Source organism: Camelina sativa, chromosome 20 (assembly GCF_030686135.1).
Source record: "Camelina sativa cultivar CO46 ecotype springtype chromosome 20, ASM3068613v1".
Lineage (NCBI taxonomy): Eukaryota > Viridiplantae > Streptophyta > Magnoliopsida > Brassicales > Brassicaceae > Camelina > Camelina sativa.
In genome coordinates this window covers 29825541-29969241 of record NC_141899.1, presented here as the reverse complement: position 1 = coordinate 29969241, position 143701 = coordinate 29825541, and the positions used below count along the sequence as shown (strand labels likewise).

Here is a 143701-nt window from a genome sequence, read left to right as displayed (position 1 = left end):
TTAACAAGCACTACCGGGGATGAAAAGGGACTAGAATTAACTCTGATTGTGCCTGCAGAGAGTAGTTCTTTAACCATCTTGTCGATCTCGTCCTTCTGGTACACGGCGTACATGTAGGGTCGTTGATTAACCGGATCCGACCCCTCTTTCAAGACTATCTTGTGGTTGTGGCCTTTACGAAAAGGAGGCAGTGCAGTAGGCTCTTCAAAAATGTCGAAGAAAGTATGTTTTAACTCCAAAATAGCTGAATTGTTATCATTGTTGCGTTTTCTCATTCTCCACAGCACATAACATTGCATCTTTTTCTGTATTACTTCTTGAGAGCAAATCACAGAAAGTTGAACTGCTTCCTCTTAATTTTTGCTAAATTTAGACGCCGTAATTGTTATGACTGATCCTTCTTTAATTCCATGAAGAAGTATCTTATAATTTTTCCACCAAAAGCCCATTTCCAACTTCGGCAGATTCCATGTTGTGTCTCCCAGGGGTGCTAACCACTGAACTCCAAGCACCATATCACATCCTCCCAAAGGAATGAGCATGAAATCATCCTGAAACGTAGTACCCTGGAAGGACCATTGAAATTGCGGAACCTTACCCTGCACCTCAAGTCTACTACCATCCGCTACGGCAACAAGAGTAATTCCAGCTGTTTGTACTGCAACGCCCAACTTCTTTGCAGTTCTCGGGTCCATGAAATTGTGTGTGGAGCCTATATCCATTAAAATGAACATTACCTTCTTCCTGTGGATTCCCCTCACCTTCAAAGTTCTATAGTCTGCAATTCCTGCTACTGTGCTTATTGAACTCTAGGCATATCCTTGTCTTCCTCCAATGCCAATTGTTCCCCAATCACATCAGTATCCTCACTCTCCTCTTCTACTTCAATCATGAAGATTTGTGATTTTTTATGCTTCAGATAGTTATCCGGTGTGTACTTTTCATCGCAAATAAAACATAATCCCTTTGCTCTTCTGGCACTCATTTCTTCTTGAGATAGAAATTTCCTTACTGGCTTCTGGACACTGGAACCAACATTTTCCTGTGGAGTCTCCTTCTTGTTTTGAGGAAAATGTTTAACCGTTTCCGTCGTATTGCCACTACTTCCCTGCTTCGTATGAGACACCCCCGTCGTTGCTGTCTTAGGTGTAGGATGAGCCTTCTCATAGAGCCGTCCTAACACCAGACATTATCACACTGTTTGTGGCTGGAACATGCGGATGTGCATCTGAGTATCCATGCGCAACCCTGCAAGACATGCACACACCAAGTAATCCTCTCATAAAGTCACCCTCGTCCTGATCAAGTCAAATTTCAGATGATAATCCATGATCTCGTCAGTTTCCTGCAAATGCCTTCAACTCTGCAATCGGATCTTCCAACACATCCACAAACCTCTCCCTCATTAATAGCTTATACGAACCCCAATCATATAACAAACTCTAACCAAACAGAGTCTGAACTAAAGCATGGTACCATACTGCAGCATGACTATCAAAATGCATAGGTGCCATCCTTACCTTAGAATCACTCGGTGTAGAGTCTAGAACAAAATAGTCCTCTGCCTTATAGATCCATTCCAAAAAATGATCACTGTCAAACCTGGGGAAATCCACCCTTCCTAAGCGAGTAACTCATGGGTAGTGACCAGGACCAAAAAAATCCACCGCCATGTTGTTGCTCAAAAACCCCACCACTCGCATCTGGCATGGCCAACACTGCTAGAGGACTACGCGCACCTTGAGACCTCGAGCTTGAGGAAGCCTGCTGACCAGGAATCATCTTGATCATATGAATCATGTCGGCAATTTTTCGATCTAGCTTCCGATCTTGCTCTGCAATCGCCAAATCTATCGCTTTGGTGCGATCGAGTAAGTTCCTTGCTTTTCCAGGGTTTTCTGCTTCACACTCCAATGTATGAGAACCATCACCGATGATGTCGTTCTTGTTCACCTGTGATCGCGTCTCCACCATGTTTCCAAGGATGCGATAGCTCTGATACCAATGTTAACGTTTAATCAAAACATACTCGCAACGGTAAAACAGAGTAAACAGAGGAAAACAGAGGAAATGACAGAGTTGCTTATTTGTTGAAATAATCCGATAGAATGAAACAACGTTCACTGGGAACGCAGATTCACCTTCTCACCTGCAAAAGTCTCGGAAGAGATGCTCCAGCAAAACGATGAGGGAAGATAGTTCTAGAAAGTTCTTAAAAGTTTACAACTCTGAAAATGCATAAAAGATAATGATGAGGTAACACTGCTCTTATACTGCCACCACATTAACAGTGTTAACCTCTTATTCCTGTTACTTGACGTTGAAAACCTGCAACTTCTGCCACCTGCACATTGGCAGCTTTATTATTCCTTCTTCACGCGCCCGTCACTCTCTTATCCAAAACCATATGCTCCACGTGCGCTAAATGCCTCATTCGCTATATCAAAACCCCCCCTGTTTGAAGAACCTTGACCACAAGGTTCAAAAGCCTGGAACTTGCGTTGTAGATCATACAAAAACTCCCAAGTAGCTTCCTCCACAGTTTCATTTTTCCACTGTACCGATACCTTTGTAACAGCACGGCCGTGACGTTTAACCATTTGGCGATCCAAGATTTGCACTGATTCCTTGACAAAAATATATAAAACGATAGTTGGTAACTGTGATGAAGTAGGAACATCACCAACCGCTGCCTTGATCTGTGAGACATTAAAAACCGGATGGATCAAGAAGGAGTCTGGTAACTGAATTTTGTAGGCCACCTTACCACATCGGTCAATAACCTTATAAGGACCGTAATATTTTAGAGCCAACTTCTGAGTAGACCTCATCACAACATAACCTTGACGATATGGTTGCAGCTCCAGGTCACTCTCTTATCCAAAACCATATGCTCCACGTGCGCTAAATGTCTCATTCGCCATATCAGCTCCACCACAACAAACCCTAATTGGGCAATAAACGAAAAGACTCAAACACAAAACAAGATTGCTTAAAATTCCCCAATTTTCTCAGATTCGTCTCTTTTTAACACCAAAATACATGGACACATTACAAAATTCAAAAACCTAAGATAAGATTATAAGGAAAAACAAATATATCAAATTGGGTTTGATCAATTCTCTTACAGGGAACGTGATCTGAGAGTGAAAAGAAGAAAAATGAGAGCTTACCTTCGAGAGAAAGCTAGGAATAAGCTCACAAAATCTGAAATCCAAAGGAAAATGCCGCCATCAAATCTCTTACCAAGGTTATTTGATTGTTTCACCTCTCATGTCTTCTTCTTCTTCTTCTTCGAAGCTTTGGCTATCGACATGAATCGAGAGAGACGAGAGAGTGAATCAGACAATAAAAAAATAAAACAAAACTTTTTTTCATTTTTTTTTTACTCAGCCAATCACAATAAACATCTAATTTAACGACCGATGATTAATAAAACTGAGCTTTATTGCATTATATTTATTCTATTTTATTATTAGCAAACTTATAAGAAATTCGCTAGATACACTGTTGGAGGTGGTTTATTCAATATGGATGCTCTTCAGAAAGATTTGTTTTTCCTCTCTTATCTTTATCTCACAATCACATTAACATATACATATATATGCGTTGTAAATTTACAAGAGAAGCTAATGTATAGTTAAGAGCATCTCCATTAGTTATATTCGATAAGTGCCTAAAGATTTTCTTTTATAATTAATTCTAATATTATGTAACTGTGGGTGTCTTAAAAGTATCAGAAAATGTTTTAAGTATCTATTTGAAAACATTTTTGTTTACTTCCAGACACTCTCAAGACACTTTTAATTAAATAATATTAAAATTAATTATACAAAAATAAATAGACACTCAGCAAAAAATGACTCATGGAGATGGTCTACAACCATCTTCATCTGTGACAGTTTGGAGATGTCTTTTAAAACTTTTAAATATAAAAATAATAAAAAATATTATAAACTTGTGTTATCTCACTAAAATTGGTGTAGGCGCATGGACATTTAGATTCCAACATGTGCAAGTGTTTCTAAATTTAATATTAAAATATTTTTAAGACATAATTAAAGAGATGACCGATAATGCTGTTCTAAAGAGCATTTTTATTGGTGTAGCCCTGAGACGGATCAGGATATGTGTTTTTTTAGGGTATCCAGATTTGTTCCTGATCCGGCCGGATACACTAAATCACTATCTGAATTCGGCTCCGAAAATTCCGGATTCCGGATATCTTTAAGAAACCGGATATCAGCGGATATCCGGATCCGATCTAAACTTTTTTTTTCATTGATTTCGCCATGTCTTTTTCTCTCTTTCAACTCCTTTATTCTAGATCCACTCTCATTCTCTTTGTCTTTTCCTGTTATTTACCCTCATCTCTCTTTCTCGTTAGATCTCGATCTAGGCTATAGTTACGTTGGATTTTTGTGGTGAGAGAATAGCGGTTTTGTTCTGCATAGCTGATTCAGCGAACCTCTTTGTCGTGGAAGCACATTTGTTTTCAGATTTTGTAGATCCGCGAATAAAAAAAAATGATGAACAGACAAATCGAACAGAAGAAGTGTTAGATCTGTTAATTTTTTTCTTTTCATAATTGTTTCAGTTCATTCCCAAATTAAAAAACAGTGAAAAATCGAGAAAGGAGAACAAAAAAATATCTAGTAAAGTGAACTGCTCCTCAAATTCTATGAGAGAGAAAGAGACTAAAAAGCTTAATGGACCAGTTAATGACTTTGACCCATACGAATATTCTATAGCCCATTAATATTCAATAGTCCACTAATAATATTAGACCCATTAACAATATATCCGGATCCCGGATATCCGGTGCACATTTTTGTATTATCCGGATCCGGCCGGATCCTTAGTTTTAATATGTGCATCTGGATCCGCTTGAGTGGATATCCTATTTTTTGGAACGGATCCCAGATTGGATGCCAAATACTGGATAATAGGTCTCAGGGCTAGGTACAAGTGTCTTTAAAATAAATAAATAAATAAATATATATATATATATATATATATATATTGTCATCCTAACATTAATTAAAACATTGGTAACCCAAACCTGAGGAAAATTGATTACAAAAATAGTATCCAACACTAACAGTCTAGAAGAACGAGCTAAACAATCAGCCTTCACATTGGACGTCCGAAAATCTTGAAGAGAGTAAAAGAGGGCAAGAAGGCACTAAGAGCATCTCCAACCCATCTCTATATTTTTCTCTATTTAAGAGGCAAATATAGAAATCCCTATTTTAGAGGTAAATTTGCTCCAACCTACCTCTATTCTTATAAAGAAAAAAATAGCAATCTCAATTTAATAGGTGACAATAGAGGTGGGTTGGAGTAAAACTCACTTCTATTATAGAGTTTCTCTACTATAGAAGAAAATATAGAAAAACTCATTGGAGATGGTCTAAGTGCCTGGGATATCCAAGGAATTCTGGTGAACCCCAGGATAACCCTTAAGACTACATTGGCCTCCTCCCACAATAATTGTTCGCCTAAAGCCTGATTAATAATATCTAATGGGTCTGACTGAATCCCTTAAAAGACCTTTCTATTCCTATCCTTCCATAAGAACAATACAAGCCAGGGTATTTAATGATGAGTAGCTCCTAGAGCCAGAGAGAAAGTCCCACACCCAAAAATAATTCCAAAGTTGAGTACATCGACTCAGTTGGAAAACTTTCTTGAGGCAACGCTACCAAAACCGAATCCAAAATTTGACGGGAATGTGAACACTAAGAGTGTATGATTAATCATTTCTGCCGCAAAATCACATCTTTTACACAACACGTATCACAATGAACTCCCTGATAAGCTAAGTGTTCCGTCACTGGGAGAGAACCCCACGCTAATATTCCAAAAAAGTGTTTAATTTTTGGCGGGAGGTTCCAAGCATGAGCCTTTAAGGCAGTATAACTCGGACTGTATTTGATTTTGGCCGTCATGGCTTGAGCTAACTTATAACCCGACTTAACTGAGTACGCTCTAGATTTTGTATAATGCCATACCAGCCGGTCTGGCTTGAACAATTTGCTAATAGGCAAACTTCTAATAACTGGATATCCTCCTCATCGATAAACTCTTGGAGAATAGGCAAATGCTACTATCTAGAAAACGGATTAATCAAGTGATTAACCATTAAGTTTGGATGTAATTGTTGACCCCTACCATATGCTGGTCTAGGATGTTGGTCAGGAATCCAAAGATCGCACCAAACCAAAATACTACACCCTGACCCTAACATCCATCGTGCACCTCTTTCCACTAAACTTTTAGTTGAGAAAATACTTCTTCACCAAAATGAAGGATAGTACGGCTTTCTTACCAGCAATGGGTGTTTATTCCTAAAATAACGACCCTTAAACACCCGAGAAAATAAGGTCTCTGGGAATTGAATTAAATGCCAATACTGCTTAGCCGACAATGCATTATTGAGTTTATCCAAATAACGAAACCCCAATCCGCCATCAGTTTTATCTTTACACATTTTGTCCCATGCCACCCATTGAAGACCCCGATCTTTCCCATCATAATTCCACCGGAAATTCGAGATAGCACTTGTTAACTTTGTTGTTAAATCCTAAGAGAGTTTAAAACAAGACATAACATGTGTTGGAAGGGCCAAGGCTACCGACTTAATCAGAACTTCCTTCCTTCCCTTGGATAAGTATTTAGCCGTCCAGCCATTAACCCAATCATTCAACATGTCCTGAGCATTACCGAAAACTTTATTTCTTGAAACCCCAAGATTCTCGGGAATACCCAAATAGGAGACCATACCCCTCCCTTAGAAATCTCAATCCAATTTTAACTTATCCTTAATCGCAGTTGTAACTTTTTTACCAAACATAATAGAAAAATTTGTCAACATTTACCTCCTGACCGGAAGCTTTACCATAGTTAGCTATGATATTCATGACCGTTGAAAATTGTTCTTCATCTGCTTTACAAAAAACAGACTATCATCCGCAAAAAAAGCAAATGGGAAATAGGAGGACAATTGCGGGCAAGCTTAATAACAGTAATTTTTTCCTCCCTCTCTACCTTCTTAATAAAAGAATTAAGCAAAGACTTAGAATTAAAGTATAGAATAAATGAAATATAAATCTAACAACCCCTAAAATTGCCACCTAAACTAAGATCATCTCCCCCCCCCCTTTGATTATCCTTTTAAACCCAACTAGAAAACTACTCTAGTATGTTTAAGGAAATCATCAAAGCAAGGTTGAATAAACTCATAAACATAAAAAAATAAATAGAGAAAAGAGTTTTAGATATTACTTCAATGATTATAAACAAGGTGTAAGATCTTCTTCCTTTAGAAACAATAATAAAAGTAAAACGAATATAAAGAGAACTGGTGGATCTTCAAAGCTTCAAAGGAACGGCAAGCAAGAGAGCTTCTCTGGTCGTCTAAGGTCGCACGGGAGGGGCGGTTTAAGAGGCAACGAAGAACACCTAAAATACTTGATAATAGACATTAAAGCCATGAAATCATGTCAAACTCTTTCTAAATGCATACTAAAACTATAGCTAAAATGGGTAAATTAATGATGTTATCAATAAGTAACCGAACTCACACACCACATTATCCATGAATCCATTTTGCATTAAAGCCTAAACTAACTAAGACCACCTCCAAAAAGTTACATTCTACACGGTCATATGCCTTACTCATATCTGTCTTGAAAGCCAAAAAATCCGATTTACATAACCTATTAGTTCCATGAAACATCTCTTGAGCAATCAGGATACTGTCCATGATTAACTGTCCTGAAATGAAAGACGATTGAATTTCCAAAATTATTTTATGTTACATATTGTCTTAGATATTTTTTATGATTAATTTATTATTAGTTAATTGAGTGTCTTAAAAAAGAGATGTTAAATGGTTTTTTGTAGACTTGTAATGGATAACTAAAGTATTAAATACTAATTATTTTTCTTATTTTATAAGTCACTAAAAAATATTAAAGAATCAAAGAGTAGAAAAGAGAGTAGAAATGAAAAAGAGTTTCTCAAGGTAGATAATTAAGAGCATTTACAATAGGAATTTCTCACAAAATTTTCTAACTTAAAAGAACTTTAAGAAAATGTTTACCGAATAAAAAAAAAAAGAGAAACTTTCCCATACATGAATTTCGAGCCAATATCATCTTTTCAACTCTCCGGCGTCGATGTAGCTATGGCTCGTCGGTGTAGCTCCGGGTCGTCAGCGTCGGGGGATCTTGCTGCTTCTCTCTGCTTCTTTCTCCTTTTTAGCTCTTCCTTATTAACCTTTTTCCCATTTTTCCTAATCTTTTGCTACCTTTCTCAATCTATTATGTCAACTCCAAATCTGGGAAATTCCTCAATCAACAGTTGGATCAGGATTCCGGTCAAACTCTCCACCTTATCTATGTACCCTGTCTTACTATCTGCGAATCTGAAGTCCTCTGCACTACACAAATCACGTTTTGTAATTTTGTTTTCACATGGAAACTTCACCTTGGCTTCGTTGATGGCAGAAGAGCTTGTGCTTGTACCATCAGCTGTGTCTCGCCGGGGGAGGATGTCGACGGCGTACGGCAAGGGTTTTTTTAGGACCACCATTTTCAGTTCTTCTTGGACCTCCGCTTCAATGACAAACTCTCCAACAGTTGGATCATTCATTGCAAATCCTGGTAATTCCTCTGACCAGCCGCCGTGCATCGAGCTGTTTGTGGCCACCAAAAGGAAACCCTACTTTTTCTTACCAAAAGGAAACCCTACTTTTTCTTAATGGACCTGATTCATGAAGTCGGTCCATTAACAGTTTCTCACCTTCAGTGTAGCGACCCTCACTACGGAATAAAATTTTCCTGAAGAATTGACCCGGAAGGGGATCAAAAAGGAAGGAAGTTACGGGAGACGGGAAAGAACCCGCTAAAAATAATATTTTATTAAGCGGAGTTAGTGGAGTTGAAGAAATTAATTAAATATTCATAGTGGAGGAACCACTAATGAATTATTTAATTGGTGGAGAGGAAAGTGGAGAGGAATATTCCCACCCACCCGATTTTTGTCCCAAGTTAGTGGAGGAATTATTTAATCACTCAAGAGTGTGAGTGGAGAAGAATATTCCTAGATGCCATCGAAAATGTGTGAGTGGAGGAGAATATTCTTGATTCCCTGGAGAATTTAGTGAGCGGAGGAGAATATACTTTGACGCCATGCGAGTTGGGTGAATGTAAGCGTGACACATCGCCCCCTGAGGTGTCATCACCACACGCCTGAGACATGAGAAGGCGACACCTCACCTCTTTTGCATGTCTCCACTACTTCACTCAAGACTCTATAAATAGCCTCATTCTTTCTCATTTGGAGAAGAGAAAATAAAGGAGTGCCAAGGGCTGTCGAGAGTGCGAGAGAAGAGAAGGGAGCGAAGCTCTGGAGAATTGTTTTGAGAAGTCTCGCCGATCAGTTGCTGCATCTGCAAAGTGAAGATTGAAGCTACCAAGGATTCCAACGGTTTCCTCTTGGGTTCTTCGACAATCTGTGAATTCATGGAGCATAGATCTGAACTAGATTGTTGTCAACGACTCAATCTAGTGTCAGTTTGCATGTGCATATAGTTGCATTTCTGCTTGATTTTCTTGTTAGAATTTCTTGTGTTTTGCATGCACCTTGAGTTGGTTGCTCAGTGTGGGATGTGCTCCATGGTAGATTTTATGCATGATTGCGGATCTGCATTTTAGATATATTGCATGTGAGGTTAAGTGGTGGTATTTAGTGATTTATAAGTTCTTTAAGGCTTATAAACTTGAATACCCACTTTTGGTGAGGACTTGGTGTGTTATAAGTTCTTTAAGGCTTATAAACATAAGTACCCATGAAAATAGAAGGTCTTAGTGTGTGGCATTGTGACAGGAGGTTCAACAGCCATAAGCACACTATGACAGGGATATGTCTGACCTTCGCCCGGTTGGTTACGACATGCATCATACATAAGTGTTGTGTTGCATGTCGAATGCTCGGAGAGACTTGGTTAGCTACCATGGCCGGAGCTCTACACGACGGTGTAGTTATGTGGAAATCTCCGATTGCATGCCGAGGTGGATGCAATGCAGAGAAAATGGGTGATTGGCGAGAGGCAGCATATATGGGCCATAGTAAACTTGTTTAAAAATATTTTCTTTTTATTCAAGTTTGCATGTTTGTAGATTGCTTGCATTTGTTGCTTTTAGCTTCTGCATGTTTTCTCTGCTTGATTGCTTGTTGTGTGTTGCATGATTGATTCCGTGTGATTTTGGGGTTGGGATGAGAATCTAATCTTCTGCAGGGATCTCTGTTACTCACTAAGTAATCTTAGATTACTTATGATAGTGTTTGTCCTGCAGGCAACCAGTAGAGGGTGTTAGAGGGCGTGTTGGACGATAGGAGCCCGGAAAGTAGATTTTGTGCATTTGTGTAAAGAAAAAGTATGTTATATTTTATAAGAAAAATCTGTATAATCTTTTTGGCAATAGGTCTGGCCATAAACGCTTCAAATATTTTGCTAAGACTTGTGAATTATTTTATTTAATAAAAGAATCGGTTTTATATTCGAATACGAGTATCGGCTCATAGATCCTTGTCCGGGACAGCGCAACACTTGGGCATCGCGAAGGTATAAAAGCCTAAGTGGTGTCTATAGTGGTGGAGACCTCGCTGATGGTCCGGCCAAGGCCATAAATGGGGTTTAGAACCTTGGCCGGGTCGTTGGTGGTCGTTTCCAAGTGACGTCTCAGGGCCGTTCTGGGTATTTCCGGCCATAAGACGGTTCGGGGGCGTTACATTCAGCCCATCTTCCAAAAAACCAAGTCCACCTATTCAAATTCATTGACAAACTCTAGCTCATAATTAGCTCTAGATTGTGTCTATCTTCTCTTAGGCCGAGACTCTTCTCGAGCGATAAACCAATTAGACTGCTAGGTTTTCTCATTCAGTTAGTTAGATCTCTAGTATCTGCTCTTATATGGTAATCACCTCTGCTCCCGTGGTTCCGAGGTTTCTTGACGTTTCAGCTCTAAACTCTTATTGCCAACAACTTGATTATGGCTATAGAAGACTCTTAGCCAATAGTCACCATTTGTCAATACTAGCAAGCGACTTTAGCCACCATTCAAAGACCTTCAATCCTATATGCTTTGCTTTTCTGAAACCATTAGAAAGCATCACCCTTCTTTCGCCGGTAAAATTGAACTATAACTTGTCCATGTCATGCTAACTACAAAATTTGTGTGGAAGCCTTAATCTCCATGGTTATGGCTCTTATGCGAGAGAGACTCTACCTGTTATGTTACGGTGTGAGATATACCTTTGGTGCATCCTTTTGATAGCTTCTTTTGAGAGTTTCTTTGCTCCCAAGTTCATGAAGTTTCATGGTTTGGCCTTTAACTACTTAAAGGAGCTTTTTTCGCGCCAGCAAGACGCTTAGCAATGAATTCATTATCAACATCACCTAGTCTTTATTTGATAGGGACCATCTAGTTTTCAATGAACTTCTCGTGGAAAACTTATCGACACACCTTGACCTCTCATGTAACATTTTCTTTTTAGCTTATGCTTCAAAGCTTTTTTGGATTAATCGTCGTTTTATCTTATTTTATTTTTTTGTGATATTGAGAAATGTTTTTGTATCTTTTGTTTTAGACTTTAGATCTCTGTACCCTGCTCTTATAGTTATGTAAATGAAATCAAATATTTCACCCCAAAAAAAAAACTTTAAAAGGCATTCTCATTTGTTTTGAAAAACTTTTACAATAAAAATTATTATTTTATATTTTATTAATTTTTTTGTTGATGATAAAATTGGATGAGAGACTACCAATGCAAATGGTCTAATAACAAATCTGTAAGAAACCACAGTAATACAATATCATGTTTTTAATGACAAATTTAATTTTAAAAATAAAATTTAAAAACATAACTAAATAATATTGGAAATTTTAATATTTTATTAATTAGATATATATCCAAATCGGTCTCTCCACCATCTTATTCTCCTTAATAATAGACTTTTATCACTATTGATCATCATCTTCTTAGGTTTCACTATTCTTAATATTCTAGTTCTTCATGTTTCATTCCTAATCTCTTGATTTGATACTTTCTTCAATATCATTCTCTTTATAATTACGGTCTAATCAGTTTATATATATAGCTAATGGATAATAAATAACATAAACAAATTTTAATAATTTTGTTGACAAAATAGCATATCCATCCGTACGGATGATGGCATCTACAAAAAATGGTTTATATACATCTTGAGAGTTGTACACAATAAATACATAAATAAATACAAATTTGTCCTGTTACTAAATAAGTAAATAAAGATTACGTGCCTATCTCAAAGCTGATGTGTAAGAAACATGCACACAAATAAGCCATGCAAAATGAAATGTGTCGAGTCTGTTCATTAATATGTTTTCTTTACAGCGTGAAGACATAAAAGTAGCAATTCAAGTGTGTAAACTGTACATAGTCGATTCTATATACCTGGTTCTTGTTAGAATCAATTTATCCTTCAATAACTTTAAATAAACAAAATTCAAATAAATATTCTATAAATAGCTTTACATAACGCAAGTAAGAAACCACAAAAAGTAGGAAAGAAAAACAAAAATGGCTCGAGTCTCTTCTCTTCTTTCTTTCTCCTTAACACTTTTGATATTTTTCCATGGCTCCACAGCTCAGCAGTTTCCAAACGAGTGCCAACTCGACCAGCTCAATGCGCTCGAGCCATCACACGTACTGAAGAGTGAGGCTGGTCGCATCGAGGTGTGGGACCACCACGCTCCTCAGCTCCGATGCTCAGGCGTCTCCTTCACACGTTATGTCATCGAGTCTAAGGGTCTCTACTTGCCCTCTTTTGTTAACACCGCGAAACTCTCCTTCGTGGCTCAAGGTACGTACGATTCTGTCTATTTCGAGACTCGAATTCGTGACTCTATGGTCCATGCTCTTTAGAACAAATACATTGTTAGGGATTCATATTTTGATCAAAAATGCACTATATATAGGAAGAGGTCTTATGGGAAAAGTGATCCCCGGATGCGCCGAGACATTCCAAGACTCATCAGTGTTCCAACCACGCCAAGGCAGACAGTTCGAGGGTCAGGGTGAAGAAGGTCAAAGCCAAAAGTTCCATGACATGCACCAGAAAGTGGAGCACATAAGGAGCGGTGACACCATTGCCACAACACCCGGAGTAGCACAGTGGTTCTACAACGACGGACAGCAACCACTTGTCATCGTCAGCATCTTCGATCTAGCTAGTCACCAGAACCAGCTCGACCGCAACCCAAGGGTACATATAAACCAAAACCTCAAAAATATATCATTATCTAGTCACAAAATAACAAAAAAGTGATGTGCTTTTTTTGGTGTGTGTTATGAAGCCATTTTACTTAGCCGGAAACAACCCACAAGGCCAAGTATGGCTACATGGACGAGAGCAACAGCCACAAAAGAACATTTTCAGTGGATTCGGACCTGAGGTTATTGCTCAAGCTTTGAAGATCGATCTTCAGACAGCGCAACAACTTCAGAACCAAGATGACAACCGTGGAAACATTGTCCGAGTACAAGGTCCATTCGGTGTCATTAGGCCACCTTTGAGGGGACAGAGACCTCAGGAGGAGGAAGAAGAAAGAGTAGGTAACGGTTTAGAGGAGACCATATGCAGTGCCAGGTCCGTTGATAACCTCGATGACCCGTCTCGTGCTGACGTGTACAAGCCACAGCTCGGTTACATCAGCACTCTCAACAGTTACGATCTCCCCATCCTTCGCTTCATCCGTCTCTCAGCCCTCCGTGGATCTATCAGTCAAGTAAGTTAAAAATATATATTATATAATATAACTAAAAACCAAGTAACATTTGCATGCATATGAATGAGGATGGATATATTGAAAAGTTCGGTTCGGTTTATTTGAAACTCTATAACCAGTTTAATTGAGTTTCAAAATATTTTGGTTTGGTTGGTCTCAGTTAAGGTATCGTTCGCTATAATTATATGTCCATTTCTACATTTAAACATGACTCTTCAAACGTGTTTGCGTGTAGAACGCAATGGTGCTTCCACAGTGGAATGCAAACGCGAACGCGGTTCTTTACGTGACAGATGGGGAAGCGCAAGTACAGATCGTAAACGACAACGGTGACAGAGTGTTCGACGGACAAGTCTCTCAAGGACAGCTTATTGTCGTACCTCAGGGTTTCTCGGTGGTGAAACGCGCAACAAGCGACCAGTTCCGGTGGGTCGAGTTCAAAACAAACGCAAACGCACAAATCAACACTCTTGCTGGACGAACCTCAGTCATGAGAGGTTTACCATTAGCGGTCATAACCAATGGGTTCCAAATCTCACACGAAGAAGCAAAGAGGGTCAAATTCAACACACTCGAGACTACTTTGACTCACAGCAGCGGCCCAGCTAGCAACGGAAGGCCAAGGGTGGCTGCAGCTTAAGAGCTTAAAAATGTGGCGTTTAACAGTGAGCCTCTACGGCTCTACTGTTAAAGGAAGTTAAATAGTAATAATAATGTAACTAGTTTTTGTCGAGGTTTTTACTTGTAAAATGCAACTTCTTTTCTGAATAAAATCTCTTTTTGTTTTTCTCGATCGTCTCTTTATATTTTACCACTGTTTAAATTTTAAAACCTTTTATAATTTATATATTATACATACTGATTGAAATCTTGAGAAAATGAGAACTTTTTTTGTTGAAGAGAACTTAACCTTTATCATATTCGAGTTTATATGACCGTTAAATTGGGAGATCAATGAGATTGATCCAAACCGAGTCGAGATCAACGAAGACTATGAAGGGATCAGGTCGAGGTTTGGTAATGGAAGTGTTGTGGATTTGTCAATATATTAATTTAGGAAATTACCATTATTCCTATATCTATATAAACCGATGTCGTTATGTTACGAGAGTCTAACAATAATTCTTCATAAATACTTTGTGTTCTTATTTTCGTTATTTCATGAAAGTCAAAGATCTAACCTCTTGCACTTTTGATTAAAATTCAAAACCTAGCTTAACCCCCTACTACAAGAAAGTAGGTTGTATTTGACGGCCAAATCCATCGATTAGCTGTCGTCTACAGGTTGTATCGACAAATTTCCAATGAAGTTGATCAGTGTTTTATGGTGTGGATAAAATTTTCGTCGGATTGTCGGTCAGAAAATCCGTAGGTAATTAAGTTTTTGGGTAATAATCCATTATTTGGTTAACAAAAAAGTGTCATGTAACTGAAGCGTGTCTAATATGAGTTGAAGAGATGTCAAAACAGGCAGTACCGGTTGATATTCCACGTCTATCAACTAAAGATTCCATGCAACCACTTTGAAAAAAGTTTAAAATCTCTCAATCCAGCTTTCAACGTACGGAAAGATTCACCTATACCTATCTTGTAAGCTCTCTCAATAGTCTGTGAAGATATTACTCACTTGTTGGATAAGCTTCATCATTGCTTGGAGCCTAAAATATCCTTATCAAGTTGGATAATTGGACAAGAAGGCTCATCATCATAATCTTATTTAGAGTTAGGAGGTATCTAGTTCTAATAGGAATATGATTAGTAAAGGATTTCTAGTTCTATAAATAAGATTGTTGAATTGTGATAATTATTAAAAAAAGCATAAGAGCTTGTGAGATGTTTAGTGAACTAAAGACCGGTGAGCAAACACTTATATATGACATCTACTTTATTCCTAAACTAAAGAGCAATATTTTGAGTTTGGGACAGGCAACCAGGTATGGCTGTGATGTTAGGATGAGACAGAACTACCTAACACTACACATACGATTCTTATGGAATAAGGTCTCCTAACAGACTTTATAGAATAAATCTCAAAATTGGTAAACCGGCCTGCTTACATTCAAGAAGCGAAGAAGAGACATGGAGATGGCATGCAAGACTCAGTCATATCAGTTTCAAAACCATCAGAAACATGTCAACAATGGAGATGGTCTTTGGACTGCCAAAGATTGATAAGGAGAATCAACTATGCGAGTCATGCCTAGTGTGTAAGTGATATATCATGGTTTTTGTGGTTTTTAACCATGATATAAGGCGTCTTTTAGTGTCTTTTCATTTGTTTCTAGATTGTTTTTGAGTCTTTATAGGTTTTTAGCATGAAAGGAGCAAAGTGGAGCAGTTTGGATCATTTTGGAGCAATAATCTGGAGGAAATCAGCTTGGAGTCGAATATGAGAGAGGGCATCGATCGACACTAGAGAGCATCGATCGACACCCTTGTTGCCAACGAGAAAAGAGCCAAATTTGGAAGTTTTACAAATTGCCCGAAGTTTTCCATATTTGCAAGACTAGTCCCTGACGTGTTTTAGGACATATATATATAGTTTTTAGGTTTTCAAAACCCTTAAGTTTTATTCTACCAAGTTTTATTTTTTCTGCAACCCTGAGAGATTTTTGAGAGCTATTGGAGAGAGAGATCTGCTTTGAGAGAAGAATTTCTTGAACTCCTTCCTTACTCTTTTAAATTCAATTGCATATTATTCAGAATTATGTCTTGTTCTTCATTTATTATGTCTGAGTAATTTGCTTGTTAGGTTTAGGGTTTTTCACAGGGATTTTATGAATTATTAGATCTGTTTATTTAGGATTCTTTATCTATCTAGATCTTCATCTTAGGTTGTTCTTCATATTAATCCTTGATTGGCCATCTAGAATTAATACCCTAGGAAAATAAATTGATATGAGAATATAATTGATTTTCCTGATAAAACCTTTTGATGAGCAAAATTATTTCTTGCAAAGAGATTTGATTTAATAATTTTGTGAGCAATCTAAACCTGATTTTATTGCTGATTTATTACCTAGAATTTTACAAAGAGATTTGGATTTTCTGGTTTTAAATTTAGATATTATTTGCAGTGAGAACTGATTTAATTTACAAAAGTGTTTAGAGTTCTAGATCTGTTCTTAATTGTTTGAATCCTAATTTATTGTTTGATTTAATATTTCATAATTTCCTGAGAAATTCCCTAGGCTTAGCTTTTTGATTTTCTGAATTTACAACAGCTTTTATTTAATATTTTGCATTGCTTTTATTTTAATTCAATTTAATTTGTTTAGCATAATTGAAAAACTCTATAATTTTTTTTGTAGACTTGAGTCCTTGTGGAATTCGACCCCTAAGTACTGCATTGACCTCTTAATTTGAGAGAATAGCTCTAGAGGGTAAATTTGAGCTTATCAAATTTTGGCGCCGTTGCCGGGGACTCTCTGATTCTACCATTAGATTTAAGTTTTTAATTTCGTCTAAATTTTTCTTTTTATTTTCTACTTACACGTTTTTGTTTTTCTTCTCTTTCGTGTTTTAGGTGCATGCCTCCTAGACCTCACACAAGGAGCAACAAATCTGGTCCTACTATGAATTTGTCAAACCAAGAGTTGGGAAAACTTGAGCGTGAGAATAGAAAAGCAGCTAAATCTCTGAAGATGGTTAATACGATCATTCTGATGCGTGATGAGGCTGGTGTTTTGAGGGATCAAGAGGGCCACTTGCGCAATGAGCATGGCCAAAAGCTTGATGCAGAAGGAAACGTGATTCCTGAACCTGTTGTCATCGAGCAGGCTGTCGTGAACCAGCAAGCTGGTATCGTTGATGATCCGGATCTTGGTGTCGATCGACACCAACCAGGTGGCATCGATCGACACCCACCTGCAGACATGCGTGGAGCTGCCAACCACGTACAGAACCCCGTTCGACGACATGAGCAAAACCGGGACTTGATCAGGACCATTGCTGACTACAATAGGGCTGATCTGGTGTATGAGAACCGGTCTGCTATTGTTCCTCCCCCTTTTCAGAGGAATGATTTTGAGTTGAAACCTGCGTACTTTCAACTAGTTGGGCAGAGACCTTTCTCTGCTTTGCCCAATGAGAAGCCTCTGGACCATATTGAGCATTTTGAGGATCTTGTGACCAGTATCAAGGCTAATGGAGTGACTGAGGACTTCATATTCTGCAAGCTCTTCCCATACTCACTTGCAGGAGAGGCATCTCAGTGGTTGAAGCAGTTGCCAGCTGGATCTTTGACATCTTGGCAACAAGTCAAAGTGGCTTTCCTAAACCATTTCTATGATGATGCAATGTCAGATGAGTTGAGAGTCAAGCTATCCACTTTCAAGCAAAGACCAGATGAAGCTTTCAAGGCAGCTTGGGTGAGATTCAAAGCTTATCAGAGGGATTGTCCACACCATGGTTTTTCAAGGGTACAACTGTTGAGTATCTTCTTCAGAGGGTGTGACTGGAAGTATCAGTTAGCTTTGGATGCTGCAAGTCATGGGAACTTCAAGACAAGATTTCCAGAAGATGCTGAAGTTTTGATTGAGAATTTAGCTGCTAGCAATAGTACTAAGAGAGCAGATGCTGAAAGGAAGAGATTGCATGGAGGATTTGATTCAAACCAGTTAGCTTCTGTTAATGCTAAGCTGGATTCAGTGCATAATCTCCTTATGGGTAAGAAATCTGTTCATTTTTCTGCTGAGGTTGAGACATATGAGCCAGAACCTGATCAAGGACACCAAGAGGAGGATGTGAACTATGTGTATGGGAATCAGGGACAGCGGTTTGGAACTCAGCAAGGCAATACGCCTTACAGTGGGAACTCTTTAGGCTACACTTCCAAGCCAGAGTATCAGCAAACAACAGAACAATGGCTATACAAGGACATATGGGAACTCATCTTATCAGTCTCCACCTCCTAAGAATTCTTCAGAGAGTAGAATGGAGGCCATGCTTGAGCAGCTTCTACAAGGACAAGAGAATCTGACAGTGACATTCAATGGAAAGATTGACAATGTCTACACTGAGCTGAATGGGAAGATAGAAGCATTAAATGTTCATGTTAAGAAGCTGGAGGTTCAAGTTGCACAGACTGCTGGGTCTGTAAAACGGCAAGAGAATTATCTTCCAGCAAGAACTGAGTCAAACCCCAGACATGCTTGCAATGCCATATCTGTGAGGGATGAAGATGCTGTTGAAATTGCTTCTGCCGAGCTGGGTGAAAAATCGACAAAATTCTCGGTTTCAGATGATGGTGTCGATCGACACCACCTAGGTATCGATCGACACTCATCTCAGACGGAACTAAAAGCTGTGAAATCTCAGGTTCCAGCTGCTGAAAGGGTCTACAAGCCTAAGGTTCCTTTTCCCAAGCCAAGAAAGTCTAAGCAGGAGATGGAGGAAGCTAGATGCAAGGCAATGATGGACAAGGTGATGATTGAGATGCCATTGATTGATGCAGTGAAGCTTTCACCACCACTAAAACGCTATGTAAAGAGAATGGTATCCAATGGTTTGAGCCCTGAAGAAGGAGCACTGCTTACTAAGGATGTCAGTGCAATTCTGTTAAACCAGCCTTCACAGAGGAAGAAGGAGAAGAAGCAGGAGGTGGTTGTCTCTAAGGAAGTGAGTGCAATCATTCAATGTAGGACTGCTAAGAAATTACCAGATCCTGGAAGCTTTGTTCTTGATTGCTCTATCTCAGCAGGAAGGTTTTCTCACTCACTTTGTGACCTTGGCTCTAGCATCAACTTGATGCCACATTTTGTTGCTGTGAGACTTGGGATGACAGAATTCAAGCCAACTCAGATTTCTCTTATCTTGGCTGATCGCTCCCGGAGAACTCCTGAAGGTGTTTTAGAGGATATTCCAGTTAAGGTTGGCAACTTAATGATTCCCACTGACTTTGTGGTGCTGAAGTATGATCAAGAGCCTAAAGATCCTCTCATCTTAGGAAGATCTTTCTTGGCTACAGCTGGTGCCATCATAGATGTGCAGAAGGGACACATAGCACTGAATGTGGATGGTTTGAGTATGAGTTTTGAGATGGATAAACTGAGGAGAGCTCCTACTATTGATGGACAGACTTTTTCTGTTGAAAAAGTTTCTGCAACACGAGCATCAGGCTCAGTGTCGATCGATGCCACCAAGAGGGTGTCGATCGACACTCCTCCACATCCGAGACAAAGCTTGTCCAAAGTTGAAGCTCCAAGACAGAAACCTGTTCCCAAACGGAAAGTCTCCCATTCCACCCTCCAGAGTCCTCAGGTAAGGCAAAGGTACACCTCTTCTGCACCTAATCCTCCTCCTATCATCAACAAGAATTTCAAAGAGAGAAAAACTGTTTTGCAGTTAACCAAGCCACGAGATTATCGTAGAGTGCTTGTTTCTTCTGTTGATGGTTTTGTAGGACATAAGAGAGGCAAACCAATCCCTAAATCCCACCCTGGTCCTGTTCCTCACATCCTTGGCAAGCCTCATGCACCTAAAGCTTATACACCACCTTGGATGAAGAGGACCTCAATGCCATGTTCTGATCCTCCGGATGCCTGAGCTCCAACACAGTCAAGCTAATGACTGAAAACAAGCGCTTAGTGGGAGGCAACCCACTGGTAGGTTTTCTTTTTCTTTTGATTTTGATTTTTATTTATTTTATTTTTATTCTTGCTTTCCTCTTACTTGATAACACTAGAGACAGTGTTGTTTAAGTCTGGGAGAGGTTAGTTACTAACTATGATTTCTGTTTTTGAGTTTCAGTTGTGTCAGTCAAAACCATAAAGTTTGAGTCAAATTTTTCAAAATTTTTCTTTTTGTCTTTGGGAATTATGATCTTGATTAATGATTTCTCTTATTTGGCTAACACTCTAATGATTATTTGTTTATGCTTGATCTCAGAACTGAAGCTTAGAAAAACTATGAGCCTTATCAACAATCCTGAAAGCCCTTATTCAATGGATATCTGATTGATCTAACGTTGTCTCAACCTTTATCAGGATTTTAACCGGACTTAATCTCTTACTTTGGGGTTGGAAATCAGTGGACTAGACTTCTTCTTCAGGCCATACAAGACAATGCAATTTTTCAAAGTATGTCTCCCCTCTCTCTTCCCTTCAGTGCTTTAAACAAAAAAAAAAGATCAGAAAAAAAAAGAGAATAAAAGATGAGATGATTTTGATCAGTTTAGAGAGGTAGGTAAATTACCAGTGACCTCATTATTCTACTCTTGAGTCAAATGATCACACAAAGCTTGGAAGCGAGGGGTAGGTAAATTACCGATGATTCCGGTATTCGCTTACACCTTTGATTAGAAAAAAATAAGAAAAGAAAAATAAAAAGAAGTGAGAAAAGAGAGAGGAAAGGAGATGTAAGAAGAATGTTTTGGCCTGAAGAGAGTCCACATGCCACTGATCAATACATCCAAGGTAAGAATTCACCTTATTTATGCTTTAATATTGACTAATGAGATGACAATGGAGATTTCAGAGATTCCAAAGGATTGTGGGATTTGAGTAAGGAATGTTGATGCTAATCATGGTTGAGTATAAGAAGTAAGTTCTTGAGTCAGGTAAATGAAGAGTGTGAATAAGAATCATCATGCAATTGAGTGAGTTCCCTGTTTTCAAACTTCTTTCACAGGTCTAAGTTTATGTTTTGCTCGAGGGCAAGCAAAGGCTAAGTCTGGGGCAAAATTTGATATGCTCAAATTAAACCCTAGAGCTACTCTCTCAAATTAAGAGGTCAATGCAGTACTTAGGGGTCGAATTCCACAAGGACTCAAGTCTACACAATAAATTATAGAGTTTTTCAATTATGCTAAACAAATTAAATTGAATTAAAATAAAAGCAATGCAAAATATTAAATAAAAGCTGTTGTAAATTCAGAAGATCAAAAAGCTAAGCCTAGGGAATTTCTCAGGAAATTATGAAATATTAAATCAAATAATAAATTAGGATTCAAACAATTAAGAACAGATCTAGAACTCTAAACACTTTTGTAAATTAAATCAGTTCTCACTGCAAATAATATCTAAATTTAAAACCAGAAAATCCAAATCTCTTTGTAAAATTCTAGGTAATAAATCAGCAATAAAATCAGGTTTAGATTGCTCACAAAATTATTAAATCAAATCTCTTTGCAATAAATAATTTTGCTCATCAAAAGGTTTTATCAGGAAAATCAATTATATTCTCATATCAATTTATTTTCCTAGGGTATTAATTCTAGATGGCCAATCAAGGATTAATATGAAGAACAACCTAAGATGAAGATCTAGATAGATAAAGAATCCTAAATAAACAGATCTAATAATTCATAAAATCCCTGTGAAAAACCCTAAACCTAACAAGCAAATTACTCAGACATAATCAATGAAGAACAAGACATAATTCTGAATAATATGCAATTGAATTTAAAAGAGTAAGGAAGGAGTTCAAGAAATTCTTCTCTCAAAGCAGATCTCTCTCCAATAGCTCTCAAAAATCTCTCAGGGTTGCAGAAAAAATAAAACTTGGTAGAATAAAACTTAAGGGTTTTGAAAGCCTAAAAACTATATATATATGTCCTAAAACACGTCAGGGACTAGTCTTGCAAATATGGAAAACTTCGGGCAATTTGTAAAACTTCCAAATTTGGCTCTTTTCTCGTTGGCAACAAGGGTGTCGATCGATGCTCTCTAGTGTCGATCGATGCCCTCTCTCATATTCGACTCCAAGCTGATTTCCTCCAGATTATTGCTCCAAAATGATCCAAACTGCTCCACTTTGCTCCTTTCATGCTAAAAACCTATAAAGACTCAAAAACAATCTAGAAACAAATGAAAAGACACTAAAAGACTCCTTATATCATGGTTAAAAACCACAAAAACCATGATATATCAGTAAGCAAACTCGTCAAGCTGTTGCATCTGCAGCAAAATACAGAGCCACAAGAGCACTGGAGCTGCTACACGCAGACTTATGTGGATCTATATCACCAGCCACATTAGCTCAAAACAGGTATGTCTTTGTGATTGTTGATGATTACACTAGATATATCATATATGTGGACTATTTTGCTAAAGGAAAAACGTGAGGCATTTGAGAAGTTCAAAGCATTTAAAATCCTTGTGGAGAAGGAATGTGACAAGATGATCAAGACTTTGCATATTGATAGAGGAGGGGAGTTTACCTCAAGAGAGTTCCACCGTTTTTGTGAGAAAAACGGAATTTTGAGGCACGTGACAGCTCCCTACACTCCACAATAAAATGGGGTAGTTCAAAGAAGAAATCGTACCTTTATGGAGATGACAAGGAGTATCTTGAAAGCAATGAGGGTTCCTAATTACTTATGGGGTGAAGCAGATCGTCACTCTACGTATCTGATCAATAGAGTTCCTACAAGAGCTCTAAAAAATCAAACACCCTATGAATGCTTTAAAAACAAGAAACCAAGTGACGATCATCTTAGAGTTTTTGGCTGTCTTGCTCACGCAAAGATTGAACCAGTGAACATGAAAAAGCTGGACGATAGGTCACAAACGCTGGTACATCTTGGAATAGAGCCTGGATCAAAAGCTTATAGACTTTGAAATCCAACGACTAGGAGAGTTGTTGTAAGCCAAGATGTATTTTTTAACGAGAATGATGGTTGGAATTGGAAGGGAGGCAATGAGGAGGATAATAATGCACGAGGAATGTTCTGCATGACTTGAGGGAGGAGTCATTGATGGAGGTCATGGTCCATATGTTAATGGCGGTGATAAAACAGAGAACAATTCTGGGAAAAATGCTTAAGAGGAGCTAGATGAAGTTAACAATGATGAAGGATCTGATGCTGATCACGACGAAGGTGATAATCAGCCTGCAGAACCTACAGAAATTATTCAACAACCTCAACTTCGACGATCGGAAAGACCAGTCAAGCGTCCTAGTTATCTTGATGACTATGCACTTCTAGCAGATATTTAATGCGAGAGGCTTCTACTATCTATCAATGATGAACCATTGAACTACGAAGATGCAAAAGGATTAATAGAATGGACAAAGGTGTGCGAAGAAGAAATTAGCTCAATCAACAAGAACAAGACCTGGACATTAGTAGAGACACCAAGAGGAGTTAAATTTATTGGTCTTCAATGGTTTTTTAAGATCAAAAGGAATGCAAATGGATCAATCAGCAAGTTTAAGCTCGTTTGGTTGCAAAAGGGTATGCTCAACAAGAAGGGATTGACTTCGATGAGGTATTCGCTCCGGTAGCTCGACTTGAAACAATTATGTTGCTTGTTGGTTTGGCTGCTTCTCATGGTTGGGAGATTCATCACCTCGACGTCAAGACTGCATTTCTACATGGGGAGCTCAACGAGGATGTTTATGTGTCTCAACCCGAAGGCTTTGAAAAGAAGGGAGAAGAATATAAGGTTTTCAAACTCTCTAAGGCTTAATATGGTTTGCGACAGGCTTCACGGGGATGGAACACAAATCTTGATCAGATTTTGAAAAGTCTGAAGTTTAAGAAGTGTTCAAAGGAAAGTGTTGTGTACCGCAAGACAGAGGGAACAAAGCTTCTTATAGTTGTTGTTTATGTTGATGATTTGTTCATCACTGGGAACTCGCTAGTGATTATACAAGAGTTCAAAGCATCTATGTCTTCAAAATTCGAGATGAAAGACCTTGGTAAGCTCACTTATTACCTCGGCATTGAAGTGTTGCAGAGTGAAAACGGCATTGAATTGAAACAGGAGGGATATGCAAGAAGGATACTAAAAGAAGCCAGATTGTACAAGTGTAACTTAACTCATATTCCTATGGAGTTTGGTTTAAAAATGTCCAAAGATCAAAACGAGAAGCCTAAAGCTGATGCCACCATGTATTGTCGGAGAATCAGTTGTTGAGGTATTTATTACATACTAGGCCTGATCTTGCTTTCTCAGTTGGAGTGGTGAGTAGGTATATGCAGGATCCAAGAGAATCACATGGAGCTGCACTTAAACAGATCTTAAGATACTTGCAAGAAACTTTGGCTAATGGTTGGTTTTTTAAGCGTGGAGGATCAAAGGACATTGTTGGCTACTATGATAGTAGTACCAACGTTGACCTGAATGACGGTAGAAGCACTATTGGTTATATGTTTTACTTTGGGGAATCACCAATCACTTGGTGTGTGCAAAAGCAACAGACGTTTGTCTTATCCTCCTGTGAGGCCGAGTTCATGGCCGCGACAGAAGCTGCAAAACAAGCCATTTGGCTCTAGGATTTGCTGAGTGAGATTATAGGACAGAGTACCAAGAAGATGATCTTGTACATCGACAACAAATCCGCCATATAACTTACCAAGAACCATGTGTTCCATGGTAGAACCAAGCATATTCACAAACGGTATCACTTCATCCGAGAATGTGTTGAAAATGAACAAACTGAAGTAGTGTTTATTCCTGGAGAAGAACAGAAAGCGGATATACTCACTAAAGCCCTTGCAAAGATTCAGTTCAAGGAGATGAGGAGCTTCATTGGTGTTCAAGACCTCACTAAGAAGAACTTGAAGCTTAAGGGGGTGAATGTTGGGTAAGCTTCAACATTGCTTAGAGCCTAATATATCCTTATCAAGTTGGATAAGGACAAGAAGGGCTCATCATAATCCTATTTAGAGTTAGTAGGTATCTAGTTCTAATAGGAATATGATTAGTAAAGGATTTCTAGTTCTATAAATAAGGTTGTTGAGTTGTGACAATCTTTAAAAAAAGCATAAGAGCTTGTGAGGTGTTTAGTTTTTGAGTTATATTTCTAAACATCAATAAAGACGAAATATTTTTTTTAAACACTTTTGTGCTTAAGAAACTTTATCAATCACGAGCTCGATTAAAGCATTGTTCATTAGAAAAAAAAATATAGAGTTAAACTTAAAACTTAAACACAAGCAAACTAGATCTGGTCCTAGTTGGAGAAGAACCCGATCTAGGCGGAAGAATATATCTCAAATTGATTAAGAACATGAAATCCAATTCAACAAGAAGCCAAATGCTACAGATATTAAAAATCCTGCAGATTTTGGAAATCGCTTCTTTCTCTCTCTAAAATATGTGAGAGAGAAGAGAGAGTTTAATTTGACAATATAATTATAATTTAATTATATTGATGTTAACCATAAAAATATGTGAATTTATGGGATATATATTTAATCTTTAGAAAATCTATTATAGTGAATATATAGAGGCCTGTTCGTTTATTCATTTGGATGGACCATCTAAATGAACCATTCAAATTTTGTTTGTTTTTGTCAAAAAAATGAGCATCATCCAGAATCATTCACATGGATCATCTGAATGAGTTTTAAAATTTTAGGCAAAAATTTAAAACTCATTTGGATGATTCTAGTTGGATCATTTGGATGGAGATGGTTTATCCAAACAAACCCATTTGCATTTAGATTCATTGATATCTTGTGTTTTTATGTGATTTTAAAGCTTAATTATTCATTGTTTTGTACATATTCATGAGCTTTTAAGTTGTTTAGGTTGCATTTTGCATCAAGTTTGGTATCATAGGCGTTGGAGTAGAGATATACAAGGAAAGTGTGCTTTGAAGCCAAATAAGTCAAGAATTTGCAAGAAAATGGAAGAGAAGGTAAGAAGACCAAATGATCGACCAACCGGTCGATCGTCCGCTCGATCAAAACACGAGCCGGACTTCAGACTTCAACAATCGACCAAGCAATCGACCAAATGGTCGATCAAGACATGAGCTGGACTTCAGACTTCAACAATCGACCAAGCAATCGACCAAATGGCCGATCAAGACATGAGCCAGATTTCCGAGACTTGACCGATCGACCAAGGAATTGACCAATGGCTGATCAGGACAGAGGAACGATCGCCGGTCGGTCGATCAGTCGGTCGATCGTGCGCTATTTTTGGAACCAGAACCCGGTTTGTTCCAGTTATCTCTGATTGGTTTAATTGCAATCCGGTTTGTTCCGGTTTAGTTTCTATTTTCCTATAAATACTCTAACCCTATTAAGGGGAGACTTATCTTTTGTTTTATCTTTTAGCTTAGCAATTTTTAGGGTTCTTAAGCTTGTTTACTCTTGGTTTGTTGAATGATTGAGTCCTTCTAAGTTTTTAATAGCAATTTCTTCTTCAAATCTCCTATTCTACAATCTCTAATTATAATTTCCCAAGTATCAAACCTCTACCTTTGTGTGATCATAACTATGAGTGAGTAGATCTTTTAGAACTTTGGGCTAGGTAGATTAGGGAGATAGATGATTGATCTTTGATGCCTAAGGATTTATTTATGTGTTTCCTATCTTGATTAGTGTTAATAATGCTAGATAGCCTTGGTCAAGCTTAATTCTAGACATTAGGATTTCCATGCCCATAAGGTGTTTGATGAAATTCCTGAACCAAACTATTCAAGAGCTTTGTATTCCTAGCCAATGGAAATTGATGATTAGGGTGTTTAGTGGTATAAAGACTTGATTTTAATGCATGCTTATCTTGTGATTGCCTTTGGAAATTGTTGATGATTGCTTGATTTGCATAGAATCTTTATCATGGAAGTGAATTGATTTACGTAAGTGTTCTTAGCCTAAGGATTATTCTTGATTGTTTGCTTAGACATCTAGGATTGATTAGCTATCTCCTAAGTCATTAACCTTGCCCAAGGTTCATTTGTTTTATCTTGATTTTAAAACTGTTCTTAGTTGTGTGTTTGCTTGCTTTTAGTTTGTTTGTTTGCTTTATTTAAAGTTGCTTCTAGCTAGTTGATACATAAAATAAACCTCTTTCTTATTAGTTTAGATTAAGCATTCATGTGTATTCCTAGTGTGTTGATCATTGCAAACTGAGGTTCGATAATTTAATTGATAAAAGTACTACATCATTCATCATCCAAATATACTATTTTTTTGTCTTGTTTGTTGGTCATTTGACATTAAGATGAATCATTTAAATGGATCATTTAGATCTAAATGCTAAATAATGAAACGAACAGGCCCATAATATGTAAAATGGTGTTTGGTAAATATGATTAAAAAAAGATTTTAAATAACAAAATTTTGAATTTAAAATAAATATAAAAACTTAATTCGTTTTCAATTAATATAAAAATGTTGAAATAAAATATGATTGATAATATTTAACAAGTTTAAAAATGTGAAATATAGGAAAATAAGTAGATATACAATAGTAGAGGTAATATAAATTTAACAAGTTTAAAAATGTGAAATATAGGAAAATAAGTAGATATACAATAGTAGAGGTAATATAAATTTTTTCCAAAAAAAAAAATATATATATATAAGTTATTTTTTTTATGGTAAAATTTGATATAAAAAATTTAGAAAACGTTTTCTGCTGTTCTGAAAATTTAAGATGATGTATTTTAATACTTTGTACATGTTATATTAAATTCAGGAATAGTTTCTGTTCTAAATAGTTTAAGGGCCGGAAATACTGAATTTTACAAAATTCAGAATTTGTATTCTACGGTTTACTCTATGTTCTAAACGTTTTAGTATAATTTTTCTACGGTTTACTCTATCCTCTGAAATCTTTAGAATATGTTTTATTCTTTTTACTCTATCTCTGAGAAAATTAGTTGACATCTACTACGGAAAAGTAGATTGTATACTCTGAAACTTTTAGTGATTGCTAAATATAGAAAGTGAATATGTGGAATAGGAAACTGAATATTTATCTAATAATTAGGTAAAATCGTAATAATTTGTTAAGATTGTGTTCTACAAAATTTAGAAATAGTTTTCTAATGATTTTAGAAATTTTTAAAACAACCCTAATAACAACCCTAATCGTTTTCGTTTAGTGGTGTGTTAAACCGTTTTTTCCCATTTCTTTTCACCATTTTCGAGCCATGGCAATGCACATCTATGTTAAGAGTGGAGAGTGGAGATTGTTTGACAATCATGAGTGGAGGTTTATTATTGATGAAGACAATCGTGGAAGATTACTAACTTTGGAATCGAGTACAACACATGAAGAATAGAAGATTATGGTTTCGGAAGCCTATGGAGTAGAGCCTAGTATGGTTGATATGGAGCTAAGTTTTTTACCCACAGATCTTAGTGCTGATTGTCCTCCTGTCGTTATGATGAATAATAGTCAGGTCACAAATTTTCTTTCATACTATAAAAAGAAGAAAATAGTAAATTTGTGTGTGACATTCAAAGGTGGTGTTGAGGATGTTGGGAGCAAAGTCATATTGGATTTGAATAAAGAACCAGGGGTTTCAAGTGTTGAAGATGGCGATGGTAGACCGAATGAAAACCTTTATACATTTGTGGGTACTGATGATGCCAAACGGAGGGATGTTTTAGGGAAGAAAACATCCGACGAAAACACCGCTTATGGTGTTGGAACGTCGTTGAAAGGTGTGAGCGTAAGGAAGGGTCAATATTTCAAAAGCAAGGAAGTGTTACAAGCAACAATGGAGTTGTATGCTATGAGGTACAACTGTGACTGTAGGGTTACGAAATCTGATATAATAGTATTCTGGTGTATACGCTGGATAGAGGATGTTTGCAAATGGAGTCTTCGTGCTGAGTGTTTAAATGGGTCTACGTATTTCAAGATAAACAAGTTTGTGGGGGACCATACTTGTGCTCTTTCGAAGAAGAAGAAATTTTGTAGGACACCTTCAGCTAAAACAATTGGACATCTCATTATGCAGAATTATGAGGGTGTATTGGAAGGGCCTAAACCGAATGATATCATTAATATTATTCGTACAGAGTATGGTTGTGATTTAACTTACTCTCAGGCATGGGAGTCTCGCGAGTATGCAGTGAATGAAGTTAGAGGAATCCCTGAGAAGAGTTATTGTAAAATACCAAAATACTTGTACATGATACAAGAAGCGAATCTGGGTACCTATACAAATTATGAAGTTGATTGCGACAGTAGATTCAAATATCTGTTTATGTCTTTTGGTCAGTCAATAAGAGGATTTTACAAGGGAATGAGGAAAGTTATTGTGGTTGATGGAACATTTTTGAAGAACAAATACAAAGGAGTTCAACTAGTTGCTACAGCAGTAGATGGGAACTCTAATTTGTATCCAATAGCATTTGGAATTGCTGATTCTGAGAATGATTCTTCATGGGCGTGGTTTTTTGAGCAACTAAAGGTTGTTATTGGAGATGAGAAAGATTTATCTTTCATTTCAGATAGGCATGTGTCAATTAGCAAATCACTTGATAAAATCTATCCATTGTCTACTCATGGTATTTGCATCCACCACTTGATTGGTAATGTTATTACATATCACAAGGGAAGGGGTGTGGCTGATTTGGTTTTAAGAGCGTCTATAGCTTATAGAGTTGCTGAGTTTCAAAAAAGTTTTGGAGACATTTGCAACATCAGTCCTGCGATTGGAGAGTACCTAGAGGATGCTGAGGTTAAAAAATGGGCTCGATGCCATTTCCCTGGATACAGATATGACCAGAACACAAACAATGCTGCAGAGTCGATCAATTCAGCTTTGAGATCACCTAGAGAGTATCCAGTAATCCCTTTACTAGACAGCATCAGAGAGATGTTAACACGCTGGTTTTTTGAGCGAAGAGAATTAAGTGCCAAGCAGAAAGATCCTTTAACTGTTAAGGTGGAGAAAAAGATGTCAAGAAGAATAGTGAAAGATAAATACTTTAAAAGTTATCCGATTGGAAGAAACATAATACAGGTCAAAGCGCATGGGGTAGACTTTGTGGTTGACTTGGAGAGAAGGACATGTACATGTGGGAAGTTCTAAATGGGCAAACTCCCTTGCAGACACGCCATCAAAGGAGCTTTTGATATAGGCAATGATCTATATCCATATGCTGATGATATGTATAGTACTACCAGTTGGAGAGAGTACTATGAGGAGACTGTTAATCCAATAGGTATTCCAGAGAACGAATGGGGCGTCCCTGACCATGTTGAGGCTGCAAAAGTTTTACCACCTGAAGCAAGAAGACACCTTGGTAGACGAAGGAAACGAAGACATGAAACGGTGGAAGACAAGATAAGAGCGTCTCAACAATCACAATCGTCAAAGAGACACAAGTGTAGCCGTTGTGGTAAAGAAGGACACAACCGATCAACATGTGATGTCCCAATATAGGTAAGGTGACTTGTTTTATTCTTTGTTATGATTTTAAACCATTCCCAGTTTATTTTTCAAGAAGACACCCTGGTCGAATTTTTCATTTCTAGTTTTTGTTTAAACTCTACTCTTGAGTTGACAAGACTGGCTTATACATTTCATTATTCCCAATTTATAGTTGATTTATTCATTTCTACCTTTTGTTTAAACTTTATCATACACAAACATATTCGGCAAAAAAATTATGATCATTGTGATAGGTTAACAAACCATAATTTGATGGTGAAGGTCAAAAGGGAAAAAAGCAAACAAATTTCAAAAAAACAAAAAAAAAACATGATCATGTTCATACGCTCAACCTAGTAATTTGCTGCATCCAATCATGAGCATGCACAATATCACCAAGATCACCATCATCTTCTTATTGCTGGCTTTTGCTTCAGCCAAAGCATCCTCTATCTTCTCAAATATCTTCTTTTCCATCTTCTCATAAAATATTTTCTCAAACTCCAATCTCTCAGTTTGAAATCTTTCAGGTGCTTCTCAAACTCAACATTCTTTGCAGTCAGTGTCTCTATCTCGTTGACTAAAGCCTCATCAACCCATTTAAAGGTGTGATCATCGTTCCTAAGCTACAAGAATCCCAACTGTTATAATCAAAAATTTAAAATATACAAAACGTGTAAACAAATCAATTTACCTTGTTTGATGCAGCAAATCCACAACGATAGTATCTCCGGTAAGGATTGGGATCAGACTTTGATATAAGTGCTATAATTCCTTCCCCGCACCAACATCTCCTTGGAACACCAATCACTCTTACTCTTGAACGGGAACTATTTGATCCAGTCGAATTGCTTGATACATTGCTCATCTTCTTCTCGCAGTCGATAGGGTACTAGGTCGATATTAGGTTTCTTTGAATTTGGGATTTATGTGTTTCTTTGTAAAGAATCGGGTTAAGTTTATAATTTATGATTAGCTCTCAAACCAAATTAAAGAAACTCGGTTTGGTTTTAAACGAAATTAAAGGAAGTGAGATTTTGGTATTAAACAAAATTTAAGAAATTCCGGTTTGGTATTAAGCCAGACTTAAAAGTATGTTTATTGGTTTGATAGAATTGGTGAAAAAACCATCGACATCCTAAAGAGATGAAACAAAAAATCATATCATATATTAAGCTAAAACAAAAATCATATCATATATTAAGCTAAAACAAAAAACAGAAATCATATCATATATTAAGCGAAAACAACAAAAAAACCAAAGTCATATCATATATTAAGCTCAAACAAAAAACAAAAATCATATCATATATTATGCTAAAACAAAAAAAACCAAAGTCATATCATATATTAAGCTAAAACAAAAAAAAACCAAAGTCATAGAATGTGTCAAACTAAAGACATAGTAAAAAAGATGAAACAAATCAGTCAATTTCGATATGGTGAGACTCAGACTTTGGAGGGACATAGTTCTTCATACGCTCAAGTAATATTGGATCCTTTGCAGCTTCCCACAGATCGACAGCAATCTTCAAGCGCGCTTATTTGATGTTCTCATCGCTCATCAAATCCAAACTTAGAGATTGCATATGACACTCAATGTATTTCAATGCATAGACCCCGCAATCGCTATGCGACTTATTCAAATCGGAGAGCATCTTCATGTCTATGATTTCATATTGGTGTCAAAAGAGATGCTTTTCCATTCACCTTTGCATTAATTTCTTTCAAAATCCTTGGGATGGACGTTGCGAAACACTCGACATACCTTCTATTCTTGTGTCCAGCACAGTCAAAGACTTCAACAGTTCTTAAGACAAAGTTAACGCAAACAGAAATCCAGTGGTTGCTGTTGATGCAAATCAGAGCGTATATCCTGTCAACATCTGTACCCCATTGTTTTCCTATCTTTCAGTGAGAAGAAAACTCACCATTAGCATACTCGAGAAGTCTACTATCCCATTTGTGTTGCCGCTTTGTCTTCAAGTACTTGGTGTATTCCACTTTGATTCTCTCACTGAACATGCCATTCATGAAACCAACACGGTCTGACTTCATTTGACCTAAAGATGTTTTCTCCCGGAATAAGTACATCATCGCATCCCTTTCCTTGAAAACAAATAAAAGTGAAATTTAAATTTAACCATGGTAAAATAATGAACAAATTAAGTATTGAAAAAGTCAAGTTTATACTCACTTGATTGTGCAGCCACTTGTAGTGAGTAATGACACGGTCGAGCACTTCATGATTAATTACCGATGGACCCAACTTAAGTTGCTCGTGACTGCGGAAAAAAAATAGTAATATGTAAGCTAAAATTTTTAAAATCTGGACAATTATAAAAAAATAGTAATTTGTAAGAACACGTACCTATGATTCCTTTGCCATGCTTCCAAAGCATTCCATCTAACTTCGGAAACGAAAACCAAATCAGCATCCTCGTCATACTTTCCCGCATCTATTGGAGGATCAACTCCAGGTACACATGGTTTTTGCGAAAGATGTCCTACTGTTTTCGCTAAGAAATCTTAAGTGCCCAATAAATCCTGACTTTCAATATTAAGGTCTATGGCCCCCGATTTGGTGAACAAATCATCGAAAAGAAAGTTATCTTCCTGTCAATGAAAAGAACAAACAAAGTTTAATGTTTACAAACAAATAAATCCAAACAAAGTTTAATGATTACAATACAATACATAAGTTCACAAAGACAATTACAATACTTAAGTTTACAATTAGCCGAATAATTTCAAAAAACTTACAAAGCCGAATGTTTAAAAAAAAACAAAAAAAAACATAACCGATTTCCAAAACATTAAAACGAAGACAACTTTTACCAAGTTACTTTTTATGTACCAAACTTTTTGGTTGAACGGATGGTGATTTCCCCTGTTTCAAAAATAAGAATCAATAAGTTTGACAAAATCATTACATATACAACACCAAAGCATATAAATTATTTATTGACTTACCACATCTTTTGGTTTAAAGGATGATGGTGTGGCTTGTGTCGAAGTTGATGCTATAGTCGATAGTATCTCCTTCACTTCTGATACATCCTCCTCCACCTTCTTCAATCGCTGGCTTATTTCTTCCTTAAAAGGCTTGAAAGAAGCTTCAAACATACCTTTAATGAATGACTTTATTTCTTCATCAAAACCATGAGTGAACGACGTTGCGGCTCGCTGACATAGGAGTTGCATTTTTCGACTCTCTGCACCATGATCAATCTGCTTCGTCTTTCTCTTCTTCGTGCTTGATGCTCCCACATTTACATCTTCCTTCTTCTCGGTACTCTCCAACCCAGACAATTGATTGTCTCCATCACTTTCCTTTTCAACATGATCATCTTCGTTTACAACCTCCTCTATCTTCTCTTCTTCAACATCATTAGATTCAACATGACCCCACTCATGGTCTCTAAAATCGTAACCAGATCGCACCAAGTCGTTTACGTTTTTGACTCCCACATCATCGATCTCATCATGCCTAAAAAACTTTATATCATCGATTATGTCAAAATTTCCTGACCTCGAGATGTATGGATAGACGATATCCTACCAAAAAAACAGTAACAAAAATTTTGGTTAAGCAATAGTAAAAAAACAGAACCATATTCAGACCATGACAATTAAAGAAGAATAGAGAAAATTAATTACTAACCTTTGGTCCAAACGATTGCTCTATGATGATAATGTCTTGATAAGACAATTTTGCAGCTCCCTTCCAGTTATAACATCTAGCACCGTTTGTGAATTCCTTGTTGATCTTTTCTCCCAACAACTCTCCAACCACTGGAATTGCTTCCATAACCCATACTTGAAGTGCAAAGGAGAAGCCATTAAGAATATAACTGTTGGTCTTCTTCAACTCCTTTCTTGTGTCCATGATCGAGGTCACAAGGTAGTCAAAAGAATGCAAACCCCAAGGATAAGCTCTCAACTTATCAAAATCCATCACCAACTTGATGTATGAGAGAGGGATCTTTTTCTTCTCGTCCTTAGCCATTACCAAACCAGCTATGACGCACACATATACAAATCTTAGCTTGTCATCAGGTTCCCACTTGGGAGCTTCTACTAGGTGCACATCCATCAGCCGCTTAATGGTAATCTCCCCATCTCTCTTCAATAGTCTAGCCCAAAAACCTTTATCCTTCTTCCAACTGTCTTTATTCCAAGATTTCAAATCTAACCTGAAATCATCCTTGCTTTAGCGGATAACCGATCGGATTTTGGTTCGGATCAGTTTAAAACTAAAATCCAAATTACACTCAATATAAAAACCAATCGGTTTTAACAGAGAAACCAAAATCGATCCAAATCGATTTTTTTTGGATCGGTTTAGATTGGTTTGTTCGGTTTCGGATTATATGCCCAGGACTATTAAATACTTCAACAACAACGCTAATATTTTTCAAAAAAAAAGAAAAAGAAAAAACAACGTTAATATGAAATTGATTATAAAAAATTAAATGAATATACGTAAGAGTCTGGTTTTGATGTAACGTACAGCCACAATAAAATTCAGGAACTAATAAATCATCCTATGTGTGAAACAGTTTGCTGAGAGTCTATTTGGGTTCCAAACAGTGGCGGACCCAAGAAAAAAATTAAGGGGGTCAATTTTATAAAAAAAAATGTATTCGTGTTATAGGGGAAAATCAAACTCGGTTATTGGGGGTCAACCTAGAGGGTGGGACAAACCAATTTTGCTACTCATACTTACATGATTTACATACAAAAATAATTATTTTACTCTTTTAGGGGGGGTCAGTTGACCCTCTACCTCCTACATAGGTCCGCCATTAGTTCCAAACTTTGAGAAAAATTAGGGTTGACAGCCTTGCAATAACAATTTATGTTTTTTTCCCTTTTACCCGATCATATTTCAAGCAGGATCATCCATTTTCAATTTTAATAGTATTCAAAAATATAAATGTGAGTTCAGCCTCAAAGACGGAGTACAATAAATTAAATCTTCATAACCTTTTGTTTGGATACATACATGATAGGGTTAGAACTTCAAACAACAATATTCTTGCACCAAGCAATATAAACATAATATTTACCTCTTCAGCATCTTATCTAGAAGTAGTTGGTTTGAATTAGTCGTTTGTTTTGTTGTTTGATTCAGTCAGTTTGAATAAGTCTTGTGTTCCTGAGATGTAGGAGGCAAATCCAAGTTGTTTCAGTTTTTTAGGATCCACTTTGTTGAGCCCTTTGGTCTATTTAAAGAGACAAAGTAGCATTCTCAAGTTTTAATAAGTACAACGAGTATTTTCAGTTCTTTTGAGAGTTTTGGTCTGTGCTACATTTAATAAGTAGTATCAAAGCCATTCAGAAAATGGGTTTTAGATCAAATCAGAGAGTGAGAATGAGTGATAAGGAGGTTAGCATTCCAAAGTTTGATGGTAACTATGAGCATTGGACAATGCTAATGGATAGAGTTGTCAAAATGGGCTGTCCACGTCTATTCTGATCCGTCCAATATTGACCATTTGGATGAAGGACACATAATTGATCATGTCCATTAACGACCATGCCTATTAAAGACCATGCTTTTATGGGCTGTCCATGGGTGTCTATTGGTCAGAATATAACAAATTATGTTAAATGAAAAAAATGAACACATATTTCTAAACACAAAAATGTCTAACCACAAATGTCTAACATATCCAAAGATAAATTTGACACAAATGTTTAAAGTCTAAACATAAATATCCAAAGACATTTGAACACAAATGTTAAAGGTACATAATCCAAAAGAATAAACACAAATGTCTAAACACAAAAGTCTAGAATGTTTCAAACACAATGACACAAAGGTTTCAAACTCTTTCTCTTTCATTTTCTTCTTTAGCAAACTCATATGGATCAACAATCTCTTCAAAACCTTGAAACTAATTTCTAGCGCAAATTAGAGCTTGGACATTAGAAGGAAGGAGTGAACTTCGATACTTGCTTAAAACCCGACTTCCAATGCTGAACGATGATTCTGCAGCTATAGTCGTAATAGGGATGCTAAGGATGCCACAAGCCATAGAAGACAGTTTTTGAAAGCGGCTTGTATTGTCCTTCCTATATTTCAAAACATCCATGCTCTTAAATGCCATTATGTTCAAAACTGGTTCATCCAAGTACTTCTCTAGTACTGACTTACCATTAGCACCAACTGTTTGGGAGATGAAAGCATAAAATCCCTGGAAATGTATAAAAACATAAGACATTCAAATCATGATTTAAAACAGATCATGAATGTTACAGCAGTTTGAATCTCAAACCAGAAGATGAATCAACAGAGCTCTAAAAATAGATCACAAAAGCAAGTGTTGTAGCAGTATAAGAACAGAAGCAAAACACATACACATACAAGTACATTTTCCTCTAGTTTGTGTGTTTATCATGTAGTGTCAATTCGCACAAACCACTCATTATCACACGTAACAGAAACAGCTCAAAACAGATCACACAAGCAGCTCAATACAAATCACCAAACAATTCAAAACACAATCAATACAAAAACTTATCACAAGACAAATTCATGATTGAAGCAATTTGAACAGAACACTTACATCATATCCAGGAAGAATATTTTGCTCCAATGTGTTTGACTTTGAATTTCCTGCTCCGTTTTATTTTGTTGGATTCTTTTTATAAACATCAAAAGCTTCTTCAGCTTTTTACGCAAATGATCTACCCTTGCATTACTAGTTGAAAAATCTAAGGTATTGAAGCAATACTCTATATAAGTAAACTTCAATCTAGGATCAAAGTCCGCAGCTAAAACAAGTATGTCACTATGTTCCTCCCAATACTTGTCAAATTTCTCCTTCATACCTTTCACCATCTCACAAATAACGTCGTCATAAGAGTACTCCTGAGGTTTCAACCAAGTTTTATTTTTTTATACTTGATTGAAATACAAATTAGCAGTTGGATAAGATGAACTAGAGATCATATTCGTCATCTCTGCAAATGGGGTCAACAACTCAAATATCAACTTTGCTCTTGTCCACTCTACATCAGAAGGGAAATATTGATAACTTGTATCAATCCCTGCAAGATGGCGAAGTGCTTCCTTGTACATGATTGCTCTTGAGGGCATAAGGTGAGTTGAGTTCCACCTAGTTGATACATCCAAAAGCAGTCCATCCCTAGCATCAATTCCCATGGTTTCCACAAATGTTTGAAAGGACTGTTCTCTAGACTCACTCACTCTCACAAACTTAACACTATCCTGGATTTTCTCTAGAGAACCATCAATCACTTCTAATGCTTTTTGCACAATCAAATTCAAGATATGTGCAGCACATCTCATTTGAAAGAACTCTCCATTACACACCAAAATTTTCCTAAGCTGCCTATTGAGAATTTTTTGCATGTTTTCATTTGATGAAGCATTATCAACAGTAATTGTAAATACTCTCTTCTCTAATCCCCATTGCACACCAAAAATTTGTGGCTATTCCAGCACCGGTATGTGGAGGAGGAAATGCACATAATGATAAGATTTTTATCTTCAAGTTCCATCCACTATCAATTTAATATGCAGTCAAAAACATGTAACCTTCTATCGTTATTGCATTCCAAAAATCTGTTGTTAAACAAAATCTAACTGAAATTTCATCCAAGATCTTTCTAAGCTTATGTTTCTCTTTCTCATAGGTCTTTAAGCAATCAGCCGCTGCAGTATTACTTGACCAAAACTCTATGCTGGAATTTTCATATTGAAAAGCCTCCCTAATTCTTCTGTACTCAACGAAAGAGTAAGGCAAATCATGTTCAATGATTGCCAATCCTATCATCTCCCTAAAAACAATCATATCTAACTTCCTTTCACATGAATGAGTGCTTCCTGGAGTCTTTAAGAATGTATTCAAGGGACGTAAGAGAGTAGTGGTGCCATTTCTATGAAGATTAATGCAATAAGTATGCTCACATTAGGTGCATCTAACATTACTCTTACCATCATACAATTTATCTCCAATAATTTTAAAACTCTTCCAATACTTTGACCTTTTACATTTACCTCTAGTCTTGACAGTCATGCTTTCAGCCGTACTCACTAGTGAATCTAGTTCTACAGGTTCCTCTTCATGCAGATTCATATCCTGATCGAGCATCTCATCCGCACTCACATAATCATCTTCAAGGTTCATAGTATCATCCATCTGAAATAACCAAAATCCATAAAAACTTAGCAAATCCACTTATATGTCGCTACAAATTTCAAACCATCATAAGATTTTAAGAAGACCCAGTTTCAATCTAATTCAAGAAAACCCATTTTCAATCTAATTCAAGCTAACCCAGTTTCAATCTAATTCAAGCAAACCCAGATACAAAGAAGTTAAGTTAAATTGGAGAAAACAATCTTACCACTGGAGCAATGTTCTTGTGTTTGTCTCTTTCCTCTGGTACGAACGGAGTGAGTAGAAGAGCTTCAAGGTCGAAGAGAAAAAGAGCTTCGAGGTGGAAGAGAAGAAGACCTTCGAGGTCGAAGAGAAGAAGAGTTTTAAGGAGAAGAAGAGCTTCAAGGTCGAGGAGAAGAAGAAGAAATCGATTTTCTGTTTTTAATTTTTTCCCCAAATCGATTTTGACCTAGCTTTTTAAGTGTTATGGGCTGCCCATTGTCCATATCGTCCATCCATTTTTGTACGTGGGTAATAAAGTGGATCAAGATCATCTAGACCCGCTCCAAATATGGGCTTGTCCATGACCTGTCCATAATGAATTAGACATAGGCGGACCATTAGTAATGGAGAACATGCTAAGGTCGAAAGAATGGTGGAATCTTATCGAGACGGGGATCTCAAGACCGGAGAGAAACATGATCTTGTTCGGACCGCAAAGAACAGAGCTTGTAGAGATGAATCTGAAGGATCTCAAAGTGAAGAATTATCTATTTGCTTCAATGGATCAGATGATCCTTAAGACCATCGCTAAGAAAGACAGCTCAAAGGACATATGGGATTCCATGAAGACGAAGTACCAAGGGAATCTCCGGATTCAGAGTGCTCAACTACAGGGATTGAGGAGGAATTTTGAAGTGTTGGAGATGAGAGAAGAAGAAACAATCACGAAGTATTTCTCTCGTGTGATGGTGGTAGCTAATAACATGAGGGTGATGGCGGAAGATACGCCAGATGCGAAGGTTATTGAGAATCTTAAGAACGCTTGCAGAGAGATTCACGTATGTGGTTTGTGCTATTGAGGAATCCACGGACATCAAGAAGCTCTTGGTGGATGAGTTGCAGAGTTCTCTCTTGGTGCATGAAAAGAATATGCGCAAAACAATGTGTGAGGAGCATGCTCTTAAGGTTGAGGGTCAAAGAAGAGGTCATGGAGGTTACCAAGGCCGAGGAAGAGCATACCGAGGCGGCTAATCTGGTAGAGGTGGTAGAGTTTGAGAAGATTTTGACAAAAGCAAGATAGAGTGCTCTAAGTGTCATAGAATTGGGCATTTCAAGAATGAGTGTCCAAGCTGGGAGAAGAATGCAAACTACGCTGAGCTAGAATAAGCTGTGTTGCTGATGGCATACATTGAGCTGAACAAAGCAGAGGACAAGCATGTGTTGTTTCTTGACTCTGGTTGCAGCAATCACATGTGTGGTACCAAGGCGTGGTTCACAGAGTTTGACAATACGTTCCGTAAAAACATTAAACTCGGCGACAACAGGAGCCAGTAAAAACTTAGGTCTGACGAGGAGCCAACATTATGGCATGCAGACTTAGGTCTGACGAGGAGCCAGTAAAAACTCAAGGTTTAGACCTATGGGTAAAAGAAAGTCCAAAAGTCGAGAGCAAATAATGCCTGGAGCGTGACTTTCCGTAGATCGGTCAGAGGAGTGCAGGCCGTGGAGACGGTTGCACGAGAGTCCTTGGCTGATGGTTATTCGAGATTCGAGGATGAATCTATGTTGGTGGGGGAGAATTATAATACCCGCAAACCAAAACTGTGCGTTTTGGGGGAGGGTGTCGATCGACGCCAAGGGGGTGTCAGTCGACACCATTGTTTTCTGGTTCGACCAGTTCGATTTAATTATCGATTTGGACCGGTTTGGTTTAAGGAAACCATTGAACCGAGATATAAAAGGGAGAAATCGACCTAAGGTCGTGTTATGTTTTTGTCTCACGCCACTTTGAGAGAAAACAAAGAGAAAGTGTGTTCTTGAGCTTTTTGGTGATTTCTAGGTTGGCTTTTCTTGGGAGATTTGAATCTAGGAAGAAGCTAGAAGGTTGCTGGGAGTGTGGGATTTGTCATTGTTTGTCAGATTCTTCCTGCAGTGAGGTGAGTGCATGACTATGGCTAATCTAAGCCTGTGATTCCTTGTTCTTGCTTGTTTGTTGCTGTGTTTGTGTGTTTTTCTTGTTGGGATTGATTGCTACAGGTTCCTACGGATGTATAAGGCTTGGGTCTCGAGTATTGGACGATTTGGTGAAGTTTGGAAGCGAGATTTGACTCTCGGCTTCGCGGTTGCAGAGGGAGTGTCGATCGACACCAATTGGTTTCTGTCGACACTAATGAAGCAGCATCGATCGACACTGTGGGGTAGTGTCGGTCGACACCATGAGCCAGTGTAGGGTCGACACTTGGCTGGTGTCAGTCGACACCTCCCTTCCAGCGAGTTGATGTTTGTTTTCCTGGTTTGTATGCTTTGTTTGTTGATTGTTTGGAACATTAGAATTACTGTTGCTTGTGTGTATAGCCCAGTAGATGGGAGGATTGCCTCACTGGGTGTTTATAAAATACTCATGCATCTCAATTTGTGTTTGTGGTGCAGGTAAAGGCAAAGTGTGATCGTGGAATCAAGGCAATGAAAAGGAGGATGTTCTAGGGACTCGATTGGATGTTGTCTGGCTTTGCTAGGTTGCTAGAGTTGGGTCATTAGAAGTATTGCTAGGTTGTTGGTTATGTGATTCTTGTTGGTTGAATTTTGGATATTGTTATGTTATAATTATTGGATTATTATTGGATATTTATTGGATATTGGTGTGGTTATTTCTGCTGTTGATTGTGATTGTGGTTAGGTGGCTAGTGGGTATAAGACCACCAATTGTAGTTTATTTATTATTATTATTATTATTATTATTATTATTATTATTTTTTTTTTTTTAAAGTCGGGTCGATTCAGAGGTCAACTTGCAAAAAAAAAATTACTTTGAGATATTTTTTTCACAAAACCCTATATATATAATTTATTTATGAATTAGTTATGATTTCTTCTTGCTTCAAAGTTCAAACAATTAAGAAGATTCGAAATTGGGATTTTCTTTTTGGTATGTGTTTAACAACGTAAACTAAATATCAATTAGTTTATTTATTATACACATGTTACCATCAAGAAGACCTCTTTTCCAAAAAACTGATGCTGCATTACGTGATTCTCATTTCTCAAATTAAGTTGGCGATCATATGATTTAAAATCGATTAAAATAAAATGTTTTTAATAAAAATATAATTAATTTTTAATCATCAAATATTTGTTTTGTAGTTAGTAGGTAATTACTAATTTTTTTAATCACTTCTTTAGACACCATTTGTTTCATTGCTTACGAAGAATTGAGTCTGTTGACTGAAATCAAATTTCTGATTTTGTTTCCATGTTGTAAAACTTTTGTTACCATGGGACCAATTTTATTGGTTTAATTAGAATCTACGATTATAAATTTCATACTTTTACTATTTTTTTTCTTGAATAAATGTAAAAATATATTTAACCGAAAAAACCTTTTTTATGCATCTTTATTTTAAAAAAAATCCAAATTGAAAGTATATAACAAAATACACTTTATTTGTGGGATCAAATATGAAGATCAGCGGCATACTTGTGTGATCTATTATATTAAAGCACAAGTGAAAACATCACATGTTCATTCTCAGGCACGGATTACTATTTTGTCATTAATGAAAGTGTCCCTGACGTTGAAATATTTTGCCCCTAGATGTAAATTTACCTATTTTTGCATTAAAAATAAATAGAAAAATCGACAGAATAATCTAATTACACAAAAAGTTATTTGCAAAACTAGAATTTGCTAAATTAATCCCTATATTTTCCGGAAAACACCCTTTTTACAACTATAGTTCTGTTTTATACTACAAATTCTACAGATTTGAGATAATTAATAGGCTTAGATTGTTTATAGATAGATCGATGTTAATCTAAATATTAATGGCTTCTGCAGGAAAAAAAAACCCGATAACAATACACCTCCTTACTAGAAACCCGAAAAAAATAGGTCATTTACAACTATAAATACAATGCTATAGTTTGCTTTCACCATAACTCAACAAAGAAAGAAAAAAAACTCTCTTCTCTTGAATTTATAGTTTTATCAATTTCTATAATTCTTTCATCATGTTCTCAAATTTATATTTCTATTCCGATCTTGCTGTTTTTTATGATTCATCGACTGATCCTATTTATTTTCCTGTTCATATAGTGCTTTCTTGGAAAGCAAGATCCACAAATTATAATGCTTTGGTTGTTGTTGGTTCATCTTTCAGAAAAGGTATAATATTGTGCTTTTTTGGTTGAGGTTTTAAATTTAATTCTTTTATTATGTTCTCAAATTTATATTAACATTTTATAAAATAGAAATTTTCTTTCATCGATTATTTATTATATATTCTTATAATTATCTTCCATCTTTTTAAAGAGAGATATTGCATATGGATCTTATTATTCTTTTATTTTCCTGTTAATATAATAGATAATAGCTATTTGACGTAGGTATCATAGACCATATGAATCGATCGACAAATTTGTTTCTAATTACTAATTAGTATCATGTATTATTTTATATAATTGGAAATTTGGAATGATCAACGTGTTAAATTATTTCTAATCATTATAATTTCTTTTTCATAATTTGATTTTACTTGGATTGCCATATTTGCAGGAAAATTATGATCGTTAATAGCCATGCATATTTTTGGGTATGTGGAAATTGTTTAATTTCATTCAAATTATTTAAATAATCATGTTATATAATTATTGGGAATAGAGAATAATTCCATGTTTTACCTAAAGAATACTATAATGACGATGGTCTTGAGGATGATGTTATGATTCCTTCGACAACTACAAGAACTAAATTTTCGGATTGGATTATATTCAATACACAAGCTCCTAAAGCCAAAAAAAATCACTTATGCTGAAATTCCAATTCCATCTGTTTGGTATCATAAAGTGATGATATGGAAGCCAAGATCAAAGAAAAGACATTTTTTTTCACCCTATAATATTCCTATAACATTTGTTCCTTTAATTTATTTTTTCTTTATTTAAATATAATAATAATCTAATTATTAATAAATTGATCTTTGATCTTTAAAAATATTACACTTTTTATGACTTTTTTTTATAATAGAATCGTCATTTTCAATAAATATTGAGTTTGTGAAAATATTTATTCATAAACGTTTCTGAAAAAATTTTAATTTATTTTATAATAGATTTATAAATTATACATAAATGAATGATAGAATAATAGTGTATATCTTCAAACTTATGTAATTTCATAAATTTAAAACGACAAATATGTAAGAACGTTTTATTATATTACCTTTATTTGTAAAAATCATACTCGCCAAAGATAAAACTTACGATTTATTAAAAATTTACAAATTTGAAATAATAAAGATGGAAATAATTATTGTTTGAAAGAAAAAATAACATATCTCAATTAATATATATATATATATAATTAGTTAAAAGGATGATTATCTTCATGAGTATATTTATTATGAACTTTAAGTGATAAAGATGAAAATGAATATATTTTGGTTATCTTTTAAATAAAATAAAAAGATATTTATCAGAATTTTACATAATCGATACGATTAAGATGTAAATAAGTATTGTTTAAATAAGTAAGTTAACATATATAAGAGATATATATGTTATATATTTACACATATCTATTATTATAAATACATAAATTTTATATTATCAATTAATTTTATAAATTTAGGAATATATAGCAATCTCTAAGTTTATATATATAGACGTCGGTTAGAGTATATGATTAATATCCAACTCTCGAATATATTCTAAGGTTCTTAAAAATTTCTCTTCATTCAATGCTTTTATATGTTTGACAATCTAATTTTGATTATAATTACTGGATTTGTTTAGTGCAGGTTATATTATGGTCATGTATTCTCCAACTGATCATGTTTCACGTTTAAATCCTTCAAAATACGAATGAAAAATCCGGGTTAGAATCTTGTGTTTATTGGAAGAAAAATCTCTCCAACTTCTGGGTGCTCGTGATGGTGGTATGGTACTCATGATGACAGGACGCTACTTCTGGGTGCTCGTAGTCTTCGTCGTAGTCCTTCTTCCCTTCACTCGGAGTTTAATGCTTTGCTTTGGGCTATGGAGTCTCTTCGGGCGGCTGGGATTGATTGTCAGAATTTTCAGTCAGATAGCGCAGAATTGGTGGCGATGGTGCAGGCTACGGATGACTGGCCAGCTTTTACACATCTATTGGAAGATTTTCACTCCCTTCGATCATCTTTCCCTTCCTTCTCTCTGACCAAGATCCCGCGATTGTCAAACGTCCGTGCAGATCGTCTAGCTCGCTCCTCTAGACCTTTGGTTTCTGAAGTCGCATTTGTAAACTCGTTCGCTCCAGTTTGGGCAACCAACCTTGGAGTTTCTTTTTAATTTATTTAAATGTTTGGTTGGAAAAAAAAAAAAAAAAAAAAATCTCTCCAACTTGGTTCAACCAATCGGTAAACTATTGTGAATATGCCTAAATCAGACGATTCTTTGATAGATAATAATGAGAATATGCTTCTCAGAGATGAGAGAAACTATAACCGTGATGACCAAAAAGGATTTCGACAGGTTCTTAAGTATGTCAACCGATGAGCAAAAAAATATCTACCTAGAAATAATTGATGTTGTGTATCGAAACAAGGGAGGTATGTTTTTTGTTCATGGATTTGGTGGTACTGGAAAAACATTCTTGTGGAGTATTCTTGGCGATGATATTTGATCTATGGATGATATTGTTCTTAATGTTGCATCAAGTGGTATACTTGCTTTACTTATAGAAGGTGGTCGGACAGCTCATTCTACATTTAGTATACCCATCAATGTGGACGAATATACAACGTGTTCAATAGATGGTCAATCCCATCTCACCTAGTTAATTAGAGAAGCAAAGCTCATTATATTGGATGAGGCTCCAATGATGAACATATTTTGTTTCGAAACGTTGGATAGGAGTATGCGAGATATTATGAAGTGTGATCGAGTTTTTGAGGTAATGTTTTTGTTTTAGGGGGTGATTTTAGACAGATTCTACCGGTTGTGCCAGAGGTTGTGATAGGATTTCCCTAGGATAGAAACTCTGATGAAGGCTGTAGACTGATGAATGATGATGAGACTCGATGGTGATGGTGCGGAAGTGCCAATATGGTGGAGATAATGATGTGAGATCGTGAATGTAGAGGGATATGGTGATGATCAGATGTTAGAACAATGATTCGATGGAGATAGATTGTTTAGGTGGTGATATGGAATGTAACAAGTGAAGAGTTTCTGAATCACAAAGTGTATAGAAACCCAGAAATCAAGAACGCATTCAAGATATCGGATTGAGAGAAGAAAGTTCACAAACGTGTTTACGACATACTTCTTCGCTAAAAGAACAAGGAGGCGTGGCTATGGGGCTTTATAATCAACCCTAGGCTCGACACTCCAAACAACAGGAAGTTCAAAATAAAACAACAATACGTTTTAAGGAAAACAAGAAAAACAGCAAAACATCAGGTACTGAAGTCTGGCAACTTAATACTGAAGTCTGGTGACTTAATTCTGAAGTCTGGTGACTAAAGTCTGAAGTCTGGTGACTAAAGTCTGAAGTCTGGTGACTAAAGTCTGAAGTCTGGTGACTGAAGTCTGAAGTCTGGTGACACAATACTGAAGTCTGGGGACTTGTACATTATTTCCCATTGGCAATGACTTCTAGATAACTCGACGTAGTGATCCATTTGCCTCATTAAAAACCATGCCAAGAAAACCCAGTGGGACAAAACTCAGCTATGGGAAAAAGAGTACAAACTTCACACCTAATTTATCTAGTTATCATTACCGGGTGAAGTCTTCAAGGTGGAGATGTTAAAGACTTGGATCCTCGGTAGGTTGAATGATCCGTCAGCTATGAGTGAATGAGCTTCCTTAGCCCTCTCCTTAGCTCTTGAACGAATGATCCTTCCCACCACCTCCGGTTTCTCTGCAGCCTCTGGCTCTGTGCTTGCCACGATCATATCATCCTCCCCCTCTTCAAAAGGATTTGTCCTCAAATCGGAATCTTGAAGATCAGTCTGATATGCGTTGTCATGGATCCTCCTTATGACTTCCCTGAAAAACAAGTTAGCTACAATAATAGCATCACCCGTCTTGTGACTTGCAATGACGTGAGCCATCTTGCTAAACCTGTCAACCACAACAAAAATAGAATCTCTACCATTTCTGGTTCGAGGTAAGCCAAGAACAAAATGCATAGAAATATGAGTCAAAGGTTGAGAAGGATTCGGTAGAGGAGTGTACAAGCCGTGAGGCTGTACCTTACCCTTCGCCATTTTGCAGATATGGCACCTAGAACAAACCTTCTCAACGTCTTTCTTCATTTGAGGCCAATAGAAGTGTTCTTGCAGTCCAAGTAGAGTCTTTGACACCCCAAAATGTCCAGCTAGTCCACCTCCGTGAGCTTCTCTGATCAGCATCTCTCTCATGGATCCTCTTGGTATGCACAATCTATCCTTAAAGAACAGATATCCATCCTGTCTATAGTAGTTTTCAAAAACAAACTTATGGCATTTGCCATAGCTCTCAGCAAAATCGAGGTCAGTCTCATAAAGTCCTACTAGCTTAGAAGATAAAGTAGAAATGAGAGTGTACCTCCTGGATAATGCATCTGTGACTACATTATCCTTACCTGCACTTGGACTGAGGTTATCTTTAATGTGTCCCTTGCTCATCAGCTCTTCTTCTTGCTTCTGAAGCTCTTTAGTTTCTACTGGATTGGTGCTGTAAGCTGGTCTGTTCGATAGAGCTGAACCTGGTACCAATTCGATCTGATGCTTTATCCTGCGTAGTGGCTGCGAGCCTGGAGTTATCTCTTCTGGAAACTCATCCTTGTACGCCTCTATAACCTCTATGATCTCGCGTGGAAGCTCTTCTGCTGGCTTGGTGCTGGTGAGTGTCTCTTTATACCCAAACTTGAATGTGGTCATCTCTGGCTCAAATAGCTTGTTGAACTCGCTGTGATTGATGTACAGGCTGTGAGACACTTTCTCTGTATCCTTGCGGTTCATGTGAAGCTGGTCCTTGTAGATTTCGCTGGGAGTAAGTGGTAGAAGAGTGACCTTGCGCCCTTTGAACTCAAATGACTGCTTGTTGGTGTAGCCATCTTGAAACACTCTTCTGTCGAACTGCCATGGTCTTCCCAAAAGGATATGACTTGACTTCATTGGAATGACATCACAAAGCAGCTCATCCTCATACTTCCCAATCGCTATTTTCACCATCACTTGCTGCGTGACTGTCAAAGCACCCTTGTTGTTCAACCACTGTAGCTGATAAGGTCTTGGATGTGAAGTAGTCTTGAGATTAAGCTTCTGTACCATCTCTTCACTAGCTGCATTAGTACAGCTACCACCATCGACAATCAAAGTGCAGACCTTGTCTTGAACCATACACCTGGTATGAAATAGGTTCTCACGCTGACCTCTATCATCTGGATGCATCTGAACACTTAAAGCTCTGCGTGCTACTAGCATCTCTCCCATGACTGCGGATTCTCCTTCTTCATCTAGTTCAGGCTCTGGTTCACTCTCTGAACTATCTATTGGCACAATCTCTCCTCCATCTTGAAGAAGAAACATCTTCTTGTTAGGACAGTCTCTGGAATAATGCCCCATCCCTTGGCATTTGAAACACCTGATATGACTTGTAGAGGTGCTACTCTTGGGCTTGGAATCGATTTTAACTTCCTCTTTGACTATGGTTGTCACGGGTTTGCTGTCCTTGATGAAGGCGGGTTTACTGAACTCTCTCGGCTTGGGCAGGTCAGGCGTAAATGTAGACCTCACTCCCTTTCTCTTGATCTGTGATTCAATCAGCTCTGCCTTATGTACCATTTCTTGCACATCTTCATAGTTCTGCAGCTCTATCTTGTCTTGAATCTCTCTGTTCAAACCTCCAAGAAACCTAGACATAACCATGTCTTCACTTTCCCTCAAATCAACTCTGATCATAAGTGTTTCCAGCTCCTGATAGTAGTCTCTTACAGACTTAGTCCCTTGAGTGAGACGCCTCAGCTTGTTAAGAATCTCTCTCTGGTAGTGTGTAGGCACAAACTTCTTTCTCATCTGCGTGACTAGCTGTTCCCATGTAGTGATAGCAGGCTCTCTCTGTCGATGTCTAGTAAGTCCCAACTGCTCCCACCACAACAAAGCATAACCACTGAATTCAGAGATGGCTATCTTCACCTTGTTCAGCTCATAAGTGCCTTGAATCTGAAAGTTGGATTCCATCTTCCTTTCCCAGTCTAGATAAGTTTCTGGATCATTGGTTCCATGGAAAGAAGGATACTGAATTTTAAGGTGCTTCAGCTGCTGCCTCAATGGATCATAATCCCTGCCATGATCTCTGTTTCGGTTTCTCCTCATTGTCTCTTGACTATGATCTGAAACTTCTTCTTCTTCATAATACTCTCTATCTGACTCAATGTAGATTCGATGCCCAGCTACTTGTTCAGCTCGTCGTGGGCGTATATGTTCCCTGCCGGTTCTGCGTTGCTCTCTCTCTGTACCCTGAGTGCTTCTCCTCTGATTGAAACAAGTCTCTCTTCCCCCAGTAGGTGACTTAGCTGTTCTAATCCGTGTATGCTTGGAAGAGGTTCCTAAGTGAGCCTTTCCTTTAGCTAAACGAAGGGCCTCATTAGGACTAGGTGGTTCTGTAGAACTCTGTTCTGAAGCACTAGATGCTTGAGCTATGTCCTTGAACTGTTTCTCAAACTTGTTACTGAGCTGCTCCATCTGTTGCTGAAACTGAGTAGACATTAACTTGTTTGCTTCTGCTATTTGCTTGGACATGGCTTGATTCAAAGCTTCCATAGCCTCTGGAGATAGCTCCATTGTACCTGCAAATCAAAGAAGAAACTCGAAGTAACTTGTTCTTTGAATGAGCAAAACAAAAATAAACTCTAAGACTCTGAATTTTAAACAAGAAAAACACACGACTGCAGACCTAGTATCGAGCGACACCACAAGAGAATCGATCGACACCCAACCCTATAACGAACAAACTCGAAATAATTAAACCCTAATTGCAGTCTAATTTCGAAACAACACAAAACTAACTCCTAAACTCAAACGAATCAACAAAAACTAAACCCTATTCGATCTAGACACAAACGAATCTCAAAAATTCAAACCCTAAAACTAAATGAACGAAATTAAGCAAAAACTCAAAAGATTAGGGTTCTTAGAATCGCTTAGCCTTGGCACAGAGTTGGCTCTGATACCACATGATAGGATTTCCCTAGGATAGAAACTTTGATGAAGGCTGTAGACTGATGAATGATGATGAGACTCGATGGTGATGGTGCGGAAGTGCCAATATGGTGGAGATAATGATGTGAGATCGTGAATGTAGAGGGATATGGTGATGATCAGATGTTAGAACAATGATTCGATGGAGATAGATTGTTTAGGTGGTGATATGGAATGTAACAAGTGAAGAGTTTCTGAATCACAAAGTGTATAGAAACCCAAAAATCAAGAACGCATTCAAGATATCGGATTGAGAGAAGAAAGTTCACAAACGTGTTTACAACATACTTCTTCGCTAAAAGAACAAGGAGGCGTGGCTATGGGGCTTTATAATCAACCCTAGGCTCGACACTCCAAACAACAGGAAGTTCAAAATAAAACAACAAGACGTTTTAAGGAAAACAAGAAAAACAGCAAAACATCAGGTACTGAAGTCTGGCAACTTAATACTGAAGTCTGGTGACTTAATTCTGAAGTCTGGTGACTAAAGTCTGAAGTCTGGTGACTAAAGTCTGAAGTCTGGTGACTAAAGTCTGAAGTCTGGTGACTGAAGTCTGAAGTCTGGTGACACAATACTGAAGTCTGGGGACTTGTACATTATTTCCCATTGGCAATGACTTCTAGATAACTCGACGTAGTGATCCATTTGCCTCATTAAAAACCATGCCAAGAAAACCCAGTGGGACAAAACTCAGCTATGGGAAAAAGAGTACAAACTTCACACCTAAGTTATCTAGTTATCATTACCGGGTGAAGTCTTCAAGGTGGAGATGTTAAAGACTTGGATCCTCGGTAGGTTGAACGATCCGTCAGCTATGAGTGAATGAGCTTCCTTAGCCCTCTCCTTAGCTCTTGAACGAATGATCCTTCCCACCACCTCCGGTTTCTCTGCAGCCTCTGGCTCTGTGCTTGCCACGATCATATCATCCTCCCCCTCTTCAAAAGGATTTGTCCTCAAATCGGAATCTTGAAGATCAGTCTGATATGCGTTGTCATGGATCCTCCTTATGACTTCCCTGAAAAACAAGTTAGCTACAATAATAGCATCACCCGTCTTGTGACTTGCAATGACGTGAGCCATCTTGCTAAACCTGTCAACCACAACAAAAATAGAATCTCTACCATTTCTGGTTCGAGGTAAGCCAAGAACAAAATGCATAGAAATATGAGTCAAAGGTTGAGAAGAACTAATTGGTATATCCACGCCAAAGTCTTATATTCTTGGAGAATCAACGAGTTCTTCACGAAACAAGTTCTGCTACTTGTGGATGAAAAGGTTAGTGTCGTTAATTGAACAAGATGTTTTACTTAAATTTCAAAATTTAACAGTTCTTAATTATATATAAGGCTTCTTACACAATTGTATATAATTGTGAAGGGTGATACAATCGAAGCTGCTTTTCTACCAAATACACTCGCTAAACTCCGAAAATATATCGACAATGGTGAGTAGTATGATATTAGAAGTTTCAAAGTAATCAATCCAACCCTGAAGGAGAGGAATACTCATCATCCTTATCAAATAAAATTTACGGATGATACAACGATGAAGCTGCTCCAACCATTGAGTCCAAATACTTACTTTCGGTTCGAGGATTTAGATGATATATATCGTTGAAGAATGAATCATCCCATCTCTTTCGGTAAGTGTTTCTTTAATAAATTTATATTGTTATGGTACATTCCGTGAATATAGTTAATTGTATCTTTGTGTTCAGAAATCTTTAATCTTTTTAGGTATTTTGTAACTTTCTGTATTGGTCCCTTCCATATGAAAGTACAAATTAAACTTTTACCAAAAATAGATATGCAACACTTTGGAAAGCTAAATTATGTCTTCTTCTCGAATTAGATGTTTGTGAGTGTATAATAGATGTGGAAGACAAATGAAGACATGAGAGTGCCAATAATAGTAATGAAGTTGTCATCACGCTGTTAAATGGCAGGTAAAGGACATTTACTCTATCTTTAAGACACTTACATTTTCAAGTGGTCTATGTTAAGATTTTAAAAATTTGTTAAACGTGTAGGAATGAAACTTTGAAGTGTCGTGCCAAAGACAATTACGCTTCTCAATTCATGTATTCATGGGAATCAAATGGTTGCCATCTCATATATAAATCAGAACCTATGTTTTGTGTAATGCGGTTTATGAAGATCGGAGAATATGAAGATATGTAACATAAAATAGTTTTGATATAATCATCAAAAGGTAATCATTATATTCACTTCAAATTGTAGATGTCTATAGGTGCACCATGTATTAAAACACATTGGCCTCTTCGAAGATCTTTATAAAACTAGAGTTCAAAGGACTGGAGCATCATAAGGCTATGTAAGATGTTATTATGTACATAAAAATCAAGTTGTCTATAATGTTAAAGTGAAATTGTTTATTACACTTTATATATTTACATGTCTGAATTCGCAGGGCGTTATTACATAAATCATGTGATGGAGCATCAAGGTGAAAGCTCAGGAACTCAGATGTAAACAATGGAGCCTTGAAAATCTTTTTTTTTTTTGTATATTTGAATGTCTAAAAATTCTAAATGTTTGTACTAACCGCTACTTGAAATCCAAATATGGATTACGCTCATCTTTATTTTGTAACTGAGATAACACATTATAATATTGATCTTTTGGAATTTGCTTATGCTTAAGAAAATTTTGAATTTACTTATTGAATCTTAATATCTATTTACTACAGTTTAATTGTTTATTTATAAGACTTAACTAATATTTTACATTGAGAATATTTTGGATCTTTAGAAAGTAAACCCTTTTGTTTATGTGCAAATACAAAAAGTTCTTGACAATCAAATAAAACATTATAAACTTTTTTTAAAAGATAAAACACCATATTTTAAGATATCAATTATTACATATTAAATAAGAAAAAGCAGCATATACTAAAGTATCAAAACCATTTTTCTTAAGATCTTATTACCGCGCTTACGCGTTGATACCTTCCTAGTTAATTATTAAAGGAATGCAGTGAATAACAAAAAAACTTTATAATTTAACTACTAACTATTCTAACCGCATACAATATATATTATATATTATATAATAATTATAAATCTAACCTTTGTCACCACCCTCTATCAATACCATCATTACCGGCCAACTCTTGCGATCACCACCTCCTGCCAACTCCGATGACCATCAACTCTGGCAGCCACCACCTTCGATTATCTCCGGCCATTTCCGGCCACCTTTTCTGGTCGTCAGCCGCCGGCTATCACTATCACCAACCACCATCATCAAACAAAGTAATTCTTTCTACTTTTAATTTTATTTTTCTAACTTTTTCAAATAACATGCTATATTTTTAATTCAATAATTGAATTTGGTTTTTTTTTTTCAACCATTGGATCACAGCAGGCTGGTCCATTAGCCAAATCCTTACATTCGTAGTAAGCCGGACTCGATCTCTGATATGATGGTGCATTGTGCATTAAGGACTTACTATTGAACACTGCACTAAAGTCATCTCACATAATTGAATTTGGTTATTAGGCAAATTGACCCTAATTATTATGGAGCAGACCCAAAAAACACGAAGACCTGGCTGAGCTTGAACAATATTTTTTCTAATGGTGGGGGATAAACAGCATGCAGCCGTACACTCGTCGGAACATGTTCGTCGCGTCCGCCACATCTCCCACGTATGATCTCATCTGTTTTCTGTCGCCACGTCTTATAATTACAGTAAAACCTTTGTAAAACAATTTTGTTTTTCGTTACAAACATTTTATCTTTAGCATGAATACATAATTGGCCAAAGTCTTTCGAAACTCATCATTTTCTCAGTTCGAATGTGACCACGATCCCATTATATTACGATCTAATCAACTGATATATAGCTTATCAATAACAAAAAAAAAATATTATAATTTTGTTGACAAATAGCGTATCCATCCGCAAAGATGACATCTACAAATAATGGTTTAGTTTTTCTTGTTATATATATATAAATTGTATACAAATAAATACATAAAAGATTTGTCCTGTTGCTAATGCATGTGCCTATCTCAAAGATGATGTGTAAGACACATGCACAAGAATAAGCCATGCAAATTAAAATGTGTCAACTCCGTTCATTGATACGTTTTCTTTATTACAGCGTGAATCCAAAATTTATTTTCCGATGAAGACATATAAGTAGCGTTTTAAGTGAAGTGTAAAACTAATGTACATAGTCGATTCTACAAACCTGGTTCAATTCTTAATAAATTTATTCTCAACAACTTTTAATAACCAAAATTTAAATAAAATATCCTATAAATAGCAAGCTTCACATAACACAAGTGAGAAACCACAAAAAGTAAGTAAGAAAAATAACACAAAATGGATCGAGTCTCTTCTCTTCTTTCTTTCTCCTTAACACTTCTGATATTTTTCCATGGCTACACAGCTCAGCAGTTTCCAAACGAGTGCCAGCTCGACCAGCTCAATGCCCTCGAGCCATCACACGTACTGAAGAGTGAGGCTGGTCGCATCGAGGTGTGGGACCACCACGCTCCACAGCTCCAATGCTCAGGCGTCTCCTTCGCACGTTATATCATCGAGTCTAAGGGTCTCTACTTGCCCTCTTTCGTTAACACCGCAAAGCTCTCCTTCGTGGCTCAAGGTACGTACAATTCTTTCTATTTCGAGATTCGAATTTGTGACTCTATGTAAATTATTCTCAAGCACATGCCTAATATAATATTCTCTAGGATAACTTTTAACTAAATCTATGTAAATTATTTGATACACTATATATAGGAAGAGGTCTTATGGGAAAAGTGATCCCGGGATGCGCCGAGACATTCCAAGACTCATCAGTGTTCCAACCACGCCAAGGCAGACAGTTCGAGGGTCAGGGTGAAGAAGGTCAAAGCCAAAGGTTCCATGACATGCACCAGAAAGTGGAGCACATAAGGAGCGGTGACACCATTGCCACAACACCCGGCGTAGCACAGTGGTTCTACAACGACGGACAGCAACCACTTGTCATCGTCAGCGTCTTTGATCTAGCCAGTCATCAGAACCAGCTCGACCGCAACCCAAGGGTACATATAAACCAAAACCTCAAAAAAATATCATTATCTAGTCACAAAATAACAGAAAGTGATGTGGTTTTTTTTGGTGTGTGTTATGAAGCCATTTTACTTAGCTGGAAACAACCCACAAGGCCAAGAATGGCTACAAGGACGAAGGCAACAGCCACAAAAGAACATTTTCAGTGGGTTCGGACCCGAGGTTATTGCTCAAGCTTTGAAGATCGATCTTCAGACAGCGCAACAACTTCAGAACCAAGATGACAACCGTGGAAACATTGTCCGAGTACAAGGTCCATTCGGTGTCATTAGGCCACCTTTGAGGGGCCAGAGACCTCAGGAGGAGGAAGAAGAAAGAGTAGGTAACGGTTTAGAGGAGACCATATGCAGTGCCAGGTCCGTTGATAACCTCGATGACCCTTCTCGTGCTGACGTGTACAAGCCACAGCTCGGCTACATCAGCACTCTAAACAGTTACGATCTCCCCATCCTTCGCTTCATCCGTCTCTCAGCCCTCCGTGGATCTATCCGTCAAGTAAGTTAAAAAATGTTATATATATTATTATCTAACTAAGCTAAAGCCAAAGTAACTTTTGCATGCATATGAATGAGGGTGGACATTTTGATTCGGTTCGCTATAATATGTCCATTTCTACATTTAAACATGACTCTTGAAACGTGTGTGGGTGTAGAACGCAATGGTGCTTCCACAGTGGAACGCAAACGCCAACTCGGTTCTTTACGTTACAGACGGGGAAGCCCAAGTACAGATCGTAAACGACAACGGTGACAGAGTGTTCGACGGACAAGTCTCTCAAGGACAGCTTATTGTCGTACCTCAGGGTTTCTCCGTGGTGAAACGCGCAACAAGCGACCAGTTCCGGTGGGTCGAGTTCAAAACAAACGCAAACGCACAAATCAACACTCTTGCGGGACGAACCTCAGTGTTGAGAGGTTTACCATTGGCGGTCATAACCAATGGATTCCAAATCTCACACGAAGAGGCAAAGAGGGTTAAGTTCAACACACTCGAAACCACTTTGACACACAGCAGTGGCCCAGCTAGCTACGGAAGGCCAAGGGTGGCTACAGCTTAGGAGCTTAAATCTGCGGTGTGTTTAATAGTGAGCCTATACTGTAAAAGGAAGTTAAATAGTAGTAATAGTAATAATGTACCAAAATGTAACTGGTTTTGTTGAGGTTTTTTACGTTTCTGAATAAAATCTCTTTTTGTCTTTCTCAATTGTCTTCTATTTTACCACTGTTTAATTTTTTATAACCTTTATAGTTTACATGTTACCCGTAATTGATTGAAGTCTTGGAAACTTAACATTTTCTCCAGTTCGAGTACGTGTCTGTTAAATTACGATCTTGTGAAAAGTAAAATCAAAATCAAAAATCAAATGTAAGATATGTATGGAGGTGTTCAACGTAATAGTATACGGTTTATGTACGATGTAATTTGAAATGTAGAGGTAAAAGATGTTGTTCGTAACGGGAGATTGTGATTTGTGTGGGTACAATAAGTTGATTGTGGGACACTAGCTCGGTCCCAGGGTCAGATCTATTGTGGCTTCTGGAAAACTTCGATTTTAGGAAATATAGTTGTATATATAATTCTTTTTTTAAAAAAAAACTGATTTAACTATCTATATCACTAACAGCACCTCTATCAGTTATATTTGATGAGTATATACAGAATTTTCTATAATTAATTTTAATATTAATTAAATTGTAGAGTACCAAAAAATATGTCTTAAATGTCTACTTGAAGACATTTTTATTCACTTTGGACACTTTTGAACAATCTAAAAACACTTAATTAAATAACACTCACAACAAAATAACCAATGGAGATGGTCTAAAGAACACTTATATTTTTGGCTAAATATCTTTAGAAGTATTCATAGTTAAGTGTGTTTGAGATATAGCAATTTATTTTGCCAAACAAAAAAAAGTAGAGCAATTTCTGGACGTGAATTACACTATACATATGGATGGAACAATTGCAAATAGAAAAAAAAAAAAAAAAACAAGTTATCCTACATATCAAAATGGTCAAACTTTGGCCCACTTTGATCCACAGTTTTTTTTTTCTGGCAACCAACTTGATCCTTAATTCATCGCTTGTAAAAGTATAAATTAATCTGTAAAGCATAAACTGTTAAATGCTGATGATAATTATTGAAGCTTTGTACCAAAATGCTACCAAAATGCTTGAAACATTGTAAATCTCATATTTGCTATCACCAAATATAACTGTCCCAAGACAGAGAATTTGGCTAGTCATTTAGAAGCAAAGAGAAGATGTAATTGAAGAGGGTTGCTTGCTAAGTAATAAAAAACCGCAACCAAATAAATTTTTAGATTTTTAATTATATGTACGATAAGCAAGTTTGATATACTCTTCTTCATAATAATTATATCATTTAATAACTTATTATTTATGTAGATGTCAAAGTTACTTATTAAACTAAAATCAAACAAAATTGTGTCAAACCAAAACCAAATTTCAATGGTTTTAAAATTTATACAAAATAAAAACATTTGAAAAACCAAAAAAAAAAAAGTGAATCCAAACCAAATTGTAAAACTGTATTGCTACTGTCTACTCCACGTCTCCACCCATGCACCCACCTCAGCCCCAGCCCCATCGCCAGCAACTTTAGCCCCAGTTCCGGCCCCAAACTTAAAGGGATAGGAAATGAGTGTAATAGACTGAGATTTTTTTTTCATCAAAAATTTATAATATATTCGGTAAATCATCATATAAATTGCTTATCATCCAATCAAGAGGATTAAAAGTTAAAACTATCCACATAAAAAATTGAATAATTAAAAAATATAATTTTGTAAGCTACTATAGTATAATTTATTTTATTAAAATTTTTTTATATTGTATATTTTAAAAACCTTTAAAATGATTACATTAATAAAAGTTTAAATCCATTTTATAATATTGTTTCCATATGCTTTTCACATTCAAATATATTATTGTTGGTTCAGGTAAGTTATTTATTGAGATTAACAGAAGCAAGGAAGCAACATATGATGTATATACCACTAATATCACTAATATCAAAACTCATCACAATTTCAAGCGAAATTCAAGTCTAATACCTTTAAATAAATTACTATAAAAAAGAATGATTACTAGTATACGTAATAATGGGAAGTATTGATGTTTAAGAGACACATGTTCTGATGGTAGCATTATCATTCCAACAAGGTCACCCTCAATCCGATGCTCAAATTCGCCAAACATCTCACATGAACCAACCTACACTTCACTCGCGTCACCACTGAACAAGCCTGTGACCGCCTCTCATCCACCGACGAAACTCATAGCTTTGTGGACCTTGTGTTCTTCTTCGATGGTCTGCCTAAAGATGATCCTAGAGACCCCGATTCGATCGCAGAGTCACTGGCATTATCTCTATGCTGTTTACTCCATGGGTTCCAGCTGTTACAACGGCTCATAACATTCCTTGTGAAATCCTCTGGATCAATGCTTGTGCTGTTTTCTCGGTTTATTACCGTTACTACATGAAAGACAAACCCTTTCCTCGTTCTCGAAGATCCTAATCAAACCGTGAAGTTACCAGCGTCTACTCTTGTGGTTTGACCTCCAGAATCAATCAAAGCAGAGGTTATAGCTAGAGTTGCACCTGCAGCTATAGCTGTTGGGATGCTCCTTGTTGTAATATAGGAAAACAAATGTCACCACAATAAACCAGTTTACAATGGAGTTTAGCAACAAAAGAATGCACAAATTCATGGCAAGGAACAATTAAGCTCTTCCCAGACAAAAAACATATCTAACAATCCTTTGTTACTCCCACTCAATATTGTTGTTTGTCCGTCAGTTACTACTTAGATCCTAAAACCTATGAATCAAACTACATAATGCTAGGTCCAGCAACTTCAAATGGTCTTACCGAAACCAAATCAATTCCAAGCTACTTAATCATAGAGACAATGGTTTCTGCTGACACAATGACAAAACAGTAACAAACTATGAGACACGAAGAAACACCATTACCTCTATAACCAAGCACATAAGCTCCAGCCACAAAACAACAAAGTCCCTCTTGCAACTAAAGTTCTGAACCAACTGTTCAACATCGATGTAAACACCTTCGATTGCAGCAAAAGTCAGCCTGTGAGTTTCCATCATCTTCAATGTTCTGATAAACCCTGGATGAGCCACATTTCTCTCGCTAAAATGGTTCCTAATCATCACAACACCAAAACTAGTGACACTACCTTTCATTATCTTCATCATCGGACCATCCTCTTCTTGCGAAGGGTCAACCTAACAAATTACAAAACAATGCATCTGCGTTAAAGTCATACCAACCATTGAATCGTTTGTGAGAAAAAAATTAAAACATCAAACAGAGCTCCGGTTAACGTTTAATCAAAACACACTCGCAACGCCAAAACAGAGTAAACAGAAGAAAATAGAGGAAATAACAGAGTTGCTTATTTATTTAAATGATCCGATACAATGAAACAACGGTCACTGGGAACACAGATTCACCTTCTCACCTGCAAGAGTCTTGGAAGAGATTCTCCAGAAAAACGATGAGGGAAGATAGTTCTAGAAAGCTCTTAAAAGTTTACAACTCTGAAAATGCATAAAAGATAATGATGAGCTAACACTGCTCTTATACTGCCACCACATTAACAGTGTTAACCTCTTATTCCCGTTACTTGACGTTGACAACCTGCAACTTCTGCCACCTGCACATTGGCAGCTTTATTATTCCTTCTTCACGCGCCTGTCACTCTCTTATCCAAAACCATATGCTCCACGTGCGCTAAATGCCTCATTCGCTATATCAAAGCCCCCTATTTGAAGAACCTTGACCACAAGGTTCAAAAGCTTGGAACTTGCGTTGTAGATCATACAAAAACTCTCAAGTAGCTTCCTCCAGAGTCTCATTTTTCCACTGTACCAATACCTTTGTAACAGCACGGCCGTGACGTTTAACCATTTGGCGATCCAAGATTTGCACTGGTTCCTTGACAAAAATATCTAAAACGATAGTTGGTAACTGAGATGAAGTAAGAACATCACTAACCGCTGCCTTGATCTGTGAGACATTAAAGATCGGATGGATCAAGGAGGAGTCTGGTAACTGAAGTTTGTAGGCCACCTTATTACATCGGCAATAACCTTATAAGGACCGTAATATGTTGGAGCCAACTTCTGTGTAGACCTCATCACAACAAAACCTTGACGATATGGTTGCAGCTTAACGAACATAGAATCTCCAATGTCAAGTTGACGTTCAGAGCGATGCTTGTCAGCAACTTGTTTCATGCGGTGTTGAGCTCGTAGTAAATGAAACTTGAGGATCAGTAGCATATCTTCTCGTTCTTGTAGACTACGAGCCACGACTGCAACCTTAGATTCACCTAGAAGATATGGTAGATGCACCGGTGGGGCTTGACCATAAACTGCCTCAAACGGACTAAGCTGAGTTGAAGTGTGAAAGTTTGTGTTATACCAAAATTCCGCCAAGGGTAACCAGTTGCTCCACAGTTGCGGTTTCTCACTACACATGCACCGTAAATATGTCTCCAAACACTTGTTAACCACCTCTGTTTGTCCATCACTCTGAGGGTGATACGCACTAGAAAACTTTAGCTCAACCCCTTGTAGAGAGAAGAATTCCTGCCAGAAGTTACTAACAAAGACCGTATCTCTGTCACTCACAATGGAATGAGGACAACCATGAAGCCTGAACACCGTATCCATAAAAGCTTGAGCAACAGACATTGCAGTATAGGGGTGTGACAAAGCCATGAAATTAGCCGCCTTAGTGAGCCTATCAACAACCACAAATATCACTGACTTGCCTGATGAAACTGGAAGTCCTTTGACAAAATCTATTGAGAGATCAGTCCAAATTGTCTTCGGAATTAAGAGAGGTTGCAGTAAACCAGGATAAGCAGCAGTATCATACTTACATTGCTGGCACACTGCAAAGCTTATTATATATGTCTGAGTATCAACCGCCATATTCTTCCAAAAAAACAACGCTTTTACCTTTTTGTAAGTAGCATCTCTACCGGAATGACCTCCGGTTCCTGAACAATGCACCATTGCAAAATGGAGTTGCGTAGCTGCACGTCATTTGGGACCACAATCTTGCTTTTTCTACGCAAAACTGACTGCACCCACAAATAATGTCGCTTTGCTGCAGGGTTTGCCTGCAACTCACTAATGAACTTCTTAAGTTCTGCATCTATGTCATAATGAGCCTGATTATCCTTCATGAGATCGCATTCCAAAACTGACATGGCCATGTGTAGCACCTCAGCTCCTTCAACTCGAGACAAAGCATCAACATTTATATTATCCTTGCCTTGTTTGTATTGAATCTCGCAATCAAATTCCAAAAGCTTAGGCAGCCAATGCCGCTGGATAGGCGTGTTCAATCTCTGCTCCAGAAGGTACTTCAAACTTCTTTGGTCAGTTTTGATAATAAAATGGTTTGGTAAAAGATAGTGGCGCCATTTTTGGACCGCAAAGACCACTGCTAACAGTTCTTTCTCATAGATTGACAAGTTAAGCTGCTTCCCTTTCAAATGGTGGCTGATGAAAGCCAAAGGATGGCCTTCCTGCATTAGAACAGCTCCAATGCCACTAGAACAAGTGTCAGTTTCGACCAAAAAAGGTTTAGTGAACACTGGAAGTGCTAACACCGAAGCTTGACTTAGAGCAACTTTAAGGTTCTTGAATGCTTCGAAAGCTTCTTGAGACTAAATAAATGAATCCTTCTTAGTCATTGACGTTAAAGGACGCGCGATAGTGCTAAATGTTTTGACAAATCGCCGATAATAGCCTGCTAAACCCAGAAAACTGCGTAGTTGTTTCAAGTTAGAGGGAATGGGCTAGTTTGCAACAGCGTTGACCTTGGCAGGGTCTGTAGATACCCCACCAGCAGCAATAAATTCCTCAAATACTCAACCCTGTCTGTTGCAAATGCACACTTACTTTCCTTAGAAAAAAGAATATTCTGTCTCATTGTGTGAAAGACCAGGTGCAAGTGATTGATGTGGTCTTCCATATTAGAGCTGTAGACCAAGATGTCATCAAAGAAGATGATGAAAAATTTGCGCAAAAACTCCCTGAAGACATCATTCATCAAGCCCTGAAATGTAGCAGGAGCGATAGTTAGGCCAAAGGGCATAACTAAATAATCGTAATGGTCGTTGTGTGTTTTAAACGCCATTTTATGAATGTCCTCAGGCTCCATTCGAACTTGATGGTAACCTGCTCTAAGATCAATCTTTGAGAACATAGAGGATCCTCCCAACTCGTCCATTAGGCCCTCAATAAGTGGAATGGGGAACTTGTTCTTGATGGTGAGCACATTCAAGCCTCTATAGTCCAGACAAAGTCTCCAAGTTCCATCTTTTTTCTTAACAAGCACTACCGGGGATGAAAAGGGACTAGAATTAACTCTGATTGTGCCTGCAGAGAGTAGTTCTTTAACCATCTTGTCGATCTCGTCCTTCTGGTACACGGCGTACATGTAGGGTCGTTGATTAACCGGATCCGACCCCTCTTTCAAGACTATCTTGTGGTTGTGGCCTTTACGAAAAGGAGGCAGTGCAGTAGGCTCTTCAAAAATGTCGAAGAAAGTATGTTTTAACTCCAAAATAGCTGAATTGTTATCATTGTTGCGTTTTCTCATTCTCCACAGCACATAACATTGCATCTTTTTCTGTATTACTTCTTGAGAGCAAATCACAGAAAGTTGAACTGCTTCCTCTTAATTTTTGCTAAATTTAGACGCCGTAATTGTTATGACTGATCCTTCTTTAATTCCATGAAGAAGTATCTTATAATTTTTCCACCAAAAGCCCATTTCCAACTTCGGCAGATTCCATGTTGTGTCTCCCAGGGGTGCTAACCACTGAACTCCAAGCACCATATCACATCCTCCCAAAGGAATGAGCATGAAATCATCCTGAAACGTAGTACCCTGGAAGGACCATTGAAATTGCGGAACCTTACCCTGCACCTCAAGTCTACTACCATCCGCTACGGCAACAAGAGTAATTCCAGCTGTTTGTACTGCAACGCCCAACTTCTTTGCAGTTCTCGGGTCCATGAAATTGTGTGTGGAGCCTATATCCATTAAAATGAACATTACCTTCTTCCTGTGGATTCCCCTCACCTTCAAAGTTCTATAGTCTGCAATTCCTGCTACTGTGCTTATTGAACTCTAGGCATATCCTTGTCTTCCTCCAATGCCAATTGTTCCCCAATCACATCAGTATCCTCACTCTCCTCTTCTACTTCAATCATGAAGATTTGTGATTTTTTATGCTTCAGATAGTTATCCGGTGTGTACTTTTCATCGCAAATAAAACATAATCCCTTTGCTCTTCTGGCACTCATTTCTTCTTGAGATAGAAATTTCCTTACTGGCTTCTGGACACTGGAACCAACATTTTCCTGTGGAGTCTCCTTCTTGTTTTGAGGAAAATGTTTAACCGTTTCCGTCGTATTGCCACTACTTCCCTGCTTCGTATGAGACACCCCCGTCGTTGCTGTCTTAGGTGTAGGATGAGCCTTCTCATAGAGCCGTCCTAACACCAGACATTATCACACTGTTTGTGGCTGGAACATGCGGATGTGCATCTGAGTATCCATGCGCAACCCTGCAAGACATGCACACACCAAGTAATCCTCTCATAAAGTCACCCTCGTCCTGATCAAGTCAAATTTCAGATGATAATCCATGATCTCGTCAGTTTCCTGCAAATGCCTTCAACTCTGCAATCGGATCTTCCAACACATCCACAAACCTCTCCCTCATTAATAGCTTATACGAACCCCAATCATATAACAAACTCTAACCAAACAGAGTCTGAACTAAAGCATGGTACCATACTGCAGCATGACTATCAAAATGCATAGGTGCCATCCTTACCTTAGAATCACTTGGTGTAGAGTCTAGAACAAAATAGTCCTCTGCCTTATAGATCCATTCCAAAAAATGATCACTGTCAAACCTGGGGAAATCCACCCTTCCTAAGCAAGTAACTCATGGGTAGTGACCAGGACCAAAAAAATCCACCGCCATGTTGTTGCTCAAAAACCCCACCACTCGCATCTGGCATGGCCAACACTGCCAGAGGACTACGCGCACCTTGAGACCTCGAGCTTGAGGAAGCCTGCTGACCAGGAATCATCTTGATCATATGAATCATGTCGGCAATTTTTCGATCTAGCTTCCGATCTTGCTCTACAATCGCCAAATCTATCGCTTTGGTGCGATCGAGTAAGTTCCTTGCTTTTCCAGGGTTTTCTGCTTCACACTCCAATGTATGAGAACCATCACCGATGATGTCGTTCTTGTTCACCTGTGATCGCGTCTCCACCATGTTTCCAAGGATGCGATAGCTCTGATACCAATGTTAACGTTTAATCAAAACATACTCGCAACGGTAAAACAGAGTAAACAGAGGAAAACAGAGGAAATGACAGAGTTGCTTATTTGTTGAAATAATCCGATAGAATGAAACAACGTTCACTGGGAACGCAGATTCACCTTCTCACCTGCAAAAGTCTCGGAAGAGATGCTCCAGCAAAACGATGAGGGAAGATAGTTCTAGAAAGTTCTTAAAAGTTTACAACTCTGAAAATGCATAAAAGATAATGATGAGGTAACACTGCTCTTATACTGCCACCACATTAACAGTGTTAACCTCTTATTCCTGTTACTTGACGTTGAAAACCTGCAACTTCTGCCACCTGCACATTGGCAGCTTTATTATTCCTTCTTCACGCGCCCGTCACTCTCTTATCCAAAACCATATGCTCCACGTGCGCTAAATGCCTCATTCGCTATATCAAAACCCCCCCTGTTTGAAGAACCTTGACCACAAGGTTCAAAAGCCTGGAACTTGCGTTGTAGATCATACAAAAACTCCCAAGTAGCTTCCTCCACAGTTTCATTTTTCCACTGTACCGATACCTTTGTAACAGCACGGCCGTGACGTTTAACCATTTGGCGATCCAAGATTTGCACTGATTCCTTGACAAAAATATATAAAACGATAGTTGGTAACTGTGATGAAGTAGGAACATCACCAACCGCTGCCTTGATCTGTGAGACATTAAAAACCGGATGGATCAAGAAGGAGTCTGGTAACTGAATTTTGTAGGCCACCTTACCACATCGGTCAATAACCTTATAAGGACCGTAATATTTTAGAGCCAACTTCTGAGTAGACCTCATCACAACATAACCTTGACGATATGGTTGCAGCTCCAGGTCACTCTCTTATCCAAAACCATATGCTCCACGTGCGCTAAATGTCTCATTCGCCATATCAGCTCCACCACAACAAACCCTAATTGGGCAATAAACGAAAAGACTCAAACACAAAACAAGATTGCTTAAAATTCCCCAATTTTCTCAGATTCGTCTCTTTTTAACACCAAAATACATGGACACATTACAAAATTCAAAAACCTAAGATAAGATTATAAGGAAAAACAAATATATCAAATTGGGTTTGATCAATTCTCTTACAGGGAACGTGATCTGAGAGTGAAAAGAAGAAAAATGAGAGCTTACCTTCGAGAGAAAGCTAGGAATAAGCTCACAAAATCTGAAATCCAAAGGAAAATGCCGCCATCAAATCTCTTACCAAGGTTATTTGATTGTTTCACCTCTCATGTCTTCTTCTTCTTCTTCTTCGAAGCTTTGGCTATCGACATGAATCGAGAGAGACGAGAGAGTGAATCAGACAATAAAAAAATAAAACAAAACTTTTTTTCATTTTTTTTTTACTCAGCCAATCACAATAAACATCTAATTTAACGACCGATGATTAATAAAACTGAGCTTTATTGCATTATATTTATTCTATTTTATTATTAGCAAATTTATAAGAAATTCGCTAGATACACTGTTGGAGGTGGTTTATTCAATATGGATGCTCTTCAGAAAGATTTGTTTTTCCTCTCTTATCTTTATCTCACAATCACATTAACATATACATATATATGCGTTGTAAATTTACAAGAGAAGCTAATGTATAGTTAAGAGCATCTCCATTAGTTATATTCGATAAGTGCCTAAAGATTTTCTTTTATAATTAATTCTAATATTATGTAACTGTGGGTGTCTTAAAAGTATCAGAAAATGTTTTAAGTATCTATTTGAAAACATTTTTGTTTACTTCCAGACACTCTCAAGACACTTTTAATTAAATAATATTAAAATTAATTATACAAAAATAAATAGACACTCAGCAAAAAATGACTCATGGAGATGGTCTACAACCATCTTCATCTGTGACAGTTTGGAGATGTCTTTTAAAACTTTTAAATATAAAAATAATAAAAAATATTATAAACTTGTGTTATCTCACTAAAATTGGTGTAGGCGCATGGACATTTAGATTCCAACATGTGCAAGTGTTTCTAAATTTAATATTAAAATATTTTTAAGACATAATTAAAGAGATGACCGATAATGGTGTTCTAAAGAGCATTTTTATTGGTGTAGCCCTGAGACGGATCAAGATATGTGTTTTTTTAGGGTATCCAGATTTGTTCCGGATCCGGCCGGATACACGAAATCACTATCTGAATTTGGCTCCGAAAATTCCGGATTCCGGATATCCTTAAAAAACCGGATATCAGCGGATATCTGGATCCGATCTAAACTTTTTTTTCATTGATTTCGCCATGTCTTTTTCTCTCTTTCAACTCCTTTACTCTAGATCCACTCTCATTCTCTCTGTCTTTTCCTGTTATTTACCCTCATCTCTCTTTCTCGTTAGATCTCGATCTAGGCTATAGTTACGTTGGATTTTTGTGGCGAGAGAATAGCGGTTTTGTTCTGCATAGCTGATTCAGCGAACCTCTTTGTCGTGGAAGCCCATTCGTTTTCAGATCTTGTAGATCCGCGAATCAAAAAAAATGATGAACAGACAAATCGAACAGAAGAAGTGTTAGATCTGTTAATTTCTTTCTTTTCATAATTGTTTCAGTTCATTCCCAAATTAAAAAACAGTGAAAAATCGAGAAAGGAGAACAAAAAAATATCTAGTAAAGTGAACTGCTCCTCAAATTCTATGAGAGAGAAAGAGACTAAAAAGCTTAATGGACCAGTTAATGACTTTGACCCATACGAATATTCTATAGCCCATTAATACTCAATAGTCCACTAATAATATTAGACCCATTAACAATACATCCGGATCCCGGATATCCGGTGCACATTTTTGTATTATCCGGATCTGGCCGGATCCTTAGTTTTAATATCCGGATCTGGATCCGCTTGAGTGGATATCCTATTTTTTGGAACGGATCCCGGATTGGATGCCAAATACTGGATAATAGGTCTCAGGGCTAGGTATAGGTGTCTTTAAAAAAAAAATATATATATATATATATTGTCATCCTAACATTAATTAAAACATTGGTAACCCAAACCTGAGGAAAATTGATTACAAAAATAGTATCCGACACTAACAGTCTAGAAGAACGAGCTAAACAATCAGCCTTCACATTGGACGTCCGAAAATCTTGAAGAGAGTAAAAGAGGGCAAGAAGGCACTAAGAGCATCTCCAACCCATCTCTATATTTTTCTCTATTTAAGAGGCAAATATAGAAATCCCTATTTTAGAGGTAAATTTGCTCCAACCTACCTCTATTCTTATAAAGAAAAAAATAGCAATCTCAATTTAATAGGTGACAATAGAGGTGGGTTGGAGTAAAACTCACTTCTATTATAGAGTTTCTCTACTATAGAAGAAAATATAGAAAAACTCATTGGAGATGGTCTAAGTGCCTGGGATATCCAAGGAATTCTGGTGAACCCCAGGATAACCCTTAAGACTACATTGGCCTCCTCCCACAATAATTGTTCGCCTAAAGCCTGATTAATAATATCTAATGGGTCTGACTGAATCCCTTAAAAGACCTTTCTATTCCTATCCTTCCATAAGAACAATACAAGCCAGGGTATTTAATGATGAGTAGCTCCTAGAGCCAGAGAGAAAGTCCCACACCCAAAAATAATTCCAAAGTTGAGTACATCGACTCAGTTGGAAAACTTTCTTGAGGCAACGCTACCAAAACCGAATCCAAAATTTGACGGGAATGTGAACACTAAGAGTGTATGATTAATCATTTCTGCCGCAAAATCACATCTTTTACACAACACGTATCACAATGAACTCCCTGATAAGCTAAGTGTTCCGTCACTGGGAGAGAACCCCACGCTAATATTCCAAAAAAGTGTTTAATTTTTGGCGGGAGGTTCCAAGCATGAGCCTTTAAGGCAGTATAACTCGGACTGTACTTGATTTTGGCCGTCATGGCTTGAGCTAACTTATAACCCGACTTAACTGAGTACGCTCTAGATTTTGTATAATGCCATACCAGCCGGTCTGGCTTGAACAATTTGCTAATAGGCAAACTTCTAATAACTGGATATCCTCCTCATCGATAAACTCTTGGAGAATAGGCAAATGCTACTATCTAGAAAACGGATTAATCAAGTGATTAACCATTAAGTTTGGATGTAATTGTTGACCCCTACCATATGCTGGTCTAGGATGTTGGTCAGGAATCCAAAGATCGCACCAAACCGAAATACTACACCCTGACCCTAACATCCATCGTGCACCTCTTTCCACTAAACTTTTAGTTGAGAAAATACTTCTTCACCAAAATGAAGGATAGTACGGCTTTCTTACCAGCAATGGGTGTTTATTCCTAAAATAACGACCCTTAAACACCCGAGAAAATAAGGTCTCTGGGAATTGAATTAAATGCCAATACTGCTTAGCCGACAATGCATTATTGAGTTTATCCAAATAACGAAACCCCAATCCGCCATCAGTTTTATCTTTACACATTTTGTCCCATGCCACCCATTGAAGACCCCGATCTTTCCCATCATAATTCCACCGGAAATTCGAGATAGCACTTGTTAACTTTGTTGTTAAATCCTAAGAGAGTTTAAAACAAGACATAACATGTGTTGGAAGGGCCAAGGCTACCGACTTAATCAGAACTTCCTTCCTTCCCTTGGATAAGTATTTAGCCGTCCAGCCATTAACCCAATCATTCAACATGTCCTGAGCATTACCGAAAACTTTATTTCTTGAAACCCCAAGATTCTCGGGAATACCCAAATAGGAGACCATACCCCTCCCTTAGAAATCTCAATCCAATTTTAACTTATCCTTAATCGCAGTTGTAACTTTTTTACCAAACATAATAGAAAAATTTGTCAACATTTACCTCCTGACCGGAAGCTTTACCATAGTTAGCTATGATATTCATGACCGTTGAAAATTGTTCTTCATCTGCTTTACAAAAAACAGACTATCATCCGCAAAAAAAGCAAATGGGAAATAGGAGGACAATTGCGGGCAAGCTTAATAACAGTAATTTTTTCCTCCCTCTCTACCTTCTTAATAAAAGAATTAAGCAAAGACTTAGAATTAAAGTATAGAATAAATGAAATATAAATCTAACAACCCCTAAAATTGCCACCTAAACTAAGATCATCTCCCCCCCCCTTTGATTATCCTTTTAAACCCAACTAGAAAACTACTCTAGTATGTTTAAGGAAATCATCAAAGCAAGGTTGAATAAACTCATAAACATAAAAAAATAAATAGAGAAAAGAGTTTTAGATATTACTTCAATGATTATAAACAAGGTGTAAGATCTTCTTCCTTTAGAAACAATAATAAAAGTAAAACGAATATAAAGAGAACTGGTGGATCTTCAAAGCTTCAAAGGAACGGCAAGCAAGAGAGCTTCTCTGGTCTTTCTAAATGCATACTAAAACTATAGCTAAAATGGGTAAATTAATGATGTTATCAATAAGTAACCGAACTCACACACCACATTATCCATGAATCCATTTTGCATTAAAGCCTAAACTAACTAAGACCACCTCCAAAAAGTTACATTCTACACGGTCATATGCCTTACTCATATCTGTCTTGAAAGCCAAAAAATCCGATTTACATAACCTATTAGTTCCATGAAACATCTCTTGAGCAATCAGGATACTGTCCATGATTAACTGTCCTGAAATGAAAGACGATTGAATTTCCAAAATTATTTTATGTTACATATTGTCTTAGATATTTTTTATGATTAATTTATTATTAGTTAATTGAGTGTCTTAAAAAAGAGATGTTAAATGGTTTTTTGTAGACTTGTAATGGATAACTAAAGTATTAAATACTAATTATTTTTCTTATTTTATAAGTCACTAAAAAATATTAAAGAATCAAAGAGTAGAAAAGAGAGTAGAAATGAAAAAGAGTTTCTCAAGGTAGATAATTAAGAGCATTTACAATAGGAATTTCTCACAAAATTTTCTAACTTAAAAGAACTTTAAGAAAATGTTTACCGAATAAAAAAAAAGAGAAACTTTCCCATACATGAATTTCGAGCCAATATCATCTTTTCAACTCTCCGGCGTCGATGTAGCTATGGCTCGTCGGTGTAGCTCCGGGTCGTCAGCGTCGGGGGATCTTGCTGCTTCTCTCTGCTTCTTTCTCCTTTTTAGCTCTTCCTTATTAACCTTTTTCCCATTTTTCCTAATCTTTTGCTACCTTTCTCAATCTATTATGTCAACTCCAAATCTGGGAAATTCCTCAATCAACAGTTGGATCAGGATTCCGGTCAAACTCTCCACCTTATCTATGTACCCTGTCTTACTATCTGCGAATCTGAAGTCCTCTGCACTACACAAATCACGTTTTGTAATTTTGTTTTCACATGGAAACTTCACCTTGGCTTCGTTGATGGCAGAAGAGCTTGTGCTTGTACCATCAGCTGTGTCTCGCCGGGGGAGGATGTCGACGGCGTACGGCAAGGGTTTTTTTAGGACCACCATTTTCAGTTCTTCTTGGACCTCCGCTTCAATGACAAACTCTCCAACAGTTGGATCATTCATTGCAAATCCTGGTAATTCCTCTGACCAGCCGCCGTGCATCGAGCTGTTTGTGGCCACCAAAAGGAAACCCTACTTTTTCTTACCAAAAGGAAACCCTACTTTTTCTTAATGGACCTGATTCATGAAGTCGGTCCATTAACAGTTTCTCACCTTCAGTGTAGTGACCCTCACTACGGAATAAAATTTTCCTGACGAATTGACCCGGAAGGGGATCAAAAAGGAAGGAAGTTACGGGAGACGGGAAAGAACCCGCTAAAAATAATATTTTATTAAGCGGAGTTAGTGGAGTTGAAGAAATTAATTAAATATTCATAGTGGAGGAACCACTAATGAATTATTTAATTGGTGGAGAGGAAAGTGGAGAGGAATATTCCCACCCACCCGATTTTTGTCCCAAGTTAGTGGAGGAATTATTTAATCACTCAAGAGTGTGAGTGGAGAAGAATATTCCTAGATGCCATCGAAAATGTGTGAGTGGAGGAGAATATTCTTGATTCCCTGGAGAATTTAGTGAGCGGAGGAGAATATACTTTGACGCCATGCGAGTTGGGTGAATGTAAGCGTGACACATCGCCCCCTGAGGTGTCATCACCACACGCCTGAGACATGAGAAGGCGACACCTCACCTCTTTTGCATGTCTCCACTACTTCACTCAAGACTCTATAAATAGCCTCATTCTTTCTCATTTGGAGAAGAGAAAATAAAGGAGTGCCAAGGGCTGTCGAGAGTGCGAGAGAAGAGAAGGGAGCGAAGCTCTGGAGAATTGTTTTGAGAAGTCTCGCCGATCAGTTGCTGCATCTGCAAAGTGAAGATTGAAGCTACCAAGGATTCCAACGGTTTCCTCTTGGGTTCTTCGACAATCTGTGAATTCATGGAGCATAGATCTGAACTAGATTGTTGTCAACGACTCAATCTAGTGTCAGTTTGCATGTGCATATAGTTGCATTTCTGCTTGATTTTCTTGTTAGAATTTCTTGTGTTTTGCATGCACCTTGAGTTGGTTGCTCAGTGTGGGATGTGCTCCATGGTAGATCTTATGCATGATTGCGGATCTGCATTTTAGATATATTGCATGTGAGGTTAAGTGGTGGTATTTAGTGATTTATAAGTTCTTTAAGGCTTATAAACTTGAATACCCACTTTTGGTGAGGACTTGGTGTGTTATAAGTTCTTTAAGGCTTATAAACATAAGTACCCATGAAAATAGAAGGTCTTAGTGTGTGGCATTGTGACAGGAGGTTCAACAGCCATAAGCACACTATGACAGGGATATGTCTGACCTTCGCCCGGTTGGTTACGACATGCATCATACATAAGTGTTGTGTTGCATGTCGAATGCTCGGAGAGACTTGGTTAGCTACCATGGCCGGAGCTCTACACGACGGTGTAGTTATGTGGAAATCTCCGATTGCATGCCGAGGTGGATGCAATGCGGAGAAAATGGGTGATTGGCGAGAGGCAGCATATATGGGCCATAGTAAACTTGTTTAAAAATATTTTCTTTTTATTCAAGTTTGCATGTTTGTAGATTGCTTGCATTTGTTGCTTTTAGCTTCTGCATGTTTTCTCTGCTTGATTGCTTGTTGTGTGTTGCATGATTGATTCCGTGTGATTTTGGGGTTGGGATGAGAATCTAATCTTCTGCAGGGATCCCTGTTACTCACTAAGTAATCTTAGATTACTTATGATAGTGTTTGTCCTGCAGGCAACCAGTAGAGGGTGTTAGAGGGCGTGTTGGACGATAGGAGCCCGGAAAGTAGATTTTGTGCATTTGTGTAAAGAAAAAGTATGTTATATTTTATAAGAAAAATCTGTATAATCTTTTTGGCAATAGGTCTGGCCATAAACGCTTCAAATATTTTGCTAAGACTTCTGAATTATTTTATTTAATAAAAGAATCGGTTTTATATTCGAATACGAGTATCGGCTCATAGATCCTTGTCCGGGACAGCGCAACACTTGGGCATCGCGAAGGTATAAAAGCCTAAGTGGTGTCTATAGTGGTGGAGACCTCGCTGATGGTCCGGCCAAGGCCATAAATGGGGTTTAGAACCTTGGCCGGGTCGTTGGTGGTTGTTTCCAAGTGACGTCTCAGGGCCGTTCTGGGTATTTCCGGCCATAAGACGGTTCGGGGGCGTTACATTCAGCCCATCTTCCAAAAAACCAAGTCCACCTATTCAAATTCATTGACAAACTCTAGCTCATAATTAGCTCTAGATTGTGTCTATCTTCTCTTTGGCCGAGACTCTTCTCGAGCGATAAACCAATTAGACTGCTAGGTTTTCTCATTCAGTTAGTTAGATCTCTAGTATCTGCTCTTATATGGTAATCACCTCTGCTCCCGTGGTTCCGAGGTTTCTTGACGTTTCAGCTCTAAACTCTTATTGCCAACAACTTGATTATGGCTATAGAAGACTCTTAGCCAATAGTCACCATTTGTCAATACTAGCAAGCGACTTTAGCCACCATTCAAAGACCTTCAATCCTATATGCTTTGCTTTTCTGAAACCATTAGAAAGCATCACCCTTCTTTCGCCGGTAAAATTGAACTATAACTTGTCCATGTCATGCTAACTACAAAATTTGTGTGGAAGCCTTAATCTCCATGGTTATGGCTCTTATGCGAGAGAGACTCTACCTGTTATGTTACGGTGTGAGATATACCTTTGGTGCATCCTTTTGATAGCTTCTTTTGAGAGTTTCTTTGCTCCCAAGTTCATGAAGTTTCATGGTTTGGCCTTTAACTACTTAAAGGAGCTTTTTTCGCGCCAGCAAGACGCTTAGCAATGAATTCATTATCAACATCACCTAGTCTTTATTTGATAGGGACCATCTAGTTTTCATTGAACTTCTCGTGGAAAACTTATCGACACACCTTGACCTCTCATGTAACATTTTCTTTTTAGCTTATGCTTCAAAGCTTTTTTGGATTAATCGTCGTTTTATCTTATTTTATTTTTTTGTGATATTGAGAAATGTTTTTGTATCTTTTGTTTTAGACTTTAGATCTCTGTACCCTGCTCTTATAGTTATGTAAATGAAATCAAATATTTCACCCCAAAAAAAAAACTTTAAAAGGCATTCTCATTTGTTTTGAAAAACTTTTACAATAAAAATTATTATTTTATATTTTATTAATTTTTTTGTTGATGATAAAATTGGATGAGAGACTACCAATGCAAATGGTCTAATAACAAATCTGTAAGAAACCACAGTAATACAATATCATGTTTTTAATGACAAATTTAATTTTAAAAATAAAATTTTAAAACATAACTAAATAATATTGGAAATTTTAATATTTTATTAATTAGATATATATCCAAATCGGTCTCTCCACCATCTTATTCTCCTTAATAATAGACTTTTATCACTATTGATCATCATCTTCTTAGGTTTCACTATTCTTAATATTCTAGTTCTTCATGTTTCATTCCTAATCTCTTGATTTGATACTTTCTTCAATATCATTCTCTTTATAATTACGGTCTAATCAGTTTATATATATAGCTAATGGATAATAAATAACATAAACAAATTTTAATAATTTTGTTGACAAAATAGCATATCCATCCGTACGGATGATGGCATCTACAAAAAATGGTTTATATACATCTTGAGAGTTGTACACAATAAATACATAAATAAATACAAATTTGTCCTGTTACTAAATAAGTAAATAAAGATTACGTGCCTATCTCAAAGCTGATGTGTAAGAAACATGCACACAAATAAGCCATGCAAAATGAAATGTGTCGAGTCTGTTCATTAATATGTTTTCTTTACAGCGTGAAGACATAAAAGTAGCAATTCAAGTGTGTAAACTGTACATAGTCGATTCTATATACCTGGTTCTTGTTAGAATCAATTTATCCTTCAATAACTTTAAATAAACAAAATTCAAATAAATATTCTATAAATAGCTTTACATAACGCAAGTAAGAAACCACAAAAAGTAGGAAAGAAAAACAAAAATGGCTCGAGTCTCTTCTCTTCTTTCTTTCTCCTTAACACTTTTGATATTTTTCCATGGCTCCACAGCTCAGCAGTTTCCAAACGAGTGCCAACTCGACCAGCTCAATGCGCTCGAGCCATCACACGTACTGAAGAGTGAGGCTGGTCGCATCGAGGTGTGGGACCACCACGCTCCTCAGCTCCGATGCTCAGGCGTCTCCTTCACACGTTATGTCATCGAGTCTAAGGGTCTCTACTTGCCCTCTTTTGTTAACACCGCGAAACTCTCCTTCGTGGCTCAAGGTACGTACGATTCTGTCTATTTCGAGACTCGAATTCGTGACTCTATGGTCCATGCTCTTTAGAACAAATACATTGTTAGGGATTCATATTTTGATCAAAAATGCACTATATATAGGAAGAGGTCTTATGGGAAAAGTGATCCCCGGATGCGCCGAGACATTCCAAGACTCATCAGTGTTCCAACCACGCCAAGGCAGACAGTTCGAGGGTCAGGGTGAAGAAGGTCAAAGCCAAAAGTTCCATGACATGCACCAGAAAGTGGAGCACATAAGGAGCGGTGACACCATTGCCACAACACCCGGAGTAGCACAGTGGTTCTACAACGACGGACAGCAACCACTTGTCATCGTCAGCATCTTCGATCTAGCTAGTCACCAGAACCAGCTCGACCGCAACCCAAGGGTACATATAAACCAAAACCTCAAAAATATATCATTATCTAGTCACAAAATAACAAAAAAGTGATGTGCTTTTTTTGGTGTGTGTTATGAAGCCATTTTACTTAGCCGGAAACAACCCACAAGGCCAAGTATGGCTACATGGACGAGAGCAACAGCCACAAAAGAACATTTTCAGTGGATTCGGACCTGAGGTTATTGCTCAAGCTTTGAAGATCGATCTTCAGACAGCGCAACAACTTCAGAACCAAGATGACAACCGTGGAAACATTGTCCGAGTACAAGGTCCATTCGGTGTCATTAGGCCACCTTTGAGGGGACAGAGACCTCAGGAGGAGGAAGAAGAAAGAGTAGGTAACGGTTTAGAGGAGACCATATGCAGTGCCAGGTCCGTTGATAACCTCGATGACCCGTCTCGTGCTGACGTGTACAAGCCACAGCTCGGTTACATCAGCACTCTCAACAGTTACGATCTCCCCATCCTTCGCTTCATCCGTCTCTCAGCCCTCCGTGGATCTATCAGTCAAGTAAGTTAAAAATATATATTATATAATATAACTAAAAACCAAGTAACATTTGCATGCATATGAATGAGGATGGATATATTGAAAAGTTCGGTTCGGTTTATCTGAAACTCTATAACCAGTTTAATTGAGTTTCAAAATATTTTGGTTTGGTTGGTCTCAGTTAAGGTATCGTTCGCTATAATTATATGTCCATTTCTACATTTAAACATGACTCTTCAAACGTGTTTGCGTGTAGAACGCAATGGTGCTTCCACAGTGGAATGCAAACGCGAACGCGGTTCTTTACGTGACAGATGGGGAAGCGCAAGTACAGATCGTAAACGACAACGGTGACAGAGTGTTCGACGGACAAGTCTCTCAAGGACAGCTTATTGTCGTACCTCAGGGTTTCTCGGTGGTGAAACGCGCAACAAGCGACCAGTTCCGGTGGGTCGAGTTCAAAACAAACGCAAACGCACAAATCAACACTCTTGCTGGACGAACCTCAGTCATGAGAGGTTTACCATTAGCGGTCATAACCAATGGGTTCCAAATCTCACACGAAGAAGCAAAGAGGGTCAAATTCAACACACTCGAGACTACTTTGACTCACAGCAGCGGCCCAGCTAGCAACGGAAGGCCAAGGGTGGCTGCAGCTTAAGAGCTTAAAAATGTGGCGTTTAACAGTGAGCCTCTACGGCTCTACTGTTAAAGGAAGTTAAATAGTAATAATAATGTAACTAGTTTTTGTCGAGGTTTTTACTTGTAAAATGCAACTTCTTTTCTGAATAAAATCTCTTTTTGTTTTTCTCGATCGTCTCTTTATATTTTACCACTGTTTAAATTTTAAAACCTTTTATAATTTATATATTATACATACTTATTGAAATCTTGAGAAAATGAGAACTTTTTTTGTTGAAGAGAACTTAACCTTTATCATATTCGAGTTTATATGACCGTTAAATTGGGAGATCAATGAGATTGATCCAAACCGAGTCGAGATCAACGAAGACTATGAAGGGATCAGGTCGAGGTTTGGTAATGGAAGTGTTGTGGATTTGTCAATATATTAATTTAGGAAATTACCATTATTCCTATATCTATATAAACCGATGTCGTTATGTTACGAGAGTCTAACAATAATTCTTCATAAATACTTTGTGTTCTTATTTTCGTTATTTCATGAAAGTCAAAGATCTAACCTCTTGCACTTTTGATTAAAATTCAAAACCTAGCTTAACCCCCTACTACAAGAAAGTAGGTTGTATTTGACGGCCAAATCCATCGATTAGCTGTCGTCTACAGGTTGTATCGACAAATTTCCAATGAAGTTGATCAGTGTTTTATGGTGTGGATAAAATTTTCGTCGGATTGTCGGTCAGAAAATCCGTAGGTAATTAAGTTTTTGGGTAATAATCCATTATTTGGTTAACAAAAAAGTGTCATGTAACTGAAGCGTGTCTAATATGAGTTGAAGAGATGTCAAAACAGGCAGTACCGGTTGATATTCCACGTCTATCAACTAAAGATTCCATGCAACCACTTTGAAAAAAGTTTAAAATCTCTCAATCCAGCTTTCAACGTACGGAAAGATTCACCTATACCTATCTTGTAAGCTCTCTCAATAGTCTGTGAAGATATTACTCACTTGTTGGATAAGCTTCATCATTGCTTGGAGCCTAAAATATCCTTATCAAGTTGGATAATTGGACAAGAAGGCTCATCATCATAATCTTATTTAGAGTTAGGAGGTATCTAGTTCTAATAGGAATATGATTAGTAAAGGATTTCTAGTTCTATAAATAAGATTGTTGAATTGTGATAATTATTAAAAAAAGCATAAGAGCTTGTGAGATGTTTAGTGAACTAAAGACCGGTGAGCAAACACTTATATATGACATCTACTTTATTCCTAAACTAAAGAGCAATATTTTGAGTTTGGGACAGGCAACCAGGTATGGCTGTGATGTTAGGATGAGACAGAACTACCTAACACTACACATACGATTCTTATGGAATAAGGTCTCCTAACAGACTTTATAGAATAAATCTCAAAATTGGTAAACCGGCCTGCTTACATTCAAGAAGCGAAGAAGAGACATGGAGATGGCATGCAAGACTCAGTCATATCAGTTTCAAAACCATCAGAAACATGTCAACAATGGAGATGGTCTTTGGACTGCCAAAGATTGATAAGGAGAATCAACTATGCGAGTCATGCCTAGTGTGTAAGTGATATATCATGGTTTTTGTGGTTTTTAACCATGATATAAGGAGTCTTTTAGTGTCTTTTCATTTGTTTCTAGATTGTTTTTGAGTCTTTATAGGTTTTTAGCATGAAAGGAGCAGAGTGGAGCAGTTTGGATCATTTTGGAGCAATAATCTGGAGGAAATCAGCTTGGAGTCGAATATGAGAGAGGGCATCGATCGACACTAGAGAGCATCGATCGACACCCTTGTTGCCAACGAGAAAAGAGCCAAATTTGGAAGTTTTACAAATTGCCCGAAGTTTTCCATATTTGCAAGACTAGTCCCTGACGTGTTTTAGGACATATATATATAGTTTTTAGGTTTTCAAAACCCTTAAGTTTTATTCTACCAAGTTTTATTTTTTCTGCAACCCTGAGAGATTTTTGAGAGCTATTGGAGAGAGAGATCTGCTTTGAGAGAAGAATTTCTTGAACTCCTTCCTTACTCTTTTAAATTCAATTGCATATTATTCAGAATTATGTCTTGTTCTTCATTGATTATGTCTGAGTAATTTGCTTGTTAGGTTTAGGGTTTTTCACAGGGATTTTATGAATTATTAGATCTGTTTATTTAGGATTCTTTATCTATCTAGATCTTCATCTTAGGTTGTTCTTCATATTAATCCTTGATTGGCCATCTAGAATTAATACCCTAGGAAAATAAATTGATATGAGAATATAATTGATTTTCCTCATAAAACCTTTTGATGAGCAAAATTATTTATTGCAAAGAGATTTGATTTAATAATTTTGTGAGCAATCTAAACCTGATTTTATTGCTGATTTATTACCTAGAATTTTACAAAGAGATTTGGATTTTCTGGTTTTAAATTTAGATATTATTTGCAGTGAGAACTGATTTAATTTACAAAAGTGTTTAGAGTTCTAGATCTGTTCTTAATTGTTTGAATCCTAATTTATTATTTGATTTAATATTTCATAATTTCCTGAGAAATTCCCTAGGCTTAGCTTTTTGATCTTCTGAATTTACAACAGCTTTTATTTAATATTTTGCATTGCTTTTATTTTAATTCAATTTAATTTGTTTAGCATAATTGAAAAACTCTATAATTTATTGTGTAGACTTGAGTCCTTGTGGAATTCGACCCCTAAGTACTGCATTGACCTCTTAATTTGAGAGAGTAGCTCTAGGGTTTAATTTGAGCATATCAAATTTTGCCCCAGACTTAGCCTTTGCTTGCCCTCAAGCAAAACATAAACTTAGACCTGTGAAAGAAGTTTGAAAACAGGGAACTCACTCAATTGCATGATGATTCTTATTCACACTCTTCATTTACCTGACTCAAGAACTTACTTCTTATACTCAACCATGATTAGCATCAACATTCCTTACTCAAATCCCACAATCCTTTGGAATCTCTGAAATCTCCATTGTCATCTCATTAGTCAATATTAAAGCATAAATAAGGTGAATTCTTACCTTGGATGTATTGATCAGTGGCATGTGGACTCTCTTCAGGCCAAAACATTCTTCTTACATCTCCTTTCCTCTCTCTTTTCTCACTTCTTTTTATTTTTCTTTTCTTATTTTTTTCTAATCAAAGGTGTAAGCGAATACCGGAATCATCGGTAATTTACCTACCCCTCGCTTCCAAGCTTTGTGTGATCATTTGACTCAAGAGTAGAATAATGAGGTCACTGGTAATTTACCTACCTCTCTAAACTGATCAAAATCATCTCATCTTTTATTCTCTTTTTTTTTCTGATCTTTTTTTTTTGTTTAAAGCACTGAAGGGAAGAGAGAGGGGAGACATACTTTGAAAAATTGCATTGTCTTGTATGGCCTGAAGAAGAAGTCTAGTCCACTGATTTCCAACCCCAAAGTAAGAGATTAAGTCCGGTTAAAATCCTGATAAAGGTTGAGACAACGTTAGATCAATCAGATATCCATTGAATAAGGGCTTTCAGGATTGTTGATAAGGCTCATAGTTTTTCTAAGCTTCAGTTCTGAGATCAAGCATAAACAAATAATCATTAGAGTGTTAGCCAAATAAGAGAAATCATTAATCAAGATCATAATTCCCAAAGACAAAAAGAAAAATTTTGAAAAATTTGACTCAAACTTTATGGTTTTGACTGACACAACTGAAACTCAAAAACAGAAATCATAGTTAGTAACTAACCTCTCCCAGACTTAAACAACACTGTCCCCAGTGTTATCAAGTAAGAGGAAAGCAAGAATAAAAATAAAATAAATAAAAATCAAAATCAAAAGAAAAAGAAAACCTACCAGTGGGTTGCCTCCCACTAAGCGCTTGTTTTCAGTCATTAGCTTGACTGTGTTGGAGCTCAGGCATCCGGAGGATCAGAACATGGCATTGAGGTCCTCTTCATCCAAGGTGGTGTATAAGCTTTAGGTGCATGAGGCTTGCCAAGGATGTGAGGAACAGGACCAGGGTGGGATTTAGGGATTGGTTTGCCTCTCTTATGTCCTACAAAACCATCAACAGAAGAAACAAGCACTCTACGATAATCTCGTGGCTTGGTTAACTGCAAAACAGTTTTTCTCTCTTTGAAATTCTTGTTGATGATAGGAGGAGGATTAGGTGCAGAAAAGGTGTACCTTTGCCTTACCTGAGGACTCTGGAGGGTGGAATGGGAGACTTTCCGTTTGGGAACAGGTTTCTGTCTTGGAGCTTCAACTTTGGACAAGCTTTGTCTCGGATGTGGAGGAGTGTCGATCGACACCCTCTTGGTGGCATCGATCGACACTGAGCCTGATGCTCGTGTTGCAGAAACTTTTTCAACAGAAAAAGTCTGTCCATCAATAGTAGGAGCTCTCCTCAGTTTATCCATCTCAAAACTCATACTCAAACCATCCACATTCAGTGCTATGTGTCCCTTCTGCACATCTATGATGGCACCAGCTGTAGCCAAGAAAGATCTTCCTAAGATGAGAGGATCTTTAGGCTCTTGATCATACTTCAGCACCACAAAGTCAGTGGGAATCATTAAGTTGCCAACCTTAATTGGAATATCCTCTAAAACACCTTCAGGAGTTCTCCGGGAGCGATCAGCCAAGATAAGAGAAATCTGAGTTGGCTTGAATTCTGTCATCCCAAGTCTCACAGCAACAAAATGTGGCATCAAGTTGATGCTAGAGCCAAGGTCACAAAGTGAGTGAGAAAACCTTCCTGCTGAGATAGAGCAATCAAGAACAAAGCTTCCAGGATCTGGTAATTTCTTAGCAGTCCTACATTGAATGATTGCACTCACTTCCTTAGAGACAACCACCTCCTGCTTCTTCTCCTTCTTCCTCTGTGAAGGCTGGTTTAACAGAATTGCACTGACATCCTTAGTAAGCAGTGCTCCTTCTTCAGGGCTCAAACCATTGGATACCATTCTCTTTACATAGCGTTTTAGTGGTGGTGAAAGCTTCACTGCATCAATCAATGGCATCTCAATCATCACCTTGTCCATCATTGCCTTGCATCTAGCTTCCTCCATCTCCTGCTTAGACTTTCTTGGCTTGGGAAAAGGAACCTTAGGCTTGTAGACCCTTTCAGCAGCTGGAACCTGAGATTTCACAGCTTTTAGTTTCGTCTGAGATGAGTGTCGATCGATACCTAGGTGGTGTCGATCGACACCATCATCTGAAACCGAGAATTTTGTCGATTTTTCACCCAGCTCGGCAGAAGCAATTTCAACAGCATCTTCATCCCTCACAGATATGGCATTGCAAGCATGTCTGGGGTTTGACTCGGTTGTTGCTGGACATGCTTGCAATGCCAGACATGTGAGGGATGAAGATGCTGTTGAAATTGCTTCTGCCGAGCTGGGTGAAAAATCGACAAAATTCTCGGTTTCAGATGATGGTGTCGATCGACACCACCTAGGTATCGATCGACACTCATCTCAGACGAAACTAAAAGCTGTGAAATCTCAGGTTCCAGCTGCTGAAAGGGTCTACAAGCCTAAGGTTCCTTTTCCCAAGCCAAGAAAGTCTAAGCAGGAGATGGAGGAAGCTAGATGCAAGGCAATGATGGACAAGGTGATGATTGAGATGCCATTGATTGATGCAGTGAAGCTTTCACCACCACTAAAACGCTATGTAAAGAGAATGGTATCCAATGGTTTGAGCCCTGAAGAAGGAGCACTGCTTACTAAGGATGTCAGTGCAATTCTGTTAAACCAGCCTTCACAGAGGAAGAAGGAGAAGAAGCAGGAGGTGGTTGTCTCTAAGGAAGTGAGTGCAATCATTCAATGTAGGACTGCTAAGAAATTACCAGATCCTGGAAGCTTTGTTCTTGATTGCTCTATCTCAGCAGGAAGGTTTTCTCACTCACTTTGTGACCTTGGCTCTAGCATCAACTTGATGCCACATTTTGTTGCTGTGAGACTTGGGATGACAGAATTCAAGCCAACTCAGATTTCTCTTATCTTGGCTGATCGCTCCCGGAGAACTCCTGAAGGTGTTTTAGAGGATATTCCAATTAAGGTTGGCAACTTAATGATTCCCACTGACTTTGTGGTGCTGAAGTATGATCAAGAGCCTAAAGATCCTCTCATCTTAGGAAGATCTTTCTTGGCTACAGCTGGTGCCATCATAGATGTGCAGAAGGGACACATAGCACTGAATGTGGATGGTTTGAGTATGAGTTTTGAGATGGATAAACTGAGGAGAGCTCCTACTATTGATGGACAGACTTTTTCTGTTGAAAAAGTTTCTGCAACACGAGCATCAGGCTCAGTGTCGATCGATGCCACCAAGAGGGTGTCGATCGACACTCCTCCACATCCGAGACAAAGCTTGTCCAAAGTTGAAGCTCCAAGACAGAAACCTGTTCCCAAACGGAAAGTCTCCCATTCCACCCTCCAGAGTCCTCAGGTAAGGCAAAGGTACACCTTTTCTGCACCTAATCCTCCTCCTATCATCAACAAGAATTTCAAAGAGAGAAAAACTGTTTTGCAGTTAACCAAGCCACGAGATTATCGTAGAGTGCTTGTTTCTTCTGTTGATGGTTTTGTAGGACATAAGAGAGGCAAACCAATCCCTAAATCCCACCCTGGTCCTGTTCCTCACATCCTTGGCAAGCCTCATGCACCTAAAGCTTATACACCACCTTGGATGAAGAGGACCTCAATGCCATGTTCTGATCCTCCGGATGCCTGAGCTCCAACACAGTCAAGCTAATGACTGAAAACAAGCGCTTAGTGGGAGGCAACCCACTGGTAGGTTTTCTTTTTCTTTTGATTTTGATTTTTATTTATTTTATTTTTATTCTTGCTTTCCTCTTACTTGATAACACTGGGGACAGTGTTGTTTAAGTCTGGGAGAGGTTAGTTACTAACTATGATTTCTGTTTTTGAGTTTCAGTTGTGTCAGTCAAAACCATAAAGTTTGAGTCAAATTTTTCAAAATTTTTCTTTTTGTCTTTGGGAATTATGATCTTGATTAATGATTTCTCTTATTTGGCTAACACTCTAATGATTATTTGTTTATGCTTGATCTCAGAACTGAAGCTTAGAAAAACTATGAGCCTTATCAACAATCCTGAAAGCCCTTATTCAATGGATATCTGATTGATCTAACGTTGTCTCAACCTTTATCAGGATTTTAACCGGACTTAATCTCTTACTTTGGGGTTGGAAATCAGTGGACTAGACTTCTTCTTCAGGCCATACAAGACAATGCAATTTTTCAAAGTATGTCTCCCCTCTCTCTTCCCTTCAGTGCTTTAAACAAAAAAAAAAGATCAGAAAAAAAAAGAGAATAAAAGATGAGATGATTTTGATCAGTTTAGAGAGGTAGGTAAATTACCAGTGACCTCATTATTCTACTCTTGAGTCAAATGATCACACAAAGCTTGGAAGCGAGGGGTAGGTAAATTACCGATGATTCCGGTATTCGCTTACACCTTTGATTAGAAAAAAATAAGAAAAGAAAAATAAAAAGAAGTGAGAAAAGAGAGAGGAAAGGAGATGTAAGAAGAATGTTTTGGCCTGAAGAGAGTCCACATGCCACTGATCAATACATCCAAGGTAAGAATTCACCTTATTTATGCTTTAATATTGACTAATGAGATGACAATGGAGATTTCAGAGATTCCAAAGGATTGTGGGATTTGAGTAAGGAATGTTGATGCTAATCATGGTTGAGTATAAGAAGTAAGTTCTTGAGTCAGGTAAATGAAGAGTGTGAATAAGAATCATCATGCAATTGAGTGAGTTCCCTGTTTTCAAACTTCTTTCACAGGTCTAAGTTTATGTTTTGCTTGAGGGCAAGCAAAGGCTAAGTCTGGGGCAAAATTTGATAAGCTCAAATTAAACCCTAGAGCTACTCTCTCAAATTAAGAGGTCAATGCAGTACTTAGGGATCGAATTCCACAAGGACTCAAGTCTACAAAAAAAATTATAGAGTTTTTCAATTATGCTAAACAAATTAAATTGAATTAAAATAAAAGCAATGCAAAATATTAAATAAAAGCTGTTGTAAATTCAGAAGATCAAAAAGCTAAGCCTAGGGAATTTCTCAGGAAATTATGAAATATTAAATCAAACAATAAATTAGGATTCAAACAATTAAGAACAGATCTAGAACTCTAAACACTTTTGTAAATTAAATCAGTTCTCACTGCAAATAATATCTAAATTTAAAACCAGAAAATCCAAATCTCTTTGTAAAATTCTAGGTAATAAATCAGCAATAAAATCAGGTTTAGATTGCTCACAAAATTATTAAATCAAATCTCTTTGCAAGAAATAATTTTGCTCATCAAAAGGTTTTATCAGGAAAATCAATTATATTCTCATATCAATTTATTTTCCTAGGGTATTAATTCTAGATGGCCAATCAAGGATTAATATGAAGAACAACCTAAGATGAAGATCTAGATAGATAAAGAATCCTAAATAAACAGATCTAATAATTCATAAAATCCCTGTGAAAAACCCTAAACCTAACAAGCAAATTACTCAGACATAATAAATGAAGAACAAGACATAATTCTGAATAATATGCAATTGAATTTAAAAGAGTAAGGAAGGAGTTCAAGAAATTCTTCTCTCAAAGCAGATCTCTCTCTCCAATAGCTCTCAAAAATCTCTCAGGGTTGCAGAAAAAATAAAACTTGGTAGAATAAAACTTAAGGGTTTTGAAAACCTAAAAACTATATATATATGTCCTAAAACACGTCAGGGACTAGTCTTGCAAATATGGAAAACTTCGGGCAATTTGTAAAACTTCCAAATTTGGCTCTTTTCTCGTTGGCAACAAGGGTGTCGATCGATGCTCTCTAGTGTCGATCGATGCCCTCTCTCATATTCGACTCCAAGCTGATTTCCTCCAGATTATTGCTCCAAAATGATCCAAACTGCTCCACTTTGCTCCTTTCATGCTAAAAACCTATAAAGACTCAAAAACAATCTAGAAACAAATGAAAAGACACTAAAAGACTCCTCATATCATGGTTAAAAACCACAAAAACCATGATATATCAGTAAGCAAACTCGTCAAGCTGTTGCATCTGCAGCAAAATACAGAGCCACAAGAGCACTGGAGCTGCTACACGCAGACTTATGTGGATCTATATCACCAGCCACATTAGCTCAAAACAGGTATGTCTTTGTGATTGTTGATGATTACACTAGATATATCATATATGTGGACTATTTTGCTAAAGGAAAAACGTGAGGCATTTGAGAAGTTCAAAGCATTTAAAATCCTTGTGGAGAAGGAATGTGACAAGATGATCAAGACTTTGCATATTGATAGAGGAGGGGAGTTTACCTCAAGAGAGTTCCACCGTTTTTGTGAGAAAAACGGAATTTTGAGGCACGTGACAGCTCCCTACACTCCACAATAAAATGGGGTAGTTCAAAGAAGAAATCGTACCTTTATGGAGATGACAAGGAGTATCTTGAAAGCAATGAGGGTTCCTAATTACTTATGGGGTGAAGCAGATCGTCACTCTACGTATCTGATCAATAGAGTTCCTACAAGAGCTCTAAAAAATCAAACACCCTATGAATGCTTTAAAAACAAGAAACCAAGTGACGATCATCTTAGAGTTTTTGGCTGTCTTGCTCACGCAAAGATTGAACCAGTGAACATGAAAAAGCTGGACGATAGGTCACAAACGCTGGTACATCTTGGAATAGAGCCTGGATCAAAAGCTTATAGACTTTGAAATCCAACGACTAGGAGAGTTGTTGTAAGCCAAGATGTATTTTTTAACGAGAATGATGGTTGGAATTGGAAGGGAGGCAATGAGGAGGATAATAATGCACGAGGAATGTTCTGCATGACTTGAGGGAGGAGTCATTGATGGAGGTCATGGTCCATATGTTAATGGCGGTGATAAAACAGAGAACAATTCTGGGAAAAATGCTTAAGAGGAGCTAGATGAAGTTAACAATGATGAAGGATCTGATGCTGATCACGACGAAGGTGATAATCAGCCTGCAGAACCTGCAGAAATTATTCAACAACCTCAACTTCGACGATCGGAAAGACCAGTCAAGCGTCCTAGTTATCTTGATGACTATGCACTTCTAGCAGATATTTAATGCGAGAGGCTTCTACTATCTATCAATGATGAACCATTGAACTACGAAGATGCAAAAGGATTAATAGAATGGACAAAGGTGTGCGAAGAAGAAATTAGCTCAATCAACAAGAACAAGACCTGGACATTAGTAGAGACACCAAGAGGAGTTAAATTTATTGGTCTTAAATGGTTTTTTAAGATCAAAAGGAATGCAGATGGATCAATCAGCAAGTTTAAGCTCGTTTGGTTGCAAAAGGGTATGCTCAACAAGAAGGGATTGACTTCGATGAGGTATTCGCTCCGGTAGCTCGACTTGAAACAATTATGTTGCTTGTTGGTTTGGCTGCTTCTCATGGTTGGGAGATTCATCACCTCGACGTCAAGACTGCATTTCTACATGGGGAGCTCAACGAGGATGTTTATGTGTCTCAACCCGAAGGCTTTGAAAAGAAGGGAGAAGAATATAAGGTTTTCAAACTCTCTAAGGCTTAATATGGTTTGCGACAGGCTTCACGGGGATGGAACACAAATCTTGATCAGATTTTGAAAAGTCTGAAGTTTAAGAAGTGTTCAAAGGAAAGTGTTGTGTACCGCAAGACAGAGGGAACAAAGCTTCTTATAGTTGTTGTTTATGTTGATGATTTGTTCATCACTGGGAACTCGCTAGTGATTATACAAGAGTTCAAAGCATCTATGTCTTCAAAATTCGAGATGAAAGACCTTGGTAAGCTCACTTATTACCTCGGCATTGAAGTGTTGCAGAGTGAAAACGGCATTGAATTGAAACAGGAGGGATATGCAAGAAGGATACTAAAAGAAGCCAGATTGTACAAGTGTAACTTAACTCATATTCCTATGGAGTTTGGTTTAAAAATGTCCAAAGATCAAAACGAGAAGCCTAAAGCTGATGCCACCATGTATTGTCGGAGAATCAGTTGTTGAGGTATTTATTACATACTAGGCCTGATCTTGCTTTCTCAGTTGGAGTGGTGAGTAGGTATATGCAGGATCCAAGAGAATCACATGGAGCTGCACTTAAACAGATCTTAAGATACTTGCAAGAAACTTTGGCTAATGGTTTGTTTTTTAAGCGTGGAGGATCAAAGGACATTGTTGGCTACTATGATAGTAGTACCAACGTTGACCTGAATGACGGTAGAAGCACTATTGGTTATATGTTTTACTTTGGGGAATCACCAATCACTTGGTGTGTGCAAAAGCAACAGACGTTTGTCTTATCCTCCTGTGAGGCCGAGTTCATGGCCGCGACAGAAGCTGCAAAACAAGCCATTTGGCTCTAGGATTTGCTGAGTGAGATTATAGGACAGAGTACCAAGAAGATGATCTTGTACATCGACAACAAATCCGCCATATAACTTACCAAGAACCATGTGTTCCATGGTAGAACCAAGCATATTCACAAACGGTATCACTTCATCCGAGAATGTGTTGAAAATGAACAAACTGAAGTAGTGTTTATTCCTGGAGAAGAACAGAAAGCGGATATACTCACTAAAGCCCTTGCAAAGATTCAGTTCAAGGAGATGAGGAGCTTCATTGGTGTTCAAGACCTCACTAAGAAGAACTTGAAGCTTAAGGGGGTGAATGTTGGGTAAGCTTCAACATTGCTTAGAGCCTAATATATCCTTATCAAGTTGGATAAGGACAAGAAGGGCTCATCATAATCCTATTTAGAGTTAGTAGGTATCTAGTTCTAATAGGAATATGATTAGTAAAGGATTTCTAGTTCTATAAATAAGGTTGTTGAGTTGTGACAATCTTTAAAAAAAGCATAAGAGCTTGTGAGGTGTTTAGTTTTTGAGTTATATTTCTAAACATCAATAAAGACGAAATATTTTTTTTAAACACTTTTGTGCTTAAGAAACTTTATCAATCACGAGCTCGATTAAAGCATTGTTCATTAGAAAAAAAAATATAGAGTTAAACTTAAAACTTAAACACAAGCAAACTAGATCTGGTCCTAGTTGGAGAAGAACCCGATCTAGGCGGAAGAATATATCTCAAATTGATTAAGAACATGAAATCCAATTCAACAAGAAGCCAAATGCTACAGATATTAAAAATCCTGCAGATTTTGGAAATCGCTTCTTTCTCTCTCTAAAATATGTGAGAGAGAAGAGAGAGTTTAATTTGACAATATAATTATAATTTAATTATATTGATGTTAACCATAAAAATATGTGAATTTATGGGATATATATTTAATCTTTAGAAAATCTATTATAGTGAATATATAGAGGCCTGTTCGTTTATTCATTTGGATGGACCATCTAAATGAACCATTCAAATTTTGTTTGTTTTTGTCAAAAAAATGAGCATCATCCAGAATCATTCACATGGATCATCTGAATGAGTTTTAAAATTTTAGGCAAAAATTTAAAACTCATTTGGATGATTCTAGTTGGATCATTTGGATGGAGATGGTTTATCCAAACAAACCCATTTGCATTTAGATTCATTGATATCTTGTGTTTTTATGTGATTTTAAAGCTTAATTATTCATTGTTTTGTACATATTCATGAGCTTTTAAGTTGTTTAGGTTGCATTTTGCATCAAGTTTGGTATCATAGGCGTTGGAGTAGAGATATACAAGGAAAGTGTGCTTTGAAGCCAAATAAGTCAAGAATTTGCAAGAAAATGGAAGAGAAGGTAAGAAGACCAAACGATCGACCAACCGGTCGATCGTCCGCTCGATCAAAACACGAGCCGGACTTCAGACTTCAACAATCGACCAAGCAATCGACCAAATGGTCGATCAAGACATGAGCTGGACTTCAGACTTCAACAATCGACCAAGCAATCGACCAAATGGCCGATCAAGACATGAGCCAGATTTCCGAGACTTGACCGATCGACCAAGGAATTGACCAATGGCTGATCAGGACAGAGGAACGATCGCCGGTCGGTCGATCAGTCGGTCGATCGTGCGCTATTTTTGGAACCAGAACCCGGTTTGTTCCGGTTATCTCTGATTGGTTTAATTGCAATCCGGTTTGTTCCGGTTTAGTTTCTATTTTCCTATAAATACTCTAACCCTATTAAGGGGAGACTTATCTTTTGTTTTATCTTTTAGCTTAGCAATTTTTAGGGTTCTTAAGCTTGTTTACTCTTGGTTTGTTGAATGATTGAGTCCTTCTAAGTTTTTAATAGCAATTTCTTCTTCAAATCTCCTATTCTACAATCTCTAATTATAATTTCCCAAGTATCAAACCTCTACCTTTGTGTGATCATAACTATGAGTGAGTAGATCTTTTAGAACTTTGGGCTAGGTAGATTAGGGAGATAGATGATTGATCTTTGATGCCTAAGGATTTATTTATGTGTTTCCTATCTTGATTAGTGTTAATAATGCTAGATAGCCTTGGTCAAGCTTAATTCTAGACATTAGGATTTCCATGACCATAAGGTGTTTGATGAAATTCCTGAACCAAACTATTCAAGAGCTTTGTATTCCTAGCCAATGGAAATTGATGATTAGGGTGTTTAGTGGTATAAAGACTTGATTTTAATGCATGCTTATCTTGTGATTGCCTTTGGAAATTGTTGATGATTGCTTGATTTGCATAGAATCTTTATCATGGAAGTGAATTGATTTACGTAAGTGTTCTTAGCCTAAGGATTATTCTTGATTGTTTGCTTAGACATCTAGGATTGATTAGCTATCTCCTAAGTCATTAACCTTGCCCAAGGTTCATTTGTTTTATCTTGATTTTAAAACTGTTCTTAGTTGTGTGTTTGCTTGCTTTTAGTTTGTTTGTTTGCTTTATTTAAAGTTGCTTCTAGCTAGTTGATACATAAAATAAACCTCTTTCTTATTAGTTTAGATTAAGCATTCATGTGTATTCCTAGTGTGTTGATCATTGCAAACTGAGGTTCGATAATTTAATTGATAAAAGTACTACATCATTCATCATCCAAATATACTATTTTTTTGTCTTGTTTGTTGGTCATTTGACATTAAGATGAATCATTTAAATGGATCATTTAGATCTAAATGCTAAATAATGAAACGAACAGGCCCATAATATGTAAAATGGTGTTTGGTAAATATGATTAAAAAAAGATTTTAAATAACAAAATTTTGAATTTAAAATAAATATAAAAACTTAATTCGTTTTCAATTAATATAAAAATGTTGAAATAAAATATGATTGATAATATTTAACAAGTTTAAAAATGTGAAATATAGGAAAATAAGTAGATATACAATAGTAGAGGTAATATAAATTTAACAAGTTTAAAAATGTGAAATATAGGAAAATAAGTAGATATACAATAGTAGAGGTAATATAAATTTTTTCCAAAAAAAAAAATATATATATATAAGTTATTTTTTTTATGGTAAAATTTGATATAAAAAATTTAGAAAACGTTTTCTGCTGTTCTGAAAATTTAAGATGATGTATTTTAATACTTTGTACATGATATAAAAAATTCAGGAATAGTTTCTGTTCTAAATAGTTTAAGGGCCGGAAATACTGAATTTTACAAAATTCAGAATTTGTATTCTACGGTTTACTCTATGTTCTAAACGTTTTAGTATAATTTTTCTACGGTTTACTCTATCCTCTGAAATCTTTAGAATATGTTTTATTCTTTTTACTCTATCTCTGAGAAAATTAGTTGACATCTACTACGGAAAAGTAGATTGTATACTCTGAAACTTTTAGTGATTGCTAAATATAGAAAGTGAATATGTGGAATAGGAAACTGAATATTTATCTAATAATTAGGTAAAATCGTAATAATTTGTTAAGATTGTGTTCTACAAAATTTAGAAATAGTTTTCTAATGATTTTAGAAATTTTTAAAACAACCCTAATAACAACCCTAATCGTTTTCGTTTAGTGGTGTGTTAAACCGTTTTTTCCCATTTCTTTTCACCATTTTCGAGCCATGGCAATGCACATCTATGTTAAGAGTGGAGAGTGGAGATTGTTTGACAATCATGAGTGGAGGTTTATTATTGATGAAGACAATCGTGGAAGATTACTAACTTTGGAATCGAGTACAACACATGAAGAATAGAAGATTATGGTTTCGGAAGCCTATGGAGTAGAGCCTAGTATGGTTGATATGGAGCTAAGTTTTTTACCCACAGATCTTAGTGCTGATTGTCCTCCTGTCGTTATGATGAATAATAGTCAGGTCACAAATTTTCTTTCATACTATAAAAAGAAGAAAATAGTAAATTTGTGTGTGACATTCAAAGGTGGTGTTGAGGATGTTGGGAGCAAAGTCATATTGGATTTGAATAAAGAACCAGGGGTTTCAAGTGTTGAAGATGGCGATGGTAGACCGAATGAAAACCTTTATACATTTGTGGGTACTGATGATGCCAAACGTAGGGATGTTTTAGGGAAGAAAACATCCGACGAAAACACCGGTTATGGTGTTGGAACGTCGTTGAAAGGTGTGAGCGTAAGGAAGGGTCAATATTTCAAAAGCAAGGAAGTGTTACAAGCAACAATGGAGTTTTATGCTATGAGGTACAACTGTGACTGTAGGGTTACGAAATCTGATATAATAGTATTCTGGTGTATACGCTGGATAGAGGATGTTTGCAAATGGAGTCTTCGTGCTGAGTGTTTAAATGGGTCTACGTATTTCAAGATAAACAAGTTTGTGGGGGACCATACTTGTGCTCTTTCGAAGAAGAAGAAATTTTGTAGGACACCTTCAGCTAAAACAATTGGACATCTCATTATGCAGAATTATGAGGGTGTATTGGAAGGGCCTAAACCGAATGATATCATTAATATTATTCGTACAGAGTATGGTTGTGATTTAACTTACTCTCAGGCATGGGAGTCTCGCGAGTATGCAGTGAATGAAGTTAGAGGAATCCCTGAGAAGAGTTATTGTAAAATACCAAAATACTTGTACATGATACAAGAAGCGAATCTGGGTACCTATACAAATTATGAAGTTGATTGCGACAGTAGATTCAAATATCTGTTTATGTCTTTTGGTCAGTCAATAAGAGGATTTTACAAGGGAATGAGGAAAGTTATTGTGGTTGATGGAACATTTTTGAAGAACAAATACAAAGGAGTTCAACTAGTTGCTACAGCAGTAGATGGGAACTCTAATTTGTATCCAATAGCATTTGGAATTGCTGATTCTGAGAATGATTCTTCATGGGCGTGGTTTTTTGAGCAACTAAAGGTTGTTATTGGAGATGAGAAAGATTTATCTTTCATTTCAGATAGGCATGTGTCAATTAGCAAATCACTTGATAAAATCTATCCATTGTCTACTCATGGTATTTGCATCCACCACTTGATTGGTAATGTTATTACATATCACAAGGGAAGGGGTGTGGCTGATTTGGTTTTAAGAGCGTCTATAGCTTATAGAGTTGCTGAGTTTCAAAAAAGTTTTGGAGACATTTGCAACATCAGTCCTGCGATTGGAGAGTACCTAGAGGATGCTGAGGTTAAAAAATGGGCTCGATGCCATTTCCCTGGATACAGATATGACCAGAACACAAACAATGCTGCAGAGTCGATCAATTCAGCTTTGAGATCACCTAGAGAGTATCCAGTAATCCCTTTACTAGACAGCATCAGAGAGATGTTAACACGCTGGTTTTTTGAGCGAAGAGAATTAAGTGCCAAGCAGAAAGATCCTTTAACTGTTAAGGTGGAGAAAAAGATGTCAAGAAGAATAGTGAAAGATAAATACTTTAAAAGTTATCCGATTGGAAGAAACATAATACAGGTCAAAGCGCATGGGGTAGACTTTGTGGTTGACTTGGAGAGAAGGACATGTACATGTGGGAAGTTCTAAATGGGCAAACTCCCTTGCAGACACGCCATCAAAGGAGCTTTTGATATAGGCAATGATCTATATCCATATGCTGATGATATGTATAGTACTACCAGTTGGAGAGAGTACTATGAGGAGACTGTTAATCCAATAGGTATTCCAGAGAACGAATGGGGCGTCCCTGACCATGTTGAGGCTGCAAAAGTTTTACCACCTGAAGCAAGAAGACACCCTGGTAGACGAAGGAAACGAAGACATGAAACGGTGGAAGACAAGATAAGAGCGTCTCAACAATCACAATCGTCAAAGAGACACAAGTGTAGCCGTTGTGGTAAAGAAGGACACAACCGATCAACATGTGATGTCCCAATATAGGTAAGGTGACTTGTTTTATTCTTTGTTATGATTTTAAACCATTCCTAGTTTATTTTTCAAGAAGACACCCTGGTCGAATTTTTCATTTCTAGTTTTTGTTTAAACTCTACTCTTGAGTTGTCAAGACTGGCTTATACATTTCATTATTCCCAATTTATAGTTGATTTATTCATTTCTACCTTTTGTTTAAACTTTATCATACACAAACATATTCGGCAAAAAAATTATGATCATTGTGATAGGTTAACAAACCATAATTTGATGGTGAAGGTCAAAAGGGAAAAAAGCAAACAAATTTCAAAAAAACAAAAAAAAAACATGATCATGTTCATACGCTCAACCTAGTAATTTGCTGCATCCAATCATGAGCATGCACAATATCACTAAGATCACCATCATCTTCTTATTGCTGGCTTTTGCTTCAGCCAAAGCATCCTCTATCTTCTCAAATATCTTCTTTTCCATCTTCTCATAAAATATTTTCTCAAACTCCAATCTCTCAGTTTGAAATCTTTCAGGTGCTTCTCAAACTCAACATTCTTTGCAGTCAGTGTCTCTATCTCGTTGACTAAAGCCTCATCAACCCATTTAAAGGTGTGATCATCGTTCCTAAGCTACAAGAATCCCAACTGTTATAATCAAAAATTTAAAATATACAAAACATGTAAACAAATCAATTTACCTTGTTTGATGCAGCAAATCCACAACGATAGTATCTCCGGTAAGGATTGGGATCAGACTTTGATATAAGTGCTATAATTCCTTCCCCGCACCAACATCTCCTTGGAACACCAATCACTCTTACTCTTGAACGGGAACTATTTGATCCAGTCGAATTGCTTGATACATTGCTCATCTTCTTCTCGCAATCGATAGGGTACTAGGTCGATATTAGGTTTCTTTGAATTTGGGATTTATGTGTTTCTTTGTAAAGAATCGGGTTAAGTTTATAATTTATGATTAGCTCTCAAACCAAATTAAAGAAACTCGGTTTGGTTTTAAACGAAATTAAAGGAAGTGAGATTTTGGTATTAAACAAAATTTAAGAAATTCCGGTTTGGTATTAAGCCAGACTTAAAAGTATGTTTATTGGTTTGATAGAATTGGTGAAAAAACCATCGACATCCTAAAGAGATGAAACAAAAAATCATATCATATATTAAGCTAAAACAAAAATCATATCATATATTAAGCTAAAACAAAAAACAGAAATCATATCATATATTAAGCGAAAACAACAAAAAAACCAAAGTCATATCATATATTAAGCTCAAACAAAAAACAAAAATCATATCATATATTATGCTAAAACAAAAAAAACCAAAGTCATATCATATATTAAGCTAAAACAAAAAAAAACCAAAGTCATAGAATGTGTCAAACTAAAGACATAGTAAAAAAGATGAAACAAATCAGTCAATTTCGATATGGTGAGACTCAGACTTTGGAGGGACATAGTTCTTCATACGCTCAAGTAATATTGGATCCTTTGCAGCTTCCCACAGATCGACAGCAATCTTCAAGCGCGCTTATTTGATGTTCTCATCGCTCATCAAATCCAAACTTAGAGATTGCATATGACACTCAATGTATTTCAATGCATAGACCCCGCAATCGCTATGCGACTTATTCAAATCGGAGAGCATCTTCATGTCTATGATTTCATATTGGTGTCAAAAGAGATGCTTTTCCATTCACCTTTGCATTAATTTCTTTCAAAATCCTTGGGATGGACGTTGCGAAACACTCGACATACCTTCTATTCTTGTGTCCAGCACAGTCAAAGACTTCAACAGTTCTTAAGACAAAGTTAACGCAAACAGAAATCCAGTGGTTGCTGTTGATGCAAATCAGAGCGTATATCCTGTCAACATCTGTACCCCATTGTTTTCCTATCTTTCAGTGAGAAGAAAACTCACCATTAGCATACTCGAGAAGTCTACTATCCCATTTGTGCTGCCGCTTTGTCTTCAAGTACTTGGTGTATTCCACTTTGATTCTCTCACTGAACATGCCATTCATGAAACCAACACGGTCTGACTTCATTTGACCTAAAGATGTTTTCTCCCGGAATAAGTACATCATCGCATCCCTTTCCTTGAAAACAAATAAAAGTGAAATTTAAATTTAACCATGGTAAAATAATGAACAAATTAAGTATTGAAAAAGTCAAGTTTATACTCACTTGATTGTGCAGCCACTTGTAGTGAGTAATGACACGGTCGAGCACTTCATGATTAATTACCGATGGACCCAACTTAAGTTGCTCGTGACTGCGGAAAAAAAATAGTAATATGTAAGCTAAAATTTTTAAAATCTGGACAATTATAAAAAAATAGTAATTTGTAAGAACACGTACCTATGATTCCTTTGCCATGCTTCCAAAGCATTCCATCTAACTTCGGAAACGAAAACCAAATCAGCATCCTCATCATACTTTCCCGCATCTATTGGAGGAATCACTCCAGGTACACATGGTTTTTGCGAAAGATGTCCTACTGTTTTCGCTAAGAAATCTTAAGTGCCCAATAAATCCTGACTTTCAATATTAAGGTCTATGGCCCCCGATTTGGTGAACAAATCATCGAAAAGAAAGTTATCTTCCTGTCAATGAAAAGAACAAACAAAGTTTAATGTTTACAAACAAATAAATCCAAACAAAGTTTAATGATTACAATACAATACATAAGTTCACAAAGACAATTACAATACTTAAGTTTACAATTAGCCGAATAATTTCAAAAAACTTACAAAGCCGAATGTTTAAAAAAAAACAAAAAAAAAACATAACCGATTTCCAAAACATTAAAACGAAGACAACTTTTACCAAGTTACTTTTTACGTACCAAACTTTTTGGTTGAACGGATGGTGATTTCCCCTGTTTCAAAAATAAGAATCAATAAGTTTGACAAAATCATTACATATACAACACCAAAGCATATAAATTATTTATTGACTTACCACATCTTTTGGTTTAAAGGATGATGGTGTGGCTTGTGTCGAAGTTGATGCTATAGTCGATAGTATCTCCTTCACTTCTGATACATCCTCCTCCACCTTCTTCAATCGCTGGCTTATTTCTTCCTTAAAAGGCTTGAAAGAAGCTTCAAACATACCTTTAATGAATGACTTTATTTCTTCATCAAAACCATGAGTGAACGACGTTGCGGCTCGCTGACATAGGAGTTGCATTTTTCGACTCTCTGCACCATGATCAATCTGCTTCGTCTTTCTCTTCTTCGTGCTTGATGCTCCCACATTTACATCTTCCTTCTTCTCGGTACTCTCCAACCCAGACAATTGATTGTCTCCATCACTTTCCTTTTCAACATGATCATCTTCGTTTACAACCTCCTCTATCTTCTCTTCTTCAACATCATTAGATTCAACATGACCCCACTCATGGTCTCTAAAATCGTAACCAGATCGCACCAAGTCGTTTACGTTTTTGACTCCCACATCATCGATCTCATCATGCCTAAAAAACTTTATATCATCGATTATGTCAAAATTTCCTGACCTCGAGATGTATGGATAGACGATATCCTACCAAAAAAACAGTAACAAAAATTTTGGTTAAGCAATAGTAAAAAAACAGAACCATATTCAGACCATGACAATTAAAGAAGAATAGAGAAAATTAATTACTAACCTTTGGTCCAAACGATTGCTCTATGATGATAATGTCTTGATAAGACAATTTTGCAGCTCCCTTCCAGTTATAACATCTAGCACCGTTTGTGAATTCCTTGTTGATCTTTTCTCCCAACAACTCTCCAACCACTGGAATTGCTTCCATAACCCATACTTGAAGTGCAAAGGAGAAGCCATTAAGAATATAACTGTTGGTCTTCTTCAACTCCTTTCTTGTGTCCATGATCGAGGTCACAAGGTAGTCAAAAGAATGCAAACCCCAAGGATAAGCTCTCAACTTATCAAAATCCATCACCAACTTGATGTATGAGAGAGGGATCTTTTTCTTCTCGTCCTTAGCCATTACCAAACCAGCTATGACGCACACATATACAAATCTTAGCTTGTCATCAGGTTCCCACTTGGGAGCTTCTACTAGGTGCACATCCATCAGCCGCTTAATGGTAATCTCCCCATCTCTCTTCAATAGTCTAGCCCAAAAACCTTTATCCTTCTTCCAACTGTCTTTATTCCAAGATTTCAAATCTAACCTGAAATCATCCTTGCTTTAGCGGATAACCGATCGGATTTTGGTTCGGATCAGTTTAAAACTAAAATCCAAATTACACTCAATATAAAAACCAATCGGTTTTAACAGAGAAACCAAAATCGATCCAAATCGATTTTTTTTGGATCGGTTTAGATTGGTTTGTTCGGTTTCGGATTATATGCCCAGGACTATTAAATACTTCAACAACAACGCTAATATTTTTCAAAAAAAAAGAAAAAGAAAAAACAACGTTAATATGAAATTGATTATAAAAAATTAAATGAATATACGTAAGAGTCTGGTTTTGATGTAACGTACAGCCACAATAAAATTCAGGAACTAATAAATCATCCTATGTGTGAAACAGTTTGCTGAGAGTCTATTTGGGTTCCAAACAGTGGCGGACCCAAGAAAAAAATTAAGGGGGTCAATTTTATAAAAAAAAATGTATTCGTGTTATAGGGGAAAATCAAACTCGGTTATTGGGGGTCAACCTAGAGGGTGGGACAAACCAATTTTGCTACTCATACTTACATGATTTACATACAAAAATAATTATTTTACTCTTTTAGGGGGGGTCAGTTGACCCTCTACCTCCTACATAGGTCCGCCATTAGTTCCAAACTTTGAGAAAAATTAGGGTTGACAGCCTTGCAATAACAATTTATGTTTTTTTCCCTTTTACCCGATCATATTTCAAGCAGGATCATCCATTTTCAATTTTAATAGTATTCAAAAATATAAATGTGAGTTCAGCCTCAAAGACGGAGTACAATAAATTAAATCTTCATAACCTTTTGTTTGGATACATACATGATAGGGTTAGAACTTCAAACAACAATATTCTTGCACCAAGCAATATAAACATAATATTTACCTCTTCAGCATCTTATCTAGAAGTAGTTGGTTTGAATTAGTCGTTTGTTTTGTTGTTTGATTCAGTCAGTTTGAATAAGTCTTGTGTTCCTGAGATGTAGGAGGCAAATCCAAGTTGTTTCAGTTTTTTAGGATCCACTTTGTTGAGCCCTTTGGTCTATTTAAAGAGACAAAGTAGCATTCTCAAGTTTTAATAAGTACAACGAGTATTTTCAGTTCTTTTGAGAGTTTTGGTCTGTGCTACATTTAATAAGTAGTATCAAAGCCATTCAGAAAATGGGTTTTAGATCAAATCAGAGAGTGAGAATGAGTGATAAGGAGGTTAGCATTCCAAAGTTTGATGGTAACTATGAGCATTGGACAATGCTAATGGATAGAGTTGTCAAAATGGGCTGTCCACGTCTATTCTGATCCGTCCAATATTGACCATTTGGATGAAGGACACATAATTGATCATGTCCATTAACGACCATGCCTATTAAAGACCATGCTTTTATGGGCTGTCCATGGGTGTCTATTGGTCAGAATATAACAAATACAAATTATGTTAAATGAAAAAAATGAACCTCATATTTCTAAACACAAAAATGTCTAACCACAAATGTCTAACATATCCAAAGATAAATTTGACACAAATGTTTAAAGTCTAAACATAAATATCCAAAGACATTTGAACACAAATGTTAAAGGTACATAATCCAAAAGAATAAACACAAATGTCTAAACACAAAAGTCTAGAATGTTTCAAACACAATGACACAAAGGTTTCAAACTCTTTCTCTTTCATTTTCTTCTTTAGCAAACTCATATGGATCAACAATCTCTTCAAAACCTTGAAACTAATTTCTAGCGCAAATTAGAGCTTGGACATTAGAAGGAAGGAGTGAACTTCGATACTTGCTTAAAACCCGACTTCCAATGCTGAACGATGATTCTGCAGCTATAGTCGTAATAGGGATGCTAAGGATGCCACAAGCCATAGAAGACAGTTTTTGAAAGCGGCTTGTATTGTCCTTCCTATATTTCAAAACATCCATGCTCTTAAATGCCATTATGTTCAAAACTGGTTCATCCAAGTACTTCTCTAGTACTGACTTACCATTAGCACCAACTGTTTGGGAGATGAAAGCATAAAATCCCTGGAAATGTATAAAAACATAAGACATTCAAATCATGATTTAAAAACAGATCATGAATGTTACAGCAGTTTGAATCTCAAACCAGAAGATGAATCAACAGAGCTCTAAAAATAGATCACAAAAGCAAGTGTTGTAGCAGTATAAGAACAGAAGCAAAACACATACACATACAAGTACATTTTCCTCTAGTTTGTGTGTTTATCATGTAGTGTCAATTCGCACAAACCACTCATTATCACACGTAACAGAAACAGCTCAAAACAGATCACACAAGCAGCTCAATACAAATCACCAAACAATTCAAAACACAATCAATACAAAAACTTATCACAAGACAAATTCATGATTGAAGCAATTTGAACAGAACACTTACATCATATCCAGGAAGAATATTTTGCTCCAATGTGTTTGACTTTGAATTTCCTGCTCCGTTTTATTTTGTTGGATTCTTTTTATAAACATCAAAAGCTTCTTCAGCTTTTTACGCAAATGATCTACCCTTGCATTACTAGTTGAAAAATCTAAGGTATTGAAGCAATACTCTATATAAGTAAACTTCAATCTAGGATCAAAGTCCGCAGCTAAAACAAGTATGTCACTATGTTCCTCCCAATACTTGTCAAATTTCTCCTTCATACCTTTCACCATCTCACAAATAACGTCGTCATAAGAGTACTCCTGAGGTTTCAACCAAGTTTTATTTTTTTATACTTGATTGAAATACAAATTAGCAGTTGGATAAGATGAACTAGAGATCATATTCGTCATCTCTGCAAATGGGGTCAACAACTCAAATATCAACTTTGCTCTTGTCCACTCTACATCAGAAGGGAAATATTGATAACTTGTATCAATCCCTGCAAGATGGCGAAGTGCTTCCTTGTACATGATTGCTCTTGAGGGCATAAGGTGAGTTGAGTTCCACCTAGTTGATACATCCAAAAGCAGTCCATCCCTAGCATCAATTCCCATGGTTTCCACAAATGTTTGAAAGGACTGTTCTCTAGACTCACTCACTCTCACAAACTTAACACTATCCTGGATTTTCTCTAGAGAACCATCAATCACTTCTAATGCTTTTTGCACAATCAAATTCAAGATATGTGCAGCACATCTCATTTGAAAGAACTCTCCATTACACACCAAAATTTTCCTAAGCTGCCTATTGAGAATTTTTTGCATGTTTTCATTTGATGAAGCATTATCAACAGTAATTGTAAATACTCTCTTCTCTAATCCCCATTGCACACCAAAAATTTGTGGCTATTCCAGCACCGGTATGTGGAGGAGGAAATGCACATAATGATAAGATTTTTATCTTCAAGTTCCATCCACTATCAATTTAATATGCAGTCAAAAACATGTAACCTTCTATCGTTATTGCATTCCAAAAATCTGTTGTTAAACAAAATCTAACTGAAATTTCATCCAAGATCTTTCTAAGCTTATGTTTCTCTTTCTCATAGGTCTTTAAGCAATCAGCCGCTGCAGTATTACTTGACCAAAACTCTATGCTGGAATTTTCATATTGAAAAGCCTCCCTAATTCTTCTGTACTCAACGAAAGAGTAAGGCAAATCATGTTCAATGATTGCCAATCCTATCATCTCCCTAAAAACAATCATATCTAACTTCCTTTCACATGAATGAGTGCTTCCTGGAGTCTTTAAGAATGTATTCAAGTGACGTAAGAGAGTAGTGGTGCCATTTCTATGAAGATTAATGCAATAAGTATGCTCACATTAGGTGCATCTAACATTACTCTTACCATCATACAATTTATCTCCAATAATTTTAAAACTCTTCCAATACTTTGACCTTTTACATTTACCTCTAGTCTTGACAGTCATGCTTTCAGCCGTACTCACTAGTGAATCTAGTTCTACAGGTTCCTCTTCATGCAGATTCATATCCTGATCGAGCATCTCATCCGCACTCACATAATCATCTTCAAGGTTCATAGTATCATCCATCTGAAATAACCAAAATCCATAAAAACTTAGCAAATCCACTTATATGTCGCTACAAATTTCAAACCATCATAAGATTTTAAGAAGACCCAGTTTCAATCTAATTCAAGAAAACCCATTTTCAATCTAATTCAAGCTAACCCAGTTTCAATCTAATTCAAGCAAACCCAGATACAAAGAAGTTAAGTTAAATTGGAGAAAACAATCTTACCACTGGAGCAATGTTCTTGTGTTTGTCTCTTTCCTCTGGTACGAACGGAGTGAGTAGAAGAGCTTCAAGGTCGAAGAGAAAAAGAGCTTCGAGGTGGAAGAGAAGAAGACCTTCGAGGTCGAAGAGAAGAAGAGTTTTAAGGAGAAGAAGAGCTTCAAGGTCGAGGAGAAGAAGAAGAAATCGATTTTCTGTTTTTAATTTTTTCCCCAAATCGATTTTGACCTAGCTTTTTAAGTGTTATGGGCTGCCCATTGTCCATATCGTCCATCCATTTTTGTACGTGGGTAATAAAGTGGATCAAGATCATCTAGACCCGCTCCAAATATGGGCTTGTCCATGACCTGTCCATAATGAATTAGACATAGGCGGACCATTAGTAATGGAGAACATGCTAAGGTCGAAAGAATGGTGGAATCTTATCGAGACGGGGATCTCAAGACCGGAGAGAAACATGATCTTGTTCGGACCGCAAAGAACAGAGCTTGTAGAGATGAATCTGAAGGATCTCAAAGTGAAGAATTATCTATTTGCTTCAATGGATCAGATGATCCTTAAGACCATCGCTAAGAAAGACAGCTCAAAGGACATATGGGATTCCATGAAGACGAAGTACCAAGGGAATCTCCGGATTCAGAGTGCTCAACTACAGGGATTGAGGAGGAATTTTGAAGTGTTGGAGATGAGAGAAGAAGAAACAATCACGAAGTATTTCTCTCGTGTGATGGTGGTAGCTAATAACATGAGGGTGATGGCGGAAGATACGCCAGATGCGAAGGTTATTGAGAATCTTAAGAACGCTTGCAGAGAGATTCACGTATGTGGTTTGTGCTATTGAGGAATCCACGGACATCAAGAAGCTCTTGGTGGATGAGTTGCAGAGTTCTCTCTTGGTGCATGAAAAGAATATGCGCAAAACAATGTGTGAGGAGCATGCTCTTAAGGTTGAGGGTCAAAGAAGAGGTCATGGAGGTTACCAAGGCCGAGGAAGAGCATACCGAGGCGGCTAATCTGGTAGAGGTGGTAGAGTTTGAGAAGATTTTGACAAAAGCAAGATAGAGTGCTCTAAGTGTCATAGAATTGGGCATTTCAAGAATGAGTGTCCAAGCTGGGAGAAGAATGCAAACTACGCTGAGCTAGAATAAGCTGTGTTGCTGATGGCATACATTGAGCTGAACAAAGCAGAGGACAAGCATGTGTTGTTTCTTGACTCTGGTTGCAGCAATCACATGTGTGGTACCAAGGCGTGGTTCACAGAGTTTGACAATACGTTCCGTAAAAACATTAAACTCGGCGACAACAGGAGCCAGTAAAAACTTAGGTCTGACGAGGAGCCAACATTATGGCATGCAGACTTAGGTCTGACGAGGAGCCAGTAAAAACTCAAGGTTTAGACCTATGGGTAAAAGAAAGTCCAAAAGTCGAGAGCAAATAATGCCTGGAGCGTGACTTTCCGTAGATCGGTCAGAGGAGTGCAGGCCGTGGAGACGGTTGCACGAGAGTCCTTGGCTGATGGTTATTCGAGATTCGAGGATGAATCTATGTTGGTGGGGGAGAATTATAATACCCGCAAACCAAAACTGTGCGTTTTGGGGGAGGGTGTCGATCGACGCCAAGGGGGTGTCAGTCGACACCATTGTTTTCTGGTTCGACCAGTTTTTAATTATCGATTTGGACCGGTTTGGTTTAAGGAAACCATTGAACCGAGATATAAAAGGGAGAAATCGACCTAAGGTCGTGTTATGTTTTTGTCTCACGCCACTTTGAGAGAAAACAAAGAGAAAGTGTGTTCTTGAGCTTTTTGGTGATTTCTGGGTGATTGGTTGGCTTTTCTTGGGAGATTTGAATCTAGGAAGAAGCTAGAAGGTTGCTGGGAGTGTGGGATTTGTCATTGTTTGTCAGATTCTTCCTGCAGTGAGGTGAGTGCATGACTATGGCTAATCTAAGCCTGTGATTCCTTGTTCTTGCTTGTTTGTTGCTGTGTTTGTGTGTTTTTCTTGTTGGGATTGATTGCTACAGGTTCCTACGGATGTATAAGGCTTGGGTCTTGAGTATTGGACGATTTGGTGAAGTTTGGAAGCGAGATTTGACTCTCGCTTCGCGGTTGCAGAGGGAGTGTCGATCGACACCAATTGGTTTCTGTCGACACTAGTGAAGCAGCATCGATCGACACTGTGGGGTAGTGTCGGTCGACACCATGAGCCAGTGTAGGGTCGACACTTGGCTGGTGTTAGTCGACACCTCCCTTCCAGCGAGTTGATGTTTGTTTTCCTGGTTTGTATGCTTTGTTTGTTGATTGTTTGGAACATTAGAATTACTGTTGCTTGTGTGTATAGCCCAGTAGATGGGAGGATTGCCTCACTGGGTGTTTATAAAATACTCATGCATCTCAATTTGTGTTGTGGTGCAGGTAAAGGCAAAGTGTGATCGTGGAATCAAGGCAATGAAAAGGAGGATGTTCTAGGGACTCGATTGGATGTTGTCTGGCATTGCTAGGTTGCTAGAGTTGGGTCATTAGAAGTATTGCTAGGTTGTTGGTTATGTGATTCTTGTTGGTTGAATTTTGGATATTGTTATGTTATAATTATTGGATTATTATTGGATATTTATTGGATATTGGTGTGGTTATTTCTGCTGTTGATTGTGATTGTGGTTAGGTGGCTAGTGGGTATAAGACCACCAATTGTAGTTTATTTATTATTATTATTATTATTATTATTATTATTATTATTTTTTTTTTAAAGTCGGGTCGATTCAGAGGTCAACTTGCAAAAAAAATTACTTTGAGATATTTTTTTCACAAAACCCTATATATATAATTTATTTATGAATTAGTTATGATTTCTTCTTGCTTCAAAGTTCAAACAATTAAGAAGATTCGAAATTGGGATTTTCTTTTTGGTATGTGTTTAACAACGTAAACTAAATATCAATTAGTTTATTTATTATACACATGTTACCATCAAGAAGACCTCTTTTCCAAAAACTGATGCTGCATTACGTGATTCTCATTTCTCAAATTAAGTTGGCGATCATATGATTTAAAATCGATTAAAATAAAATGTTTTTAATAAAAATATAATTAATTTTTAATCATCAAATATTTGTTTTGTAGTTAGTAGGTAATTACTAATTTTTTTAATCACTTCTTTAGACACCATTTGTTTCATTGCTTACGAAGAATTGAGTCTGTTGACTGAAATCAAATTTCTGATTTTGTTTCCATGTTGTAAAACTTTTGTTACCATGGGACCAATTTTATTGGTTTAATTAGAATCTACGATTATAAATTTCATACTTTTACTATTTTTTTTCTTGAATAAATGTAAAAATATATTTAACCGAAAAAACCTTTTTTATGCATCTTTATTTTAAAAAAATCCAAATTGAAAGTATATAACAAAATACACTTTATTTGTGGGATCAAATATGAAGATCAGCGGCATACTTGTGTGATCTATTATATTAAAGCACAAGTGAAAACATCACATGTTCATTCTCAGGCACGGATTACTATTTTGTCATTAATGAAAGTGTCCCTGACGTTGAAATATTTTGCCCCTAGATGTAAATTTACCTATTTTTGCATTAAAAATAAATAGAAAAATCGACAGAATAATCTAATTACACAAAAAGTTATTTGCAAAACTAGAATTTGCTAAATTAATCCCTATATTTTCCGGAAAACACCCTTTTTACAACTATAGTTCTGTTTTATACTACAAATTCTACAGATTTGAGATAATTAATGGGCTTAGATTGTTTATAGATAGATCGATGTTAATCTAAATATTAATGGCTTCTGCAGGAAAAAAAAACCCGATAACAATACACCTCCTTACTAGAAACCCTAAAAAAATAGGTCATTTACAACTATAAATACAATGCTATAGTTTGCTTTCACCATAACTCAACAAAGAAAGAAAAAAAAACTCTCTTCTCTTGAATTTATAGTTTTATCAATTTCTATAATTCTTTCATCATGTTCTCAAATTTATATTTCTATTCCGATCTTGCTGTTTTTTATGATTCATCGACTGATCCTATTTATTTTCCTGTTCATATAGTGCTTTCTTGGAAAGCAAGATCCACAAATTATAATGCTTTGGTTGTTGTTGGTTCATCTTTCAGAAAAGGTATAATATTGTGCTTTTTTGGTTGAGGTTTTAAATTTAATTCTTTTATTATGTTCTCAAATTTATATTAACATTTTATAAAATAGAAATTTTCTTTAATCGATTATTTATTATATATTCTTATAATTATCTTCCATCTTTTTAAAGAGAGATATTGCATATGGATCTTATTATTCTTTATTTTCCTGTTAATATAATAGATAATAGCTATTTGACGTAGGTATCATAGACCATATGAATCGATCGACAAATTTGTTTCTAATTACTAATTAGTATCATGTATTATTTTATATAATTGGAAATTTGGAATGATCAACGTGTTAAATTATTTCTAATCATTATAATTTCTTTTTCATAATTTGATTTTACTTGGATTGCCATATTTGCAGGAAAATTATGATCGTTAATAGCCATGCATATTTTTGGGTATGTGGAAATTGTTTAATTTCATTCAGATTATTTAAATAATCATGTTATATAATTATTGGGAATAGAGAATAATTCCATGTTTTACCTAAAGAATACTATAATGACGATGGTCTTGAGGATGATGTTATGATTCCTTCGACAACTACAAGAACTAAATTTTCGGATTGGATTATATTCAATACACAAGCTCCTAAAGCCAAAAAAATCACTTATGCTGAAATTCCAATTCCATCTGTTTGGTATCATAAAGTGATGATATGGAAGCCAAGATCAAAGAAAAGACATTTTTTTCACCCTATAATATTCCTATAACATTTGTTCCTTTAATTTATTTTTTCTTTATTTAAATATAATAATAATCTAATTATTAATAAATTGATCTTTGATCTTTAAAATATTACACTTTTTATGACTTTTTTTTTATAATAGAATCGTCATTTTTAATAAATATTGAGTTTGTGAAAATATTTATTCATAAACGTTTCTGAAAAAATTTTAATTTATTTTATAATAGATTTATAAATTATACATAAATGAATGATAGAATAATAGTGTATATCTTCAAACTTATGTAATTTCATAAATTTAAAACGACAAATATGTAAGAACGTTTTATTATATTACCTTTATTTGTAAAAATCATACTCGCCAAAGATAAAACTTACGATTTATTAAAAATTTACAAATTTGAAATAATAAAGATGGAAATAATTATTGTTTGAAAGAAAAAATAACATATCTCAATTAATATATATATATATATATATATATATATATAAAATTAGTTAAAAGGATGATTATCTTCATGAGTATATTTATTATGAACTTTAAGTGATAAAGATGAAAATGAATATATTTTGGTTATCTTTTAAATAAAATAAAAAGATATTTATCAGAATTTTACATAATCGATACGATTAAGATGTAAATAAGTATTGTTTAAATAAGTAAGTTAACATATATAAGAGATATATATGTTATATATTTACACATATCTATTATTATAAATACATAAATTTTATATTATCAATTAATTTTATAAATTTAGGAATATATAGCAATCTCTAAGTTTATATATATAGACGTCGGTTAGAGTATATGATTAATATCCAACTCTCGAATATATTCTAAGGTTCTTAAAAATTTCTCTTCATTCAATGCTTTTATATGTTTGACAATCTAATTTTGATTATAATTACTGGATTTGTTTAGTGCAGGTTATATTATGGTCATGTATTCTCCAACTGATCATGTTTCACGTTTAAATCCTTCAAAATACGAATGAAAAATCCGGGTTAGAATCTTGTGTTTATTGGAAGAAAAATCTCTCCAACTTCTGGGTGCTCGTGATGGTGGTATGGTACTCATGATGACAGGACGCTACTTCTGGGTGCTCGTAGTCTTCGTCGTAGTCCTTCTTCCCTTCACTCGGAGTTTAATGCTTTGCTTTGGGCTATGGAGTCTCTTCGGGCGGCTGGGATTGATTGTCAGAATTTTCAGTCAGATAGCGCAGAATTGGTGGCGATGGTGCAGGCTACGGATGACTGGCCAGCTTTTACACATCTATTGGAAGATTTTCACTCCCTTCGATCATCTTTCCCTTCCTTCTCTCTGACCAAGATCCCGCGATTGTCAAACGTCCGTGCAGATCGTCTAGCTCGCTCCTCTAGACCTTTGGTTTCTGAAGTCGCATTTGTAAACTCGTTCGCTCCAGTTTGGGCAACCAACCTTGGAGTTTCTTTTTAATTTATTTAAATGTTTGGTTGGAAAAAAAAAAAAAAAAAAAAAAATCTCTCCAACTTGGTTCAACCAATCGGTAAACTATTGTGAATATGCCTAAATCAGACGATTCTTTGATAGATAATAATGAGAATATGCTTCTCAGAGATGAGAGAAACTATAACCGTGATGACCAAAAAGGATTTCGACAGGTTCTTAAGTATGTCAACCGATGAGCAAAAAAATATCTACCTAGAAATAATTGATGTTGTGTATCGAAACAAGGGAGGTATGTTTTTTGTTCATGGATTTGGTGGTACTGGAAAAACATTCTTGTGGAGTATTCTTGGCGATGATATTTGATCTATGGATGATATTGTTCTTAATGTTGCATCAAGTGGTATACTTGCTTTACTTATAGAAGGTGGTCGGACAGCTCATTCTACATTTAGTATACCCATCAATGTGGACGAATATACAACGTGTTCAATAGATGGTCAATCCCATCTCACCTAGTTAATTAGAGAAGCAAAGCTCATTATATTGGATGAGGCTCCAATGATGAACATATTTTGTTTCGAAACGTTGGATAGGAGTATGCGAGATATTATGAAGTGTGATCGAGTTTTTGAGGTAATGTTTTTGTTTTAGGGGGTGATTTTAGACAGATTCTACCGGTTGTGCTAGAGGTTGTGATAGGATTTCCCTAGGATAGAAACTCTGATGAAGGCTGTAGACTGATGAATGATGATGAGACTCGATGGTGATGGTGCGGAAGTGCCAATATGGTGGAGATAATGATGTGAGATCGTGAATGTAGAGGGATATGGTGATGATCAGATGTTAGAACAATGATTCGATGGAGATAGATTGTTTAGGTGGTGATATGGAATGTAACAAGTGAAGAGTTTCTGAATCACAAAGTGTATAGAAACCCAGAAATCAAGAACGCATTCAAGATATCGGATTGAGAGAAGAAAGTTCACAAACGTGTTTACAACATACTTCTTCGCTAAAAGAACAAGGAGGCGTGGCTATGGGGCTTTATAATCAACCCTAGGCTCGACACTCCAAACAACAGGAAGTTCAAAATAAAACAACAAGACGTTTTAAGGAAAACAAGAAAAACAGCAAAACATCAGGTACTGAAGTCTGGCAACTTAATACTGAAGTCTGGTGACTTAATTCTGAAGTCTGGTGACTAAAGTCTGAAGTCTGGTGACTAAAGTCTGAAGTCTGGTGACTAAAGTCTGAAGTCTGGTGACTGAAGTCTGAAGTCTGGTGACACAATACTGAAGTCTGGGGACTTGTACATTATTTCCCATTGGCAATGACTTCTAGATAACTCGACGTAGTGATCCATTTGCCTCATTAAAAACCATGCCAAGAAAACCCAGTGGGACAAAACTCAGCTATGGGAAAAAGAGTACAAACTTCACACCTAAGTTATCTAGTTATCATTACCGGGTGAAGTCTTCAAGGTGGAGATGTTAAAGACTTGGATCCTCGGTAGGTTGAATGATCCGTCAGCTATGAGTGAATGAGCTTCCTTAGCCCTCTCCTTAGCTCTTGAACGAATGATCCTTCCCACCACCTCCGGTTTCTCTGTAACCTCTGGCTCTGTGCTTGCCACGATCATATCATCCTCCCCCTCTTCAAAAGGATTTGTCCTCAAATCGGAATCTTGAAGATCAGTCTGATATGCGTTGTCATGGATCCTCCTTATGACTTCCCTGAAAAACAAGTTAGCTACAATAATAGCATCACCCGTCTTGTGACTTGCAATGACGTGAGCCATCTTGCTAAACCTGTCAACCACAACAAAAATAGAATCTCTACCATTTCTGGTTCGAGGTAAGCCAAGAACAAAATGCATAGAAATATGAGTCAAAGGTTGAGAAGGATTCGGTAGAGGAGTGTACAAGCCGTGAGGCTGTACCTTACCCTTCGCCATTTTGCAGATATGGCACCTAGAACAAACCTTCTCAACGTCTTTCTTCATTTGAGGCCAATAGAAGTGTTCTTGCAGTCCAAGTAGAGTCTTTGACACCCCAAAATGTCCAGCTAGTCCACCTCCGTGAGCTTCTCTGATCAGCATCTCTCTCATGGATCCTCTTGGTATGCACAATCTATCCTTAAAGAACAGATATCCATCCTGTCTATAGTAGTTTTCAAAAACAAACTTATGGCATTTGCCATAGCTCTCAGCAAAATCGAGGTCAGTCTCATAAAGTCCTACTAGCTTAGAAGATAAAGTAGAAATGAGAGTGTACCTCCTGGATAATGCATCTGTGACTACATTATCCTTACCTGCACTTGGACTGAGGTTATCTTTAATGTGTCCCTTGCTCATCAGCTCTTCTTCTTGCTTCTGAAGCTCTTTAGTTTCTACTGGATTGGTGCTGTAAGCTGGTCTGTTCGATAGAGCTGAACCTGGTACCAATTCGATCTGATGCTTTATCCTGCGTAGTGGCTGCGAGCCTGGAGTTATCTCTTCTGGAAACTCATCCTTGTACGCCTCTATAACCTCTATGATCTCGCGTGGAAGCTCTTCTGCTGGCTTGGTGCTGGTGAGTGTCTCTTTATACCCAAACTTGAATGTGGTCATCTCTGGCTCAAATAGCTTGTTGAACTCGCTGTGATTGATGTACAGGCTGTGAGACACTTTCTCTGTATCCTTGCGGTTCATGTGAAGCTGGTCCTTGTAGATTTCGCTGGGAGTAAGTGGTAGAAGAGTGACCTTGCGCCCTTTGAACTCAAATGACTGCTTGTTGGTGTAGCCATCTTGAAACACTCTTCTGTCGAACTGCCATGGTCTTCCCAAAAGGATATGACTTGACTTCATTGGAATGACATCACAAAGCAGCTCATCCTCATACTTCCCAATCGCTATTTTCACCATCACTTGCTGCGTGACTGTCAAAGCACCCTTGTTGTTCAACCACTGTAGCTGATAAGGTCTTGGATGTGAAGTAGTCTTGAGATTAAGCTTCTGTACCATCTCTTCACTAGCTGCATTAGTACAGCTACCACCATCGACAATCAAAGTGCAGACCTTGTCTTGAACCATACACCTGGTATGAAATAGGTTCTCACGCTGACCTCTATCATCTGGATGCATCTGAACACTTAAAGCTCTGCGTGCTACTAGCATCTCTCCCATGACTGCGGATTCTCCTTCTTCATCTAGTTCAGGCTCTGGTTCACTCTCTGAACTATCTATTGGCACAATCTCTCCTCCATCTTGAAGAAGAAACATCTTCTTGTTAGGACAGTCTCTGGAATAATGCCCCATCCCTTGGCATTTGAAACACCTGATATGACTTGTAGAGGTGCTACTCTTGGGCTTGGAATCGATTTTAACTTCCTCTTTGACTATGGTTGTCACGGGTTTGCTGTCCTTGATGAAGGCGGGTTTACTGAACTCTCTCGGCTTGGGCAGGTCAGGCGTAAATGTAGACCTCACTCCCTTTCTCTTGATCTGTGATTCAATCAGCTCTGCCTTATGTACCATTTCTTGCACATCTTCATAGTTCTGCAGCTCTATCTTGTCTTGAATCTCTCTGTTCAAACCTCCAAGAAACCTAGACATAACCATGTCTTCACTTTCCCTCAAATCAACTCTGATCATAAGTGTTTCCAGCTCCTGATAGTAGTCTCTTACAGACTTAGTCCCTTGAGTGAGACGCCTCAGCTTGTTAAGAATCTCTCTCTGGTAGTGTGTAGGCACAAACTTCTTTCTCATCTGCGTGACTAGCTGTTCCCATGTAGTGATAGCAGGCTCTCTCTGTCGATGTCTAGTAAGTCCCAACTGCTCCCACCACAACAAAGCATAACCACTGAATTCAGAGATGGCTATCTTCACCTTGTTCAGCTCATAAGTGCCTTGAATCTGAAAGTTGGATTCCATCTTCCTTTCCCAGTCTAGATAAGTTTCTGGATCATTGGTTCCATGGAAAGAAGGATACTGAATTTTAAGGTGCTTCAGCTGCTGCCTCAATGGATCATAATCCCTGCCATGATCTCTGTTTCGGTTTCTCCTCATTGTCTCTTGACTATGATCTGAAACTTCTTCTTCTTCAGAATACTCTCTATCTGACTCAATGTAGATTCGATGCCCAGCTACTTGTTCAGCTCGTCGTGGGCGTATATGTTCCCTGCCGGTTCTGCGTTGCTCTCTCTCTGTACCCTGAGTGCTTCTCCTCTGATTGAAACAAGTCTCTCTTCCCCCAGTAGGTGACTTAGCTGTTCTAATCCGTGTATGCTTGGAAGAGGTTCCTAAGTGAGCCTTTCCTTTAGCTAAACGAAGGGCCTCATTAGGACTAGGTGGTTCTGTAGAACTCTGTTCTGAAGCACTAGATGCTTGAGCTATGTCCTTGAACTGTTTCTCAAACTTGTTACTGAGCTGCTCCATCTGTTGCTGAAACTGAGTAGACATTAACTTGTTTGCTTCTGCTATTTGCTTGGACATGGCTTGATTCAAAGCTTCCATAGCCTCTGGAGATAGCTCCATTGTACCTGCAAATCAAAGAAGAAACTCGAAGTAACTTGTTCTTTGAATGAGCAAAACAAAAATAAACTCTAAGACTCTGAATTTTAAACAAGAAAAACACACGACTGCAGACCTAGTATCGAGCGACACCACAAGAGAATCGATCGACACCCAACCCTATTTCGAAACAACACAAAACTAACTCCTAAACTCAAACGAATCAACAAAAACTAAACCCTATTCGATCTAGACACAAACGAATCTCAAAAATTCAAACCCTAAAACTAAATGAACGAAATTAAGCAAAAACTCAAAAGATTAGGGTTCTTAGAATCGCTTAGCCTTGGCACAGAGTTGGCTCTGATACCACATGATAGGATTTCCCTAGGATAGAAACTTTGATGAAGGCTGTAGACTGATGAATGATGATGAGACTCGATGGTGATGGTGCGGAAGTGCCAATATGGTGGAGATAATGATGTGAGATCGTGAATGTAGAGGGATATGGTGATGATCAGATGTTAGAACAATGATTCGATGGAGATAGATTGTTTAGGTGGTGATATGGAATGTAACAAGTGAAGAGTTTCTGAATCACAAAGTGTATAGAAACCCAGAAATCAAGAACGCATTCAAGATATCGGATTGAGAGAAGAAAGTTCACAAACGTGTTTACAACATACTTCTTCGCTAAAAGAACAAGGAGGCGTGGCTATGGGGCTTTATAATCAACCCTAGGCTCGACACTCCAAACAACAGGAAGTTCAAAATAAAACAACAAGACGTTTTAAGGAAAACAAGAAAAACAGCAAAACATCAGGTACTGAAGTCTGGCAACTTAATACTGAAGTCTGGTGACTTAATTCTGAAGTCTGGTGACTAAAGTCTGAAGTCTGGTGACTAAAGTCTGAAGTCTGGTGACTAAAGTCTGAAGTCTGGTGACTGAAGTCTGAAGTCTGGTGACACAATACTGAAGTCTGGGGACTTGTACATTATTTCCCATTGGCAATGACTTCTAGATAACTCGACGTAGTGATCCATTTGCCTCATTAAAAACCATGCCAAGAAAACCCAGTGGGACAAAACTCAGCTATGGCAAAAAGAGTACAAACTTCACACCTAAGTTATCTAGTTATCATTACCGGGTGAAGTCTTCAAGGTGGAGATGTTAAAGACTTGGATCCTCGGTAGGTTGAATGATCCGTCAGCTATGAGTGAATGAGCTTCCTTAGCCCTCTCCTTAGCTCTTGAACGAATGATCCTTCCCACCACCTCCGGTTTCTCTGCAGCCTCTGGCTCTGTGCTTGCCACGATCATATCATCCTCCCCCTCTTCAAAAGGATTTGTCCTCAAATCGGAATCTTGAAGATCAGTCTGATATGCGTTGTCATGGATCCTCCTTATGACTTCCCTGAAAAACAAGTTAGCTACAATAATAGCATCACCCGTCTTGTGACTTGCAATGACGTGAGCCATCTTGCTAAACCTGTCAACCACAACAAAAATAGAATCTCTACCATTTCTGGTTCGAGGTAAGCCAAGAACAAAATGCATAGAAATATGAGTCAAAGGTTGAGAAGAACTAATTGGTATATCCACGCCAAAGTCTTATATTCTTGGAGAATCAACGAGTTCTTCACGAAACAAGTTCTGCTACTTGTGGATGAAAAGGTTAGTGTCGTTAATTGAACAAGATGTTTTACTTAAATTTCAAAATTTAACAGTTCTTAATTATATATAAGGCTTCTTACACAATTGTATATAATTGTGAAGGGTGACACAATCGAAGCTGCTTTTCTACCAAATACACTCGCTAAACTCCGAAAATATATCGACAATGGTGAGTAGTATGATATTAGAAGTTTCAAAGTAATCAATCCAACCCTGAAGGAGAGGAATACTCATCATCCTTATCAAATAAAATTTACGGATGATACAACGATGAAGCTGCTCCAACCATTGAGTCCAAATACTTACTTTCGGTTCGAGGATTTAGATGATATATATCGTTGAAGAATGAATCATCCCATCTCTTTCGGTAAGTGTTTCTTTAATAAATTTATATTGTTATGGTACATTCCGTGAATATAGTTAATTGTATCTTTGTGTTCAGAAATCTTTAATCTTTTTAGGTATTTTGTAACTTTCTGTATTGGTCCCTTCCATATGAAAGTACAAATTAAACTTTTACCAAAAATAGATATGCAACACTTTGGAAAGCTAAATTATGTCTTCTTCTCGAATTAGATGTTTGTGAGTGTATAATAGATGTGGAAGACAAATGAAGACATGAGAGTGCCAATAATAGTAATGAAGTTGTCATCACGCTGTTAAATGGCAGGTAAAGGACATTTACTCTATCTTTAAGACACTTACATTTTCAAGTGGTCTATGTTAAGATTTTAAAAATTTGTTAAACGTGTAGGAATGAAACTTTGAAGTGTCGTGCCAAAGACAATTACGCTTCTCAATTCATGTATTCATGGGAATCAAATGGTTGCCATCTCATATATAAATCAGAACCTATGTTTTGTGTAATGCGGTTTATGAAGATCGGAGAATATGAAGATATGTAACATAAAATAGTTTTGATATAATCATCAAAAGGTAATCATTATATTCACTTCAAATTGTAGATGTCTATAGGTGCACCATGTATTAAAACACATTGGCCTCTTCGAAGATCTTTATAAAACTAGAGTTCAAAGGACTGGAGCATCATAAGGCTATGTAAGATGTTATTATGTACATAAAAATCAAGTTGTCTATAATGTTAAAGTGAAATTGTTTATTACACTTTATATATTTACATGTCTGAATTCGCAGGGCGTTATTACATAAATCATGTGATGGAACATCAAGGTGAAAGCTCAGGAACTCAGATGTAAACAATGGAGCCTTGAAAATCTTTTTTTTTTTTTGTATATTTGAATGTCTAAAAATTCTAAATGTTTGTACTAACCGCTACTTGAAATCCAAATATGGATTACGCTCATCTTTATTTTGTAACTGAGATAACACATTATAATATTGATCTTTTGGAATTTGCTTATGCTTAAGAAAATTTTGAATTTACTTATTGAATCTTAATATCTATTTACTACAGTTTAATTGTTTATTTATAAGACTTAACTAATATTTTACATTGAGAATATTTTGGATCTTTAGAAAGTAAACCCTTTTGTTTATGTGCAAATACAAAAAGTTCTTGACAATCAAATAAAACATTATAAACTTTTTTTAAAAGATAAAACACCATATTTTAAATTATTAATTATTACATATTAAATAAGAAAAAACAGCATATACTAAAGTATCAAAACCATTTTTCTTAAGATCTTATTACCGCGCTTACGCGTTGATATCTTCCTAGTTAATTATTAAAGGAATGCAGTGAATAACAAAAAAACTTTATAATTTAACTACTAACTATTCTAACCGCATACAATATATATTATATATTATATAATAATTATAAATCTAACCTTTGTCACCACCCTCTATCAATACCATCATTACCGGCCAACTCTTGCGATCACCACCTCCTGCCAACTCCGATGACCATCAACTCTGGCAGCCACCACCTTCGATTATCTCCGGCCATTTCCGGCCACCTTTTCTGGTCGTCAGCCGCCGGCTATCACTATCACCAACCACCATCATCAAACAAAGTAATTCTTTCTACTTTTAATTTTATTTTTCTAACTTTTTCAAATAACATGCTATATTTTTAATTCAATAATTGAATTTGGTTTTTTTTTTTCAACCATTGGATCACAGCAGGCTGGTCCATTAGCCAAATCCTTACATTCGTAGTAAGCGGGACTCGATCTCTGATATGATGGTGCATTGTGCATTAAGGACTTACTATTGAACACTGCACTAAAGTCATCTCACATAATTGAATTTGGTTATTAGGCAAATTGACCCTAATTATTATGGAGCAGACCCAAAAAACACGAAGACCTGGCTGAGCTTGAACAATATTTTTTCTAATGGTGGGGGATAAACAGCATGCAGCCGTACACTCGTCGGAACATGTTCGTCGCGTCCGCCACATCTCCCACGTATGATCTCATCTGTTTTCTGTCGCCACGTCTTATAATTACAGTAAAACCTTTGTAAAACAATTTTGTTTTTCGTTACAAACATTTTATCTTTAGCATGAATACATAATTGGCCAAAGTCTTTCGAAACTCATCATTTTCTCAGTTCGAATGTGACCATGATCCCATTATATTACGATCTAATCAACTGATATATAGCTTATCAATAACAAAAAAAAAATATTATAATTTTGTTGACAAATAGCGTATCCATCCGCAAAGATGACATCTAAAAATAATGGTTTAGTTTTTCTTGTTATATATATATAAATTGTATACAAATAAATACATAAAAGATTTGTCCTGTTGCTAATGCATGTGCCTATCTCAAAGATGATGTGTAAGACACATGCACAAGAATAAGCCATGCAAATTAAAATGTGTCAACTCCGTTCATTGATACGTTTTCTTTATTACAGCGTGAATCCAAAATTTATTTTCCGATGAAGACATATAAGTAGCGTTTTAAGTGAAGTGTAAAACTAATGTACATAGTCGATTCTACAAACCTGGTTCAATTCTTAATAAATTTATTCTCAACAACTTTTAATAACCAAAATTTAAATAAAATATCCTATAAATAGCAAGCTTCACATAACACAAGTGAGAAACCACAAAAAGTAAGTAAGAAAAATAACACAAAATGGATCGAGTCTCTTCTCTTCTTTCTTTCTCCTTAACACTTCTGATATTTTTCCATGGCTACACAGCTCAGCAGTTTCCAAACGAGTGCCAGCTCGACCAGCTCAATGCCCTCGAGCCATCACACGTACTGAAGAGTGAGGCTGGTCGCATCGAGGTGTGGGACCACCACGCTCCACAGCTCCAATGCTCAGGCGTCTCCTTCGCACGTTATATCATCGAGTCTAAGGGTCTCTACTTGCCCTCTTTCGTTAACACCGCAAAGCTCTCCTTCGTGGCTCAAGGTACGTACAATTCTTTCTATTTCGAGATTCGAATTTGTGACTCTATGTAAATTATTCTCAAGCACATGCCTAATATAATATTCTCTAGGATAACTTTTAACTAAATCTATGTAAATTATTTGATACACTATATATAGGAAGAGGTCTTATGGGAAAAGTGATCCCGGGATGCGCCGAGACATTCCAAGACTCATCAGTGTTCCAACCACGCCAAGGCAGACAGTTCGAGGGTCAGGGTGAAGAAGGTCAAAGCCAAAGGTTCCATGACATGCACCAGAAAGTGGAGCACATAAGGAGCGGTGACACCATTGCCACAACACCCGGCGTAGCACAGTGGTTCTACAACGACGGACAGCAACCACTTGTCATCGTCAGCGTCTTTGATCTAGCCAGTCATCAGAACCAGCTCGACCGCAACCCAAGGGTACATATAAACCAAAACCTCAAAAAAATATCATTATCTAGTCACAAAATAACAGAAAGTGATGTGGTTTTTTTTGGTGTGTGTTATGAAGCCATTTTACTTAGCTGGAAACAACCCACAAGGCCAAGAATGGCTACAAGGACGAAGGCAACAGCCACAAAAGAACATTTTCAGTGGGTTCGGACCCGAGGTTATTGCTCAAGCTTTGAAGATCGATCTTCAGACAGCGCAACAACTTCAGAACCAAGATGACAACCGTGGAAACATTGTCCGAGTACAAGGTCCATTCGGTGTCATTAGGCCACCTTTGAGGGGCCAGAGACCTCAGGAGGAGGAAGAAGAAAGAGTAGGTAACGGTTTAGAGGAGACCATATGCAGTGCCAGGTCCGTTGATAACCTCGATGACCCTTCTCGTGCTGACGTGTACAAGCCACAGCTCGGCTACATCAGCACTCTAAACAGTTACGATCTCCCCATCCTTCGCTTCATCCGTCTCTCAGCCCTCCGTGGATCTATCCGTCAAGTAAGTTAAAAAATGTTATATATATTATTATCTAACTAAGCTAAAGCCAAAGTAACTTTTGCATGCATATGAATGAGGGTGGACATTTTGATTCGGTTCGCTATAATATGTCCATTTCTACATTTAAACATGACTCTTGAAACGTGTGTGGGTGTAGAACGCAATGGTGCTTCCACAGTGGAACGCAAACGCCAACTCGGTTCTTTACGTTACAGACGGGGAAGCCCAAGTACAGATCGTAAACGACAACGGTGACAGAGTGTTCGACGGACAAGTCTCTCAAGGACAGCTTATTGTCGTACCTCAGGGTTTCTCCGTGGTGAAACGCGCAACAAGCGACCAGTTCCGGTGGGTCGAGTTCAAAACAAACGCAAACGCACAAATCAACACTCTTGCGGGACGAACCTCAGTGTTGAGAGGTTTACCATTGGCGGTCATAACCAATGGATTCCAAATCTCACACGAAGAGGCAAAGAGGGTTAAGTTCAACACACTCGAAACCACTTTGACACACAGCAGTGGCCCAGCTAGCTACGGAAGGCCAAGGGTGGCTACAGCTTAGGAGCTTAAATCTGCGGTGTGTTTAATAGTGAGCCTATACTGTAAAAGGAAGTTAAATAGTAGTAATAGTAATAATGTACCAAAATGTAACTGGTTTTGTTGAGGTTTTTTACGTTTCTGAATAAAATCTCTTTTTGTCTTTCTCAATTGTCTTCTATTTTACCACTGTTTAATTTTTTATAACCTTTATAGTTTACATGTTACCCGTAATTGATTGAAGTCTTGGAAACTTAACATTTTCTCCAGTTCGAGTACGTGTCTGTTAAATTACGATCTTGTGAAAAGTAAAATCAAAATCAAAAATCAAATGTAAGATATGTATGGAGGTGTTCAACGTAATAGTATACGGTTTATGTACGATGTAATTTGAAATGTAGAGGTAAAAGATGTTGTTCGTAACGGGAGATTGTGATTTGTGTGGGTACAATAAGTTGATTGTGGGACACTAGCTCGGTCCCAGGGTCAGATCTATTGTGGCTTCTGGAAAACTTCGATTTTAGGAAATATAGTTGTATATATAATTCTTTTTTAAAAAAAAAACTGATTTAACTATCTATATCACTAACAGCACCTCTATCAGTTATATTTGATGAGTATATACAGAATTTTCTATAATTAATTTTAATATTATTTAATTGTAGAGTACCAAAAAATATGTCTTAAATGTCTACTTGAAGACATTTTTATTCACTTTGGACACTTTTGAACAATCTAAAAACACTTAATTAAATAACACTCACAACAAAATAACCAATGGAGATGGTCTAAAGAACACTTATATTTTTGGCTAAATATCTTTAGAAGTATTCATAGTTAAGTGTGTTTGAGATATAGCAATTTATTTTGCCAAACAAAAAAAAGTAGAGCAATTTCTGGACGTGAATTACACTATACATATGGATGGAACAATTGCAAATAGAAAAAAAAAAAAAAAAAAACAAGTTATCCTACATATCAAAATGGTCAAACTTTGGCCCACTTTGATCCACAGTTTTTTTTTTCTGGCAACCAACTTGATCCTTAATTCATCGCTTGTAAAAGTATAAATTAATCTGTAAAGCATAAACTGTTAAATGCTGATGATAATTATTGAAGCTTTGTACCAAAATGCTACCAAAATGCTTGAAACATTGTAAATCTCATATTTGCTATCACCAAATATAACTGTCCCAAGACAGAGAATTTGGCTAGTCATTTAGAAGCAAAGAGAAGATGTAATTGAAGAGGGTTGCTTGCTAAGTAATAAAAAACCGCAACCAAATAAATTTTTAGATTTTTAATTATATGTACGATAAGCAAGTTTGATATACTCTTCTTCATAATAATTATATCATTTAATAACTTATTATTTATGTAGATGTCAAAGTTACTTATTAAACTAAAATCAAACAAAATTGTGTCAAACCAAAACCAAATTTCAATGGTTTTAAAATTTATACAAAATAAAAACATTTGAAAAACCAAAAAAAAAAAAAGTGAATCCAAACCAAATTGTAAAACTGTATTGCTACTGTCTACTCCACGTCTCCACCCATGCACATGCACCCACCTCAGCCCCAGCCCCATCGCCAGCAATTTTAGCCCCAGTTCCGGCCCCAAACTTAAAGGGATAGGAAATGAGTGTAATAGACTGAGATTTTTTTTTCATCAAAAATTTATAATATATTCGGTAAATCATCATATAAATTGCTTATCATCCAATCAAGAGGATTAAAAGTTAAAACTATCCACATAAAAAATTGAATAATTAAAAAATATAATTTTGTAAGCTACTATAGTATAATTTATTTTATTAAAATTTTTTTATATTGTATATTTTAAAAACCTTTAAAATGATTACATTAATAAAAGTTTAAATCCATTTTATAATATTGTTTCCATATGCTTTTCACATTCAAATATATTATTGTTGGTTCAGGTAAGTTATTTATTGAGATTAACAGAAGCAAGGAAGCAACATATGATGTATATACCACTAATATCACTAATATCAAAACTCATCACAATTTCAAGCGAAATTCAAGTCTAATACCTTTAAATAAATTACTATAAAAAAGAATGATTACTAGTATACGTAATAATGGGAAGTATTGATGTTTAAGAGACACATGTTCTGATGGTAGCATTATCATTCCAACAAGGTCACCCTCAATCCGATGCTCAAATTCGCCAAACATCTCACATGAACCAACCTACACTTCACTCGCGTCACCACTGAACAAGCCTGTGACCGCCTCTCATCCACCGACGAAACTCATAGCTTTGTGGACCTTGTGTTCTTCTTCGATGGTCTGCCTAAAGATGATCCTAGAGACCCCGATTCGATCGCAGAGTCACTGGCATTATCTCTATGCTGTTTACTCCATGGGTTCCAGCTGTTACAACGGCTCATAACATTCCTTGTGAAATCCTCTGGATCAATGCTTGTGCTGTTTTCTCGGTTTATTACCGTTACTACATGAAAGACAAACCCTTTCCTCGTTCTCGAAGATCCTAATCAAACCGTGAAGTTACCAGCGTCTACTCTTGTGGTTTGACCTCCAGAATCAATCAAAGCAGAGGTTATAGCTAGAGTTGCACCTGCAGCTATAGCTGTTGGGATGCTCCTTGTTGTAATATAGGAAAACAAATGTCACCACAATAAACCAGTTTACAATGGAGTTTAGCAACAAAAGAATGCACAAATTCATGGCAAGGAACAATTAAGCTCTTCCCAGACAAAAAACATATCTAACAATCCTTTGTTACTCCCACTCAATATTGTTGTTTGTCCGTCAGTTACTACTTAGATCCTAAAACCTATGAATCAAACTACATAATGCTAGGTCCAGCAACTTCAAATGGTCTTACCGAAACCAAATCAATTCCAAGCTACTTAATCATAGAGACAATGGTTTCTGCTGACACAATGACAAAACAGTAACAAACTATGAGACACGAAGAAACACCATTACCTCTATAACCAAGCACATAAGCTCCAGCCACAAAACAACAAAGTCCCTCTTGCAACTAAAGTTCTGAACCAACTGTTCAACATCGATGTAAACACCTTCGATTGCAGCAAAAGTCAGCCTGTGAGTTTCCATCATCTTCAATGTTCTGATAAACCCTGGATGAGCCACATTTCTCTCGCTAAAATGGTTCCTAATCATCACAACACCAAAACTAGTGACACTACCTTTCATTATCTTCATCATCGGACCATCCTCTTCTTGCGAAGGGTCAACCTAACAAATTACAAAACAATGCATCTGCGTTAAAGTCATACCAACCATTGAATCGTTTGTGAGAAAAAAATTAAAACATCAAACAGAGCTCCTGTTAACGTTTAATCAAAACACACTCGCAACGCCAAAACAGAGTAAACAGAAGAAAATAGAGGAAATAACAGAGTTGCTTATTTATTTAAATGATCCGATACAATGAAACAACGGTCACTGGGAACACAGATTCACCTTCTCACCTGCAAGAGTCTTGGAAGAGATTCTCCAGAAAAACGATGAGGGAAGATAGTTCTAGAAAGCTCTTAAAAGTTTACAACTCTGAAAATGCATAAAAGATAATGATGAGCTAACACTGCTCTTATACTGCCACCACATTAACAGTGTTAACCTCTTATTCCCGTTACTTGACGTTGACAACCTGCAACTTCTGCCACCTGCACATTGGCAGCTTTATTATTCCTTCTTCACGCGCCTGTCACTCTCTTATCCAAAACCATATGCTCCACGTGCGCTAAATGCCTCATTCGCTATATCAAAGCCCCCTATTTGAAGAACCTTGACCACAAGGTTCAAAAGCTTGGAACTTGCGTTGTAGATCATACAAAAACTCTCAAGTAGCTTCCTCCAGAGTCTCATTTTTCCACTGTACCAATACCTTTGTAACAGCACGGCCGTGACGTTTAACCATTTGGCGATCCAAGATTTGCACTGGTTCCTTGACAAAAATATCTAAAACGATAGTTGGTAACTGAGATGAAGTAAGAACATCACTAACCGCTGCCTTGATCTGTGAGACATTAAAGATCGGATGGATCAAGGAGGAGTCTGGTAACTGAAGTTTGTAGGCCACCTTATTACATCGGTCAATAACCTTATAAGGACCGTAATATGTTGGAGCCAACTTCTGTGTAGACCTCATCACAACAAAACCTTGACGATATGGTTGCAGCTTAACGAACATAGAATCTCCAATGTCAAGTTGACGTTCAGAGCGATGCTTGTCAGCAACTTGTTTCATGCGGTGTTGAGCTCGTAGTAAATGAAACTTGAGGATCAGTAGCATATCTTCTCGTTCTTGTAGACTACGAGCCACGACTGCAACCTTAGATTCACCCAGAAGATATGGTAGATGCACCGGTGGGGCTTGACCATAAACTGCCTCAAACGGACTAAGCTGAGTTGAAGTGTGAAAGTTTGTGTTATACCAAAATTCCGCCAAGGGTAACCAGTTGCTCCACAGTTGCGGTTTCTCACTACACATGCACCGTAAATATGTCTCCAAACACTTGTTAACCACCTCTGTTTGTCCATCACTCTGAGGGTGATACGCACTAGAAAACTTTAGCTCAACCCCTTGTAGAGAGAAGAATTCCTGCCAGAAGTTACTAACAAAGACCGTATCTCTGTCACTCACAATGGAATGAGGACAACCATGAAGCCTGAACACCGTATCCATAAAAGCTTGAGCAACAGACATTGCAGTATAGGGGTGTGACAAAGCCATGAAATTAGCCGCCTTAGTGAGCCTATCAACAACCACAAATATCACTGACTTGCCTGATGAAACTGGAAGTCCTTTGACAAAATCTATTGAGAGATCAGTCCAAATTGTCTTCGGAATTAAGAGAGGTTGCAGTAAACCAGGATAAGCAGCAGTATCATACTTACATTGCTGGCACACTGCAAAGCTTATTATATATGTCTGAGTATCAACCGCCATATTCTTCCAAAAAAACAACGCTTTTACCTTTTTGTAAGTAGCATCTCTACCGGAATGGCCTCCGGTTCCTGAACAATGCACCATTGCAAAATGGAGTTGCGTAGCTGCACGTCATTTGGGACCACAATCTTGCTTTTTCTACGCAAAACTGACTGCACCCACAAATAATGTCGCTTTGCTGCAGGGTTTGCCTGCAACTCACTAATGAACTTCTTAAGTTCTGCATCTATGTCATAATGAGCCTGATTATCCTTCATGAGATCGCATTCCAAAACTGACATGGCCATGTGTAGCACCTCAGCTCCTTCAACTCGAGACAAAGCATCAACATTTATATTATCCTTGCCTTGTTTGTATTGAATCTCGCAATCAAATTCCAAAAGCTTAGGCAGCCAATGCCGCTGGATAGGCGTGTTCAATCTCTGCTCCAGAAGGTACTTCAAACTTCTTTGGTCAGTTTTGATAATAAAATGGTTTGGTAAAAGATAGTGGCGCCATTTTTGGACCGCAAAGACCACTGCTAACAGTTCTTTCTCATAGATTGACAAGTTAAGCTGCTTCCCTTTCAAATGGTGGCTGATGAAAGCCAAAGGATGGCCTTCCTGCATTAGAACAGCTCCAATGCCACTAGAACAAGTGTCAGTTTCGACCAAAAAAGGTTTAGTGAACACTGGAAGTGCTAACACCGAAGCTTGACTTAGAGCAACTTTAAGGTTCTTGAATGCTTCGAAAGCTTCTTGAGACTAAATAAATGAATCCTTCTTAGTCATTGACGTTAAAGGACGCGCGATAGTGCTAAATGTTTTGACAAATCGCCGATAATAGCCTGCTAAACCCAGAAAACTGCGTAGTTGTTTCAAGTTAGAGGGAATGGGCTAGTTTGCAACAGCGTTGACCTTGGCAGGGTCTGTAGATACCCCACCAGCAGCAATAAATTCCTCAAATACTCAACCCTGTCTGTTGCAAATGCACACTTACTTTCCTTAGAAAAAAGACTATTCTGTCTCATTGTGTGAAAGACCAGGTGCAAGTGATTGATGTGGTCTTCCATATTAGAGCTGTAGACCAAGATGTCATCAAAGAAGATGATGAAAAATTTGCGCAAAAACTCCCTGAAGACATCATTCATCAAGTCCTGAAATGTAGCAGGAGCGATAGTTAGGCCAAAGGGCATAACTAAATAATCGTAATGGTCGTTGTGTGTTTTAAACGCCATTTTATGAATGTCCTCAGGCTCCATTCGAACTTGATGGTAACCTGCTCTAAGATCAATCTTTGAGAACATAGAGGATCCTCCCAACTCGTCCATTAGGCCCTCAATAAGTGGAATGGGGAACTTGTTCTTGATGGTGAGCACATTCAAGCCTCTATAGTCCAGACAAAGTCTCCAAGTTCCATCTTTTTTCTTAACAAGCACTACCGGGGATGAAAAGGGACTAGAATTAACTCTGATTGTGCCTGCAGAGAGTAGTTCTTTAACCATCTTGTCGATCTCGTCCTTCTGGTACATGGCGTACATGTAGGGTCGTTGATTAACCGGATCCGACCCCTCTTTCAAGACTATCTTGTGGTTGTGGCCTTTACGAAAAGGAGGCAGTGCAGTAGGCTCTTCAAAAATGTCGAAGAAAGTATGTTTTAACTCCAAAATAGCTGAATTGTTATCATTGTTGCGTTTTCTCATTCTCCACAGCACATAACATTGCATCTTTTTCTGTATTACTTCTTGAGAGCAAATCACAGAAAGTTGAACTGCTTCCTCTTAATTTTTGCTAAATTTAGACGCCGTAATTGTTATGACTGATCCTTCTTTAATTCCATGAAGAAGTATCTTATAATTTTTCCACCAAAAGCCCATTTCCAACTTCGGCAGATTCCATGTTGTGTCTCCCAGGGGTGCTAACCACTGAACTCCAAGCACCATATCACATCCTCCCAAAGGAATGAGCATGAAATCATCCTGAAACGTAGTACCCTGGAAGGACCATTGAAATTGCGGAACCTTACCCTGCACCTCAAGTCTACTACCATCCGCTACGGCAACAAGAGTAATTCCAGCTGTTTGTACTGCAACGCCCAACTTCTTTGCAGTTCTCGGGTCCATGAAATTGTGTGTGGAGCCTATATCCATTAAAATGAACATTACCTTCTTCCTGTGGATTCCCCTCACCTTCAAAGTTCTATAGTCTGCAATTCCTGCTACTGTGCTTATTGAACTCTAGGCATATCCTTGTCTTCCTCCAATGCCAATTGTTCCCCAATCCATCAGTATCCTCACTCTCCTCTTCTACTTCAATCATGAAGATTTGTGATTTTTTATGCTTCAGATAGTTATCCGGTGTGTACTTTTCATCGCAAATAAAACATAATCCCTTTGCTCTTCTGGCACTCATTTCTTCTTGAGATAGAAATTTCCTTACTGGCTTCTGGACACTGGAACCAACATTTTCCTGTGGAGTCTCCTTCTTGTTTTGAGGAAAATGTTTAACCGTTTCCGTCGTATTGCCACTACTTCCCTGCTTCGTATGAGACACCCCCGTCGTTGCTGTCTTAGGTGTAGGATGAGCCTTCTCATAGAGCCGTCCTAACACCAGACATTATCACACTGTTTGTGGCTGGAACATGCGGATGTGCATCTGAGTATCCATGCGCAACCCTGCAAGACATGCACACACCAAGTAATCCTCTCATAAAGTCACCCTCGTCCTGATCAAGTCAAATTTCAGATGATAATCCATGATCTCGTCAGTTTCCTGCAAATGCCTTCAACTCTGCAATCGGATCTTCCAACACATCCACAAACCTCTCCCTCATTAATAGCTTATACGAACCCCAATCATATAACAAACTCTAACCAAACAGAGTCTGAACTAAAGCATGGTACCATACTGCAGCATGACTATCAAAATGCATAGGTGCCATCCTTACCTTAGAATCACTCGGTGTAGAGTCTAGAACAAAATAGTCCTCTGCCTTATAGATCCATTCCAAAAAATGATCACTGTCAAACCTGGGGAAATCCACCCTTCCTAAGCGAGTAACTCATGGGTAGTGACCAGGACCAAAAAAATCCACCGCCATGTTGTTGCTCAAAAACCCCACCACTCGCATCTGGCATGGCCAACACTGCCAGAGGACTACGCGCACCTTGAGACCTCGAGCTTGAGGAAGCCTGCTGACCAGGAATCATCTTGATCATATGAATCATGTCGGCAATTTTTCGATCTAGCTTCCGATCTTGCTCTACAATCGCCAAATCTATCGCTTTGGTGCGATCGAGTAAGTTCCTTGCTTTTCCAGGGTTTTCTGCTTCACACTCCAATGTATGAGAACCATCACCGATGATAACGTTTAATCAAAACATACTCGCAACGGTAAAACAGAGTAAACAGAGGAAAACAGAGGAAATGACAGAGTTGCTTATTTGTTGAAATAATCCGGTAGAATGAAACAACGTTCACTGGGAACGCAGATTCACCTTCTCACCTGCAAAAGTCTCGGAAGAGATGCTCCAGCAAAACGATGAGGGAAGATAGTTCTAGAAAGTTCTTAAAAGTTTACAACTCTGAAAATGCATAAAAGATAATGATGAGGTAACACTGCTCTTATACTGCCACCACATTAACAGTGTTAACCTCTTATTCCTGTTACTTGACGTTGAAAACCTGCAACTTCTGCCACCTGCACATTGGCAGCTTTATTATTCCTTCTTCACGCGCCCGTCACTCTCTTATCCAAAACCATATGCTCCACGTGCGCTAAATGCCTCATTCGCTATATCAAAACCCCCCCTGTTTGAAGAACCTTGACCACAAGGTTCAAAAGCCTGGAACTTGCGTTGTAGATCATACAAAAACTCCCAAGTAGCTTCCTCCACAGTTTCATTTTTCCACTGTACCGATACCTTTGTAACAGCACGGCCGTGACGTTTAACCATTTGGCGATCCAAGATTTGCACTGATTCCTTGACAAAAATATATAAAACGATAGTTGGTAACTGTGATGAAGTAGGAACATCACCAACCGCTGCCTTGATCTGTGAGACATTAAAAACCGGATGGATCAAGAAGGAGTCTGGTAACTGAATTTTGTAGGCCACCTTACCACATCGGTCAATAACCTTATAAGGACCGTAATATTTTAGAGCCAACTTCTGAGTAGACCTCATCACAACATAACCTTGACGATATGGTTGCAGCTCCAGGTCACTCTCTTATCCAAAACCATATGCTCCACGTGCGCTAAATGTCTCATTCGCCATATCAGCTCCACCACAACAAACCCTAATTGGGCAATAAACGAAAAGACTCAAACACAAAACAAGATTGCTTAAAATTCCCCAATTTTCTCAGATTCGTCTCTTTTTAACACCAAAATACATGGACACATTACAAAATTCAAAAACCTAAGATAAGATTATAAGGAAAAACAAATATATCAAATTGGGTTTGATCAATTCTCTTACAGGGAACGTGATCTGAGAGTGAAAAGAAGAAAAATGAGAGCTTACCTTCGAGAGAAAGCTAGGAATAAGCTCACAAAATCTGAAATCCAAAGGAAAATGCCGCCATCAAATCTCTTACCAAGGTTATTTGATTGTTTCACCTCTCATGTCTTCTTCTTCTTCTTCTTCGAAGCTTTGGCTATCGACATGAATCGAGAGAGACGAGAGAGTGAATCAGACAATAAAAAAATAAAACAAAACTTTTTTTCATTTTTTTTTTACTCAGCCAATCACAATAAACATCTAATTTAACGACCGATGATTAATAAAACTGAGCTTTATTGCATTATATTTATTCTATTTTATTATTAGCAAACTTATAAGAAATTCGCTAGATACACTGTTGGAGGTGGTTTATTCAATATGGATGCTCTTCAGAAAGATTTGTTTTTCCTCTCTTATCTTTATCTCACAATCACATTAACATATACATATATATGCGTTGTAAATTTACAAGAGAAGCTAATGTATAGTTAAGAGCATCTCCATTAGTTATATTCGATAAGTGCCTAAAGATTTTCTTTTATAATTAATTCTAATATTATGTAACTGTGGGTGTCTTAAAAGTATCAGAAAATGTTTTAAGTATCTATTTGAAAACATTTTTGTTTACTTCCAGACACTCTCAAGACACTTTTAATTAAATAATATTAAAATTAATTATACAAAAATAAATAGACACTCAGCAAAAAATGACTCATGGAGATGGTCTACAACCATCTTCATCTGTGACAGTTTGGAGATGTCTTTTAAAACTTTTAAATATAAAAATAATAAAAAATATTATAAACTTGTGTTATCTCACTAAAATTGGTGTAGGCGCATGGACATTTAGATTCCAACATGTGCAAGTGTTTCTAAATTTAATATTAAAATATTTTTAAGACATAATTAAAGAGATGACCGATAATGGTGTTCTAAAGAGCATTTTTATTGGTGTAGCCCTGAGACGGATCAGGATATGTGTTTTTTTAGGGTATCCAGATTTGTTCCTGATCCGGCCGGATACACTAAATCACTATCTGAATTCGGCTCCGAAAATTCCGGATTCCGGATATCTTTAAGAAACCGGATATCAGCGGATATCCGGATCCGATCTAAACTTTTTTTTTCATTGATTTCGCCATGTCTTTTTCTCTCTTTCAACTCCTTTATTCTAGATCCACTCTCATTCTCTTTGTCTTTTCCTGTTATTTACCCTCATCTCTCTTTCTCGTTAGATCTCGATCTAGGCTATAGTTACGTTGGATTTTTGTGGCGAGAGAATAGCGGTTTTGTTCTGCATAGCTGATTCAGCGAACCTCTTTGTCGTGGAAGCACATTTGTTTTCAGATTTTGTAGATCCGCGAATAAAAAAAAATGATGAACAGAAAAATCGAACAGAAGAAGTGTTAGATCTGTTAATTTCTTTCTTTTCATAATTGTTTCAGTTCATTCCCAAATTAAAAAACAGTGAAAAATCGAGAAAGGAGAACAAAAAAATATCTAGTAAAGTGAACTGCTCCTCAAATTCTATGAGAGAGAAAGAGACTAAAAAGCTTAATGGACCAGTTAATGACTTTGACCCATACGAATATTCTATAGCCCATTAATATTCAATAGTCCACTAATAATATTAGACCCATTAACAATATATCCGGATCCCGGATATCCGGTGCACATTTTTGTATTATCCGGATCCGGCCGGATCCTTAGTTTTAATATGTGCATCTGGATCCGCTTGAGTGGATATCCTATTTTTTGGAACGGCTCCCAGATTGGATGCCAAATACTGGATAATAGGTCTCAGGGCTAGGTACAGGTGTCTTTAAAATAAATAAATAAATAAATATATATATATATATATATATATATATATATATATATATTGTCATCCTAACATTAATTAAAACATTGGTAACCCAAACCTGAGGAAAATTGATTACAAAAATAGTATCCGACACTAACAGTCTAGAAGAACGAGCTAAACAATCAGCCTTCACATTGGACGTCCGAAAATCTTGAAGAGAGTAAAAGAGGGCAAGAAGGCACTAAGAGCATCTCCAACCCATCTCTATATTTTTCTCTATTTAAGAGGCAAATATAGAAATCCCTATTTTAGAGGTAAATTTGCTCCAACCTACCTCTATTCTTATAAAGAAAAAAATAGCAATCTCAATTTAATAGGTGACAATAGAGGTGGGTTGGAGTAAAACTCACTTCTATTATAGAGTTTCTCTACTATAGAAGAAAATATAGAAAAACTCATTGGAGATGGTCTAAGTGCCTGGGATATCCAAGGAATTCTGGTGAACCCCAGGATAACCCTTAAGACTACATTGGCCTCCTCCCACAATAATTGTTCGCCTAAAGCCTGATTAATAATATCTAATGGGTCTGACTGAATCCCTTAAAAGACCTTTCTATTCCTATCCTTCCATAAGAACAATACAAGCCAGGGTATTTAATGATGAGTAGCTCCTAGAGCCAGAGAGAAAGTCCCACACCCAAAAATAATTCCAAAGTTGAGTACATCGACTCAGTTGGAAAACTTTCTTGAGGCAACGCTACCAAAACCGAATCCAAAATTTGACGGGAATGTGAACACTAAGAGTGTATGATTAATCATTTCTGCCGCAAAATCACATCTTTTACACAACACGTATCACAATGAACTCCCTGATAAGCTAAGTGTTCCGTCACTGGGAGAGAACCCCACGCTAATATTCCAAAAAAGTGTTTAATTTTTGGCGGGAGGTTCCAAGCATGAGCCTTTAAGGCAGTATAACTCGGACTGTACTTGATTTTGGCCGTCATGGCTTGAGCTAACTTATAACCCGACTTAACTGAGTACGCTCTAGATTTTGTATAATGCCATACCAGCCGGTCTGGCTTGAACAATTTGCTAATAGGCAAACTTCTAATAACTGGATATCCTCCTCATCGATAAACTCTTGGAGAATAGGCAAATGCTACTATCTAGAAAACGGATTAATCAAGTGATTAACCATTAAGTTTGGATGTAATTGTTGACCCCTACCATATGCTGGTCTAGGATGTTGGTCAGGAATCCAAAGATCGCACCAAACCGAAATACTACACCCTGACCCTAACATCCATCGTGCACCTCTTTCCACTAAACTTTTAGTTGAGAAAATACTTCTTCACCAAAATGAAGGATAGTACGGCTTTCTTACCAGCAATGGGTGTTTATTCCTAAAATAACGACCCTTAAACACCCGAGAAAATAAGGTCTCTGGGAATTGAATTAAATGCCAATACTGCTTAGCCGACAATGGATTATTGAGTTTATCCAAATAACGAAACCCCAATCCGCCATCAGTTTTATCTTTACACATTTTGTCCCATGCCACCCATTGAAGACCCCGATCTTTCCCATCATAATTCCACCGGAAATTCGAGATAGCACTTGTTAACTTTGTTGTTAAATCCTAAGAGAGTTTAAAACAAGACATAACATGTGTTGGAAGGGCCAAGGCTACCGACTTAATCAGAACTTCCTTCCTTCCCTTGGATAAGTATTTAGCCGTCCAGCCATTAACCCAATCATTCAACATGTCCTGAGCATTACCGAAAACTTTATTTCTTGAAACCCCAAGATTCTCGGGAATACCCAAATAGGAGACCATACCCCTCCCTTAGAAATCTCAATCCAATTTTAACTTATCCTTAATCGCAGTTGTAACTTTTTTACCAAACATAATAGAAAAATTTGTCAACATTTACCTCCTGACCGGAAGCTTTACCATAGTTAGCTATGATATTCATGACCGTTGAAAATTGTTCTTCATCTGCTTTACAAAAAACAGACTATCATCCGCAAAAAAAGCAAATGGGAAATAGGAGGACAATTGCGGGCAAGCTTAATAACAGTAATTTTTTCCTCCCTCTCTACCTTCTTAATAAAAGAATTAAGCAAAGACTTAGAATTAAAGTATAGAATAAATGAAATATAAATCTAACAACCCCTAAAATTGCCACCTAAACTAAGATCATCTCCCCCCCCCCCTTTGATTATCCTTTTAAACCCAACTAGAAAACTACTCTAGTATGTTTAAGGAAATCATCAAAGCAAGGTTGAATAAACTCATAAACATAAAAAAATAAATAGAGAAAAGAGTTTTAGATATTACTTCAATGATTATAAACAAGGTGTAAGATCTTCTTCCTTTAGAAACAATAATAAAAGTAAAACGAATATAAAGAGAACTGGTGGATCTTCAAAGCTTCAAAGGAACGGCAAGCAAGAGAGCTTCTCTGGTCGTCTAAGGTCGCACGGGAGGGGCGGTTTAAGAGGCAACGAAGAACACCTAAAATACTTGATAATAGACATTAAAGCCATGAAATCATGTCAAACTCTTTCTAAATGCATACTAAAACTATAGCTAAAATGGGTAAATTAATGATGTTATCAATAAGTAACCGAACTCACACACCACATTATCCATGAATCCATTTTGCATTAAAGCCTAAACTAACTAAGACCACCTCCAAAAAGTTACATTCTACACGGTCATATGCCTTACTCATATCTGTCTTGAAAGCCAAAAAATCCGATTTACATAACCTATTAGTTCCATGAAACATCTCTTGAGCAATCAGGATACTGTCCATGATTAACTGTCCTGAAATGAAAGACGATTGAATTTCCAAAATTATTTTATGTTACATATTGTCTTAGATATTTTTTATGATTAATTTATTATTAGTTAATTGAGTGTCTTAAAAAAGAGATGTTAAATGGTTTTTTGTAGACTTGTAATGGATAACTAAAGTATTAAATACTAATTATTTTTCTTATTTTATAAGTCACTAAAAAATATTAAAGAATCAAAGAGTAGAAAAGAGAGTAGAAATGAAAAAGAGTTTCTCAAGGTAGATAATTAAGAGCATTTACAATAGGAATTTCTCACAAAATTTTCTAACTTAAAAGAACTTTAAGAAAATGTTTACCGAATAAAAAAAAAGAGAAACTTTCCCATACATGAATTTCGAGCCAATATCATCTTTTCAACTCTCCGGCGTCGATGTAGCTATGGCTCGTCGGTGTAGCTCCGGGTCGTCAGCGTCAGGGGATCTTGCTGCTTCTCTCTGCTTCTTTCTCCTTTTTAGCTCTTCCTTATTAACCTTTTTCCCATTTTTCCTAATCTTTTGCTACCTTTCTCAATCTATTATGTCAACTCCAAATCTGGGAAATTCCTCAATCAACAGTTGGATCAGGATTCCGGTCAAACTCTCCACCTTATCTATGTACCCTGTCTTACTATCTGCGAATCTGAAGTCCTCTGCACTACACAAATCACGTTTTGTAATTTTGTTTTCACATGGAAACTTCACCTTGGCTTCGTTGATGGCAGAAGAGCTTGTGCTTGTACCATCAGCTGTGTCTCGCCGGGGGAGGATGTCGACGGCGTACGGCAAGGGTTTTTTTAGGACCACCATTTTCAGTTCTTCTTGGACCTCCGCTTCAATGACAAACTCTCCAACAGTTGGATCATTCATTGCAAATCCTGGTAATTCCTCTGACCAGCCGCCGTGCATCGAGCTGTTTGTGGCCACCAAAAGGAAACCCTACTTTTTCTTACCAAAAGGAAACCCTACTTTTTCTTAATGGACCTGATTCATGAAGTCGGTCCATTAACAGTTTCTCACCTTCAGTGTAGTGACCCTCACTACGGAATAAAATTTTCCTGAAGAATTGACCCGGAAGGGGATCAAAAAGGAAGGAAGTTACGGGAGATGGGAAAGAACCCGCTAAAAATAATATTTTATTAAGCGGAGTTAGTGGAGTTGAAGAAATTAATTAAATATTCATAGTGGAGGAACCACTAATGAATTATTTAATTGGTGGAGAGGAAAGTGGAGAGGAATATTCCCACCCACCCGATTTTTGTCCCAAGTTAGTGGAGGAATTATTTAATCACTCAAGAGTGTGAGTGGAGAAGAATATTCCTAGATGCCATCGAAAATGTGTGAGTGGAGGAGAATATTCTTGATTCCCTGGAGAATTTAGTGAGCGGAGGAGAATATACTTTGACGCCATGCGAGTTGGGTGAATGTAAGCGTGACACATCGCCCCCTGAGGTGTCATCACCACACGCCTGAGACATGAGAAGGCGACACCTCACCTCTTTTGCATGTCTCCACTACTTCACTCAAGACTCTATAAATAGCCTCATTCTTTCTCATTTGGAGAAGAGAAAATAAAGGAGTGCCAAGGGCTGTCGAGAGTGAGAGAGAAGAGAAGGGAGCGAAGCTCTGGAGAATTGTTTTGAGAAGTCTCGTCGATCAGTTGCTGCATCTGAAAAGTGAAGATTGAAGCTACCAAGGATTCCAACGGTTTCCTCTTGGGTTCTTCGACAATCTGTGAATTCATGGAGCATAGATCTGAACTAGATTGTTGTCAACGACTCAATCTAGTGTCAGTTTGCATGTGCATATAGTTGCATTTCTGCTTGATTTTCTTGTTAGAATTTCTTGTGTTTTGCATGCACCTTGAGTTGGTTGCTCAGTGTGGGATGTGCTCCATGGTAGATCTTATGCATGATTGCGGATCTGCATTTTAGATATATTGCATGTGAGGTTAAGTGGTGGTATTTAGTGATTTATAAGTTCTTTAAGGCTTATAAACTTGAATACCCACTTTTGGTGAGGACTTGGTGTGTTATAAGTTCTTTAAGGCTTATAAACATAAGTACCCATGAAAATAGAAGGTCTTAGTGTGTGGCATTGTGACAGGAGGTTCAACAGCCATAAGCACACTATGACAGGGATATGTCTGACCTTCGCCCGGTTGGTTACGACATGCATCATACATAAGTGTTGTGTTGCATGTCGAATGCTCGGAGAGACTTGGTTAGCTACCATGGCCGGAGCTCTACACGACGGTGTAGTTATGTGGAAATCTCCGATTGCATGCCGAGGTGGATGCAATGCGGAGAAAATGGGTGATTGGCGAGAGGCAGCATATATGGGCCATAGTAAACTTGTTTAAAAATATTTTCTTTTTATTCAAGTTTGCATGTTTGTAGATTGCTTGCATTTGTTGCTTTTAGCTTCTGCATGTTTTCTCTGCTTGATTGCTTGTTGTGTGTTGCATGATTGATTCCGTGTGATTTTGGGGTTGGGATGAGAATCTAATCTTCTGCAGGGATCCCTGTTACTCACTAAGTAATCTTAGATTACTTATGATAGTGTTTGTCCTGCAGGCAACCAGTAGAGGGTGTTAGAGGGCGTGTTGGACGATAGGAGCCCGGAAAGTAGATTTTGTGCATTTGTGTAAAGAAAAAGTATGTTATATTTTATAAGAAAAATCTGTATAATCTTTTTGGCAATAGGTCTGGCCATAAACGCTTCAAATATTTTGCTAAGACTTGTGAATTATTTTATTTAATAAAAGAATCGGTTTTATATTCGAATACGAGTATCGGCTCATAGATCCTTGTCCGGGACAGCGCAACACTTGGGCATCGCGAAGGTATAAAAGCCTAAGTGGTGTCTATAGTGGTGGAGACCTCGCTGATGGTCCGGCCAAGGCCATAAATGGGGTTTAGAACCTTGGCCGGGTCGTTGGTGGTCGTTTCCAAGTGACGTCTCAGGGCCGTTCTGGGTATTTCCGGCCATAAGACGGTTCGGGGGCGTTACATTCAGCCCATCTTCCAAAAAACCAAGTCCACCTATTCAAATTCATTGACAAACTCTAGCTCATAATTAGCTCTAGATTGTGTCTATCTTCTCTTAGGCCGAGACTCTTCTCGAGCGATAAACCAATTAGACTGCTAGGTTTTCTCATTCAGTTAGTTAGATCTCTAGTATCTGCTCTTATATGGTAATCACCTCTGCTCCCGTGGTTCCGAGGTTTCTTGACGTTTCAGCTCTAAACTCTTATTGCCAACAACTTGATTATGGCTATAGAAGACTCTTAGCCAATAGTCACCATTTGTCAATACTAGCAAGCGACTTTAGCCACCATTCAAAGACCTTCAATCCTATATGCTTTGCTTTTCTGAAACCATTAGAAAGCATCACCCTTCTTTCGCCGGTAAAATTGAACTATAACTTGTCCATGTCATGCTAACTACAAAATTTGTGTGGAAGCCTTAATCTCCATGGTTATGGCTCTTATGCGAGAGAGACTCTACCTGTTATGTTACGGTGTGAGATATATCTTTGGTGCATCCTTTTGATAGCTTCTTTTGAGAGTTTCTTTGCTCCCAAGTTCATGAAGTTTCATGGTTTGGCCTTTAACTACTTAAAGGAGCTTTTTTCGCGCCAGCAAGACGCTTAGCAATGAATTCATTATCAACATCACCTAGTCTTTATTTGATAGGGACCATCTAGTTTTCATTGAACTTCTCGTGGAAAACTTATCGACACACCTTGACCTCTCATGTAACATTTTCTTTTTAGCTTATGCTTCAAAGCTTTTTTGGATTAATCGTCGTTTTATCTTATTTTATTTTTTTGTGATATTGAGAAATGTTTTTGTATCTTTTGTTTTAGACTTTAGATCTCTGTACCCTGCTCTTATAGTTATGTAAATGAAATCAAATATTTCACCCCAAAAAAAAAACTTTAAAAGGCATTCTCATTTGTTTTGAAAAACTTTTACAATAAAAATTATTATTTTATATTTTATTAATTTTTTTGTTGATGATAAAATTGGATGAGAGACTACCAATGCAAATGGTCTAATAACAAATCTGTAAGAAACCACAGTAATACAATATCATGTTTTTAATGACAAATTTAATTTTAAAAATAAAATTTAAAAACATAACTAAATAATATTGGAAATTTTAATATTTTATTAATTAGATATATATCCAAATCGGTCTCTCCACCATCTTATTCTCCTTAATAATAGACTTTTATCACTATTGATCATCATCTTCTTAGGTTTCACTATTCTTAATATTCTAGTTCTTCATGTTTCATTCCTAATCTCTTGATTTGATACTTTCTTCAATATCATTCTCTTTATAATTACGGTCTAATCAGTTTATATATATAGCTAATGGATAATAAATAACATAAACAAATTTTAATAATTTTGTTGACAAAATAGCATATCCATCCGTACGGATGATGGCATCTACAAAAAATGGTTTATATACATCTTGAGAGTTGTACACAATAAATACATAAATAAATACAAATTTGTCCTGTTACTAAATAAGTAAATAAAGATTACGTGCCTATCTCAAAGCTGATGTGTAAGAAACATGCACACAAATAAGCCATGCAAAATGAAATGTGTCGAGTCTGTTCATTAATATGTTTTCTTTACAGCGTGAAGACATAAAAGTAGCAATTCAAGTGTGTAAACTGTACATAGTCGATTCTATATACCTGGTTCTTGTTAGAATCAATTTATCCTTCAATAACTTTAAATAAACAAAATTCAAATAAATATTCTATAAATAGCTTTACATAACGCAAGTAAGAAACCACAAAAAGTAGGAAAGAAAAACAAAAATGGCTCGAGTCTCTTCTCTTCTTTCTTTCTCCTTAACACTTTTGATATTTTTCCATGGCTCCACAGCTCAGCAGTTTCCAAACGAGTGCCAACTCGACCAGCTCAATGCGCTCGAGCCATCACACGTACTGAAGAGTGAGGCTGGTCGCATCGAGGTGTGGGACCACCACGCTCCTCAGCTCCGATGCTCAGGCGTCTCCTTCACACGTTATGTCATCGAGTCTAAGGGTCTCTACTTGCCCTCTTTTGTTAACACCGCGAAACTCTCCTTCGTGGCTCAAGGTACGTACGATTCTGTCTATTTCGAGACTCAAATTCGTGACTCTATGGTCCATGCTCTTTAGAACAAATACATTGTTAGGGATTCATATTTTGATCAAAAATGCACTATATATAGGAAGAGGTCTTATGGGAAAAGTGATCCCCGGATGCGCCGAGACATTCCAAGACTCATCAGTGTTCCAACCACGCCAAGGCAGACAGTTCGAGGGTCAGGGTGAAGAAGGTCAAAGCCAAAAGTTCCATGACATGCACCAGAAAGTGGAGCACATAAGGAGCGGTGACACCATTGCCACAACACCCGGAGTAGCACAGTGGTTCTACAACGACGGACAGCAACCACTTGTCATCGTCAGCATCTTCGATCTAGCTAGTCACCAGAACCAGCTCGACCGCAACCCAAGGGTACATATAAACCAAAACCTCAAAAATATATCATTATCTAGTCACAAAATAACAAAAAAGTGATGTGCTTTTTTTGGTGTGTGTTATGAAGCCATTTTACTTAGCCGGAAACAACCCACAAGGCCAAGTATGGCTACATGGACGAGAGCAACAGCCACAAAAGAACATTTTCAGTGGATTCGGACCTGAGGTTATTGCTCAAGCTTTGAAGATCGATCTTCAGACAGCGCAACAACTTCAGAACCAAGATGACAACCGTGGAAACATTGTCCGAGTACAAGGTCCATTCGGTGTCATTAGGCCACCTTTGAGGGGACAGAGACCTCAGGAGGAGGAAGAAGAAAGAGTAGGTAACGGTTTAGAGGAGACCATATGCAGTGCCAGGTCCGTTGATAACCTCGATGACCCGTCTCGTGCTGACGTGTACAAGCCACAGCTCGGTTACATCAGCACTCTCAACAGTTACGATCTCCCCATCCTTCGCTTCATCCGTCTCTCAGCCCTCCGTGGATCTATCAGTCAAGTAAGTTAAAAATATATATTATATAATATAACTAAAAACCAAGTAACATTTGCATGCATATGAATGAGGATGGATATATTGAAAAGTTCGGTTCGGTTTATCTGAAACTCTATAACCAGTTTAATTGAGTTTCAAAATATTTTGGTTTGGTTGGTCTCAGTTAAGGTATCGTTCGCTATAATTATATGTCCATTTCTACATTTAAACATGACTCTTCAAACGTGTTTGCGTGTAGAACGCAATGGTGCTTCCACAGTGGAATGCAAACGCGAACGCGGTTCTTTACGTGACAGATGGGGAAGCGCAAGTACAGATCGTAAACGACAACGGTGACAGAGTGTTCGACGGACAAGTCTCTCAAGGACAGCTTATTGTCGTACCTCAGGGTTTCTCGGTGGTGAAACGCGCAACAAGCGACCAGTTCCGGTGGGTCGAGTTCAAAACAAACGCAAACGCACAAATCAACACTCTTGCTGGACGAACCTCAGTCATGAGAGGTTTACCATTAGCGGTCATAACCAATGGGTTCCAAATCTCACACGAAGAAGCAAAGAGGGTCAAATTCAACACACTCGAGACTACTTTGACTCACAGCAGCGGCCCAGCTAGCAACGGAAGGCCAAGGGTGGCTGCAGCTTAAGAGCTTAAAAATGTGGCGTTTAACAGTGAGCCTCTACGGCTCTACTGTTAAAGGAAGTTAAATAGTAATAATAATGTAACTAGTTTTTGTCGAGGTTTTTACTTGTAAAATGCAACTTCTTTTCTGAATAAAATCTCTTTTTGTTTTTCTCGATCGTCTCTTTATATTTTACCACTGTTTAAATTTTAAAACCTTTTATAATTTATATATTATACATACTGATTGAAATCTTGAGAAAATGAGAACTTTTTTTGTTGAAGAGAACTTAACCTTTATCATATTCGAGTTTATATGACCGTTAAATTGGGAGATCAATGAGATTGATCCAAACCGAGTCGAGATCAACGAAGACTATGAAGGGATCAGGTCGAGGTTTGGTAATGGAAGTGTTGTGGATTTGTCAATATATTAATTTAGGAAATTACCATTATTCCTATATCTATATAAACCGATGTCGTTATGTTACGAGAGTCTAACAATAATTCTTCATAAATACTTTGTGTTCTTATTTTCGTTATTTCATGAAAGTCAAAGATCTAACCTCTTGCACTTTTGATTAAAATTCAAAACCTAGCTTAACCCCCTACTACAAGAAAGTAGGTTGTATTTGACGGCCAAATCCATCGATTAGCCGTCGTCTACAGGTTGTATCGACAAATTTCCAATGAAGTTGATCAGTGTTTTATGGTGTGGATAAAATTTTCGTCGGATTGTCGGTCAAAAAATCCGTAGGTAATTAAGTTTTTGGGTAATAATCCATTATTTGGTTAACAAAAAAGTGTCATGTAACTGAAGCGTGTCTAATATGAGTTGAAGAGATGTCAAAACAGGCAGTACCGGTTGATATTCCACGTCTATCAACTAAAGATTCCATGCAACCACTTTGAAAAAAGTTTAAAATCTCTCAATCCAGCTTTCAACGTACGGAAAGATTCACCTATACCTATCTTGTAAGCTCTCTCAATAGTCTGTGAAGATATTACTCACTTGTTGGATAAGCTTCATCATTGCTTGGAGCCTAAAATATCCTTATCAAGTTGGATAATTGGACAAGAAGGCTCATCATCATAATCTTATTTAGAGTTAGGAGGTATCTAGTTCTAATAGGAATATGATTAGTAAAGGATTTCTAGTTCTATAAATAAGATTGTTGAATTGTGATAATTATTAAAAAAAGCATAAGAGCTTGTGAGATGTTTAGTGAACTAAAGACCGGTGAGCAAACACTTATATATGACATCTACTTTATTCCTAAACTAAAGAGCAATATTTTGAGTTTGGGACAGGCAACCAGGTATGGCTGTGATGTTAGGATGAGACAGAACTACCTAACACTACACATACGATTCTTATGGAATAAGGTCTCCTAACAGACTTTATAGAATAAATCTCAAAATTGGTAAACCGGCCTGCTTACATTCAAGAAGCGAAGAAGAGACATGGAGATGGCATGCAAGACTCGGTCATATCAGTTTCAAAACCATCAGAAACATGTCAACAATGGAGATGGTCTTTGGACTGCCAAAGATTGATAAGGAGAATCAACTATGCGAGTCATGCCTAGTGTGTAAGTGATATATCATGGTTTTTGTGGTTTTTAACCATGATATAAGGAGTCTTTTAGTGTCTTTTCATTTGTTTCTAGATTGTTTTTGAGTCTTTATAGGTTTTTAGCATGAAAGGAGCAAAGTGGAGCAGTTTGGATCATTTTGGAGCAATAATCTGGAGGAAATCAGCTTGGAGTCGAATATGAGAGAGGGCATCGATCGACACTAGAGAGCATCGATCGACACCCTTGTTGCCAACGAGAAAAGAGCCAAATTTGGAAGTTTTACAAATTGCCCGAAGTTTTCCATATTTGCAAGACTAGTCCCTGACGTGTTTTAGGACATATATATATAGTTTTTAGGTTTTCAAAACCCTTAAGTTTTATTCTACCAAGTTTTATTTTTTCTGCAACCCTGAGAGATTTTTGAGAGCTATTGGAGAGAGAGATCTGCTTTGAGAGAAGAATTTCTTGAACTCCTTCCTTACTCTTTTAAATTCAATTGCATATTATTCAGAATTATGTCTTGTTCTTCATTTATTAAGTCTGAGTAATTTGCTTGTTAGGTTTAGGGTTTTTCACAGGGATTTTATGAATTATTAGATCTGTTTATTTAGGATTCTTTATCTATCTAGATCTTCATCTTAGGTTGTTCTTCATATTAATCCTTGATTGGCCATCTAGAATTAATACCCTAGGAAAATAAATTGATATGAGAATATAATTGATTTTCCTGATAAAACCTTTTGATGAGCAAAATTATTTCTTGCAAAGAGATTTGATTTAATAATTTTGTGAGCAATCTAAACCTGATTTTATTGCTGATTTATTACCTAGAATTTTACAAAGAGATTTGGATTTTCTGGTTTTAAATTTAGATATTATTTGCAGTGAGAACTGATTTAATTTACAAAAGTGTTTAGAGTTCTAGATCTGTTCTTAATTGTTTGAATCCTAATTTATTGTTTGATTTAATATTTCATAATTTCCTGAGAAATTCCCTAGGCTTAGCTTTTTGATCTTCTGAATTTACAACAGCTTTTATTTAATATTTTGCATTGCTTTTATTTTAATTCAATTTA

General features: G+C 37.2%; 7 protein-coding genes and 8 pseudogenes across 9 annotated transcripts; 9 read left to right on the top strand and 6 right to left on the bottom strand.

Moving 5' to 3' along the window:
* Positions 1-12371: 12371 nt before the first annotated feature.
* On the top strand, positions 12372-14632 carry LOC147919612 (12S seed storage protein CRA1-like). Its single transcript, XM_087505088.1, has 4 exons — positions 12372-12916; positions 13032-13318; positions 13410-13841; positions 14077-14632. Exons 1-4 carry the CDS (start codon positions 12634-12636, stop codon positions 14479-14481), a joined length of 1407 nt encoding a protein of 468 aa, XP_087361214.1. The 5' UTR covers positions 12372-12633; the 3' UTR covers positions 14482-14632.
* A 14857-nt stretch (positions 14633-29489) lies between these two features.
* LOC147919611 (uncharacterized) lies at positions 29490-30929 on the top strand (annotated as a pseudogene).
* A 336-nt stretch (positions 30930-31265) lies between these two features.
* Positions 31266-31785, bottom strand: LOC147919610 (uncharacterized protein At4g04775-like; annotated as a pseudogene).
* A 460-nt stretch (positions 31786-32245) lies between these two features.
* On the bottom strand, positions 32246-32951 carry LOC147919609 (uncharacterized; annotated as a pseudogene).
* A 495-nt stretch (positions 32952-33446) lies between these two features.
* Positions 33447-35083, bottom strand: LOC147919608 (uncharacterized). Its single transcript, XM_087504024.1, has 5 exons — positions 34582-35083; positions 33891-34475; positions 33764-33807; positions 33637-33640; positions 33447-33533 (listed from the first exon to the last, which is right to left on the bottom strand). Exons 1-5 carry the CDS (start codon positions 35011-35013, stop codon positions 33447-33449), a joined length of 1152 nt encoding a protein of 383 aa, XP_087360150.1. The 5' UTR covers positions 35014-35083.
* A 1211-nt stretch (positions 35084-36294) lies between these two features.
* On the top strand, positions 36295-40330 carry LOC147919607 (uncharacterized; annotated as a pseudogene).
* A 14234-nt stretch (positions 40331-54564) lies between these two features.
* LOC147919606 (12S seed storage protein CRA1-like) lies at positions 54565-56790 on the top strand. Of its 2 annotated transcripts, XM_087505087.1 has the most exons (5): positions 54565-54829; positions 54920-55135; positions 55273-55559; positions 55651-56082; positions 56240-56790. In XM_087505087.1, exons 3-5 carry the CDS (start codon positions 55284-55286, stop codon positions 56642-56644), a joined length of 1113 nt encoding a protein of 370 aa, XP_087361213.1. In that variant the 5' UTR covers positions 54565-54829; positions 54920-55135; positions 55273-55283; the 3' UTR covers positions 56645-56790. The 2 variants fall into 2 exon arrangements, with proteins under 2 accessions (XP_087361213.1, XP_087361212.1); XM_087505086.1 differs by having other exon boundaries at positions 54652-55135.
* An 18445-nt stretch (positions 56791-75235) lies between these two features.
* On the top strand, positions 75236-77496 carry LOC147919605 (12S seed storage protein CRA1-like). Its single transcript, XM_087505084.1, has 4 exons — positions 75236-75780; positions 75896-76182; positions 76274-76705; positions 76941-77496. Exons 1-4 carry the CDS (start codon positions 75498-75500, stop codon positions 77343-77345), a joined length of 1407 nt encoding a protein of 468 aa, XP_087361210.1. The 5' UTR covers positions 75236-75497; the 3' UTR covers positions 77346-77496.
* A 15675-nt stretch (positions 77497-93171) lies between these two features.
* LOC147919604 (uncharacterized) lies at positions 93172-94611 on the top strand (annotated as a pseudogene).
* Positions 94612-94947: 336 nt separating this feature from the next.
* LOC147919603 (uncharacterized protein At4g04775-like) lies at positions 94948-95467 on the bottom strand (annotated as a pseudogene).
* Positions 95468-95927: 460 nt separating this feature from the next.
* Positions 95928-96633, bottom strand: LOC147919602 (uncharacterized; annotated as a pseudogene).
* Positions 96634-97384: 751 nt separating this feature from the next.
* Positions 97385-98766, bottom strand: LOC147919601 (uncharacterized). Its single transcript, XM_087503357.1, has 3 exons — positions 98265-98766; positions 97574-98158; positions 97385-97490 (listed from the first exon to the last, which is right to left on the bottom strand). The coding sequence occupies exons 1-3, from the start codon at positions 98694-98696 to the stop codon at positions 97443-97445; spliced, it is 1065 nt and encodes a 354-aa protein (XP_087359483.1). The 5' UTR covers positions 98697-98766; the 3' UTR covers positions 97385-97442.
* Positions 98767-99977: 1211 nt separating this feature from the next.
* On the top strand, positions 99978-104021 carry LOC147919600 (uncharacterized; annotated as a pseudogene).
* Positions 104022-118224: 14203 nt separating this feature from the next.
* On the top strand, positions 118225-120450 carry LOC147919599 (12S seed storage protein CRA1-like). 2 transcript variants are annotated; one of them, XM_087505083.1, is made up of 5 exons: positions 118225-118489; positions 118580-118795; positions 118933-119219; positions 119311-119742; positions 119900-120450. In XM_087505083.1, exons 3-5 carry the CDS (start codon positions 118944-118946, stop codon positions 120302-120304), a joined length of 1113 nt encoding a protein of 370 aa, XP_087361209.1. In that variant the 5' UTR covers positions 118225-118489; positions 118580-118795; positions 118933-118943; the 3' UTR covers positions 120305-120450. The 2 variants fall into 2 exon arrangements, with proteins under 2 accessions (XP_087361209.1, XP_087361208.1); XM_087505082.1 differs by having other exon boundaries at positions 118312-118795.
* Positions 120451-138963: 18513 nt separating this feature from the next.
* Positions 138964-141224, top strand: LOC147919598 (12S seed storage protein CRA1-like). Its single transcript, XM_087505081.1, has 4 exons — positions 138964-139508; positions 139624-139910; positions 140002-140433; positions 140669-141224. The coding sequence occupies exons 1-4, from the start codon at positions 139226-139228 to the stop codon at positions 141071-141073; spliced, it is 1407 nt and encodes a 468-aa protein (XP_087361207.1). The 5' UTR covers positions 138964-139225; the 3' UTR covers positions 141074-141224.
* The last annotated feature ends 2477 nt before the right edge of the window (positions 141225-143701 follow it).

Excerpts from the sequence above, each read along its gene's own strand:
- LOC147919612 (XM_087505088.1), top strand. The coding sequence starts at position 12,634 with ATGGCTCGAGTCTCTTCTCTTCTTTCTTTCTCCTTAACACTTTTGATA. Across the intron at positions 12,917-13,031 it reads ACTCTCCTTCGTGGCTCAAG|GAAGAGGTCTTATGGGAAAA; the intron begins GTACGTACGATT and ends CACTATATATAG. Across the intron at positions 13,842-14,076 it reads TCCGTGGATCTATCAGTCAA|AACGCAATGGTGCTTCCACA; the intron begins GTAAGTTAAAAA and ends GTTTGCGTGTAG.
- LOC147919608 (XM_087504024.1), bottom strand. The coding sequence starts at position 35,013 with ATGGATGTGCACCTAGTAGAAGCTCCCAAGTGGGAACCTGATGACAAG. Across the intron at positions 34,476-34,581 it reads AGCAATCGTTTGGACCAAAG|GATATCGTCTATCCATACAT; the intron begins GTTAGTAATTAA and ends TTTTTTTGGTAG. Across the intron at positions 33,808-33,890 it reads CCTTTAAACCAAAAGATGTG|GGGAAATCACCATCCGTTCA; the intron begins GTAAGTCAATAA and ends TTTTTGAAACAG.
- LOC147919606 (XM_087505086.1), top strand. The coding sequence starts at position 54,853 with ATGGATCGAGTCTCTTCTCTTCTTTCTTTCTCCTTAACACTTCTGATA. Across the intron at positions 55,136-55,272 it reads GCTCTCCTTCGTGGCTCAAG|GAAGAGGTCTTATGGGAAAA; the intron begins GTACGTACAATT and ends CACTATATATAG. Across the intron at positions 56,083-56,239 it reads TCCGTGGATCTATCCGTCAA|AACGCAATGGTGCTTCCACA; the intron begins GTAAGTTAAAAA and ends GTGTGGGTGTAG.
- LOC147919605 (XM_087505084.1), top strand. The coding sequence starts at position 75,498 with ATGGCTCGAGTCTCTTCTCTTCTTTCTTTCTCCTTAACACTTTTGATA. Across the intron at positions 75,781-75,895 it reads ACTCTCCTTCGTGGCTCAAG|GAAGAGGTCTTATGGGAAAA; the intron begins GTACGTACGATT and ends CACTATATATAG. Across the intron at positions 76,183-76,273 it reads AGCTCGACCGCAACCCAAGG|CCATTTTACTTAGCCGGAAA; the intron begins GTACATATAAAC and ends TGTGTTATGAAG.
- LOC147919601 (XM_087503357.1), bottom strand. The coding sequence starts at position 98,696 with ATGGATGTGCACCTAGTAGAAGCTCCCAAGTGGGAACCTGATGACAAG. Across the intron at positions 98,159-98,264 it reads AGCAATCGTTTGGACCAAAG|GATATCGTCTATCCATACAT; the intron begins GTTAGTAATTAA and ends TTTTTTTGGTAG. Across the intron at positions 97,491-97,573 it reads CCTTTAAACCAAAAGATGTG|GGGAAATCACCATCCGTTCA; the intron begins GTAAGTCAATAA and ends TTTTTGAAACAG.
- LOC147919599 (XM_087505082.1), top strand. The coding sequence starts at position 118,513 with ATGGATCGAGTCTCTTCTCTTCTTTCTTTCTCCTTAACACTTCTGATA. Across the intron at positions 118,796-118,932 it reads GCTCTCCTTCGTGGCTCAAG|GAAGAGGTCTTATGGGAAAA; the intron begins GTACGTACAATT and ends CACTATATATAG. Across the intron at positions 119,220-119,310 it reads AGCTCGACCGCAACCCAAGG|CCATTTTACTTAGCTGGAAA; the intron begins GTACATATAAAC and ends TGTGTTATGAAG.
- LOC147919598 (XM_087505081.1), top strand. The coding sequence starts at position 139,226 with ATGGCTCGAGTCTCTTCTCTTCTTTCTTTCTCCTTAACACTTTTGATA. Across the intron at positions 139,509-139,623 it reads ACTCTCCTTCGTGGCTCAAG|GAAGAGGTCTTATGGGAAAA; the intron begins GTACGTACGATT and ends CACTATATATAG. Across the intron at positions 139,911-140,001 it reads AGCTCGACCGCAACCCAAGG|CCATTTTACTTAGCCGGAAA; the intron begins GTACATATAAAC and ends TGTGTTATGAAG.